Source organism: Populus alba, chromosome 6 (assembly GCF_005239225.2).
Source record: "Populus alba chromosome 6, ASM523922v2, whole genome shotgun sequence".
Taxonomy (NCBI): Eukaryota; Viridiplantae; Streptophyta; class Magnoliopsida; order Malpighiales; family Salicaceae; genus Populus; species Populus alba.
The window spans coordinates 7,982,569-8,124,812 of record NC_133289.1 but is presented as its reverse complement, the minus strand read 5'-3'; the positions used below and the strand labels follow the sequence as shown (position 1 = coordinate 8,124,812).

Genomic DNA, 142,244 nt, shown 5'->3' with positions numbered 1-142,244 from the left:
AAACAGCAATGGTGAGCCTGAAAAACCATTAATAGTCCATGTTGGACGACTTGGAGTTGAGAAGAGTTTGGATTTTCTCAAAAGGTATTACATGATCCCCTTTCACTTCTTTATTTATTCGCATGTTTTTATTCTTTTTGTTTTGATGAATGAAAATATTAATTTGTTTTCCTAAATCAGTAGATGCCAAACTCAATGCAATTTCTATGTTAGGCCCACCATTTCTTAAAAGTTCAAATATGAAAGTACTGGTAGAGCTGACTCAATAAGCTTTGTTCTCATATACTGTGCTATATTATTAAATGAAGTGTCTGAAAGCTTATGCTGCAGATGCTCTCATGGACATTTTACTTGAAAGGTTATGTGCATAACCAATAAGGGTTTTGTTGCGATACTTCAGTACTTTTAATTGTTATTAGCAGCATTTTGAAATGGAATTCTTCTGCTACACTATCATAATTCCCTGTCCCATTTTGTACTGAGGGAGTCATATTTCTGCTCTCTGTTCTTCCTAATGTATGACTTGATTGCTTTAATGTTACCCATTTAGTTCTTACCACCTTTGATCCTGAACAAAAAAGTAGTTTTATCATTTGCCGGTAATGAATTTGATTTAACAGGGTCATGGATAGACTTCCGGGAGCAAGGATTGCCTTTATTGGGGATGGACCATATAGGTACTGCATTCTGAAACTTTTCGATTAGTTCAAAGGAAGTAAAGACTTTATTATGATTCATGACCCTCACAAGCTTCAAATGTTTGATTTTTACAGTCTGAAATGTCACCAAAGTTATTTTTCAAACTGATTTTTTTTAAGCCAAAACTTAACTTTCCCATTTCAACTAGACAATGAAATTCATATTTACCCCTGTAAAAAAGGTTGTTTAAAAATCCCCAATAACTTACTTTAGGAAACATGGATTTTTTTCTTTTCAGGGAGGAGCTGGAAAAGATGTTTACTGGCATCCCTGCTGTATTTACTGGGATGTTGGGAGGAGAAGAACTCTCTCAGGCATACGCCAGTGGGGATGTTTTTGTGATGCCTTCGGAATCAGAGACACTTGGTCTTGTTGTTTTGGAGGCCATGTCATCAGGAATTCCTGTCGTGGCAGCTCGTGCTGGGGGGATACCAGATATAATTCCTCCAGAACAGGATGGCAAAACTGGGTTTCTCTTTAATCCAGGAGATCTTGATGACTGCTTGAGCAAGTTAGAGCCTTTGTTGGATAACCAAGAAATGAGAGAAACAATGGGCAAGGCAGCACGCCATGATATGGAGAAGTATGACTGGAAGGCAGCGACTAAGAAAATACGGAATGAACAATACAATGCTGCAATTTGGTTCTGGCGCAAGAAGAGAGCCCAGCTATTGAGACCTATCCAGTGGCTACTAAAACGTCTCTTCCCATCTCCAGAAGTTTGACTGCAGGTGATGAAAGTTCGTCTAAGAGGTTGTCTTTTAAAAGGTAAATTAATGGGAACAAAAAGGATTTTATTTTTTATTTTTTTATAACCAACTTGCTGTAGTTCTTGTTGTGACAATCAATTAAATTACAATGTGCTCTATTAAATGTCGATAGAAATTAATTGGGTTTTAGGGTCAAAGATTTGATTGTCTTTATTATTTGATTATTTATTTGTTTGTTATTAGTTAATAACAAAAGGTATTTTCTCTCACATCCTTAAACTCTAACAGGTGGTGTTGTAATGTTTAGAACTTGAACTTCATGTTGAAAATTAATCGCCAGATTGAAGAATGCTGCTAGTAAGAAAACGGCAGTATCTCTTGATTAGATCTAAACTCCAAGCCACATCACCTTATCCTCTCAACACTCTCCTACGCATGACTAAATCATTCTTGCTTTAATTTATTTCTCCTCTTCCTTTGGTTATCTCTAATTTAATCACTCTAAATAATTCATAGGGGGTTGGGAAGATAGACGGGGATGGAGATATTCCATATTTTGCATTGCATGATAGTTGAAGAGCTAAGGAAATGAAGCATTCTTATGGGCTGCATTTTTTTTTTTTTCATTTTTGTTATTAATATTTTTTTGGCTTACTCGAAATACGAGCAATTAGACCATGCATCATCTACTTTTAAAAAAAAAAAAAAAAAAAAGTCATCGCCTTTAGTTTTTAATAGGCGAAGTGCTAGCCCACCCGGGCTTAGACATCTAAATTTTTTTTTTTGTCATTTATTTTTTTCCTCAATTTAAATTGAAATTTATTAAATAAGCTCATTTAAAATATATTTGGGATAATACTTTATTACATATTGTTTAATTTTAACTTTTAAAAAAAAAAAAATTATTGTGTTTTTTTTATACAACCTTTTTTTTTATTCGTGAAAAATAAGATTATTCGTGAAAAGTTAAATATCGATCATTTAAAAAGAAGACATTGAATTATTTATTTGTGAAGATTCAACATCGGGTCCGTAAAAGAGAGACTAAAACAAATGAATGTTTGTGTTTACAGGCTAGAAGGTCACACAAACATGAAGGGAAATTCAACTAAGCCCTAACATAACATTCAAGGTTTTAAAGAAAGAAACCCTAGTTTATTTTGTTTAAGTCATAACTGCTTCCCCTCACAAAACCACATGAATTGTTCTTCTTTTCGTGGTTAAAGACCAAACCAAAAGAAAATTTAGCATTTCAGTCCACAATTCCTATAAATTCATAACTCTTAGTGCATGATTTAATCATTTTTTGAAACTATTGGTTTGTCAGCCGAAATAGCGAGCTTGCAACAACAAAGCATGAAGGGATCTGCCATCTTCTTTTATTTCTTACATATGTTTATGCTAAACATTTCATTGACAAACTAAGCTACCACAAAATACTTTGGTTCTTTCAGAAAAGCGATGAAGAAACTGCCATTTACTAACTAGCCTTTAGTTTCTTAAACAAGATGAATTGACAGATTTGGCATGAACGATGAAGAACACTAACTGGAACTCCATTTTAAAAAAAAAAAAAAAAAAAAAAAACAACAACCTCAAAACCTTAATGTTGGACATGGACTGTCCACCCTTGTAAAACTAGATCTTTTATTCAATTTCTTCTTCTTTAGATTTGAAGGTTTTTTAATTTTCCCTCACAGAAACTAAAAGCTACAACACATGTGGCTATCTTTTTTCTTTTTTCAAAAAAAAAAAAAAAAAACATTCGATGCATCATTCATCCTTTTTAATTATTTTTTTTAAAATGGAATAACATTGTTTTGGAATAATTTCATTTGGGTTCTTGAATTTCAGTGCCTTTTCAATTATAATCCTTGGTTTCAAGAATTCTCAATTTGGATCCCAATTGCTCTTTTAACTTCAAATTTCTTTCAATTTAGTCCCTAATCCTCTATGATTTTCATTCTCAACTTTGGTCGTTTCTTCTATTTTGTTCCTTGTCCATCCAAATCTGCATCATTCTCCACTTTCTTTTATTGACTCGATTATCAATAAGTTATTGGTTGAAAAAATACATCTTCAGTCTTATTTTGAAAAGAAAATTATTTTTACTTTTAATCCTTTTATGATAGCAGTACCTTCTAATCCACCCTTTAATAATCAGAATAAGCATTATACAAGGATTGCCTTTGATGAGTGTAGTTTTTGTAAGCATAAAGGTCATTGGAAGACTCAATATCCTAAATTATGATAATATAATTAATTGCAACAACAATCTTAAGCATGGCACTATCACTTTGCTCTTTGTTCATTCTTCTTTGCAGATTGTAGATTTTTTTATCAAATCACATTTTATTTCCAGCTTTTATTTTTTAGTTGTTAAATTTTTAATGTTTGTAGCTGTCGCATCATGAGTTTAAGAAAAAATATTAAGAAATACAGGTTTTTTTTTTTGTTTTATTGTTTATTAAGGATAAAATAGTCTTTACATTTTATTTATTTAACCTATATATAATCTATTTATATTTAGATCAAACTTATTTTTTTTATTATTTTAATTACATTATTATGCATATCTACAAAACTCTGGCTTTAATTTTATTTATTTATTTGAATTGTTTAACAAAACGTTGAATAGATATTTCAAAAATAGGAGAGCACCTGCACATTAGAATAGAATCGTGTAAAATGAAATTAAGCTGCCATTTACGAAGTCTAAAAATTCACCACATTACATGCGCAAATGGCCAAAACGTCCCCGTTTGGCCTCAAGGAGGTCATGCCCCTCTACCCATTATTAAAGGAGGAAAAAGAAGAAAAGAAACTACAAAACGATGGTGATATATTTCTTCATTTATTTCTCGTCTTCTTCAAGCTATGAACCAGAGATTGATTTCCCTATGGTGTTGGCGGACAACCAGAGATTTCTGAAACATATTGCATAAACTCACCATCGTTTTCAAGCCCAATCATTGTATCAGGTGACAAAACTACCTCAAGATCAACGCTCCCCTTTCCATCTCCCCCTGGAAAAGCTGATATCTTCCCATCAAATTTATTGGCCCTACCACTCCTCACTGCCAAAGGTCGGCCCCACCCAAAATCATTATCATACATTGGAAATCTTGGAGAGCTCCCCATCGTGATTGATGCTCCATCAAAATTCCCCAACGGAAATAGCCGCGGCTCCTTTTCCCAGTCTGATATACCCTTCCGCACCGTACCATCACCATGTGCGACGACGTTTCTGTGCAGCAATTCAGCTCCGAAGCTCAGGTCCTTTGATAAAAGCTCTCCAGCCGAAGCAGCCGTTGGGATGCTTTGAATCGCGTTGCCAAAGTAATACGGCTCCAGCCGTGGCTCCAGCCGGTGCCGGCAATTTACTGCCATACGAAACGTCGTCATTTTAGACGGCATTAGTTTCCTCGCACGTGTCACTGATCTCCATAGCTGCGCGCAAAGGGACTGAAACGAGGAAATCTCCGCAGTTTTGTCCTTCATTAAGAAAAGGGGAGCTACTTTCCCGTTACTTTCTCCGTTAGCGGCTTTCCAACTGTCGTTTCTTTGCTTTCCGAAAATCTCCGCCGAATTGCAAATTAAATCATTGTTATTAGCTCTGAATTTGAGCTTGAGAATTGCTTCTCTTCTAAAATGGAAAACTCTCTCGCGCAAAGGCTCATCACCAGAAAATGTCACTTTCGGCCCACCGGCGGGGAATTTAAGCACCGCCGGTGAGTTAAACAAGGTGTTGCGGGAAAAGTCCGGTGAATTAGAAATTTTTTTAGATCCCTTGCATATTTCAGCGAAGGTATTGAAAAAGTGCCAGAATGAAGTGCCATCAGTAACAGCATGGTTTACCGAGCAGCCAATGAATATGCCGTCTTGCAGTTCAGTGACCTGAACTGCCATTAAAGGTTTAGCATGACCCGAATAACTGAGGGTCTTGTCGAATGCGAAGAACCCTTTGAAGCATTCAGGGACGTCGGTTGGAGAAAGAATGGTGTGGATAGAGAGGTGTCTTGCTTTGGCTTCGATGAAATCAACGCCTGCATCGTTGCATACAATATGGATGTGGTCGGTAGGGTCAGTTTGGAGGCGGCCAGCAAGAGCGGGGAAGTGAGAAAGAGCGGTGGAGAGGGAGTGTTTGAGGAATGTGATGAGGCCATCAATGGAGTATGGTGGATAAGGGAGGAGGACACCCTTTTGGATGTATTGGCACGAGAGCATGGGGAGGTCAGAGACTGAGAGCTTCAGGGTTTCGATGGTGGTGGATTTTTGGTCAGGGTAGATTGTGCATCTTGAGACGATGGTGGTATTGGGAGAAGGCATTTTTTTGTTTTCGTCTTTTTATTGTTAATGGCGATCAAGTATGGGCAGGAGGGAGGATGGGTTGTGTGAATGTAGCTGAATGTGGTAGGGTTTATATAGAGGAGGATTCATGAACTTGGAGGGTAGTTTCGTGGTGATGTTAATACCTGCTCTTGTTTCACTGTCTATGCATTTGTTTATGGCCTTTTTATCAACAGAAGATGTATTCGACAGAGAGACGGAGAGGGTCGTCATGGTGGGGTATACTGTGTTGGACTAAGTATAGAAAGACATGCTATAAATATTTGGATCAAACCATTCAAAACTCTATGTATATATAAAAAGACAACGTTTTGATGAGTGGTGCAATCCCATTGGTCATTAAGATTATTAAAATCTCAAGGATAAAATAACGACAGAGATTTTTTATATCCAAATTCAATGGTGACTTGGATATATATATAATGCTTGGTATGAATAAACATTGACTGCAGCTCAGAAATCAGAGCGAGATTAATTATCGAGGGCCAAGGAATCAATTCATAGAGCCGATTTTTTTAATAGAATCATTTTCGGCGGCTGCTTAATTTTCATTTAAAAATATATTTAAATAATATTTTTTTAAAAAATTTTTGATTTTAACATTAAAATGATTAATATATATATATATATATATAATTTCTTATGATTAAGAAATATAATTTTAAATTAAAAAAATTAAAATTTCTTGAAAACACACGGATAACCGCGTTCCAATGAACCCTCGTATAGAGTCTCTTGTCCTGTTTACGTGATTTTTCCTTTATTTTCACTGTGATCAGCCAATCACCACAGAATATCAATTATTAATCTCCTCATATTCCAATTCTAATTAATGAATTCTCCTAGAAAATCTTTGGCCAAGAGTACAAGCAAATATTCATGTTGAAGTCGAGAACTGCATGTCAAAGAGCTCCATCGATCGATATTGATCAGGAAGTAAAAGATGGCACCATGCATAGGACCAAAACTAAGTGCTGTTTCTTTCTTGGAATCTCAAGTCGATTGCCAAAATCTTATTTCCTGAATCTGCAACATCTCTTGGGGTCTCGACAGCCAGCCGATCCAGTCTCTATGATCATTATCTCTGGTATTTGGTTCTAAGCACTAATTTTGTTTCATCCAGACAACTTTGGGTTTACATATTCCTTGAAGAGCAGAAAATCACAAGAATCATGCAGAACGTGGGACTCATTTCCTGCATGTGTGCAAGTAGATCAACTGAAGTTTTGCCTGGAAAACATGCTCGAAGTCTCATCAACACCTCATTGCATTGCTTTGCTCGAGCGCACAAACACCTGAATATTAGTGATGAGGCACCAAACATCCCCCACTGAAATTAAATAGGAGCACGTGCTGTAATTCACTCCTGCTCGTTCCAGGAAAGCACATTAATTGATTGACGTCCCAGCTGCCAAACCTTTGAATTAATTAACCTTGTTAATTGATATGACATGACTAATGAGGCAATTACTACTTTTCTTTTCCTTCTTTTTTTCTTTCCAGCCAATGAAATCAGTTGAAACCTTAGATTGCAATGGTTATAATATTATGTACAAAGCAACAATGGCACAGCAAGATTCTCTTGGCTACAGTTCACGTATTTTAAAATCTCAACTTTCTATAATTAATTAATTTTATGTTATTCTATTCTTCTCTAATTATTCGATCGGTTAGGGCTCCAACTGTAAGAGGTTTGTCGTGAGGTAGGCATCTTATTACTAAAATGAATTATTATCATATACCCAAATATTAATTAGCAGTAGCCTCCTTCCCAATTTATATTATATATAGCCACCTTCCTTGCTCACCAAAACCCGTCTAGAGTGTTTCAAATATTCACAAAAAAAAAAAAAACAAAAAAAAAAAAAACCTTGATTAAGCATGCATGACGTATGACACAAATCCTACAAGAAAATAAAGATAATGGTTCTTCATAACGGGAAGGACCATTAAAAAAAAAAAAAAAAAACTAAACGAGAAGGTTTTTTATTGTACTCATGTAACACTATTTATTAAAATAATTATTTTTTTTTATTTTTTTAATTTATGTTTTTTTTTAATTTCAAATCCGTCCTTTAACATTATATTTATTGGGGTTTGAACTTCATAATTCTTTTAATTTATTATTTATAAGGTTATCTCAGACTTATGTTTTAAATTGTGGGTTTAATAGGATACCTTGGTTAACTCAATTTTTTTTTATTTTCTATTAATTTTTTTTCTAATTACATCCTTTAATATTGGGTTGATTGAGAATTAGGTTTCGTCATTTATTTTGATTTTTTTTTATGAGATTATCTCTATCTCATAACTCCTGTCACGTGTTTAGCAGATTAATTTTGGTTGACTCGGGTTATTTTTTTAAATTATTTTTTTTTCAATTTCATCTTTCAATGTTTGATTAATTGATAATTGGGTTTTATAATTTATTTTAATTTTTTTTTATTAAATTATCCTAATCTCATGACCTAAGTTGCTATTTGATAGGTTAGCTCAAAGTTGACTTAAGTTATTTTCTTGGGTTTTTATTTTTATTTTTATACTTCAACATTGGATTTATTAAAAATTGAGTTTCGTAGTTTGTTTTGATTTACTTTCTGTAGAAGTTATCATGACCTTATGTCTTAATATGCAGTTAATAAGTTAACTCAGGTTGATCTAAATTGATCTAATATGTTGTTGTCTTAAATTTTATTAAAAAAAATCTCATTTTAAATATTTATTTTGACTTAGACTATATTTTTATTAGTCATCCAATTTGTCTTTGAACCCATAACGGCCAAGTTACATCAGATCAATTCATATATACATATATATATATATATATATATGGTTTAAATTATTTTTTTTCTACTAGAAATACCTAGATTTTTTTTACATTACAAACAAAATAATAAATCAAACCCACAGCATAGCTGAAACATTTCATGCCAATAATCTAGTCAATTCCCTAAAGATTCATGTGCATTTCTCTTTAACCTGCATATATATATATATATATATATAATATAGATAGATAGATAGATAGATAGATAGATAGCTGGCTAGGACTCTTTCCATCATTAATAGCTACGCGATTGAAAAGTAATTTTTAGGTAAGATTGAAGTTCATAGATAATAACGCAGACGCTTAGGGTCACATTTCCTTAATTTGGTTAATTATGGTGCTTTGATTCTTCATTGTTTTTTCTTTCGATGGGTTTATATATTTAATAAGAAGCAAGTTCTGAAGGTATCTTCCGTGATTTTTCTTCAATATACTATATCGTTATAGTAAGGTGAACAGGGACACGTTGCTAACTTGTAATTTTCATCACTGAATGCATAGGTATGAGGTCATACGTAGCCAAGAAGCAAACCTCAGCTAATTAAGCAAGGTTGAATGACTTATTCAAGATTAAATTTAAGCTCGCTTGAGTCTACATGAATATTTTTATGTCCAAGACACAAGTCACTACATGCATGCATCTGAGGAAAGATTAAAGTTGACTATGTTTTTAAAACATGAGCTCTTTTGGTCTGCCGACTACCGATGGAGTCATTAATTCCGTAAATTATTTTCGAAGCATGCACTTAGCTTCAGTCAGCGTCAAGGCATTTGTCATTCTCCAAGCCTGTACTGTCAAGTGCAACAGTGAGAGCCAAATGTGTGTTTCTGGGTGGCCCTTTTGTCCATTTGGCCGAACGGCATCAGCCCCCAGAACCGCAAAATGTTTTCAATTTCTGGAACCTGGACAAGATATTTATAAGAATGTAACGTATGGATTTTTCAACTAATTTTACCATTGACCATTCAGTCACCACCCCCCACGATTACGAAACTGTTCTTTCAATTTGACTGGGATTGCACGTGGAATTTTTTTCAAATTTTCACATTTGATTTTTTTAACAAAACAACAAAGGAGAAAAGAAAGAGGGAGGGACCAAATAAAATGGAGAATCTTGACATTTTGTTGCGTTTTCTTGAGTAATTATTACGAGACTCTGCTTTCTATATGTGAATACTTAAAATTCATACACTAAATACTTAAAATGCATATACTTAGGCATGGTTTTACACCTTTCATATTTAAAATAAGACCTCTTTGTAAGGGATGATTATGGACTAGATTGCCTACATGAATGAATGAAGAGGTGTAAGAGTACGAGGGTGCGAAACCTTCTAGAAAATACCATCTAGGTTGTATAATGACATGCATGTATTGAGTAATATTTACTAGTATTTACGAGAGAGAGAGAGAGAGAGAGAGAGAGAGAGAGAGAGAGAGAGAGAGAGAGAGAGAGAGAGAGAGAGAGAGAGAGAGAGAGAGAGAGAGAGAGAGAGAGAGAGAGAGAGAGAGAGAGAGAGAGAGAGAGAGAGAGAGAGAGAGAGAGAGAGAGAGAGAGAGAGAGAGAGAGAGAGAGAGAGAGAGAGAGAGAGAGAGAGAGAGAGAGAGAGAGAGAGAGAGAGAGAGAGAGAGAGAGAGAGAGAGAGAGAGAGAGAGAGAGAGAGAGAGAGAGAGAGAGAGAGAGAGAGAGAGAGAGAGAGAGAGAGAGAGAGTATGAATTTGGTTTAAAGGCATAAAACACTGTATTTAATGTATTTATTTATCTCATACAAAAACAATATCTTTAGGATACGACTAAATCCTCTAAATCTTTTTTAAAAAATTAAAAAGATAGGATCAAGAAAAGAAATATATGTTTTTTAAATTGGTATGAAATATTTCGATCATTCCGTGCAAAACAAAACAAATAAAATTAACAACCTTGATTTATGTAGCCATGAGACCTATCAAGTTGAGAAGAGTAAAACTATCTTATTTTTTTTATAACCAATAACTTTAGAGACTGTTTACAGGATAAATGTATATAATATTGATGGGTCATTGCTAGGCGGACGTAAGTATATCCTTTTGGTAGATGAAGGGTAGTTCAGGCTCTTGTGTTGAGGGTGGTCATGCCCTTGACTAGAGGAGTGCTCCATCTCAATAGCTTGGTTATTTGCTTAGTTTTTGCCCGCATAAACCCCATACATTATCCAGATTTTGCTTCAATGTCCAGTGTGATGACGTAGGGCCATCATCTTCCTTGTGTCGATCTCCAATGAAAAAGTGAAAAATATATATGCATAATCCAATGCCCATTTCCTCTCTTAGAAAACAACAAATACGTACCAATACAATCACTTAAAATTAATGATCCTACTAAACACTCATCTTGTTATTTGTCTTTTTATCTTTATTTTTTTATATTAACTTGCTTGCCTTAAGATAAGTATGAAGAATCTATCTCAATTCACAGAATAAATTATTAGGTAAGGTTAAAGAATAATTTTATAATACTCTATATATGTGTGTGTTAGAATATCATTGAGCCAACTTTCATATTAAATGTGAAGTCTCGACTCTAGTAATTAACGTGTTTGGGAGAGTAGAAAATGATGGGAACCAGAACTTGACGGGACTGGAATTCTCCGTGTCCGTGTTTGGAAGGGAAGAGAGACGGCGGAGAGAATGCGAAGGGCGAGGAAAATCCCCCACAAGGTCCCCACCGTTTTGGTTCTCTCAGGGAGAGGGGAGAAGATAAATTTGGATATATATATATATTTTTTAATTTTACCAATCGACTGTTCATGTGTTAAAAGATATACAAGGGGAAATAATATCTATGTTTCGTTTATATTTCTCTCCTTTTATTTTCCTTCGTCTTGGAAATAAATTAATAAAATGGGAACGACAAAGAAGATTGTCCGAATACAATCTCTTCGTGATCTCTCATCAACCTGTAGGGACGAGAGAGAGGGAGGCAGACATCCTTTTTTTTCATGTGGTTTTGATGAGAGACGACAAGAACGAAATACCGACAAGCTTATCAATAAATTTCTTAGCAAAACGATAATGCGTTTGGTTATGCTTTCGACAACGTGCCAACGCGCCACTAACCTGGTCTTGGTGTGCGTTAATTATTTTCTTAATTATAACTTAATTATTGGATAGCTGATGATAGTTTGTCTATGATGCACCTACACATTTTGCTAGCTGGACCATTGTACTTATTAATAGCGATAAATTTGCTGATTAATTTAAAACACCCTAATTAAGAAGAAGAAAAACCAATCTAGTTTATGAAATATCATATTCCAATTATGTCATCGGTTAAGAATAATGTTATATTTATTAAAAATATATTTTAAATTTTAATTCCAACATAAATACAGAATAAATTCTTGAAGATTTGTGGATATAAATAAATGCAATGTTATTTAGCATGTATATGATCGCATAATCAATCTGCAGATTTGTTTTGTTTGCCAAAAAAGTGATTTAAAAGACATGATATCTATTTTGTTGCGGTTTTAAAAATTTTTTTATTTTATTTTAGATTTGTATTGGGTGTTAAAATTAATAATATTATAATAATTTTAATTATAAAATACAGATTAACCTGATAGGTCAACCCAAAACTCAGCCAACCTAGTGCTTAAATCGATTTGGGTTTTAAAAAAATATATGAAGAATTGACTCGATCTAACTTGATCGACCTGATATAAATCATTAATCAAAACCATGTTATTTTAAAAAAAATGTGGTTGCTTAGATTTTTTTTTAATTGTTTGGGTTAACTCGAGTTGACCCTCTCGACTTGTGACTCAGGTCTTGTTCTAGGATAATTTTCAAATCATATTTTTAAAATATGATAATAATTGTTTTTATACAAACATTGAATAGGGTCAATTCACGTTGACCATCTTGTTATGTGGTCTGGACCCTGCTCTAATTAAATCGACTATCAAAACATGTACAGATTTTAAAACAATGTTGATAACTATTTTTTTAATTACATTAACTCAAGTTAACTCGGATTAACCTTTTATTATTTATAATTTATATCTTGCTCTAGATTGAATCTCGAATTAGATTTTAAAATTATGATAATAATTATTTTTTATATATATTTTTAGTTGGATAATATTGAAAATGAGAGTTTTTTATAAGAATGTTTTAAAATATAAAATAATAAATATTTTCGGTAAAAGTGAAAAGTTTATAATCCCTTTATTTGGTGCTACCTGAGAATATATGACAATCTCGTTAGATGTTCTAGAAAGATTAAAGTCAACATTCCCAACTTTCGTATGACCCCTTTATTTTGTGCTACACATGATCTTGCCTAGAACATGTGTTTACGGTGTGGTACGGCAGTTGCATCTCGCCCCATTTTCTTACAAGTTCAAGGATTGCTGAGGATTAGGAATCTCTACGACGCAAAGGTACAAAGTGTAGGTGTTCTTTACCGTATCATTAATCACGTGTATCACATTATTATAATTTGAAATAATAATCATATATAATCACAACTTTAATTAGCTAGTGAAGTTTTTATTAATTGTTGCAGTTTTCTTGCATAAAAATAATGCTAGGAAACTATACTTTTATTAAGGCTCCGTTTGTTTGCAGGAAAGTAAATTTCTTTTGAAAAATGAATTCTGGAAAAAAATGAATTCTTGGAAAGTGAATTCCGGGAAAGTATTTTTCCGATATTTGGTAGTGTTATGGAAAATGAACTGGAAAACACTTTCCAGTGTTTGGTTGTATTATGAAAAATGAACTGGAAAATAATTTATTAATGAATTATTTTTTTTTCAAATTTATCTAATATATATAAAATATTTAATATAAAATATTTAATCACTTACAATTAAAAAAAATGAAATCTAAAATGTATAATAAATATTAGTAAATTTTTTCATGTTAGTAAATTTAACCTAGTCTTTTTAAAAGAATAATAAATATTTTTTTAAAAAAATATTTTTTTGTTTGAAAATACATTAAAATAATATATTTTTTTAAAATATATTTTTAATATTAATATATCAAAATTATTCAAATACATAATTTTTTTTAACTATAATCTAAAAATAAAAGTAAAAATAATTTTTTCTTGAACACAATCTCAAATACCCAATAGAAATCCTAGTCGTAGCGTAGCGTGGGTGTAAGGCTGGAGGAAAATTTTTGACTTGGGATTGGGCCCACCTCTGGCCACCACTATCTTTATAAAAGGAAAAAAAAAAAGTGTTTTCCTTTCTTTAACAGAAGGAAAACACTTTCCTTTGGCAACGTTATAAGTTTTTTATTAATTGGAATTCATTTTTCTTTGACTATTTTTCCTTGTTGTTGCCAAACATAGAAAAAGCAGGAAAATGAATTCCAGAAATTCACTTTCCTGCAATCAAACATGACCTAAATGATGTAACTAGGAAGAAATGTGTTGTGCCAAGTAGTTGCTTTCCAAGCAGGAAATTCTTCTTAAGGGAGAAAGTATTTTAATACTAATTGATATATTTTTATTCTAAAAATATATAAAACATTAAATTAAAAAAATTATTCCCCTCAATAATTTATTGTACCACAAGATTAGAATATTGTTCATTGTAATAATGTAACTACAAATTTGCCATTGAAAAAAAATATCATTTAGCTAGGCATTAGGGCACTAGTGTTTTTTTAGCATGACACAATTATCTTTAATATATAGGGTTAGATTTGTCATTTTCTTTCTTTTTTGCAAGAGTAAAATTACTACTCTAGCATTAGAATAGAAAAATCTAAAGTCTTTGACTTAGGTTTCTTTTTTTCTTTTTCTTTTTTTAAATAATATAACTATTTTGATGCCATTAAAAACAAAAACAATATAACTTTCTATTAACGGTTTCTTAATCTTCATCAATTGGTTTTATTGTAGAGTTGGAGGTTGCTAAAAGGTATTATTTCTAATTAGTATATATTAAATATCATTTAAAAAAAACATGTTGGCGTGTGCAAAATGAACCAACATGCGAACAAACCCCGCACAATTTAGACAATGCGTGTGGGTCCGTCTGGCAACTGAGTGTTGCTTTTAGGACGTTGTTTGGAAGATCTCAACACTCTCTACATGATGATATGACGTATGTACAATAAGCGTCTTGAGTTTGTTGTCGACTACCATTTCCCCCCTTGTTCTTCTCTCTCTCTCTTCCTTGAATGTTGTGCTAGCCCCTAAAAAATTTCCAAACCTACCCCTTCAATTTCTTCTTCCATCACATTTGGTCCATATCCTTTTGATCACTACTTTTTTTTTTTTTTTAGAATAAGCTATAACATCACAAATGATTTTTAATTTCACCCCTATCATTTTTTAATGTATAAGTAATCTATTAAATTACAAATATTTTTCAGTTTCATCACCTTATAATTTTTTTAATATTTCAAATTTAGTTTTTATTTTTTTAATTGCTATATATTTTATTTGGGATTTGTTTTTACAAATTTCATCCTCCTAGAGTTTTTTTAATCAAATTTTATCCTTATTTTTTTTTTTTTTTGCTTTTACAAGTTTTTTAATTAATATTTTTTCACTGACTTCATTGTTCAAAATTAAATTACTAGAGAATTAAACTTCTTAATTGAACCCAGGTTGGGAGTTTTAGAGCTTATAATAGGTTTGGGAAGTTCGTCCGAATTTACTAGATTTTTTAAATGTTTTTTAACTACTATTTAATTTGTTTTGATCCTTTTTTTAATATATTTTTTCAAATTTCATCCTCCTAGAGTGTTTTCTATCAAATTTTATTCCTGTTTTTTTAGTTGCTATTTTTTTTGCTTTTACAATTTTTTTTATTAATATTTTTCACTGATTTCATCATTCAAAATTAAATTGATTAAAGATTAAGCTTCTTGATTAAACACAGGTTAGGAGTTTTAGAACTTAAACTAAGTTTAGGAGATTTGCCCGACTTTGCTTGATTTTTTTTTTTATGTTTTTTTAATTGCTATTTATCTTGTATGGGATAATTTTGTATTTGTTTTCAAATTTCATCCTCCTAGGGTTTTTTTTCTATCAAATTGTATCCTTATTTTTTTTGTTGCTATTTTTTTGGCTTTTACAAGTTTTTTTATTGATATTTTTTTCACTGATTTCATTGTTCAAAATTAAATTAGTTGAAAATTAAACTTATTGATTAAAACCAGGTGGGAAGTTTTAAAGCCTAGACTAGGTTTAGAAGGTTTGCTCGAGTTTGCTTGAATTTTTTTAAGCGATTTTTTCTTCTTTTTTCTTCTTGTTTTATTTTATTTTTGTTATTTTTTACAGTTTGCCTTTTATTGGGTTAGCCTCTTACAATTGTTTCTCAATTTCTCCCCTAGCATTTTTTAATCTAAAAATAACCTATCAAATTACATATGTTTTTTTTTTTAATTTCACCCCTTATGATTTTATAATCTTTAAAATTCGGTCCTCATTTTTTTAACTCCTATTTATTTTGTTTGGGATCATTATTTTCAAACTTCACCTTCCTTGGGTTTTTTTTTCTATTAATTTTTATCCTTATTCTTTTTGTTGTTATTTTTATTTTTGCTTTATAAGTCTTTTTTATTTATATTTTTTTTATAATTTCATCATTCAAAATTAAATTGATTGAGAATTAAACTTATTAATTGAAATCGGGTCCATAATTTCATGGGTTGCGAGTTTAAGAGATTGAATTAGATATAGGAGGTTTGTTTGGGTTTGCTTAGTCCCCCCCTTTTTAAACAGATGTTTTCTTATTTTTTTATCTTTTTTATTGGAGTTTTGATTTTTTTTTTCTTTTATTGGGTTAGCTCTGAGTTCATAACTAGGATCACCAATTTCAAAGTTTACTATGGGTTCACTTTTATTTTTTATTTTATTTTTTAAAACTGATTTATTTAAATTTCATCATTGAAATTTTTTTCCTACTTTTTTTTCTATGAGATTATCTCAATCTTATGCTCATAATTGCAGGGTTTTCAAGTTATTTGATAATTCGGATAGACTCAAGTCTAGTATTTTTTACCTTTTATTTGTTTTTTTTTTTTGCAGTTTATTTATTATTGAAGTTTTTTTTTCTCATATTGTTTAAATTATGCATTGAATAAATGAATGGAGACTTAGATTTCTTTTGCCTTAGCATTTTTTTTACATCAATTTTTTTTTTCTATCCAGCTTGTGACGAAGCTCCAGCAACAAATATAATTAAGAGGAGCAATTACCCCTCTTGTCTATATATAAACTGTAGAGACAAATATTATATAAATGTTTTTGATATACTATGGAAAGTTAATAATTCCTTTAATTGACTTGAGAAATAACACTTCAATTATTTTTATTGTAGCAAAACCGACCTCATTTATATAGGAAAAAAAAAAAAACTAACTAGGAAATATTTAAAATTAAAAAACAATACCTTCTAGGTCTAATTTGAGAGTATTTTCAATCTCAAAAGGTTATAAAAAGCCTAGTCTCTATAGAATTAGATTTATAAAATCTATTTGGAAAATATAAACACCATCCAACAATTATATTAAAGTTATAAGTGTTTTTATAACACTAGCATTTCGATACATTGAGATTTCTTCTCATATATATTTTATAATGTCTAATAGGTTCATAAATACATCTAGATATTGCAAGTCCATATATAAGATTTTTCATCGTTATTACGAGTGGAAAGCTAAGACAAGTAGATTTTGCCGAAGATCGATCATCCATAAGAGATAGAAGATAGGTCAAAAGTGACAAGCTAGCAAGATTAAGTGTGAGACGACAATGGTATGACTTCCCTCACCTCACGTCACCTTTGTCTCTGCCCAACGCTTAGCTTAATATTGTGAGAAGAGAGAACGTAGGGACATGGTGTCTCTGTTTTCTGTCATGGTCCATTGAGCATGGTCACAAAATGCAAGCTCTCTCCCTGCCGATGCCCCGCTCTCACACTTTGCTATATTAAGATTCAGAGCACATAAAATTCCCCATTTTCGTTTTGTTCGTGACTTGAGGTAACCACTTGCTAGCTCCTCTCTCTCTCTCTCTCTCTCTCTCTCTAGCCACAATTGACAAGTTGCCACACCCTGTCTTCTCTCTCTAGCTATAATTGGATTCCATTAATGATTAGGGTTTGAATGGAAGAAAGCAAGGCAGCAACTTGGAAGCAGCCATATAATTGTCAGTATAAATATAGATTGCATTTTATTAGTATTTCAGGATAGAAATGATGAAACAGAAGAATATTTTTTTTTTTGTTAAAGAAACATAGATCAAAACATAAAATAAATTTGTTTATACAATATTTTTAAAATGAATTTTTATATATGTTTTCTTTATCCTTATTACTTTTTTTATCCTGAAATAATAATCAAATTCTCCTGAATTTATTTGGCTTGAAATGAGGCCACGTCTTCCGCTAACATTTTCAGCACTGAGTCTTGGCAAAATCATAATGGCCCATCCCTTGAAAGCAAGCCTGGCAAATGGGCCAAGTTTTGGCCAATATTATACCACACAAGTCGATCCTAACACTTGCGTCCCTGGACTCCATGACCAAAGAAAGGTACATCCTCCTAGAAAAAACAGTTAAAAACGTCAATAAATCCGACACATCCAGGTGGGCATACAGGAAAACTCAACATCCAGGTCACTTTTTGTCTTCAGATTTGGCGCGCATAAACTTCATCGCCATGCATGTTATCCACTGTGGCACATTATTTGGATAAGATCTTATGCCAATTCATTTTCCACTTTGTTTTTTTTTTTTTTTTTTCATTTTTGTTCTTTCAATTATTTGGCTACATGCATCTTCTTTAAGTCAAGTTCTACCATGTTTTTCTTGATAGGGAATTGTGGTCAATCTATGTGGGCTAGTGAGAAGCAAGCGACGATGAACCAAGAAAGCTTGGCGGCTGGTCATGGTTCGTGTTTTGCATGGCAGGATAGGCACGGTGCCTATTTACGTCTCATCATTACTAGAAAGCTCGACGGTGCCAAGAAAGCATGTTTTACCTTTGCCTATTTTTTCAATTATTATGCTACATGCATCCCACGGTTTGCCCACGGCAACTGCTCGAAATACATTCTACACTATAAAGATCTAGAATGTAGAGATCTAGAAAAAAAATCCCGCTTTTTGATAGAAACTTCAAATTAATTGCTTACAGGGATGATGGGGATGACAAATAATTACTTTAATTTGGTCATCAAGCTTTGAATACATACCAAAATGTAGCGTGTAAGGAAACCTATCTTCATTTACGTCTAATCCTAATTTCAAGTCATTATGCCCAGGCTCGAGGTCAATAACAGTTCACTGCAAATTGATCATGAAACCCCTAACGTCACTGCCTGCGTAGTTTTCACTTGTGAGGAAGATATATAATACTGTATTTTGACATCACCAGCAGCGGCAATTAGTTAAAAGATTAAGTGTTTGAAATATCAGCGACCTTACATTATTTTTACTTCAAATGCTGTATTGTAAGTAAGAACAACAAGAACTAGAATATCTGTTAAATATATTGAAGATGTTTGAGTGTTTTAATTGGTTGATATGCATGTGTCTAGCTATATTGTGATGTGATATGAATTCCAATGTTAATTGTATAAAGATTTGATAATATACACCGTTTGGAACCAGGATTGGCTTGACCTAGCAAAAATCCTTATAGAATTAGGATTTTTACTAATTTTTTATGTTAAAAAATAATATAAATTATATTTTAAGACCTCACCTAATAACTTAAGTTATTGAGTTGAGATAGTTTTTTAACATAGTATCAGAAGTCTTGATGATCAAGTGATCACCAGTTTGAATCTCACCATCTCCATTTATTTTATAAAAATCAAGCACAATATAATGTGAATCTGTGCAAGTTTCAAGTCCAATAGGCTTTCACTTGAGGATGTGTGTTAGAGAATAATCTAAATTATATCTTAAGACTTCACCTAAAATCTTAAGTTATTAGGTTGAAATGGTTATCTTGACACTTTACTCATTGGAACTATACATTCCTTATATATATATATATATATAAAGTTTAAGGCTATAAAAAAGTGGCATATTCCTAAGTAAATGGAGTAAGAAATTTTCATAAATTGATTAGTTTTCATAGAAGATTTTAAAAGACTTTAGTACAATAGCTACTCCATTAACTAAAATTATAAAGAAGATAATAGATTTTTAATGGGAATTAGTTTTTATTATTTTGTGTCTAGATCTTAATAATTTTAGTCTAGGTTCCTTAAAAAAAAAAAAAAAAGGGTTCAAAAGTCATTTTTATTGAATCTACCCCATTACACATACAAACAAAGATAATTTGCACCAAACTAATTCAAAAAAACTATATTAAAAACTAATTAATTTACAAAAAATCATATTTTATTGAAGATTTTGACTCTTTGGAACTAATTATATATATATATATATATATATATATATATAACACTAATTTAAAACTGCACACTCGAACTGCTTCATAGTCAAGTCTTTTTGGAATTATCAACCGGTTGTCGAATTGAAAGTTGACATTCTTTTTTTGGGCTTACGGATACCTGTAATTTAATTATTCAATAACATTTAACTCTACTGATTCGGCCCTCGATGTTTGGATTCGGTGAGGGAGAGAGAACATTTTGATGTGGGTTTGTGTTTATTTAAGTTTATTTTGAAGAGACCTTCGCTATTCCTACCTGTTTTTCTTCTCTGAGGCAGGTCCACATCTTATTAAATGCTTTCTCCAAACTCATTGCTGGCCCATTACGCCTCAGAGCTCCTCCAGCCACAAGAACCTTCTCAGCCACCACATCAAAAATTCCTTCGGCCTTTAAATCAGCCACATTTTGTAGCCTCTCACCAACTGTCTTGGCAAACCTGTAGCTTGACTTGTGGTTCTAGGAACAGTACTTTCAATAGATGTTTTTTTTTTAATTTTATTTTTATCATTTAATATTTTAATTTTTTTAATTAGTTTTCATATTTTTTTTATATAAGGTTATTCCAATTCTAAACTCATGATTGTGAGATTAACAAGTTAATATAAATTGACTTCAATTTTACTTTTCATTGCTTTTTTAAAAACATATTTTTTCTTAGTTTCATTACTCAGTTTTTTTTATAAAGAATTTTGCTTCTTTTTTTTTTACAATTTATCTTTTATGCAGTTAGTCTCAATCTTATAACCATATTTATGAATTTCGAAGGTTAACAAAGGTTGAATTTGATTTTTTTAAGTCTTTTTGTAAAACTAATTTTTTCTCAATTTCATTTGTAAATATTTAATTATTTGAGAATTGATCTTTGTGTGTGTGTGTGTGTGTTTTTTAACTTTCCTTTCTTTGGAGCTATCCCAATCTTATGTCAATACTCCTAGAGTTAGCTGGTTAAATCATATTTTATTTTTATTATTATTATTATTATTTTAGTTTTGTCATTCAACATTGAGTTATTTAATAATTGGGCTTTATAGTTTTATTCAATTTGTTTTCATTAACAATTTTATTTTTTTACCTTTTATTGGCACAAATAATTTTTTCATTAAATATAAAATTTATTCTAAGAAATAAATTTATTAAACACAACTGAGTACATAGTCTGTGTTATAAAATCAAATACCTTAATCTTTTTTATCTGTTGATTAAATATCGATTTATTTAATTAGATGTATGTACAGACATTTTGATTTCTGATTGCAAATTTTTTTTATATGCAAAAACATGTGGAAAAACATGTATTTTTTTATTGAAAAAATAATTATTGGTGTCATAACCCAATTTTAAAATTTTCAAAAATATAATAATATAAAAAATAAAAATATATTAATGAAAAAATGAATGAAAAAATAATTTGAGAATTTGGTCAAGACAACACAAATTGAAAGCTTGAGGACTAATAAGGATGGAATTATAAATTTGGAAGTCAATTTGGCAAAAAAATAAAAAGAATTGATAAGTTTAGGAACTTAATTAAACTTTAAATTAGTTTAATTAATGCAACCAGGGCTTAATTGAAGAAATATCAAAGTTCATGGTTAATTTAGATAAAACAAAATACAATAAATTAAATTTTAGGGACCGAAGTGAATAGGCACTGATACTATAGGTGGGTTAATTGATTTTTTTAGAGGTAATTTTGAAAGAATTAAATGTTTAAGAGTAAATTAAGGATTGAATTGATTAAATATGAAACCAAGGAATATTATGTAAATGAAACAGAAATCCAGGAGTCCAATTGCATTGTTTTCGGGGTGAAATTATAAAAAAGAAAGATTTTCAAAAAGCAAGAACTTGATTGCAAAACATCAGATCTTTAGGGGGCAAATTGAAAATGTACATTTAAGCCGAAGAAACGGCGTCATTCCAAGGAGGACTGTTCATCCTCTTCCTCCTCTGGAACAGAGGAAGCTGTCTGAACCAAAAAAATAAATGGTCTCTGTTAGATCCATCAAACACAACCAAATCCAAGCCACATTTCCGAATAGATTGTCTACAACAAATCCCATTTTTTTTTCCCAGCTTCCATCGCCCCCACGATGCGCCATTAACGCTAAGGAAACCCATCACCAGCAATCCAACAATGGCATGACTGTTGGTGTTCTTATCCCACCAAACTCGGAGAAAAGATAAAACAGTAATTATCTGCAGAAAGACGATGATCCCAGGAGGATAAAGATCGAGTTTCTCTCAAGGTTTGTCCCATTAAAAAGAAGAGGATCCAGAAAGCAAGGGAGAGGAGAGAAAACACAGAGAGAATTAGGGAGAAAGAACACAAAAACCAGAGGGAATTTTGGCTTTTCCTTCAGAACTCTAGCAAAGGATTTTTTGCTCTCCCTCACAACAGACTATTGATCCAACCAACACGACACAAACCATGAAAAAAACAGAGGAAACAAAAAAAAACGAGAAAACAGAGGAAGAAAGAGAGGAGAGGAAGGGAGCCAGAGAGAAGAACGACTAGAGAGAAACAACCGAAAAAAGAAAAGAGGGGAAGAAAGGAGCATTGTCCAACCAGCGCATCATCTCCTCACATCTTCGTCTCCAGCAGCAGCTACACCAGGTAAGCTGCTCTTCTCCCCATCTTTGAATTTTAATTACTCTCCCCTGTAGCAAGCGTGGGTGAATAATCCACGCATGCAAATGGTTGTCAGCTTGTTCACTGGGCTGGACCAGTGACTAAGTTGAGTAAAAATACTGTTGAGATCGGGCTGGGCTTGAGCCTCAGCCCTAACCAGTTTATTTTTTTGAGCTAATAATGTGTTAGCAAACATTCCTTTATATTATTTCCTCTTTTTTTTTTTTTCTATTTTAATATCTAGTAAAACAGACCTTTTAAAATATTAGAGAATTCTGAAAAATTTTGGGGATCCTTGTGAATTTATTTGTGATCTCTCACACTTTTTTTTATGACTTTACTTGGTATTAGATTGTAGACTTATATAGTGAATTGTAAATCTGATATAAAATTTAAACATATCTTTTCTATTTAATTTTACTTTCTTTGAAAAAAGAAAAAAAGAGAGGCTCCATCATTGCAAAAATAAAAAAATATATTTTGCTTTCAATTCAAAATTTTATTTGTTTATTTATTAGAGTCAAAATCAGGAATATTCGTATTCACTAATGTCAAAATTAAAAATATCATCGATGTTCACTAATATCAGAATTAAGAATTGAAACACTAGAATTAAAAAACATCGTGAACCCCAATGTTCACTAACGTCAAAGTCAGAAATACCATACTCTTTTATGTAATATTTACCAACATCAAAGTTGAACATTCACTAGTATCAAAGTCAAGAATATTATAGATAAACCATCAATAGTTTAATACAATAAATTATTAGCAATTTAAGACAGAAACAACAATACAACCTACTTCAAGTAGAATATTTAAGAGGTGATAATATCTTATTTTTTATGTAATCAGTCTCATACCATAGATATTTATTGATCCGTTAGCGTTTCTAGTAAACAAAGAGCCTTTGAACCATATCTTTTTTTCCAATATGATATTAGATATCCTCTTCTTTTTCTTTTTCATCGCGATGTCAGGATCCAATCAAGGTCAAATATCTAGTTGAATATTATAGTGTGAGAGATTAGGGTGACTTGTTCGAAATTAAACCATGGGTTTGATTAGAAAATGGGAAAAGAAAATATCGAAAGTGCTCCTCTATGCGTCATGCAACTTGCATAAAAGCCTCTCCTTTTGAAAAAAAGTAGGGCAGTTTTGTCATGAAGCTAGGAAAAAGTGTCAGATACTTTTTATATTGCTCATGTTGCCTGAATTGTTGGCCTGGTGGCGGACCATGAATAATAGTTGCAAAGCAACTTACGATGGAGCACTAGTAGGTTTGCTTTTCATGAAGGTTTGCATAAACAACATCAAATTTAGTGCCATCGATTATCAGCAGCAGCAACAAAAGAAAGGAGACAAACAGAACAGGAGGGGTAGCAAGTTCATCTGTCACTGAAAAAGCCTTTCCCCATGCTGTCACTTTGTGGTGGTTACTGGCTTGTAGACTGACATTTTTAAGATTTTTCCAAGTTTTTTCTTTCTTTAATAAAGCAATACGAAAATATGTCAAATTCAGTGGATGGAGATGGTGGAAAGCCAATTGAATGGCTAGCAAAATCGTTAATGAGGGGGGTATGCTTCCCTTAAAGTTATCTGGGTTGGAATATTATGTACGGTTGTGACAAGTTTGATTTTCATGAAGATATACTTCAGGTATCGATGACATGCCTTTTATTGGAGGTAATAATTTGTATGTTTTTATGTTTAAAAATGTTTTTTTTAAAAAAAAAAAGCTTGAGGAGAATCTTGAGGAGCTTTTTATGAGCATGGAAAAGATTTAGTCTTAACTTGATTAAATTAATGGTTGAAAAGCCGACCTAGTGCTTAGTTAGATTCTCTCTTTTAATGAGCACAGTCTCGTTAAAGTTCACATTTAAGAATCAGAGAACCACCCCATGATTAATGATTCTACTGATGGCTATCTTAAGGGATCTGCAGAAATGCGCTGGTCTTTGCCACTTTGTCATTAGCTTTTGAAAGAAATCTTGACAAGAAAACAAAACGAAATTCAATGGCAAAGTTGCATTAAGTAATGGATTGATTTAGTCTCTGAAACATCTTATAGGATCTTCCCCCACTTAACTTTGCCATCTTAAATCAGAAAACAAAGTGAAAAAAAGAACAATGTCATTCTCATGAACAGAACAAAGCGAAGGCAGCATTAGATGCTTGAACTAGTGGCTCTTACTATCAAACTTCAGTCAAGATTCCTTTGTCAAATTCGTTCATCCAATGGGATAGATAAACCATATGCATAAAGGAATCAAGAAAAAAGGAGATCAAATAACGTCATTTCAAGGGGAAAAAAAAATTTCTGAATTGTGACCAAAGCAAATTTGGACTGAGAATTTGACAGGGTACATTTTTACAAGAACTGCTGCTTTCTCTGATCAAAGGAATACGACAGCAGCACAAAACAATATTACAGGTCATAATCTGAATACCTCAAACACATCAGGAATTCTTTTCTTGAGCAGAAGGAGTTTTTCAATCCCATTCTTTCATCGTTCTGATTGTATTTCATCCACCATGTGAACTAGGAAGCTGCATCAAGTACTTTTCAGGCCAGCAACTCAATAATTGGCGAGTACCCCATCTAGTCATGAACCTTTCATGGTCCAGGACAACTTGGATAGATTCTTGTACAAATTCCAATATTCAAAACACAAACAAGTCCAAACAGAAAATGCCTTGCGACCATAACTGAAATTCTAAACATTGCAACTATAATTGAATTCCAAACACAGCTAGGACATTCACATGTAATCAAAAGTCAAGCATCACATAAATAAGCTTCCTTTTGGTTCAATGATTCAGATTTGAATGCAAAATCACAGCATATGCTATGTGATCGTTCTGCAAGAGTCTAATAAATATGGACTAACTTGAGCCCCCAATGACATATTCACAATAATACATGATAGAGAATTGACAAAGTTATCCAACATACTGAATAGCATATAGAATATCAATACCTTCAGAACCCTAAATGCTCCACTTCATCTATGACCTTATTGACGCTGCATTGATTGCATCTGAAAAATGAAATTGTAAGGACCAAACTGATATCCTGGAAGTGTTCCTCCAAGCAGATTTTGCTCCTGCAGCTTGGATCCATATGAGGATATCCCACAAAAAGGTGTCGTCAACAAATTGTAATTTGCTGGATTATAAACTGTGGCTATTCCTTCATTTTGTTGTTTCCAGTCATATAAACCTTTAACCGTGCCAGCCGTTTTTGGTTGTGCCTGAGATTGCATGGTTGTGGTTGAATGATCTGGAGATGATAGCCTTTTGTTTTCTGGTGATGGAGATTTGGCATCTGGAAGATTGACAGTAGTGATATCATGGATACTAGATCTTCTCTTATCCTTCCCTCCAGTACTTTGCCTAATAAAATACTTTTGAGCATGGCTAGCCACCTGAGTCGGCGTCCTAGTAGTCACATAATTGCGGGAGATATTTCTCCAATCCCCTTTACCATACTTTTGAAGACCCAAAAGAAACTGCCTGCAGTTTATGTCAAGTATCTCCAACATAAGACACCAAAACATGAAAACTACACACATAGTTGAATGAAAGAGACATTCTTTGAAAAGCAAGTTTTAAACTAATTCGACTGCGCATTGACAAATTCAAATTGTTGAATTCCATTATAAAAGATTTATAAAGAACAATACACTTAGGTCTATCATAAGCTAAATGCCAAGTTGGTCATTGATCTCATCTCAATTACCTCAGCAAGACAGCAAATTCTACTACAACTCAATTCAAGCAAAAACAACATAGAAAAAGAACAAGGGAAGTGAAAATTAACTCGCCTCCAGAAACTTTAAAACACAACCAGTTTTCGTTAACTATCACTATTGCGAAATCATAACGAAGACACATTAGCTTTACAGCCAAAGAAATGTAACTTACCTGTGCTCCTCCTCAGTCCATGGCACTCCTTTCTTCCTTTCCTGCTCGGAAGGCCGAGTCGCCGTGCCCCTCTTGCCTCCAGGACTATAAAATTGTTTCAATCCACCATCATACCCTTGATTACTTAGCCACTCTAAAGTGAAAGAATCACTGTTATATCCAGGAATCGGGATCAGTCCTGCTTCTATATCACAAACATCTTCCTCCAATTCCCTATACTGTTTGATGACATCATCCACAGTCTTGCCTGGAATCAAGGCTGCCACCTTCAGCCATCGATCAGGCGTATCCTTGTCATACAAAGCCAAAGCATTCTCAAACTGTTTGTTCTCCTCAGGGGTCCATTTTGTTCCCTCGCCTCCTTGAAACAACCAGTTTGAATTCTGCAAATACGAGGCCGGATACAGAATTCCAATACCCCGATTCATAGTTGTAGGTAATCACTCTATACAATCAAAGCAAATAACTAGCATGCCAAAGATGATTTATAAACACTCAAGATACTCACTTTTATTTTTTGTTCTCTCCCTTTGAATTCAAAGAGAGAGAATCACCAAATGGGAAATGCAGAGAAGTGGAGAATTTTATGACCAAATAGCCATTCGATTAGAATGTTGAGAAAACTTTTTTTTTTTTTAACAAATTGAGGAATCTTGAAAAGTTTGCAACTTTCCAAAACTCAAGGAAAATTCTTGAAACAATAACAACAACTAAGCAGATCTTAATTTTTATTCCAATGATAACCCAAGTACTAAATCATCACAATTTTTTTTTTTAAGAAAAACTTTTCAAATTTCAAAATGGAAAACAATACTCTACCGTGAATTTTGGAACTTTGAAGTTCAAGCTTCAACCCCAAAAAATATGGGATTAAGACTTCGCTTAAAAAGATACCAAAAGACAGCGGCAAAAGCAAAAAGACCCAACTGAGTTAAAAAAAACTGGTGCTTTGCTAGCTTTTTTTTTTTTTTTTTTTTATCTTTTCACTGTGAACTAAAAGGGAAAGAAAACAACAACAAAGTAGTAGTGCCTTGGAGAACAAAAATATGCCAGCTCTTTCTCACTACTGCTTCTTGCAAGAGAGGGATCTACGGGAAAGAGAAACGAACGAGAGAAGAAAGAGAGAGGTCACAGGTGTTGAGTTGCGATTGGTGGATAGTTTATTTGTTTGTGGGCTTTGCCGCTAAAGAAAAGTTTCTTCCCTATAATATGATAGAAGATGGAGAGAAGAGAAATGAAAAGAGAGTGGCCAAATCAAAGTTGAGAATTGACAGTGACAAGCTGTGATTGGCTTAGGTGGTGGAATAAGAAAGCAGTATCCAATTTTGACAATGCTGACGCATGTTTAAGTAAATGTTTATGGGGAGTGCTTCTGTCCGTAAAAACCATAACTAGTTTAGTTCATTCATTGATTTATGGTTTATCATGTGAATAAATTAGTCCCTTTTCATCGCGCTTAGTTACTATTTTGAAAAAAATAAATAACAAAGATTGATGATAAAAAAAAAAACCCGTATAATTATAGAGATAAAATATTTAATTTTGTATATCTTAAAGATAGTTTTTAACTAATTTTCCTGTCCCAGTAAAAATAAAAACAAATAGCATGGAGATGAAGAAACAGTCAATTTGTTTTTCATATATATTAATTTTAAAAATTTTAAAAAATAGTTTTACGAATACAATTGATGCATGCGCAAACTAATAGAATATCAATAACACAATAAATACAGAAATTTTAATGAATAAAAAAAAATTATAGAAATGAACTCTAAATTAAATAGTAAAAAGAGTGTTTTATAATAAAATGGAGGATGATTTTACAAAAGTACTTTATAAAATAAAAATATTTTTTTATAATTTTTTATTTTTAACATTAGACATCAAAATCATTGAAAATACATAAAAATATTAATTTAATGCTTTTCTAGATAAAAAAAAATAACTATAAAGTAATTTAAAATATAGGTTGAATCACACAAACATACACACTCAAAGTTTTTTTTACCTAACTTGAATTGAGTAATTGTAGTGCAGTCATCAGTGACGTGATTATTCTATATAAAAAATAAGTGTATGTGCGTGCATGTGTATAAACTATCCCTACAATATTGCCATACCTAGGTTTAGAAATGATAATTTTATCTAAATCTATGAATACTAAACCAGTTTGAATAAGTGGCTTTCTTTATATTATCAAAATCAACTAAAACCTTACTCAAGATTCACCCACACACACACATATATTATTTTTTATCTAGTAATAAATAATACTCAAATAATAAATACTAAAAACTCAATGAATACAACATGAATATTTAAATGTTTTACCTCTTAGGTAATGAATAAGATATAAATATAATAGAGGTGCGTAAAAGTACACTTTGGTGCTTTGAAATTTTTAAAATTTTCATTTTTGTTCCTATATTTTTGAGACTCAATTTCATATTTTAATCCAAAACTTCTTTTATTTTATGTTTCAGTCCCTGAAATTTGAATAGGAGAGTAAAAGTTATCAAAAAATAAAAGAGAAAAGAAAACATTGTTCATTTGCCACATTCTAGTATATAAAAAAAAATTAATTGGGTGTCAATTAGTTCCTCTCAGCATAAAAAAAATATTATTTAGATATTTTCAAACTCCTGTCTAATCGGAAATAAATAGATTAAGGGTTAAGGAATAATTTTTTATTCAATTTTAATTTTGTGTGTTTTGACTGATTTAAAGGTGTTTTAAGATTAGAAATTTATTTATTATGATTCTTAAAAGTGTTTTTAAGATATATATATATATATATATATATATATATATATATATATTATATATATATATATATATATATATATGAGGTGCCCAAACTAAAAATTGCTTTTGTTAAAACAATAAAAAGATACATTAATATGAAAATAAAGTTTAGATTGAAGATATATATTTTTTCTGTTTATTTGAAGTGTTTAGATTTTTTTTAAAAAATTGTTGAGTCGTTATTTATTGAAACGTAAGTTGATTTTTTTTGTGAACCTCAATTGTACTCTTTGATTATTTTAATATATATGGAATGTTCACTGGAAAAAAAGAAAAAGAAAAAAAAAGAAACCAAGATGTTTTAATTAATCACTACAGTAAACATTAATCAACGGATTAAGTTATAGGTTTTCAAACTATCTAGGTTATATCAAGTGCGAAACCCAGCAGGTAGTAAGAAGTAGTTAGTTTACTCTTCAATTACCAATCTGCAAAGCTATATATGGAGCTGTCAAGAAGAGTTTTCTTTTATAAAATCTGTCAAAAAAGATAAATTCTAGAAGAAAATCTTGCCTCTAATAATAATAATGTTTCTGCAGGGAATTATCGTGTCTTCTTTGGCTCTTATTGCAGACAACAACGTCAACAATGTTTCATATCCTACACACACCAAAGATCTTCTTGCCTCTGTCGATCTAATAGGACCTCCAAGCATGTATTTATCATCAAGATGATTCCCATTTTCACGAAAACATAAAACAAATAACATATTATAACAAAATTCTGGACAATATTATACATGAAATCTATATAACCTCGTATCTTTCGGACATGTTAACAATTTCCCTTTTCTCAGTAATTAGGTTGATGAGTCCTGGATGCAGTAATGTTGCTTCTGTTCTTCTTTATTACCGTCAAACCAAACCTTAAAAATATCCCACTTAAAATGAATTTGACGATATTGTATCTAAATTACCTGTTTCTTCAAAAAACAAATCCCTAAAAAAATTCAAATTTATATATATATAATCCCTAAATGTATAAAGAAATCATTTCATATTAATTTCTTTATTATCAAAGATATCCTTGTAGTAGTAAAACTTAATCGCTTGAGACTTAAAATTAAATAATGATTAACTTATATATATACATGTAATCTGTCACAAAGTCACATCGTGTGAATTAAGGCATGCTTGTAATAACTATATGGATTACTAGTAATATTCTTTAATTATAAGGCACTTGTTTAGTGGTTAAAGTGATTCGTTTCTTCTCTCAACTTTATGGATTCAAGATTTCAAATCATGGAACTAAATACCATGGCAAATTATTAATTTTTTTTAAAATTTACCAAATTGATGCAAGGAATGTGCCTTTAAGATCGCGACTCCATCTCGATATATTGACATGCATGAGAATACTTTATCTATCAAATAAAAAAAATATAATATTCTTTAATTACATGATTATGAGAAATAGTATATTTATTTTTAGTTTAATAGTTATTGATAATCTTAGGTTAGTTTGCACATCAATAAAAATAATTTTCTTGCACCGAGGTTCGTGGCCTAGCGGACCTGACAGGGAATTTCCTGTCTCTGCATCCTAGATTCGACCCTTAGTGTATACGTCTATTATCACCGCAATGTCTTACTTGTCTACTAGACTTGTAGGATGTTCAGTAGGTTCAGGAATTAGTCATGATGTGCGTAAGTTATCCCGAACATCTCGGGTTATATATATATATATATATATTTTTTTTTTTTCTTGGGATAATTTCGAGAGCATATCTTTGATATGGATATGGTGTATGTATTCATAAGGATAAATTGTTCAAGGTTTGAATTCACTAAATCAAAATAATAATTCAAGAAAAAATCCATGAAAGTACGTAGATCCAACGAAAAATGTAGAGGAAAGTACGTCATTGGAAAAACTAGTGTGGATTTTGATTAAATTGGCGACTAATGATTGGAAAAGACGACTACAAGACAATGATCTGATTCCTCTCCAAGTTTGGCCTTCTCGTCTGCAAGGCTTGAGTTCCTTTCTGTCGACTGATATGCCCTGAGGGTATCTCGTTTTCTAGGCCTCCCCGACTCATGAATAATATTTCCTTGATATACTCTTCCAGCTGAAGCCCAAACTATTATTTATTCCACCAATCGATAACTCTCTATTTTTTATTTCTTACAGCATGTTTAAACCTTTAGAATTGAATTTAAATTTATAAATTTTAATAAAAATCTCATATTTAAAATCATTTTAAGTGTTAAGAATTAATTTAATTTACAATTCCAAAGAAAAGAAATTTAATATTAAACTAATTTTTCAAAAATACCTATGTAGCTTTTATTTTTTTTAAATCTATAAAAAATTAATAAGATGAATATAATAAAATTAATATAGAAAATAAGATAAAACTGAATTTTATAAATTTTAAATACGTGAATATTTAATTCCAATCAGCCTGGTTTTTATTCAGCGGAGTGTCGCTGGAATGATTGGGACTTCATCACGATGGTGGTTTCCATAAATAGAAATGTTCTTGTTTGCCGTATTTAGAAGTAGCAATTAATTAATTACTAGTAATAATTAATCCGACAACCATGTGCATTGTTGTCAGGTAGTGCTGACATGCTATAATTCAACTGCACTTATTTAAATAGGAATGTCATTCCACTTATATTTTTTAAAAATTTTAATTTTTTTTATTTAAAATTATTTTTTATATATATTTTGAATTGTTTTAATACACTGATTTTAAAAAATAATTTTTTTAACAATAAAAAAAATATTATTTTAATACATTTCAACATGAAAAAGCATTTTAAAAAGCAACCGCAATTACAATTTCTAATATATATATATATATATATATATATATATATATATATATAGTGGTGTTCAAAAAAACCGAATAACCGAAAAAAACTGAGAAAACCGATGAAAAATTAATCGAGAAAACCGAACCGAGATGAAAAACCGATTAAACTGATTACTAAAACAAAAAATCTTTCCGGTTCGGTTCGGTTCGGTTTCAGTTTCACCACCAAAACCGGTGAACCGAACCGGCTACCCATGAAATTTAAAATTAAAGCCAGAAATGACCTAGTATAAATACTAAATGCAAACGGTACAGTAAGTAAACTAATAAAGTGTAAACCTAAAGGCTAAACCTAAATTTACTTCTGCAGCCGCCACCCCCCAAACCAGACCCTTCTTCCTTTTCAGTTTCCCCTTCAATTTTCATCTTCTCTGAATCTCTGCCTCTTGCCCCCGCATACGTCTCTTCTCTCGCTGATCAATAAGCAAATAACCCAGATCTCCGCATCCATCTAGTATCCTTGCAGTCGAAAAAAAAACCCGAACAAAACCCAACCCTTGGCGTCTCTCTTCACCTGCAACAGAGAGAGTCAAAGAGGTAAAGTTTACTATTTATCCATGTGTTAATTTTGGCCTTCGTGTGTTTGTAAGTTTTACTTGTAACATTTGTTCCATTAGAGATCTTTGACCTCTGCTTTTTTTTTTTTCTATCCTCTTACAGGCTTGCAGCTAGGGTTTTTGCATCTTTCTTCAGGTTCACCCCCTTTCCCCGGCTCTTTCTCCATTCTGTTGATTTGTGTTGATATCGAGTTATTGATTGCTTTGTGTTGATTTCTGTTGATTTCTGTTGACTGCTGATATCGAGTTATCTTTCGAAGTTTTTACTGTTTTTACATCTTGTAACATTTGCGTTGATTTGTGTTGATCTCTGATCTCTGTTGATTTGTGTTGATATCAATCCATTTTCTGTTGTATTAATTCTAGGCTGCTGGCAGTATGTTCATGACTTCATTCTGTTTTATTGAAATTAAGAATTCTTTAAATTTTAATTATATTTTGGTGATTCAAGGTAGTCTTCTTTGTTCTTGGCTGATATATGTTTAGTATTTTAGCATCAATGGTGTATTCTTTCTTTTACAGTAATAATCCTTGCTCATAACTGGGATTTACCAGTTGCGTAAACTGTAAACATTGTTAAAATATTTTACATCTTTCTGCGTAAACTGAAATTGATGGCAATGAATAATTTACATCTTTCTGCTAGGTAGTTTTTCTTTGATAAAATCATAAATGTGATGTTGTGATCTATGTGACATGCACAATAAATGTGTTGGATCAGCATGTGTAAATGCCACGGACTTTCAGGGTTTTACTTGCTCTTTCCTTCAATTTTAGAATAGAAATTGGTCCATTACAGACTTTTTGCAATTGAAATTGGTCCATTACAGACTTTTTGCAATTGAAATTGGTCTATTACAGACTTTCAGGTTCATTGCATGTGTGATTTACAGTATGCAGGTTTTTTAAATTGTTGTTTTCTTAATTTCAAATGGATAATAGGGAAAATCCTACATCGAATGAGTCAAATCCTTCAAGTTCAGAACCAAATTCTTTGCCTAATCCACTTCCAGTTACTACCTCCAGCACAAACAACAACACTGAAGAAGGTAATCCACCTTCTAGATGTAATAAAAGAAAAACATCCCAAATTTGGGATCACTTTAAAAAACTAGATGGTAATGCTAAAACTCCTAGGGCTGCATGTAAGTATTGTGGAAAAGACTATGCATGTCATACTATACTTAATGGGACTAGTAACATGTGGAGTCATCTAGGTGTATGCAAAAAATTTCCTTTTGTCATTGATCGAAAACAAAAAACTCTAGTTTTAGAACCTAAGCCTAAAATAGAGGGGGGTGATAATGGAGAGGAAAATTTGGTGACTGTTAAGGCAGTGGGTTATAATTATGAAGAGTGTAGGAAAGCTCTTGGAAAAATGATTATACTTGATGAGCTACCTTTTAACTTTATAGAAAACCAAGGATTTAAATCATTCTGTAAAGTAATGCAGCCTAGATTTGATGTTTCTTCTCGTTTGACGATTTGGAGAGATTGTTTGAAAATTTATTTAGTTGAGAAGGAGAAATTAAAGAAAGCTCTTAAGGATCAACGTTTATGTTTAACAACTGATACTTGGACATCAATCCAAAATATTAATTATATGTGTTTGACTGCTCATTGGATTGATGAAGGTTGGAACTTGAATAAAAGAATTCTAAACTTTTGTCAAGTTTCTAATCATAAAGGTGAAACCATTGGCCAAGCGATTGAAAGTTGTTTATTGGAATGGGGAATTGATAAGATTTTAACAGTTACTGTAGACAATGCAAGTTCAAATAATTTGACAATAAAATATCTGAAAAGAGTAACAATTGGGTGGGCAACTAATATATTGTCAAATGACTTCATGCATGTTAGATGTTGTGCACATATTGTTAATCTTATTGTATGTGCGGGGTTGAAAGATATTGATGATTCAGTGGTTAAAATTAGGAATGCGGTAAGGTTTGTTTGATCTTCTCCTTCTAGACAACTTGTGTTTAATCAATATGTGGAAAGGTTGAAAATTGGGAGTAAAAAATCTGTTTGCTTGGATGTTGCAACTAGATGGAACTCTACATATATGATGCTAGATGCGGCTGTTAAATTTGATGTGGTTTTTATGAGGTTAGAAGAAACCGATTCTAGGTATTTGAGTTACTTTGAGGTTGATTCACAAGGGAAACAAAAAAACTTAGGTCCTCCTGCTTTAGAAGATTGGGAAAAGGCTAGATCTTTTGTGAAGTTCTTAAAATTATTTTACACGGTTACATTGAAATTTTCTGGCTTGTTGTATGTGACATCTAATTCTTTCTTTCATGAATTGATTTATATGCACACAAGCATATCTCAACTTTGTAGAAGTGAAGATGTTTATGTATGTAAAATGGCGAAGAATATGATGGCAAAGTATACAAAATATTGGGGGGATCAAGATGCACAAAACTTTTTATTTTATGTGGCTGTTGTGTTAGATCCACATTTCAAATTGAATTATGTGAGATTTTGTTTTGGAAGATTATATGATGTTGAAGAGGCTGAAAATTTTACAATTAAGGTTAAAGATACTTTGCTAAGGTTGTTTGAGCATTACATGAATGTTGATGAGAATGTTGAGGTTGTTCATAGTGTTGGAACAAGTATAAATGAAAATGTTAATGTTGATTTAATGGTAGTAAATGATGATATGCTGGATGACTTGACTTCTCAATTCAAAAAACATTTAGAGGAAGAGGGTAGTGTTCAAAAAAAAAAATGAGGTTGAGAGGTATTTGGATGATGATTGTGAGGATCCGAATAATTTTAAATTAGATATTTTGGGTTAGTGGAGGTGTAATACTACAAAATACAAGATTCTTTCTAAGGTGGCACAACACGTGCTAGCCATCCCGATATCTACAGTTGTTTCTGAAGCAGCATTCAGTACTGGAGGTCGTATATTAGATCCATTTTGAAGCTCTTTATCTCCATCGACAATGCAAGCACTTGTTTGTTGTTAGAATTGGTTGAGTTTAGCACCAATTCCAATCAACATTAGAACCTTTATGGATTATATTGAAAATTCTGAGATGATTGAGTTAGGTAATTTCTCTTACAAATTTAAATTTAGTTATTTTATAATATTGTTTATTTACATATGTTTAATCTAACATTTTAATTTATGTTTTTGTAGAATTTGGTGAAAGTTTAAAAATCTCAACTGATTGTTTGTAAGTAGTATTGGTAGCTTGGTGCAATCTTGGAATATAATTGTTTTGGGTAATTAATTTGCTTTACCTTGTTAATTTCCCTTTGGAATTTCTGGATGTTGGTGCTGGTGTTGCTGGAATTTCTGGAATTGTGTTGCTGGAAGTTTTGTGAATGTTTGGATGGATGTTGGTGCTGGTGTTGCTGGAATTTCTGGAATTGTGTTGCTGGAAGTTTTGTGAATTTTTGGATGGATGCTGGTGCTGGTATTGCTAGAAGTTTTGTGAATTTTTGGATGTTGATGCTGGTGCTGGTATGCTGGTGTTGCTGGAATTTCTGGATGCTAGTGTTGCTGGAATTTTTTCTTCAAAGTTCAAATTATGCCAGATGTTTATGATAATATATTGTTGGTTGCTAATGTATTCGCTTGTATTTTTCTAGTGCGAACAGACTTTTAATTTGAGGTTTTAAAATTTGATCATGCATCTTGCATATTGCATTGATTTAGCACTTTGAGAAGTATATTAAAAGTTTGCATCTCTGTAGGATTTTAATTACCATCCTAATTCATGTCCAGATTTTCATTTATATTGAAAGTTAGTAAATTCATATTAAAACTTAGCCATGTGAATTAGCTTAACATTTATTTTAAAAGCTGAACTTGCTTTAAATTTTGAAGCTTTAAAACCGTAAGCCAATTTTAAAGCTTAGTCATGCTAAATCTTCCCAAACTGTAAGCCAATTTTAAAACAAAAACCAAAAAAACCCATGGGATTAGGTTTCTCGGTTTTTTCCTTAAAAAACCAGATTTAACCGAACCGGACTGGTGCGGTTTGAACCGGTTTCCGGTCCGGTTCAGTTCATTGTTTGCAACAATACTGTAATTCGGTTCGGTTGGTTTTTTTAGTTTAAACCGAACCGAACCGAACCATGAACACCCATATATATATATAGCATTCTAGCACTGTTTACCAATTTTTTGCCAGTAGATTATGATAATGTTTGATATTATGTGATTTCTAACTATAAAAAAATAAAAAAAAAATTATTTTTTTATTCATAAATTATTTTTCAAACTACTTGAACAATACACGATCATGCCAGAATATACGGTATAAGTAAATTAATGTCCAGTATTATTTTTATTATATAACTTTATATATGCTTTCAAGTAATATATATTTTTTTATTTCACCTGTCATTATTTGTTTTGATGTAATGCAAACATAAAAAAACTCATTATGAAGCATCAAGAGGACTCAAAATGTTAAAAGAAAATAGATTATTATTATTATTATTATTCCATACCTGCATCCCTTTTTGTTCAGTTCAAACATTCTCAAGAGCTAATTTTCCTTCTGTTAATACAGGGCAGTAGTGCTCGACGCAAAACCATGTTGCAAGAAGGATAGAATTGCTAATTCAGAAGTTCTCCTTATGAAATTGGAAACGGGTTGATGAATCTAGAGTAAATTCTTGGCAAAGCTCTCTCAGTGTTTTGACAAGCAGAGCGCTTCCACAGTAGAAGACACCTGCAAACCGAAACATAAAGAAATATATAAAGGATATCTAAGTATAAAACGGAGCTTGATTACAATTTTGGTTGATGTGGAAGTTGATCACTCGAAGCCATCTATTATTGTCGAATAAAAAAACAATCTCATAACTGAAGAACATGAAAATTCAATATAGCTGTATCCTCACCTATCCGAGAAGACTTGTGCGTTTCTGCCATTTGAGCGAACACCTTTCTCCAGTTGGGCCTTGCAAAATGCGTTCTTATCTGTCACATTCTATTGCATGTTAGGAAAAAAGATTCAAAAGTAAACACAGTATATTAGTATATAGCCGATGATGCAGTGGCCTGTCAAACTGATTTGTACCCGGCTTTGGGAGACAATATCAAGTCCATTCTTTGCATGCTGCAGTTTTTGTACCATGGCAATAAGTGCAGACCTTGCATCTCCTTCTTCATACACGCTAGTCAAGTAGTTGTGCATTTCTATTATATGCTGATATATTCAAAAGTGTCCATAAAATTACTGGTTAGATTAGAGCAACAGCGATGAGGGTGAAAAGTATGTAAGAGGATGACTTTTTCAGCTATCAAAACCTATATACATTATCATCATAGTCTGCAACATCGTCCATGACACCCTTAAACCAATCAAAAGAGCTTTGTTCTCTTGTGACCCAGTAAAAGTATGCTCTTTCTGTACATCCTCGGTCCTGATCAGTGCAATCATGTGTTAGCCGAAATGATTTCCAACTTATTAGTCCAAGCAATCTTATGGAACAGATACTTGTTTGGTTCTACATAACCTACCTTCATCGAATCGGCTGCACTTGGTTTGATGCCATTAAGGAGATCCTTCAAAATGCTGATAAAGGGAGTTGCTCCGATTCCTAGACCTATGAGCAATAGGATGTCGAACTTCTTGTAATTCTGAGCTGGGGCTCCGAAAGGTCCTTTGATCAGGATCTTTGGGAATCTGCCATAAGAAAAAAAAGGGGCTATTATATTTCTTGTTTTAAAAAAACTGTCGAGGAGATCAGTTAAGACTTAATTTGCTCACGTTGCTTGTATCTGATCATAATTTGAGTTCGACATTGCTATTGTTTCCAATCTATTTAGCCTGCCTTGTTTTTGTTTCGCAGCAGGTGGGGCCTCACAGACCTGCGAAATATAACAATCTTTTAAGTATATAATTTGTATTTCTCATCTCAATTATAAAACAGCTTCATTTGCATGGATACTGTGTAACACCAATTAAGCCATAACCTTTGCAAATAAGTTTTTGAGTTCCGTAGTCCAATCACCCACGGTTCGTATGTGGACACTCAAATTGTTATCTCCTGGTGCAGAAGTGATGGAGAAGGGATGCCTGTAAGCAATAAGAACTGGGATTTTTTTATTAAATGGCATGGAAAGCATTCTAATGAATTACTAGAGATCAGTTTATTACCATTCAAAACTTGACAAATCCGGGCTCTTGATGAAGAGGTACATTCCACTTTCGTACTTAAATCCTGGAGGCTTGCTCATGTATAGAGCAAGAACATTCCCTGTATATATAACTGCCTGTAATTCCCAAAGTACATGATGAGTTTAATGAATTAGTATCAGGGATCAGGAAAGCAAGTGATTTGAGGAGAAGAAATCTCACTAATACAGACCTTAATGACATCAACCTGGTGATGGTGTTCCTGATATTTTGTCGAGAGTCTCTCTGTGGCATAGAATACTACTGGGCCAATGAGATACATCCATGTCTGTGAAAAGTTAGATTACACAATTAGTTTCAGCATCCTCATTAACCCAGATGGAGGAGAAAGTTATGCTTAATGAACAAGTAGCTAGCTGAGGATTGCACATACCGTTTTTGCATACCAAGGTTTTTCAAAGATTAAGAAGTAGCCATGCAAAAAACATAGCAGGTATGCCAAGGCCAGCAACTGATGCGCAAACCAGAAAGCATTAAACCCTGCCAATTTGTGAAACGCCCCTGGTAACTTAACGACATTTGTTCGGAAATAGTGTGTTGCCAATGTAAATGAGAACCCCATTACAAGGATAATCAGAATTCCGGTGACGCCTACACTACTTCGTATGAAGAACCAATAAGTTGGCTGTCGGTAATTGAACAATGGTCCAGCATATGCCATGAATTTGTCTTTTGGACATGAACTCAACAACGGAATATTACAAAGCACATGTGCTAGAGTATGAGCTACAGTCGCGATTACTATGGCCAAAGCAATGTTTTTGTGAAAGGTTATGTTGTCATCAAAAGGGATAAAGGTGCCGAGAAATGACGATCTAAGCTTAGTGAGTGTTCTTCTGCAAACAGGAAGAAGAATGAGAGCCATATTCAACTTGAGAGTCTCCGCGGAAGCCTTGGCAAGACAGACACAATAACTTGAGATTTCGAATAGGGGTGATTTCTCGAATTCCTTAAACTTCCAAATAAAAAGTGCCAAGTTTACAGCTAACCATAACGTCATAACCCATATTCTCCTCCAATTCTCATGAATATATTCTACTGACAGCGACAATGATTTGGTAACAGGAGTCCGATATCTTCTTGGGATCATGGCTCTTGTGAGAGTATGTGCGCTTCTATTGAGCTTCGTGGTAATTTGATCTTCATTATTCACCATCTCTCTTAGTAGAGTTTCTAGCTGCCATAGCTGCAAAACTAGAACAAGTAGAGTTTCTAATTGCCACATTGTCTCAGAATTTGAAACCAGAGTTTTTGCATAAATACTAACCCCTATATATCCAAGATGATCAGGATCAAGCTCTTCCATGATTAGAGCTGCATAGACTGCCGCGTACTGTTTAAGATTTGTGAGCTTGTTTGCGGAGGCACTTAACACTATAATCTTTAGCATGACGTAAACCAGGAAATCGAAATATCATGATCTGGAGGAAGAATAATACTAAAAAAAAAAAAAACAATTGTGCACGAGGACAATATAACCATACACACCTCGTTCACTTCCTCCTCCGATAGCCTCCCATCGCCATTCTTGTCGCACCTAGGACATCGTTATGTTAGCTTAATATTGCACAATATTTTAGCTGTCCAGAGTTCAGCGGGGGGGATTTCTTACATATTCAAAAAAATATTCCAAGTCGAGAATCAAGATCTTGTTTAGTCATGTCTTCCCAAAACAATTTCAACTCATCTTTTGTGATCCCATTTGCGGTGAATATATTCTTACGCCTAGCAATTGCGTCAAATATTTCTCCAGCAAACTCTTTTGAATCTCCTAGTCCTGCAAAAAGGAATCAAGTAATCGATTTGTGTTTGTTATTTTTTTTTGAAAAACAGGATAATGCGCACACGCTCAACGACGAAAGATTTCAACAGCATACCAATGCAGATTCCAAATTTGTCCTTTGGGAGCCTTTCATCAACTGCAAATGTGATCAAAGCGCTTTCGATTGATCTCCATTGCATCCATTTCCTTTCCTGTCACTGTTCTATCAAGAAACCTTAGGCTTTTAAGCCCTCTTGCAGCAGATGATGCTGTCCTTTCCATCTTGGGGCGAGGAGGTTTCGAAGAGAGAACACCATTCTTCCTCAAGGCACTGCTTGTAGTCCTTCTGAGGGATGCCCCAAGATTACTTGCACTCCACTTGATAGATGCGCCAACAGGTCCTCTGGGTGGAAAGGTTTTTTTTGGTTCATCATTGATAGGAACTTCCACCATCCTATCAATTTCAATGCTTTCGAGCATCCACTTTTTTGATTCTGTTCTGCTACCCATGAACACTATGATAGTTCTCTCTTCACTTGATCAAACTAAGAAAAAAAGGAGAGAAAAAATGGAGGATGTTGGAAGAGGGTGAGAAAACATAAAGGATCTGCTAAAGATTGAGAGGGCGACAGAGAGAAAGAGAGGTTTCTTTTATATGAAACGGTCAAAATGGCGTGCAAGGAGGGAAATATTACGAAGGTAAAAGCTAGTTTGATTAGTTATTGGCCTAAAAATAGGAAGCAACAGGATCACCTCAAACTTCCAAGTTCCAACCTATAGGACAGCTAGTGCGTTGTACGAGGAGCAAGCTAACTGCCAAGTGTCACCCATAAAATGATACATAATTCCACCCACTCATTTTGTGCACCAAGTTTAGTGGAGGATATATACAATTACTTATTTTAACATTTACGTTCTATCATATGTAGTATCCAGCCAGTTTAGAACTACTAATCTGTCTAGCTATCATGGGATCCAAAATTAATCATACCCTCCTTCAGGACTTGATGCTGCAAATAAAAAAAGGAAAAAGAGAGGGAAAAGAAAAGAGACGATGGTATGTAGTAGGAGTAAATGTTATATCTGGACTTTTATGTTATTTGTTTCTTTCCTGCAAAGAGGGATCAAGAATGGGAAATACAGGGTGCAGTGCCAGGGAGGGAAAGACAGTTGCTGCATCAATATTATAAGGATTGGAGTTGTTCATATCAGCAATTGGACAGTGTACTTCAATAAAATGTGAAGGTTCTTTCAAATTCTAACAAACAGTTCAAACGATATACAAACAATTGAACAGGCTTAATTAGCCACCGAATTTTCAATACATATTCGAGAATCTTTTTTTATTCAAACTCGCTTGAGAAAATCTTTCAATTTACTCAAGAAAAAAAATAGGATCCTTAACTCTAATTGTTTTATTTTTATGTTTTTTGTTTTTTGTTTTTTTGTTTTTTACAAACTCTTCTCTTTTTGACCATTGAATCTTTCTCCCCTGACCAAGTTTTCTGATCCACTACTGCTTCTATCTTTCAAGCTATTGAATTTCTTCACATGGTTTCAACATTTTGGAAGGTCGCTTGGCGGCGGTAGAAGAGACTCCTTAGGGCCTTTGCCATTGTCTACCAAGAACGCCATCTTAAGTCCCCATGTAGTGTGCACCTCTAGATGGCAATGCATGAACCAAACTCCTACAAGAGATGCAACGAAGAAAATCAGAGAACGTGAAATTAAACAAACTTGAAAATGCCAAGCTCTGTGGACTTCCAAACGAAAACATTAAACAGCAATTACCAGGATTATCGGCGCGAAATCTTATCGCCACCCATCCACCAGAAGGTACTCCAATTGTGTTCCGTTCAACAGGATCAACGAGGTTGAATTTCTTAGTATCAGTCTTCGGATTGTAATTCCCTACTCCCCTACCGACAGCAAAGAAATTGAATCCATGTAAATGGATCGGATGGTTCTCAGGGGATATGATCCCAGTATCTTGCATTACAAGTTGGACTGTCGAGTTGTAGCTCAGCCTGTAAACTTTAGTTCCACTTTGGTCTGTAATTATTTGTAGGTGGAGTGCCAGTGTAATTGAAAACATGCGGTTGGCTTTGCAGGAAAATCAAGTGGTGAACACCCCGCTGGTGTTGAAGAAATGTGCTTGAAGCAGGGCAGTGGTTGGCATCACAAATGTGACATTGTTAATACTAGCAACACCCTGCTGCCATTACCAGCTTTGCAACTTGGACATGGGTTAACTCCTAGACCAACTGTAAAGAAAAGGTTGTGATCAACGCTCAATGGGACTTTGGCAGGAAATCTTCTTGAGTTAAGGCTGCGGAGAGAATTGGTAAATTGGTTGGCAACTGCAGTGGCCATTCTTTGGAGGTGGGGTGTGTGAGAGTTGTGGGGGAGTTAGCGAGTGCTCCTGAATACTGCAAAGTGCTTGCTTGCTGTCATGTTGTCCACCGCAATTGGAGAATCCATGAAACGGGGACGCAGCAACCAAGTACTTGCCTGTATTTTTGCTAGTTGTGACAAGGACATTGGTGGTCTGGCCTGGGGGCAATTAGGACTGTATCGGTTTTGAATGGAGTTTGACATAGGTGGCATCAACTTCGACGACTGTAAGCTTATGCCCTGCAATTTTGAAGAAGAGCTCTTCATTGAGTTGCTGCATTGATCAACCGTAGCATGTAGGTCTCGCCACTTTTGACTGGCAATGTTGAAAACCGCCTGCATGAATCCCAAAAATCTTTCTGTATCAGACATTTATTAGAAGCAAGCATTAAGAGCCAGAACTTTGAAGTATATCTTATGGTCATTAATCTTAGTTGAATACCCTGTGAAGAAACAAGCTGAGACAAAGGCTCCTGGATGGCCGTTAATTGTGAGCATTCAGAGACATTTGGAGCTAGTCCAGATTTAAGAGCCTCGTTGATCACAGCTTCAGTATCTGAATTTCCACTCATTCAGCTGCAATTTCACGTCACCGCCCTCATCATAGTCTCAGGTTACATATTTAATAAAGCCAAGAACCTTAAAGCATTGAATTATGCGTCGGAACATGCACATAATTTCAGAGTATTAGTGAAAGAAATAGCTATGATGTATCCTGCTCACCTAATACAACAACCACCTCTTTATGAGGAGCTGGGAACGGAACGTAGGGAGATGCCGCGTTTAGGCAAGACAACCAGGGCACCATGAACTGTGGGCCCTGCCAGAGAATATGTGCGTGCCAAGAAAGTGTGCCCCTCTGACCAGTGATTGGTGAAGTTGTAGACATAGCTTTGCCCTGGCTGGATGGGGCATTGTGTAATTGTATTGGCTGGTCCATTCAGCCCAGCCCGTTCTTACAGTTGACCTGATGCCATGCCTGCCGAATACCAAGAAGAATACGCATCGGAATCAGTCATGATCATTGAAGTATAACTGTTAGACAGGGTTTGTTTTCGTTAGGGCTTACCAGTGAATAGAAACATTATATTTGACATGGTTAACAACTTTTACAAGAACTGTATCGTCTTCTCTGGCATACAGAGTGGGTCCTGGGAAGCGGCCATTGACGGTAACAATCGGCTTCCTAGAGCATAGTCTGGTAGTATTCTTCATCACCACCTGTTGAAATGATTGGTGAAATATTTAAGCTCATTTCTACATCAAATGTATATAATTCAAAGGTCATGACTGCTAAACTGTCCATATTGTTTAATTTGTTGTGACAAATTATGTCACTACAGTGATTTTAGATCTTACCACCCTTTTCCTATTTAATATTTTTTTTAATGGTTCCTTGAACATATATATATAGTGAGAGCTTTCTGCTGCAATTATTTAACCATAAAGTAAGCACTAGAATAAACTTTTCTGGTATTTAAAATAGTGGCTATAGGTAGGTGGTAACTCTATGATTTCCATTTGAATCATGGACTAGTCAGGAAAAAGATATGGGTAAAGTTGCATGATTTTAAGCCAAGGCAGTGTCATGATGTACACTGCATCGTGCAAAACATGGCTATCTTCTAATAACGAAATGCATTTCAAAGAAGATTTTCGTCACATGAATGAGACTAATGAGCTAAAGCTCAAGCAGTTCAAGCTTTCGTCACATGGAAGCTTGCTACAGCATTTAACTTACATTGAACTTGTAATGACGAATCCTGCACTCGACCAAAGCAGGGAGGAGGAAGACAGCAAGAAGCATAAAACGGATGACCCAATTGGAGTGCTCCATCTTTGCTGACTTTGAGACCTTTCTGTGGCAATCTCTCTGTTGCTGTTGGTTTCCTTCTTGCTTTCAAGCTTGTTGTCTTCATCCGTGACTGGCTACCTCAACCTTATAAAGGGAATATGGGAATTGCTGCCATGTCGTTTTTCACAGTTAGGTTAGGTGGGTGAGTGCACTCTTGGAAAACAAGGATTAGCAGCCTAATCTCACGAGGTTTCTTACATGCTACATAAAGTCTTCTTGTTCATGGATCAACATAGATTGGGAAGCAGACCATGTGTTTTCTAATTTTTGCATTTGTTAGGAACCTTGCATGGAAGTTTGATAATTTGGTGGCATAGGAAATCTGTAAATTAAATGATTAAATTTGGTACCCACTTCCTGCATATTAATCCTGAAAACATTCTCTTGTCCTACTATTTACTCAAGTAGGTTCACAACAATATAAAAACAGAGTAAAAGAACATGTGGTCAATTGATCAGCAACAGACAAGTCACCTTAATTAACCACCATTTTAGAGTTTATCTTATTTTATTACTCTTTTTCAGGGTGTAGTGCTCTTCGTAGACGTAAGAACAATATGGGTTATAAGTTGGGTAGGCCAAACTATCCTTTTCAAGGCATTACTTGTAGTCCTTGTAAAGGATGTCCCAGGATTACTTGCGGTTCTGAATTCTACAGATGAATGCTCACCAGGTCCTTTCCACGGTGATGTGTGTTTTTTGGATTCATTATTATATGAAAATCCATGCATGATCCGATCAATATTTTCAATTCAATGCTTTTGCGCATCCGTCTGTTTGTTAAAACCATTGATTTCAAATCTAATAGTAAAAAGGAAACAACTAAATGGCTTGATTCGGCTTAATTATTCAACAATGAATCAAGTTGATATATTGTGTCGAGGTTGTGGGTTTGATTCCTAGCTACAGATAGCAGCAGTATCTTCTTTCAAAAGATAGATGAGAGTTGCTTGTCTTCTTTTTTCAAATAAAGAAGATGTGCTCGGCCCAAGCCTGCAGGCCTCCCCCAAGCCCACGTGCCTGCGTGTTCGGCTTTATCGTAACACACCATTTGAGTATTTTTTGTTTTTTTGTTTTTTCTTTTGATATTATCTTTTAATGTGAGGTTTTTTTTTAATTTTATTATTTAAAATTGGATTGATGGTAAATCAAAATGTATATTTTTTATTATATAATTAAATTAAAAAATTAATTTGACTTGGTGAAGCCCATAACTTCGGTCACAGGTTTTGCAGGTTGAACCTGAAATGTCTTTTTTTCTTTGCACCTACCTAGTAAACAATGTCACATAAATGCAACTTTCATATAATTTAATTTAAAACTTGATCTAAACAAATAGTCATGTTAAGAGTTGTCAAGTTTGAACCGTTGTACCTAGTTTAATGATAATGCCGAAAAGTTTCATATGGTTTATAGATTATTTTCTTATGTTCCAATAAAATTTCATCCAACACAACGATAATGTAGAAAATAAACTAGTTATATCTAAATACATCAACATCCGTTACTCATTTTTATTGACATTAGTATTGTAATAAAAACATTTTGCTTTGTTAGGGGGGCATTTTGTTGCAAAATTTGTCTTGGAACATGGTTAATGAAAATATTTGAGGCCAAATTAAAAGTGGATCTATTCATTTTTAGGGTTAAAACTTTGTTGGAATTTAATTTCCAGCATAAACTCTTTAACATAGAATATTAATATGATTTAAATAAATTATGGATAAATAAAAAAATTATTCTCAAAGAACCATTGATTGAAATGTTATAGTGAAACCCAAAGCCCTTTAAAAACTCTATTCCGCATTGGAAAGAAATAAGTTTTTTTTGTGGCTTATTTAGTAAGAAAGCGAAGAGTTAATATTGAGAACAAAGAGAACCCAATTTGTTAGAGGGAAAATGTCATAAGCAAAGTGGGTTTTGAACTTAAACTTATACGCAAGCATGTGTCGACACGATGTGGCTTGAACCTAGGTTTAGGTTTATTATAAAATAGTTTCTTGTTATGTGAACTTATAAACAAGAAAAAATACAACCCAAAAAAGATAAAATCGAATTGAAGATAAAAACTTGATCTAGTGATTACCTTGAACCAAATAATCGAAGCTATTGGATGAATGACCACAACCTGTTGATTATTGAGTGTAAACACGCAAGGAAGTAAGTTATGATAATTGTTTTTTATTGCTAACATAAAATTTTAAATTTGACAATGTCTTTCAAAGATGGGGCATCCTCTAAAAAGGAGAAAAAGAGAACATCTTATTTTTGTTAGTGGTTATAGAACAACAATTTGAGAGGATGAATGTGATATTTGGTGAGGTGTAGGATCATTGATGAGATGACTAATGAGAATGAGGAAGGAGAAGCCAAAGATTTTGACCTTGTATCATTTGACCAAAAAGATTTAAGAGTTATTTGATAGGCTTATTCAAGATATTTGGGTTAAGTCAAGTTTTAAAATTTCAAGAAAGGGTGTCTAAGCCTTGATTAATATGGTCCATAAAAGGGTTGGGCAAGGAGAGGTAATTTTAGGCCTTTTTTTTTTCTTTCTAATGTACAATTTTATGCTAACAAGTATAATTTTCAATCGGAACATTGGATCGAATTGATATTTTGCCAAAAGATTTCACATACCTTATTTTTTATAAGGTTAAATTTGAATATCAATCGAAATTTGGGAAGGCCTTGAGATAAAAACTAGAAACTACTATGCGGAAATTGCATTATTTTTCTAGTTGGTTTAGGATTGTCTTTCCTTCTAACTTATAGATTTCTTATAAAGTGGCTTTCTTATTCTACAAAGACACTAGAGGTGACATACTTAGAGTTATTAATTGGCAAGGTTCCCATGTTTCATTAGGATTCAAAAGTTAGTGATTTTTTTATTTTACATGGACACACGAGAGGTAGTAGCAAAGAGTTCCAATTTTTGCAAGGTACACCTTATTTGTTAAGGCTACATAAAAATTATAAATCAAAAGAATGAGGATAAATTAAAAAATATAATATTTAGTGAATTGTGATTGAAGAATGAAATTAAAAAAAAAATTATATAAAAAAGCCAAGAACAAAAATTAAAAATCAAAAGAATAATGATTGAAGTTGAAACACCAACAACAAAAAGAGCAAACTATAATTTTTGAAGAAGAAGTGAGAAGAGAAGAAAAAAGAAATGAGTAGAAAGGTCCATCGACGACAAACTGAATCATAACCTAAGACATGCATCATACCAACAAAAAACAAAACATGGTGGTGTTTCCAATGACTTGATGAAAGGGTATTTTTGGACAATGGGAGGCGTCGCACACGCCACCCATAGTGTGTTGGCGCCTCCCGTATGCTTCGGGGTGTCGTACATATGCCTAAATTTTTTTTTTATTCAAATATCAAATCGCTCATAATTTTACATGTTAATAATGAAAAAACCTATGGAAAAAGTCCCTTGAGATAATTTTTTATTATAATTTTTTGACTTCCAATGGCATTTTGATCATTTCACTATGTTTTTTTATTTTTTATATATATATTTGTCCAAATACAAAATTACCCCTCATATTACATGATAATAACAAACAAAAAAAAACTATTTTAAAAGTATCAAATTGTCCCTGATGACAGCATTAAAATTTTTGCTTTTAAAATCATTTCAGTCTTTTCACTGTATTTTTAAAATTGAAAAAGATATAATTGCCCCTAATTAATTTGAGAATGACTAAGGCACCTCGTCAAACGACTTTGATGTCCCAAGAACTAGTTATAAGTTTTTTTTATGGAAAAGACAGATGTGATTAGAATGTTTTAGTGAATAGTATCAATGCATCTACAACTTCACTATTTTCTAACCAGTTTTTATCTTAAGGATATTGGGGAAAAAAAATGAAGGTATCTTCTATTTTATCAATCTTCTTAATTTATCTTTTCTCTTTTAAAAAAAAAATAAAAAAATAAATCTATTGGAAAAACAACATAAAATGGATGAAAAATATTAAGTTATAAATGGTTTTAAAAACAAAAAGAGGAAATATATAGTTAAAACTATAATTACTTAATTTATTTTAATAAACTACAAAATTAAGTTCCTAGTAACTCCATGCTTCAGTTTGTATTTTTCCCTTCTTTTTCTCTCTTCACCTAGTATTTATTTGAGAATATAATAAAGGTTATTTTTTTTATTTTAAAATATATTAAAATAATAATTTTTTACTTCACCATACAGCTTTTGGGTCTAAGAAATGCAATCATTGCTAGAATTTCTGATCATTGCCATGTTATATATATATATTTGTTTCGCGCTGCTAAAACTTAGCTTCCTTATTCTTTAACAATTTCGATACTTGTCTAAAAAAAAAGAGACTAATTCTAATCGAACTCTAGCATTTACTATTGATACATATTATTTTGCCTTTATTTTTATTTTCTTATTTCTTAAAGGGCTTGAAAGCCCAAGTACCGATCCTGGCTAGACACTGGTCAATATATAGCTTAGAAAAGTTAATCGGGCCTGATCTAGGTCTTATCCGACCCGACCCATGAACATATTTAGAAGCATGCAAGTTTTATTGATCATGAATGGCTTTGTGATCAAATCTTCAATGTATATATTTATTCAAGAAAAAATAACATTTGAATTGAAACAGCTATACCGCTCACAAAATTTTATTCAAACTCGCTTGAGCAAATCTTCCAATTCACTCAAGAAAAAAAATAGGATCTTTAACTCTAATTGTTTTATTTTTATGTTTTTGTTTTTGTTTTTTACAAACTCTTCTCTTTTTGACCATTGAATCTTTCTCCCCTGACCAAGTTTTCTGATCCACTACTGCTTCTATCTTTCAAGCTATTGAATTTCTTCACATGGTTTCAACATTTTGGAAGGTCGCTTGGCGGCGGTAGAAGAGACTCCTTAGGGCCTTTGCCATTGTCTACCAAGAACGCCATCTTAAGTCCCCATGTAGTGTGCACCTCTAGATGGCAATGCATGAACCAAACTCCTACAAGAGATGCAAAGAAGAAAATCAGAGAACGTGAAATTAAACAAACTTGAAAATGCCAAGCTCTGTGGACTTCCAAACGAAAACATTAAACAGCAATTACCTGGATTATCGGCGCGAAATCTTATCGCCACCCATCCACCAGAAGGCACTCCAATTGTGTTCCGTTCAACAGGATCAACGAGGTTGAATTTCTTAGTATCAGTCTTCGGATTGTAATTCCCTACTCCCCTACCGACAGCAAAGAAATTGAATCCATGTAAATGGATCGGATGGTTCTCAGGGGATATGATCCCAGTATCTTGCATTACAAGTTGGACTGTCGAGTTGTAGCTCAGCCTGTAAACTTTAGTTCCACTTTTGGTCTGTAAATTTGTAGGTGGAGTGCCAGTGTAATTGAAAACATGCGGTGGCTTTGCAGGAAAATCAGTGGTGAACACCCCGCTGGTGTTGAAGAAATGTGCTTGAAGCAGGGCAGTGGTTGGCATCACAAATGTGACATTGTTAATACTAGCAACAACCCTGCTGCCATTACCAGCTTTGCAACTTGGACATGGGTTAACTCCTAGACCAACTGTAAAGAAAAGGTTGTGATCAACGCTCAATGGGACTTTGGCAGGAAATCTTCTTGAGTTAAGGCTGCGGAGAGAATTGGTAAATTGGTTGGCAACTGCAGTGGCATTCTTTGGAGGTGGGGTGGTGAGAGTTGTGGGGGAGTTAGCGAGTGCTCCTGAATACTGCAAAGTGGCTGTTGCTGTCATGTTGTCTACCGCAATTGGAGAATCCATGAACGGGGAGGCAGCAACCAAGTACTTGCCTGTATTTTTGCTAGTTGTGACAAGGACATTGGTGGTCTGGCCTGGGGCAATTAGGACTGTATCGGTTTTGAATGGTTTGACATAGGTGGCATCAACTTCGACGACTGTAAGCTTATGCCCTGCAATTTTGAAGAAGAGCTCTTCATTGAGTGCTGCATTGATCAACCGTAGCATGTAGGTCTCGCCACTTTTGACTGGCAATGTGAAACCGCCTGCATGAATCCAAAAATCTTTCTGTATCAGACATTTATTAGAAGCAAGCATTAAGAGCCAGAACTTTGAAGTATATCTTATGGTCATTAATCTTAGTTGAATACCCTGTGAAGAACAAGCTGAGACAGCTCCTGGATGGCCGTTAATTGTGTGAGCATCAGAGACATTTGGAGCTAGTCCAGATTTAAGAGCCTCGTTGATCACAGCTTCAGTATCTGATTTCCACCATTCAGCTGCAATTTCACGTCACCGGATTAGTCTCAGGTTACATATTTAATAACCAAGAACCTTAAAGCATTGAATTATGGTCGGAATGCACATAATTTCAAGAGTATTAGTGAAAGAAATAGCTATGATGTATCCTGCTCACCTAATACAACAACCACCTCTTTATGAGGAGCTGGGAATGGGTAGGGGATGCCGCGTTTAGGCAAGACAACCAGGGCACCATGAACTGTGGCCCTTAGCCAGAGAATATGGGCGTGCCAAAGAAGTGTGCCCCTCTGACCAGTGATTGTGAAGTTGTAGACATAGCTTTGCCCTGGCTGGATGGGGCATTGTGTAATGTAGGCTGGTCCATCAGCCCAGCCCGTTCTTAGTTGCCTGATGCCATGCCTGCCGAATACCAAGAAGAATACGCATCGGAATCAGTCATGATCAATTGAAGTATAACTGTTAGACAGGGTTTGTTTCGTTAGCTTACCAGTGAATAGAAACATTATATTTGACATGGTTAACAACTTTTACAAGAACTGTATCGTCTTCTCTGGCATACAGAGTGGGTCCTGGGAAGCGGCCATTGACGGTAACAATCGGCTTCCTAGAGCATAGTCTGGTAGTATTCTTCATCACCACCTGTTGAAATGATTGGTGAAATATTTAAGCTCATTTCTACATCAAATGCATATAATTCAAAGGTCATGACTGCTAAACTGTCCATATTGGTTGTGACTATTAATATGTCATTATAGCTCTGTAGTAATTTGAGATTTTAATTCTCTTATTGTTTCTTAGCTTTATGGTTACTTACATGTCGTCGAACTTCATCTTTCATCTCTAAGTTGGCCCCATTTTGACCATGTACTCAACTATTTCTGTAAACTTATTGTGTTATTATTACGACTACTACTACTTGACTAGTTGCATGAATGTATGGATGGATTATGAGAGCTTTCTGCTGCAATTATTTACCCAATAAAGTATAAATAAGAAGAAACTTTCCTGGTATTTAAAACAGTGGCTATAGGTGGGGAACTTTATGATTCATTCTAATCATGGACAAGTCAGGCAAAAGCTATAGTTGCATGATTTTACGCCTAAGGCAGTGATCAGTGTCTTGATGTACAATGCGTCGTGCAAAACGTAGTTATCTTCTAATAATGAAATGCTTTTTCAAGAAATCCTTCTCTGTGACTGAGACAAATGACCTCAGCCTCGAGCAGTTCAAGCTTTTGACAGATGAAGGCATTCTACAGCAGTATTATACTTACATTAAATTTGTAATGCCGGACCCTGCACTGGACCAGAGCAGGGAAGAGGCAGACAGCAAGAAGCATAAATCGGAGCCGGCAAGCGTACTCCATATCGCCAACTTTCTGATCTTTCTCTTGCAATCCTCTCTTGCTATTGGCTCTTACTTCTTGCTTTCAGGCTTTGTTGTATTCATCTGCGTGACTGGCCACCTGAACCTTATAAGGGAATTTTGAGGAATTGCTTACATGTCGTTTTTATCGTAGTTAGGTGGGTGTGTAGATTCTTGGAAAACAAGAATTTGATAACAAATCTCACTGGATTTCTTACATGTTACATAAAGTCTCTGGATCGACGTGGATTTGTAAGCAGACGGCCTCTACCATTTTCGTCTACTTAAAACCTTAATGGAAATTTTGTTGGTGGAAATTTGGGGTAACAAACTTACTACTTGATTACCAGAAGCGTAGATCAGTAGTGATGTGCAGCTATTCAAAAGTTTTCTAAATTATGCATCTATGACCCCTTTTTTGTTTTTTTTTTTTACTATGATTGCTTCAGTAAGTTTCCATGTATCGGCCTCCCCCACTCTGCTTTAGTGTATAGCCACATTAGGCACATGCAGTAATTCAGCGAACACATGCATCTGGCCTTTTGTAGATGTAATTATGTAAAAATAAAATGCAAAGGTGAAGAAGGATGATATTGAGATAATTTTTTAAAATATATTTTTATTTAAAAATATATTAAAATAATATATATATTTTTTTTTTTATTTTTTATTTATTTATTTATCAACACATTAAAACGATTTAAAAATATAAAAAGAAATTAAAACACAAGAAAGTAAAAGAAAAATTAGTTATTTTTAAAAGCGTTTTTTAAACGCAAAAACAAATAGGCTCTAAATTGTTAAAAAATAATATAAATTATATCTTTGATCTCATTTAATAGCTTATGTTATTCGGTTGAATTGGTTTTTTATATGATATAAGAATTTTGATGACTAAGCGATCATAAAATTAAGCATAAGATAATGTGGGTTTGTGCAAGTTTCAAGTCTGAAAAAGCTTTCACTTGAAAAGGTGTGTTAAAAAATAATATAAATCATATTTTAGAAACTCACTTAATAATTTAAGCTATTGAGTTAACATGGTTTTTTGAATAAATATCCTAAAAATTTAGTTAGTTATTTATTTGTTATTATATTAAAGGATAATTCTTCAATCCATCATTATATCCTTAATTTAATTAACTTTATTATTGAGCATACAAGTTTTTAATCTATCATTCTAGCAAAATTTTCAAGCTAAATCACCAGACTCAGTCATATAACTTGGACATAAAAGTTTCTATTTTTCTAGTTTATAAAGGTATTTTAGAAATAAAAAAATAATTATATGTAAATTACTTAACTAGTTCTAGTTGTTTGATATGAAAGTCTTAGTAAAATAATTAATATATTTTAAATATAACATAAATTTAAGAATAAAATTGACTCAAATACAAAACCAAATTGAAAAATTACCTTATTATAATAAAAGCTGGTGAAGCCATTAATCCTAAAAAGTCTTACAATTCCTGCAAAATGTGTACTTAAGTTCCAGAGTCAATGGAGATTTCTGATCCAATAATTCAGGTCTTCAATGCATTTGCAAATGCCCATATTTTGCCATGTTTAATAGAACGTGATGCAATAGTGCAGTAGCAGTAAAATTCGATGCTATTTTATTTTTTATTAAATTGAATGTTCGGAAAATTTATGTGTATTTTAATTAATTTTATGGGTTATAAAGTTAATAATTATATAAATTTTCTAAGACTCTAAATTTAAAAAATTTGAACTAGTAATTTCTAAAAAACAAATTAAAAATCTAATTAATTAAGCTATATTTTTTAAAAATTATTATGCTAAATTCCAGAAGATTCTCCATATCAGGCCCAAAAGTAACCATTTAAATTAGTTTTGTAATTTTTTTATTTTTTACTTTTTAGTTTGTTTAAAATTTTTATTATATTTTTCTTTATTTTTGAATTTACTAGTTATTTTAGGTCTGTTTTTTTATATATTTAAGAAATTATAAATATCTTATAAAGAATAAATTATTTGAGAAGAGAATATCTAGTAATTGAATTTTAAATTAAAAATTTCTTTGATGATCTATTAGATAAAGTTTTGAGCTACTTGTGATCGCTATTTTTCCTGTGTTGATTTCGTCCGCATCTAGCATCAATACTATAGCACTACTTTAACCTTGCATTTTGATTTTTATTAATGGTAAATGAAACAAAATTTTCTTTTTTGGTGGAGTGTTTGAGATAGTGATTATTTTTTAAAATATTTTTAAAAAACATATATTAAAATAATTTTGTTTTTTAAATTTATTTTTCATATAGTATGTTAAAATAATTTTAAAATTAAAAAAAATAAAAATTAAAATTCAAGAAAACTCAGATTGAAACCCCTTTTCACAGGAAATAGAAAACGATGATGCCTATATATTATTATTCCCGTCTTCAATTGGAAATGATCAAGAGTGCCCTACATTCAATTATGTGTTACCAATCTCGTCCTCAAAATGTTACTAATCGGTCTGAATGTATGAATCGGTAATTTTCCCACTTAAATCAAAAGGAATTGATAGTTTGGGGTGAAAATGAATTCATTTAACTTGAACGGTTAATAAGCACTCTAAAGTCTATAATCATCAACAATAGATCCTTTTTGTTTATAGAAATTCAAGCACTAAGCCGATTAACAAATTGCAACGATATTAAATATAATGATTCTTGTTCAAGAGGATTTTTTTTATTTTTTTAAAATTTATTTTTAATATTAACGCATCAAAATAATTTAAAATTATATAAAAAATTAATTTTTTATCAAATAATGATTTGGATTGCATTCTTAAACGCTATTGAAGTTCAACTTTTCCAATTTAGCTTGTTTGACAGTATGTTTGTGGTTATTTTTTAAATAATTTTTCGTGTTAAAATACATGCCAGTGATTTTTTTTTTATTTTTAAAAAATTATTTTTTACGGATATTAAAATAATTTGAAAACAATAAAAAACATATTAATTTGAAGTTAATAAAAAAATAAAAAAAATTTTAATTTTTTTTAAAACACTTTTAAAATGTAGAAACAAACAAGATCCTCTCCTTTGATACTTTTTCTTTGCTAGTTAAATATACATATTGTAATGGTCTTGAAGGGTTTTATTTTTATATATAAAAAAAATTATGTAATGAGAGGGGATCGTTTACTTTAGCCACAATATTCCAAGATCTAGAATTTCTAAAAGAAAATTCCAAGTAGAATATTGGGATGCTTACAGCCTAAGAGAATAAACGGTTGAGAAATGCCTTTCATGAGATGCATCCGATGGCAACCCCAAAAACTTTATGGCGTGTTTGAAAGCAAAGATTAAACCAACGGTGGGTAAGCAACAACTCAATATCCCCCGAATTTACCCACTTTATTTCTTTATTTATCCTGTTGGAGACAATTCTTGAACAGCATTTTATCCGTTTTATACTCCTAATCTCATCAAATAGACAAATGAGTCCACCGTCGTTGAACTGCGTAGTACTCATAAGAAGTTGCTTCACTTTTGAAAACAATTTCAGGTTAGTTAGCAGACTACTATGCCCAGCTTTGTTCAGTGATCGGTCCAATTCACACTCATTAGCTAGCAAACTAATCTATTTGAATTATGTTTTTTTGCACTAATTCAAAACAAATTTGTTTTGATTAAATGGGTACGTGTCTATAAAACGAGGTATAGCCAAAAACTTTTAAAAATATAAGATATACATAAAGAAAATGTTCATGATTGTCTTAACACTTGTTTGAGAATGTTGTTCGATTGCTTTTTAAAATATTTTTCATTCAGAAATGTATTGAAAATATATTTTTTTATTTTTTAAAAAATTATTTTTGATATCATAGCGTTTTAAAATATCTAAAAACATCAAAAAATATTAATTTAAATTTTAAAAAAATAAAAATAATAACTTTTTTAAAAAAACGTTTTTAAAACGTAAAAACAAACAGAGTCGTTTATATCAGTACTTACATCTTGATATTCTAAAAAATAAAAAAATAAAATCTAAACCCCCTTTTGTTTTTGTTTTTGTTTTTTAATTGAAATTTTTTATATATTTAATGCCTACAAAATCGTAATCTTAAATACAAGGAAAATGGATAAAAAATAATAAATATGAGATTCCATGCTATAATATAGATCAGCACTCCCGCACAGCTAAAAGGAAACGAAAAAACAAACAGAGAGATCATTCTCTTAAATTCTGGGTTTTTAAAAAAAATATTAGATTTTTTAAAGATAAATAGATATTGTTTTCCCGAAATGGATTGCTTTTATAATTATTAGCTGTATTTTCTATATGAAATACATTATCTACGTTTAACACTTTATACATATTAAAAAAAAATTAGCTGCTGAATTATTTTGTATAAGATTACTTATAAGAAAAATATATTTAATGTTTCCGATAACAAAAAATAAAAATAAAAAACAATGCTAGTATGGTTTTTTGTTTTTAATGAGAGTTTAGGCAACATATATATATAGGTTGATATTGCAATAAATTGAAAAGTCAAAGTTGCCATTCAAACAAACATTCTATGAGTCGATATGATGAAACAATTAAGATTTGCTAATATAGTTCACTTTTATTTCTTTGAATTCTCAGTTGTCATGGGAAAACATGTGTGTTAATGAAGAAGTGAAGAATGATGTATTATATACTCTACTTATTCCTTCTTTTTTTTTTTTTTTCTCCATTTTTTCTTTTAAGTTATGATGAGGCAAATCATTAATTTTACACATTGATTGGTAAAAAAATGCTCACTCCACATGGTGGGTTAGGGTAATAAAAAAAAATTAAAGATATTGTTTGGGAATACATGCAAGTTATGTTCTTTAAAAATTTAAATTTTTTACTAAAACTTAATTTTTTTTTTATGTTTTAAATTGTTTTGATACACTAATCTTAAAAATTATTTTTAAAAACTTAAAAAAAAACATATCATTTTGATATATTTCAGTACGAAAAACATTTTAAAAAATAGAAATAACCACATTTCCAAACAAAAATCAAGATACCAAAATCTAAATTTAGTTGACTTAAATACGCAAATAAAGACAAACACAGGCTGCATAAGCCATAAGTTGGGTTGCTAAAATTAAAATTTAAATAATTAACAGTATAGTATATATTAAAAGAAAACCAAAAATTGCTTTCTGTTAATCCTCTCTACTTTTATTGTATCAAAAAAATAATATTCTAAAAGAAAACCATAAAAAAAAAGTTTCTTTGCTATCTCATTTTAGAGATTATGTTGTCGCCCTTTTATGTGTTAAGATTTACTTTTCTTTGCATTTTATCATGTATACGAAGTGTTTGATAATATTCTAGTGTTAAATTAAAAACTAAAAGAACAATCATGAAAATTAATAAAACAAATAGAGCCTTTTTCATTTTTACTCTTAAAAAGATATGGAAAACTTAAGTTTAGTCCTTAAAGTTTTAATCTTAACATGTTGATCGCTATTGTTTTATTAATTAATTTTTAATTTTTTTTTTTTCATGTTTCAAGAAAGTAGAGAAAAAGGATTTAGTTGACCATATTTTAACTATATAAAAAAGTATTTTTTTTTCTTATTTCAAAGGGTTAGTCTTAAAAAAGAAGTTTAATGGAGATGGTTTTTTTCCTTCAAACATGCTAGAAGATTGGATCCAATGAAGTTTTAAAAATTTAGATTGATTTTATTTTTTAAAGGTGAATATAGGGTGTTTTAGGTTAAAAAATTGATATATTAAGGTTTGTAAGATATATTTTGAAATATTTTTTTTATTTTGTAAAAATAAACTGAAGTTTAGAAAACTATGAAAGGTGAACTTTTTGTCTATGAAAGGGGGTCGGAGAATTCACTCAACACATTTTCTAGCTAGGTGAACAATGTGTTATTTGTTATACAAAACATGTCGTAGGTCCTTTAAAAAGGCCAATCCTCCCAAGCTTGATCTCTTTTTAAATTACCCTTCAATGTTTTTATTTTGAATAAAATTCACTATATATATATATATATATATATATATTATCATAGTTTTTAACTAAGATTATAGTTTTTATGGTAATATTAACAATTAATTTGTGAATTATTATACATGAATCTAGTATGAAAAGGTATTTTGTAAAAAATGATCATGGATATTCAATAAAATTAAAATATCTATTTTTCTTTTTTATTGTAAAATCTTTATATGATTTTATTATTAATTATTCTTTTATTTTCTTTCTATAATGATGTATAAAGATTATTGAATCTTTTTTTATATTAAAACTTGCTTTTCAAAACAAAAAATGAAAAACATGAATAAGTGAATAAGTAAAGAGAGATTTTAATTGAAAAGACACATTTTTCCCCGTGATTGCCATTCAAGTCAAAATAAAATTAAAAGGGGGATTAAGGGATATTTTGATATTTTTATCATGGTTTTTTTTTTTTTTGTTATAGTCTATTTTATTTAGGGGTAAATTAGTTTTCTAAAAAATAAAAATAAAAAAATTTAGTTAAGGGCCTTTTGTGTCCTTTCATTTTTTTAAATAGTAAAATTAATTGATTGGCCTTCAAGTGAAAAAAAAAGAAAGAAAGAGGGGATAAGGGGTATTTAGGTATTTTCATTATGTTTTTTTTGTTATAATATATTTTAATTAAGGGTAACTTGGTCTTCTAGCAAATAAAAATAGAAAAATTAGTTGGGGTAAGCACAGCGCACACAAGCAAGTGGATACTGCGCGCGCTTTTCTAATGGTGCGTTCAAAGTCTTCTTGCGGCCAAAAAGATGTAACCGCTATGTCATTTGAAACATGCAATGCTTGAGTAGTTGATGGGGCGATGCATGTTGTACAATTCATGATGGTTTGGTGCCAATGAGTTTTTTTTCTCTTCTTTTTTTTTTTTTTTTTCTTCTCTTCTCTTCTCGAAATCCTAGTTAAGTAAGCCAAGATTCATAGTTGTCCTTCCATTTATTTTTTCTTTCAATTGTTGTGTGTGTGTATTTTTTTTTATTTGTCCCTCAACATTTTATTTCATTTGTTTATTTTTTATTCAATTTTGATTCTTATGCTTTTAATTGTTTTTTTTATTTATCATTTTCTTATATTATGGGATTATCATGGGTTGTGGGTTAGTAAAATTAACCTGGGTTGTTACAGATTTTCTTTTAATGTTTTCTTTTATTTATTTTTTCAATTTAATCCTTTGATATTAGGCTATTAGATCTTAAGCTTTTTGGTTTTATATACTTTTCCTTTTTATATGGTTATCCTAAGTCATGATTCGTCAAGTTAACTTAGGATAAATCTAGTTTTTTCTCAATAATTATTTATTTATTTAAATTTGATCTTTTTTTAGGTTATTCTTTTAAAAAGTGATTTTATTTTAATTTTGATTTGATGTCGCCAATAACAAACTAGTAAAGTGAACCCGGGCTGACTTTAGTTTTTTTATTCAACTTTTTTTGTAAAATTAATTTTATTTTTCAATTTTAATTCTTCAAAATTAGATTATTGGACTTTGAATTTTATGATTTTTTCCACCTTTTATTCTACAGGGTATCTCAATCTTACATTTCATATGTTTGTTAAGTTAATTTTCTGACTTGAATTTGATTTGGTTTTGAGCAAATAATCTAACTGATTTGGTTTTTAATTTTTTGAAATTTTGACCTAGGCTAAATTGAAAATCAATTTAAACTAAACAGTCTAGTTCAATTTTTTTCTTTCAAAACCAAAAAACCCAATGCCGTTTAAATGGGCTTATTTCTTGGGTTTATATAGGTCTATTTTAAATTGGGCTTTAAGAATTTTTTATTTGCTTAGTTTTTTAGGCTTTATGAACAAACCTTTTGTACTGGGCTTTTTAAACCAATCAAGCCCAACTCCAAGCAACCTAATGCAATACCTTTAAATTCCAAGACTGCAAATTCATTAAGAAAGCAGTGGTGTTCTACCTGGCAGCAAACAACAAATTGAATTATTCATTCATGAAAACCATTCAATATAAAAGTTAAAATTTACAAATAAAACATGCAAAAAGATCCGGCAAGTCAACAATAAAAAGATCTAGCAAGGAATGTAAGTTTCTTTTTTTATCAAGATTTTCTGGACCCTGCAACAAAATCAAATTCATCATTTCGTTTACAAATAAACGAGTGAAGATCAAGAAAGATGAGCAAAAGAAACCCTAAAGATACAACTAAAAAACACAACTTTTTCAAGCTAAATAAATAGGCTTTAAGCACTGAATATATTTCAGTCACAACAAAAGATCTAAGCATTGTTGAAACATGTTCTCTGTTTATCAAAATCAAATATGCGAAGGAAATAGGTTATATAAGTTCTTTACTTACAAACTTCAACCAAATTCATAACCACGAAAAAAAAAAAATTATCCATAACCATAATCATAACACGCATAAAAGGGGGGGGGGGGGGGGGCATTAGCATAAATCTCAGAAGTTCTATCTCAGAAGTAATTGCAAGAGACCGAAGAGGAATAGAGAGGCAGAAACCAGTGATGGAGGCTGCCGGAGCTTGATATTGACAGATCAGGGAGATAGAAACTAGAGATAATGGGTGTCGTTGTCTTTAGCTTTTGGTGAACTGAATTTAGAGTGGATCTCGATGAAGCCCTTGACCAATTAGAGAAACGGAGATATTAATTTGGTACCACACCGAACAAGCAATCAGATTTAGTTTGCCATGGCAATTGTCAAGCTAAGGCAGACGGGCCACGGGGGAGAATGAGAGAGAGAAGAGAGGGAGAAGTGTAGTGCGACTTTAGTGTCAAAAGACTCAAAACCGTTTGGGAAGCTCCGTCTTCTTAAAAAAAAAATTTAATTTTTTTTAATTTAATATAATTAGTATGTTTTGGATTATTTTAATATGTTGATATTAAAAATAACTTTTAAAAAATAAAAAAATATTATTGACATACATTTTAACATGAAAAATTATTTAAAAAACAATCGCTACCATACTGCCAAACATACTCTTAATAATGAGTAGTAATTTAGGATTCAATGAAACTTTTGTTATGTATCCTTTTTTTTGGTTAAGTTGAATAAGTTTGGTTGAACCGATTGAGCTCAATCGGTTCTAAATTTTTGAAATTAAAGTAAAATCTGATTGAATGTTTTTTCTTGTTTTTTAACTGGGTTTTTTTCTTAGTTTAGTTTTTTCAGTTTTTTTTCCTAATTTCAGTTAGTCATTTTGTTTTGAACACCCTTTCTATTTGTCTTCGGAAGCGTTTGTTTTTGCGTTTGTAACTGCGTTTTGGCAAATTTTAATTTTTTTTTTTGGCTAAAATTGAGTTACGGTTGTACCTTTTGGATCGTTTTGATGTGCTGATGTCAAAAATAATTTTTAAAAAATAAAAAAACATCATTTGCATGTATTTCAGCACGAAAAGCTATTTGAAAAGCAACCGCTACCACACTGCCAAACACGCTTTCTTCGTGGTCTAGGCTTTAAAAAGTGCAATCAAGAATCTCTTAGTCTTTTCTGTTTTGCTGTTGCTTCTGCTTGCTTTTTGTTTTTTTTACAGCAGTTGTTTTGTTCACTGGCCAAGGGACACCTACTTTTGAGCCAAGTCATTAGCTACTTCATTTGTAATTATGCAAATTTTCAACTTCTTCTTCCAAGTTTTCCAAATCCAACTCTGTTTCGCTGGGAACTTGCATACATTTTCATGCACTTTTGTGATGCTAAGAAATTCTTTAAACACCTTGACATTTCATTCTTCTAATCTATCACTTGGTATATTGCTGCGCTTTGACATTCCATTGTCTCAACTACCACTACATTTGTATCTTCTGTTTTTTTTTTTTTTTTTTTGCTTCCAGAAAGCTAATGTCACTTTCACTTTGCATGTATAAGACTGCATGCGAGTTCCAAAACTTGCAGGAGTATTCTCTCTTCACTTTTTGAAAAAAGTTTTGCTTCAATTCCATCACCAGTGTAAGAAGATTCTTCCACTTTTCTTCCCTCGTCACCATTTCATGCGTTGAACCTCCAATAACCCACCCTTTGCTGTTATTTTCAAAGATTTTCTTTTTCTTTTTCTTTTTTTCTTTCCAACCCTTCTTTACAAGAACTCAGTATAATCAACACAGTTGAAACGGACAGTCAGTCTGCTGTCATGTTCTTCAAGACGTTGTTGTTGCGCTACCCACTGTCACCTTTTCTTTTCTTTTTCTTTTTTGCTTTGTTGGTGGCTGAACAATAGTTTCTTACAATGCTTTTTGGACAACAACCGGTTTTTCCAGTTTTCTAAGCTGTACCTACCCCCATGCTTGGCAATCTGTAATTTTGATTTCATTTGTTGTTTGCCACTATCCTTTCCCACTACTACATCTAAAGGTTTCCATTTAAATCCTCCATGCTAACTTAGCTTCGCATTCAGACTTAAACTTCATAATTAAGAAACAATCCTGCAAGATTTTTTTTAATGCTGATTCTTCCCCCACCTTGCCCCTTGTATCATTCAGATATTATTGATGGCATTCGAAGAAATTTATCTTTGCTCGTTTTTCCTTTTAGTTACTCTTCAATGAGTCGCCCATTGATTTCCATTTTAGCTTCAAGTTGCTATATGTTTTTGACGTTTTGAAAACAAAAGAGAACGAATTCCATGTAATAAAGCATTATCATTTGTTGAATCTAGATGAGGTATGTGTATTTGATTTGATAGCTTTTCATTTAATTAATGTCAACTCTTCTATTATTGGATTTTATTAGAGTTCATTATTGTGTTTAATTTATATTATTTTGTTGTACTATTTGTTTGGTGAGTTATAATCCTAATTATTTTGCAAACCAATTTATTTTTTTATATTAACCAAGTCAAAATATGTCATGAAAATTATAAATATACAATATTAGAGCTTGTAAAATGTTACAAATTATTGAATCAAATACTTATATCATTAACTTCCTATCAAATTTTGGTATATATTAACTTTATTTTAAAAGATAAAAGATCTTTTTATATGTAAAAGAGTACAACCTATTTATGATGATCATTTTAAAACTCTATCCTATTATCCTTATCATCAATACAAAACAAGTTCATTGATGCTATTTTAGATGTACAATTTGTTTTTGCTAGGAATAGTGAGGTTCAATGAATCCAAATTTATGAGCAAAATAATATAATTTAGGCTATACTTGAATTACTAGAGAGATATTATAGCAACTTGATCGTGTGTGAAGCTATACCCAATAACAGGATCAAGTTTTTTCAACTCCAAAAATATTGATGGGACTACAAGATTCGACATACAATTCACACACATATATAAAAGATAGCCCAACTCCTATTTTATTACATTTTATTTTAGGTTTGTTACTAGCTTAATTTATGTTATTTTATTTGATGGATTACAAGACCAATTATTAGTATCTTGCTATGTTTTTTCACATTATAAAAAAAATTGATGAATTAAAAAAAAAGTCAAGGAATTTTGATCTCTTCCCCTAATTTTCCCTTATCTCTCCGTGGTTCATCGACAACCATGGCAGAAGATTGCTTAGCCAAGCATGGAACAACAGATAGCCTTGGAAACCCTGCTTTCAAGAAGAAAACATGAGCTTTGAAACTACCCTTGTATTTTAGGCAACTCTTTTATACCTTTCTGATTCTATCTACTTCCACGTATGTTTCTTCTTTGTTATTGGCTTGCGTGCTGGTCTTGACTTGCCTGCAGGAAATGAATGTTGTGAAAGAATGGCAATCAACACAAATCTAGTAATTACCTCATATTTCAAGCAAACCAGCGCGTGGTTGGTCTGGCACACGCTATTCCATGCCATTGCTTGGAGCTACTAGGCAAGATATTGGACAATTGCTAGCTTCTCTATGAATGTTGTGTATGATTGGTATTGTGTATATAATATTTTTTTTTAATTTTAAAAATATATTAAAATAAATTATATATATATATATATTTAATATTAGTACATTAAAATCATTGAAAAATATTAAAAAAAACATCAATTTGATACATTTTTTTTTAAAAAAATACATCTAAAAGTAGAAGTTATCATACTTCTAAACACTCACTCGCATTTAATATTGGGATAGCTTTTTTTAAAAAAATATGTTTTTGCTTGAAAATATATTAAATTGATATTTTTTATATGTTTTTTTTAATAATATTGATATTAAAAATAAAACAATAAATCTAAAAAAATATAATGAAGTGGTATTAATCATAAGATACTTGATAATTAAGCATGTTATTAATCATTACAAAAGAAAATTTAATTTTAATCATTGTCATTGAATAAAAAAAAAACCATCAATCGTGTGCCTCAAATCAATGAAATGTTCACACTTTGATATCTTTCTCCTCTTTTTTTTTTTTTTTTTCCATATTTGAGGATGTCTAAAATACTTATACTTTTTCCATGCTTTTGATATTTTAAAAATATTAAAATATTGGGGAACCTATTCTATTATTTATTTGACGAGGACGACAACAACAGTAGCCACAAAAGAGTCCAAGTACACAATTAATTATCATTGATGGGCACCATTTACTGCTACAAAATCGACCATAAATAGGAGTTTTGCCAGTTCATGAATTTTAATGTTAGATCTCTGCTCCCTATCTTCTCTTAAAGCCTCAAAAGAGTCCAAGTACACAATTAATCCCCTCTAGCAACTTGTTCACAAACCGAAGCCAGCGCAGCATGTTAAGAAAACATAAGGATTAAAAAAGTGGTTTTCTGAACTTGTGATACTAACTTGTTAGTCTCTTAAGAGTATAGGTATTAAAGTGTAATTTAATAAAAATATTCACCTTCCGAGAGTATTAAAATAATAGACGGCAAAAGAGATTCATCCATCTCCTCTCTCTTTTGTACAGGTGCAAAAACGAGTTGGAATCGGACCTTGTTTCTTATTTTGCGTCGAATCTCTTTCTGATTTGCCTTTTGTGTGTGTGTGTGTGTGTGTTTATATTCCCATTACCACCCGAATCATCTTACCTTACCTGCAACGACCAGTGCCAAAAGAGAGGTGATAGATTTCTCTCCAGAAAACCTTGTTCCGTCCTCATACACTAATCACTCTCCCTCCCTCTCTCTCTGGTAAGTTATTTCTTTTGCATGCATCCAATGCATGTTGTTTTTTCAGCGTAGTCTCGTTAGAATGTTTTTCATTGTTTTTGTTTTTGTATTAATGATGACTGATCCTTTTCTGCTTTCTTGAGAGGCTGCGTGGTAAATTTGAGGACTTTTGTTTTTTGCTATGATCATCTCATAAAAGAAACTAGAGGGCTTTTCTTTTCTTTCTTTTTTTGCTATGATATTTTTGTTTTTTGTGTTAACTTTGGGATTTTGGTTTCTGAGAGTCATCACCTCATCTAGTCTTTCCATTTGCCAGATGGGTTTTGCTCTTTACACTGAAATAAAAATTCTCTGATGCCTTCGGCATGGTTTAAAGCAACTTTTTGTATTTGTGTATCTCTCTTGTTTTTTATTTTATGTAAAGGTAATTATTCTTGGATTCTATGGTGATTTATGGTTATCTCTTTGTTGTTTTCTAGTGCTATCTATCAGATAAAGATGACCCTATATTATTCTTTTTTATCTGTCTAAAATAAAAGAAATTCTTTTTTTTTTATCCAATTATATTGGAATGGGATTTGGTTTAATTGGGTTTGGTTATTTTCTGATCTCTTCTTCATGTTGTTTTTTTCTTTCCTTTTCTTTTCTTTTATATAAGCATGATTTCTGAGATGTGTGCTAAATCTACGAGTACAATTTTTTATTTTTTTTATTCTCAACTAAAGTTCCTGTGAATCAGATCCTCAGTAGTAAGCTGAAGAATTAGCTCTGAATTAGTTTACTTGGCAAGAAGGAAAAGAAAAATATTACTAGTTATGTGTGATGCATGAATTTATAATTCTGAATATATAGCAAGTGAAATCTGCAGATTATGTTCTCTGTTTGTGGAGGCAGGGGAAAAATAATTACAATCCTGCAATGTATTTTAAGCATTAGAATATTGTCTTAATTTCTCCGAGTCTAATGTTAGATTTTAAGGACGATCTACTAATTTTATATTAAATATCAAGTCTAAACAAAGCAAACGTGTTGCAGGTCACCCAAAAAATTATGGCACAAGATGATTACTCAAACGATGGGACGGTGGATATCAAAGGAAATCCAGCAAATAAAAAGAAAACTGGAAACTGGAAGGCTTGCCGCTTTATTCTTGGTATGATATTTTGTCGTATCTTTTCGAGGCTAAATTCCTTGTATCGTATCTGACTTCAGGTTTCCAGACACTAAAATTGTTTACAATTTCCTTGCAGGAAATGAATGCTGTGAGAGGTTGGCATACTATGGGATGAGTACCAATCTAGTGAATTATCTTGAGGACCGTCTCAACCAGGGAAATGTCGCTGCATCAAACAATGTTACCAATTGGTCTGGAACTTGCTATATCACACCACTGATTGGAGCTTTTCTAGCCGATTCATATTTGGGAAGATATTGGACAATTGCGAGTTTTGTTGTCATCTATATCATTGTAAGTTTGCTTTAGAGCAAGTTCCATCTGACCTGTAAATTATATGAAAGTGAACTGAGTTTTCCCATATCTTTGATCAATGTTTTTTTTATGTCAGTTTGCATCAAGGGTTTCATTTCTGTTTATGCTCTTCATTTTGAGCCATTCTAAAATGTCATCTCTGCAAAAAGTTTGTCTTGGTCTGCACATCATCAAGACGTTTTATAGTCGATGGGATACTGGATACTTATTTGTTAATTTCTCAGAACTTGGTTCCACAAAATTGATTTTCTAACAGCATTTATGCAAAGAGTTTTGGTTGAAAAAACCTTAATTTTTTATGAACCTTTGCCACCATAAACACTTCCTGCTTCTGTCTCTTTTGGAAATTTTAAGAGAATATTCCCAGACTTGGTTTTATTTTTCTTGAGATTTTCTCTTTGTTTCTAAAAGTAGATTGATGGTCTTAAGCCATCCTAGAAATTTGGTCATATATCGTGAACTTTCTTTCGAAACTATGTATATGTGGAAATAATGAACTCTTCTTGTAGGGAATGACACTCTTAACATTGTCCGCTTCAGTCCCTGGGTTAGAGCCATCTTGTGACAAGGATTCTTGCCACCCGACCACAGGACAAACTGCAGCATTCTTTGTAGCACTTTACTTTATTGCTTTTGGAACTGGAGGAATCAAACCATGTGTTTCATCTTTTGGAGCAGATCAATTTGATGAAACTGATGAGACAGAGAAGAAAAAGAAGAGCTCCTTTTTTAATTGGTTTTACCTTTCAATCAACATAGGTGCGCTTATTGCATCTTCTGTTTTGGTCTGGATACAAATGAATGTTGGTTGGGGGTGGGGATTTGGAATCCCTGCTGTTGCAATGGCTGTAGCAGTTGTGTTTTTCTTCTTGGGAAGTAAGCTATACCGAATTCAAAAACCTGGTGGGAGTCCCATTACAAGGATTGTCCAGGTTATTGTTGCATCCTTCAGAAAGTACCGTGTTCAAGTTCCTGCTGATAAATCTCTTCTTTATGAGACTGCAGAAGAGGAAAGTCAAATCCAAGGAAGTCGTAAGCTCGAACACACGGATAAATTCAAGTAAGTTCCCTGAAGCCAATAATTTTAAGATTTACAACGCAAGTTGATTGAATCCATAGGTCCAAGTTTAGTCACTTCTGAATTTTTCCAGTTCTTTTTTCGATCCACAAAATTCACCGTGTTGATTTTATTCCTCTCCTATATATTTCCAAATATTTAGTAGCTCAAGAAATTTCTTCATCAATTGGCTCGTACAAGTTTATAGTAAGAATAAGCATGTCAATAAATCTTATGTTGCAATCCATTTATCCAGACAATGGATGTTTTGGGTACTTAAGAAGTGTGTTTTCTGAATATGACCAAGAAACCAGGCAACGTTGTTAATACTTTGCACCATGAATGGAGAAGGCTGTATTTTGCAACAAAAGTAACTAACGGGAATCTTCACCCATATTCCCAATCAGAGTAACACTTATGCGAATTAGCCTACAAGCATAAAGAGCAGCTTTTTATCTTCTTTTACACTTGCATTTCCCAAATGCAAACCATTCTTTGAAATTCTCCTAGGCTGATTCTCATTATCTCTCCTTGATCTAATCGAAATTTGTTAAGTTTCAGGTTCTTTGACAAGGCTGCTGTGGAAACCCAAACTGAAAATATCAAGGGCTTATCAAACCCATGGAGACTCTGCACAGTAACTCAAGTTGAAGAGCTCAAGTCCATTATCAGGTTGCTCCCAGTATGGGCATCTGGAATAGTCTTTGCAACTGTATACAGTCAAATGAGCACCATGTTCGTTTTGCAAGGAAATACTATGGACCAACATATGGGTCCTCATTTCAAGATTCCATCAGCATCGCTCTCCCTCTTTGATACCCTAAGCGTCATCTTCTGGGCTCCTGTATATGATCGTATCATTGTCCCATACGCAAGGAAGTTCACGGGTCATGAACGAGGCTTTACTCAGCTCCAACGTATGGGCATTGGCCTCGTCATATCATTGGTCTCCATGATCGTTGCTGGGGTATTGGAGGTTGTTCGACTCAACTTTGTCCGAGAGAACAATTACTATGATCTTGAGTACATCCCGATGACCATTTTCTGGCAAGTACCGCAGTACTTTCTCATAGGATGTGCAGAAGTTTTTACCTTCATTGGACAGTTGGAGTTTTTCTACGACCAGGCACCTGATGCTATGAGAAGCTTGTGCTCAGCTCTCTCTCTTACTACCGTCGCATTAGGAAATTACTTGAGCACTCTGCTTGTCACCATTGTTACTAAAGTTACAACGAGAGGTGGGAAGCTTGGTTGGATCCCTGATAATTTGAACAGGGGCCATCTTGATTACTTCTACTGGCTCTTGGCAATTCTCAGCTTCCTGAACTTCACCGCGTATCTCTGGATTTCAAAGTGGTATGCCTACAAGAAAGCTACAGAGCGTCCTCGTTGAGACAGAATGTGCAGGAATCACATTTCAATTTGCTACATCTATTTGCAACACCATAGATGGATGGCCTGTTGTTGTCCATGACCTAGGCATGTTTGTTTGTTTGTGAGGAAGTGGTTTCCTGAAAAATACTTTTTACTTTCCCATGTTTGCTGGAATCGTGAGGAATAAGTAAACGGAATTTATTTTCACGTCAAAACTCCAAATGACTGGAGGAAACTTGTGCGGTGGAAAGAAATTGCTTGAGATCTCATCAAGTATAAAAATACGGGATTGCTGGCACCCACATGGTCCTTTATTTAAGAGATATGGCATTCAAATTCACGGTCCTCTCTTGATGCCAGAATTCCTGAGGTCATTCATGGTGGTGATAGGAGTTGACGAGGAGCAAGAAGGAGATGGAATGATGATACCAATATTATTATTTCCAAAAAAAAAAAAAATCTATTTAGGCGAATCCAAATGGCTTGTCTCGACCCAACCAAAGGACAAATAACTTCCATTAATAGTACGTAGAATGCCTGCCATGTCTAGTGAGTGACGCCAACACTCATCAACTCATTTTACGATTACCTGTGCAAAAAAGGTATCTCTTCTCTCCAACTCCTTCGTCTAGGAGACGACTTGGTCTCAAAAGCCATGGATATAAATACCTTATGCCATCTACACAAGGCAACAGAGAATAACACAAAGCAGAGCAACCCACAATCCTCTCCCCACATTATCATCCTCCTCACACTCTCCTTCTCCCATACTTGTGCTCCTCACACTATCATCTTATACATTATTTTACTGTTACATCTACTAATCGGAGGGTTTTTCATTATGATAAGAAGACTTGTTTCTGCAAGATAGCATCGACTCATAAACTAGTGGCCAAATCCAATCACCACGCCAACCCATCTACCAGACACAGAAAGACCTAGATCTAATTCAAAGTTTTTCCGACTTCATGAGGAATAATTTTTCTTTTTCCTGATGCAAATGATGAAGTTATCAGAAAGCTCCCTGTTGATTATAAGTTATCATTAAGAAGTGCATGGGATTATGTCAGGAATAGAGGAGTAAAAGTGGACTAGCACAATCTCATCTGGGTGCCTTGGCGCGCATATATCAAAACATAGTTTTATATATTTAAGTACTGGCTTGCTAATTAAGCTCAACACACTTTGTACTAGAATAAAGGAGGCTAATCACAATTCTGAAGCTGATGTTATTAATTATTTGAGTTCTTCATATTGCTAAAAGCAGATTGACCAACTAAAAAATGATGTGTGCTTTGAGCTATGCAATTGTTGGCAGTTTTTATATTACAAGTTTGTTTTGTTTTCACTGTTTTTTTTTTTTTTTTGATAACTCGGGGTATCTGGACCAGCTTACGCGCACTATAACTAATTCTCGGACTCACTGAATATTTTACAAGCCCAATGAGCAAGTAAGGCACCCCGAGAATGACAGGCGTGCACAAGCAAGACTTGAACCCTAGTGTAGAGGAAGGACACAAGGCTCTTCTGGGCTACAATTTCAAGTGCTTGTTTTAACTGTTTTAACTTCGAGGGAGCTAGCTTGTTTGTGTTTCTGGACTTAGCCCTTTGGTTCGTATTATTATAGATGATGATTTCTAATTTTCTTTATGTATGTATTAAATGTATTATTTAATATGGAAGGCTCGGGGAGAAAAAGTAGATAAGATGGTATGTGTCCTGCCAATAATATCATCAATTTGTGTTGCAGTGGACTTTAGAAAGCTGGGAAGGCAGATCTTCTAGTGAATAATAAGATTTTTTTTTTGTTAAATTATATGTTTTTATGTTATAAGAATTATGAATTTAGTTTAAATTTAATAAAATAAATTGTAAATTGTATTTAATTATAAATTTTAATGAAATGTGAATTGAGAAGTGTATTGATTTTTTAATTATGATAAGTGTATTGATTAAGAATTGTTGGATTGATTTTTTATGTTTGAGAGTTTAGACACTAGAAAAATAATTTCATCCATATATTTTTGACGAGTTTATAGATGTTATATGTGATTCATCAAACTATTATTTTTTAAAATATTTTTACAATTTTGTTATTTTCCCTTTTTTTTAACTGTTAATTTAAAAAAGAAATCCAGATTGCAATGTCAAATTCGAAAGTCAAGGCAAACTTGAACAAATATTATACTCATAAATAAGGGATAATGTCCACCCAACGAAAGGCCCAAAATAAACCAACTGCCCATATAACGTCTCTCCCCTTTCCTACTCCCTCTATCCCTCTCCCTCTGAAGTCGAAAGAAAAATGTTTTCCCTCAAAGCCATCAACACCTCATTTGCTCCTACAAATCATGGTTTTTTCCACACTAGAAAGCCATCCAACACAAAGAACTCCATCCTGTTCTTTTGCAAGTCAAATGATTCTGATTCTGAGGCTCCCCCACCAGAAGGTGATACTAAAAAACAAGAACTGCTTGCGAAGATAGCCATGCTTCAAACTCAAAAAGTCCGTCTCACTGATTACTTGGACGAGAGATCAGCTTATCTAACTCAATTTGCTGAAGAAGCCAATGCTGAGTTTGATAAAATTGGAGAGGATGCTCTAAAAGGACTTGATGAAGCAGGTGCCAGGGTCTGTTCAACTCCCTCATTCTCAATGCAAATTATGAAATGCTAAAGGAACAACAAAATGGTGTTGCTTAGCACCTCTGTTGATAACCTGCTTCTTATTCATTATTTATGCTTAGCAGATAATGGAGAACATAGAGAGCCAGATGCAAGCTTTTGAGGAATCTGCAGAATTGAACAGAACGGAAATTGAGAAGAACGATAATAAGGTAGCAGATTTTGAAGTTCAAATGGAAAACGACCGGAATGAGGGGATGTTCTTCAAGAACCTTGGCCAGAAAGCACCAGTTGATAAAGCCAAAGCTAAGGAGGAAGCACAGAAGATTAAAGATCTGACTAACGCAAAAGCAGGGTCAAAAACCAGGAAGAACATTTACCTTGCTTTAATGAGTGTACTAGCCATAGTGATTGCTGATTCCTTCCTCTCTTCTTCACCTGATTGGCGAAAAGTTGCAGTTCTCGGAGCAATTTTAGTGGGTTTGATCACTCAGTTCAGCTACGAGCAGAGATTAGCATCAGACATAGAAAGAGCAGAAAAGGAACAGACAGACAAAGAAAAGTAAAGTCCTCCTTTTTTCTCAGTATAAGGAATTTATAGTGTAAAATCTTAGACATGCCATTTTGAATGAATATAGCATGATAAAATAACCCCAAGTGAAAACTTCCAACTTGGATTTGATACATCAAGCTATTTTCTTTTGCATCATCTACATCTGATCTTGGTGATATTACTGCATCACCAATATCCAATTTTGATGCTTTGCTAACTTTCCTATCACTGTATCCAAACAGCCAAAAGGCCGTAGTACTCACGTTGTTGTGACAATTTTCTGAGAAATTTTTATAATCATCTTCAAATACTTTTTGCTTTACAGCTATTTCTCTGGCTAAGCACTTTCGTGAAATTGCTTGAAGTGTTTATATATATATATATATATATATGCTGAGCAAACCAGAGAAAAGAAGCATAAGAATTCAAAGTCTAGGAGAAAGATAACATACTTGGGACTTCTAGGAGTCAAAATGTTTGATACTGAACGTTACTCATCCATAATGAAAAAGAAGATTTATGGGCCCTGAATTGAAATGATCAAGCAAAAACTAGATGTTGAAGGGCTAGATAGGCTATCTGGGCCGTGGATGCTTGCTGTTTGCCTAACAGATGGTTGAAGGTTGTGTTCAGGTTTGTCATAAGGAAGATCCAATCACATCTGCAAGTATTGCCATGACAACACGAAAACAACATCACCTGCAATTAAAGTAATCATAGTGTCTATGTCCAGCTGAAACCCATATTTGAACATGCAAGCCCACATCACTGATGCCTTTTCACACTCGCTGGCTTTATATATCCCGTCCATAAGTGTGTAATGGGTAACAAGATTGGGAAGACAGTTCAGTTCGACTGCTTCATATTTGAATAGAGCAGCAAAGCATCTCCAATTTTCCCAGCAGAGCAATGTCATGCAAAATGTTACCGCTCCAAACCCTTGTCAAGAGCTTGGCGCCACAAGTCGAGGGCCACCATCAATAAGCTATAAGTGATCGAGTCTGGCTTCCAGTCTTTTTTTAGCATTTCTTTTACAAAAGAATATGCACGGCAGAATCTTTCTGCCTTGCACAGACCATTTATAAGAGTGTTATAGACGACAAGAGGAGGAGAACAACCTTTGGATTCCATTTCCCTGAAGAAGTGAATTTCCTGCTCAAGTTTGGAAGCTCGGACAAACCCTTTAATCAATAGATTGCAAACATGAGGACTCAACTTACAGTCATGATTATCCATCTGATGCAGTATGCCCAAAGCTTCATCTACTCTTCCTTGTTTGCTTAACCCATCAACCATCGAGGAATGTGCAAGAGCATCCAGCTTATCTCTTTGATCTTCTGCCTCTTTCAATATCGTCAACGCCTTATTCAAATGACCATTCTTACACAACCCATGAATCAAAACTCCATAAGTAGTAGAATCAGCTCCACTCCCCTTCCTACGCATGAGTTCCCAAACAGAAACAGCTCCACTCCCCTTCTTCAACCTTCCTATTTTCATACAATCCTCTAAGAAATATGTTGTAACTAACAACCTTGCGATTACTCTTCAAAGTTGTTTTCTTTTGAGAAATATACCCCCCCCCATTTCTTTATAAATCTTCACAGCTCCATCAAAATTTCCCGCCTCGCATAACCCACATTTCAAGCTGCTATACTGAAATGAATCCATTCCTTCTTCATCCTCTCCCACATTTCCAAGCTCTCATCAATCCTCCTCATTTTACACAACCCAATAAATCATATCAATATACGAAACCACATTTGAATAAACACAGGACCCTTTAACCAACCTCTCCCAAATCTCTTTCCCCTTGACATATTCTCCTTTTTTGAAAAACCGATCAATCATTATTCATTATACTAAAACACATCACATCAGGAACTAAGCCCCTTTCAAACATTTCATCAAACACCTCAAGTGCACTTACCAAACCCGCATTTTAAACCATCTCACAAATCATAGTACTATAGCTATACACATCAGGCTTTAAATCTTTACCCCACATCCAATCCATGCCTTGAAAAATTGTCTCTTCTTAACAGAAATCTTGATCAAAATATTATATGTTTGCAAATTAGGCAAGATACCTACTGTTTCAAAATAATCGGAAAAAAAAACTGCTTTTTCTAACTGATTGACTTTGATAAAAGCATCGTAAGATCTTATTCCATGCTTTCACCCAAAAACCTCCTCCAATTTCTTAAAGCAATCTAAAGCTTGGTTTGCATCTTGTTCTTTGGCATAAGAAACGCTACTGCCATGGTGCGACAGAAAAAAACAAAGACAGTAAAAATAGATAAAAACAAAATTATATTTAGTAATGATATATAAGATAAAATATTTTTTATATAATAAACAAAATAAAATAAAATATAAAAAATATATTTTCCTCTTTAGTAATTAACAAATTTTAAGACTATTGTATAGAATACCTTTTCCCTCTGGAAAAAAGCCTATCTTGAATTACATTGAATCTTATGACAAATTATTATACAAGTCTGATTCACCAATAAGCCATTAACACAAAATGATGAGTGCCATAATTATTTTATGGTGAATCTCAAATAATTTCTGGGAGCACGCTTCATGATGAGCTTTGCCCAGTTAACCCCTACGGCATTCTGCATTTCTGCTATCTCAGATTCTTAGCGTTCTGTCCTTGGAGATCGTGTGAGAGATGGTAGATGGGCTTGATATGCCGAATAAATCCATTGCAGATGAGGTGCTTTTGCCAGTGAGCTGAGCCCGTTGCAGGACGTGTATTTATTTGACATTACAATTTTATTTATTAATTAATTAATTTTGATAAAAAGGTGAGTCGAGATAATCCATCCAATTACTTTCATGCATGCTACTGGTAATCGAGAATTGAAAAAATTTAATCATATATAAGAATATGAGAACTTTTAACTCTTCAAAACTCAGCATAACATTGGTTTAATTAATTATTTTTTACAAATTTTGTATTGTAGAAAAATTAACAAAACGAGTCGTAAGAAATACTAACTTTAAATTTTCTCAAACTTAATTTTTAAAATTTTATATCAATAAAACTAGAAAAAAAAAAGTTGTTCAAAATTAATTTTCTGTTAACTTTTTGAAATTTATGAAGAATAATAAAATTTGGGACACAGATGGTAAATAAAACTTTATGTTGCAGTAGAGGGTTTCTCAAGGAACCAAAGCTTGAATGGGGTTACAGAGGGATTTATTTATGAGCACTGGGCACTAAAAAACAGAGTTAAGATGCAGTTGCGAATTCCAGGGATTTTAAAAAAATAAAAATAAAGTCCAGTTAATTAAAAATATTGATGGAATAGTACACATAATTTTTTTTTTTGTAAAATAACACAGTTTGTATTTGTGTTAGGATTAAAAAACATGATTTTTATAGTTTGTTGCTATTTATAATAGTAATATTTTTTAAAAAAATATATATTAAATAAACAAAAAAAAAAAGAAAGGAAAAAAAAAAATCTAAAATATACATTGAAAATCATATTATAACACTGCAATTACTATTAAAAAGATCTTAACAAAACCAATTTAATGACATTAAATAACGATGACATGAGAGATAAACTTGTTTTTTGTGGCAAGTGTAACCCACTCAAGTCATCATTTATGATTTTTTTAGTGTTGTTGGATTCATTTTGTTAAGATATTTTTGATGATATTAGTAGTATCGTCATCAAAGTTTTAATGTATTGCTGAGATTTTTTTTCCCCCCTCTTTTCTCATCATTTAATATTTTTTAAAAGGGTATCGTTATTCTAAATAGCAAAAAAATTATAAAAATTGATTGTCTTAATTATATCAATTATAAATTGTGTAATTTTATTAAAAAAATCAACTGTATTATTTTGTTAATATTGTTTTAAAAGAACACTAAAAACAAAACAAAAAAATAGCCGAATTCCAAAACATCACAAGAAAACAAAAATAAAGTGCATGTTTTTGCGTTAAAATTATACAAGGGCTGTATAAAACCGTTGACAAAATGAGCTACTACCCATTACAGCCCACAATTCTTGAGAAGCAATATATAAAAATTATGAGTGTCACTGCCCTCTTCAAAGTTAGGCCTTAATGGGGCAAGTAATAACTTGATACTTCATTGGTTTTCGAGCCATTCCCTTCTTTTCTCTCTCTTTCTTTATATCATCCATGAAGGAGAACATGCTGGGATGTTTTTCTAGTTACCTTTTGACTTTAGAGGCAAATTTGTTGATCATGGAGCTTTTGCAGATATAGAGAAAAAAAAGCAGAAAGCATGATCTCAATCTTATTTGATTTGATCGGGTAGACCGTTTGATGTCCAAATACAAGAACAAAAATCTTGTAAATCATATGAAATAATCATTGCTTAGCTTGATTTCTGTTCTGGTAATGGGATTTGAGCCCTACTGATGTTCAAGGAGCATGTTTTGTAGCCCACCACTAGTAAACGTTATGGCTGGATTATTTGGCAATACTTCACAGATAATTTAAAGGGCTTTTAAGCTCTTTCCTTGTCTTCATTTTGCAAGTTTAGGCTTTGGATTGACGTTTGGTTGACATTCACAAAATGCAGATGGTAAAAGTAAAACCACATGTAAAATTGCAGGAAAAAGGGAATACCACAGAAGCTTCAAGCTCTCTCCATGGCTTTGTTAAGGAACAATTCCAACTTCAGAAAGGAACAGCCACCGCCGGAAAAGAATGGAGTAAAAAACTGCGGAGTGTAATTAGACAAACCCCTACGCTTGTGCAAGGCATACTTGTTTGGAACTCATCCACCATGGTAGATAGCAAAACCACAAAACTGTGAGCAGAGCATTCCACGGGAGAGGAAAAACACTGTAATGACTTCACAACAAGTTCATGCACTTGCATTACAGGAAAATCTGCCATCTTTTGACAAACCCCAAGTGATCCTAAGTTCCGACTCAACCACCAATGGGGGGATAATTTAACAAAATCACAGGATATAAAAGATGGTCATGTCAGTTGAATTGGATATGACGTTGAGCACAGAAGGAATGGACTCCAAATACAAGGGAAAAAAACAAGAGACGAAGAAAGAAACAACAAATGTTTTTAATAAATGTTGACATAATCTTCTATCTGTTCATGCAAATGTATTATCAGCGCAGAGGACCATTGAAGCTCCAGGATCATAACAAAGAAATCAGAGAAACCTTACTTAAATTACAAAAAGTTGCCTGGTTAGTCAATACTGAATGAATTGGCAGTACATTGTTGATTTGGAAACAGTGACAAAAGGGAGCATGAGCCCACATCATGAAACTCTTTTGTCCCAAAGAATATGTACTATGTCAAATATTTGAAGTAAGATGTCTGAAGCAGCCTTGCAGCCTTCGCATAGTCCATCAGCAAAATCTTTGCTATGTAGGACAAGGATGAAAAGAAGAAGGAAAAAACCAACTAAATTCAAGGGCAAGAACATCTGCACAAATAGGCAGGCACGCATATTCTCTGTCCTAACCAGTTCTGGTAAAAAGACAAATCAGAATAACAAAACGCGAGACGGGAAGAAGAATTCAGCAATTAACAAGAGCGTGACTGGAGACACCGAGAAAAGAACACTAAAAATCTCTTGTTATTAGAATAATTGAAAAGAAGCAATGCAATTCACAGTAAAGGCAACAAATTTAGGGGTGCTTTTTATCCAACCAACCAACCAACAGATGAAGAATACATTAGGCATGTGCGCTTACACAACAAATGCATCAAAATTAACATTAAACCAAAGAAACACCTTATGGACTTGCCGATTCAGTATAATCGCAATACGCTCCTTGCAATGGATTGTGCATGACTGGACTTACTCTTCCCCCAACCATTTCGACGACTGTTCCTCAACGGCGTCAGGTAGAACCTTAACAGTCCATTATCCATGTTGTTTGGTGAATACCTTGCACTCCTGTTCCTCTCCAACACAAACTCATCCCTCTTCTTTCTCCCATTCCCGTTAGTCTCAGCACTGCTCTTCCTTGCACTGCTAAAAGATCCACCGCCAAAATTATGTGAATTTCTCCAACTAACACTGCTGTTGCTCCTCAACATCTTCGGATTAAAACCCCCCCTTACATCTCCATTTCGCTCCCCTCTCAATTCTGGCCAAGACTCTGAAAAGGACCTCTCTACCCCATTTGCTCTGCTATACCTATCCTCATCCTCATCTTTGTTAACACTTCGTCTGTGTATAAAACCCCAAATATTCCACGCCTTGCTCCATCTCCGAGGTTTCTTGACCCCTTTCCTTTCACCATTCCCCACCACAGATGCATTGTCTCTGAACCCCATGTCAAAATTCTCAGAGCAATCATCCCTCAAAGAATTCGAGTTCGAATCCCTAAAATCCCTATCAGGAACCACCAGCTTAGGTCCATGGATATAATCCACAGTTGCCGGTGTCACCTTAGCATTGGAAACAGCCTTCAACTCATCAATCTCAGCCACCACAGCCGCAGCAGTCTTCCTAATAGAATTAGACCTGTCAAGACTCTTCCTCCTCCTCGATGAAGAATCCGAGTAATAATCCCTAGTTTGGACAGACCCACCAGGGACAGTCTCATCTTCATCATCTTCATTGATTGAATTCATAGATATTCGCGGCGGTTCCTCAACTGGGATTTGAGTATCAGACCTTGAAACAACGTTAACAACGTTAACAGGAGCATCCTCAACGACAGATACCATTGTAGGCATTCTTGGAAATGTCCTTCCAATCAGATATCCATCCCAAGAAGCACGAGGCTCGTCGAAAGAATACCTAGGATCGTCAAAAGAAATCCTCCCAGCATCAAGAGAGAACCTCGGATCCGTGTCGCAAGACCTTCTACCAAACCCATAATCAGCAATCTCCGACTGAGTCTCCCTATACTGCCTCCCAATTGGCTTCTCTACAGGCAAGGTAGCTGAACCAGGACCGCCATTTCTCTGCTTCTTAAGCTTCTGTTTTTGCCTCCATTTCTGCAATTTCTTGCTGAAAACCGAAGCAGCAGACCAGAAACTACCAGCAATCTCTTTCAAATCCCTCCCTGAGGTTTTTTTAGACTGCGAATCAAGATCTATATGGTCCTTCATGGTCTTAAGCTCCTCCAAAACTGTTTCGTGAACTGGCTCTGGCTCTATAACAATCCCTTCTTCTTCGTCCTCGTCTTCGTCTTCTTCTTCCTCTATAATTTCATCAATTGGGTTTGCATTCGAATTTCTCGCAGTCAAATTTGACTCCTCTAAAACCCCATTAACCAAAATATCTCCACCAATATTGGCACTGACGCTGGTATTCGCATTCTCATTTTCAGTGTCGGTTTCGCTTTCGATTTCTTCTTCTTCTTTAGACTCCTCTAAAACCGGACCTCGAACACTAGAACAAGAAATTCTGGGCTCAACAGCCTCAATTTCAGGTCCTCCTTTAAAGGGCTCTTTTTTAACAGATGGGTTTCTCTCGTCGTCCTGAGTGAAGAGAGACCAAAGAGTATTTCTCTCTCGAACGTCACAAGATTTTCTTTGAGGCTCAAAAACCCCGGAAAACCCTTCGTTTTTAGAGGCAGAAAAGGATTTTGTACGGCGGAGCTCAGGAAAAAATGAAGACGACTTGTTATTGTTATTATTATTATTATTATTATTACTGGAAATAGACAGTTGAGAAGGCTTGAAGATGGCTTTAAGGGCGGCGGTGGCAGTGGGTTTGCGGGAAGAGGAAGAAGAAGCGGCGGAGGAGGTGTTGGGATCGAGCACGGCAAGACGTTCGCAGAGGCATGAAGGGCAAAAACCAGTGAAATGTTCTTCTGGGTGACGGTCACAAGAAGTGGAATGACGGTGGGGTTGCGGTGGTTGGGGTGGCTGAAGTTGTGGTGGTTCAGTGGTGGGATTCATAACCGGTGGTGGTGTGTAATGCACCCTCTGCTCATATTAGAATGAAAGAGAGAAAGAGAGAGGGAGGGGAGGATTTTCTGTTTGGTTCCAACGGACAGTTAGGGGAGGGGGGAGTGAGAAAAAATGATGGAATCAACGGGAAAAATAAAGAAATGCTAAGAAAAAGAAAAAGAAAATCGACGCGACGAATTTAGAATGCCCCACTCAGACAGTCTTTTATTTTATTTTTTCTAAATTCTCTAGCCTAGGGGCACTCGATTGTGAAAGGACTATTTTGGGGCTATTATTACTCTACATCCTTAATTTCATGTCAGTCTGTCTAGATGTCCAGGTTCAGTTTTGTTTGACAATTGGATCTGATAGTGTTAATCCCTGGATAACCTCTTTTCTTAATCAAGCTTAGACCCATTCCATTCCTAATTCACAAGGATTAGCTTGCTAATATGCATGCCCAAATTCTATTCATTACTCATCATTTCGGAGCTCTAGGACCGCCCCCGATCCTACTTTTAGATAATGCAACCTTGTTAATATCAAGTTTTAGGTTTGAATCCTAGTTCAATTTGTAATAATTATTGATGAAAAATAAGAGGTTTATGAGCATAATATCAGGTTCAGGTTCAGGTTCAATAGTTTTGATATAATGGTGTTAACAATAAAAATAAATTATTTTAATATATTTTTAAATAAAAAATTATTTTAAAAAATACTGAAAACTACAATCACAAATATACACTTTATTTAGGGAACTTTCAAATAAAAATTTAAGGAAAGATTCATTTAAGGTGGGTGCTTGTTAAACCAATAAATGTGATTAAAATAGTAAAACAAATGATTAATTAAATCCAAATTCAATTTCTAAATATACTTGCAGATCATGTCAGCATCATAGCAACCCTTCTTGAATTTCCATTTTGCAAGCTCTCAGAAAATCAATAAACAACCCATCATGATTTCGGATGCTTGATCAAACATGGTACCATGAACGGGATCATGTCTTTCGATTCGCAATTTCTTTAACTCTTCTTTTTTTTTCTTTTATCGGGATATTTCCCCCTTTTTTTTTTTTTTTACTTAAAGGATGCCTTTCGATTTTCAAAGATTCCTGTCGAGAGAAAAAGCAAAAGCAAACCACGCCATCACTAGAGGGAGGTGGTGAAAAAGAGAGAGACGCTGTGTGCTCTCTCTCTCTCTCTCTCTCTCTCTCTCTCTCATTTCGCTTTCTTTTTTTCTCTCTTTTTTTTCCATCTTCACTTTTTCTTTTTTTCCTGTCTGTGGCTCTTTTTGTTTTTCCTGCTCTCTTTTTCTCCCAGACATGCTGATAAATCTGTTTTTTCTTATGGTTTTCCCTCTCGGATTTATTTCGTGCCACCAACTTGTATGTTTCACCAATGGGTGCGTGCACGAATTATGTACTCTCCTTGTCATGCTCTTACACGAAAGAGAAACCAAGACAGGAGGATGGTCAGTCTCAAGAACCAAAACAGAGTTACTTTGGCATTTGGACCTTTCATTATTCAAACCATGTACGTACGTAAATAGATGTAGTTTTGCCCCCCTTTTATGTCCTCTCGATTTCCATACTGGTTTGGTCGGAGAAATGAAACTCTGAGCTTGGCTTTGATCACTCTGAGCTTGTATTTGGTAAAAAGGATTCATAAATGGTGCATCTTCTTACAAGGGCTCCATCAGAGACACGAATAAGGAATGGCAGCATGCTAGGCGAGAGCTCCGTACAGGCTCCCCAGCCCGTTTCTTCCAGAGGGAAACTTGCCTCTCCGAAACAAGCACTCCTTTTTCCAGAAGGAAAATATATAATTGCAATCAAATCCCGTCCTGTGACTCTTCTCTAAACAACAACTTGGCATGCATGCATGATTGAGTAGATCCTATTTATTAATTAAGTAATTGAGGAAAATATATAATTGATTAATTCTTGCTTCTCTTTAGGATCTGTAAAGTCAATTAAAGAGAGCGACGATGGAATCAACATTTGTGGCTGATAACTTCATTTTCGCAGGCAAACAAAAGCTTGTATATTTTACTAGGTGTCTTCTTCCTTTTACTAAAGGGAGACAACAAAAAAAGGTGCCAATTTCTATGCCAGCTTACCGGTTCTGGGGCTCCGTTCTGAATAGGAACAGTTGAGATCTGGGAAGAAGGAAAAAAATATTCCTGATATTAATTTCTGTACATTACAAGAGGATTGCCTAAAAGTAAAATTCCTGATATATATTAAGATAATCCAATAAAGAGCTGAAATGTGAAGAATAAACATGCATCTCACGCAAAATCTAATTTCTTGATGTCAATGTTTTACACTGCTTTTGTCGCTTCTTGATCACTTTCCTTCTTCTTTTAATGTTTTTTTTTATTAATATAAATTTATTTATAATAAATTAGTTTGAAAATATTTCTACTAATGTTTTATACATATATATGTATTATACACACGGGATGTTTTTCATATGCGAAATAATTAATTACTCGTTGCACATATATTTTATGGCTAGATTTAGTTTTAATAAGAAAAAGTTTTCAATTGATTTTATAAAACAGCTTTGGTTTGTTGATTTGATTGGATTCACGGTTTTAATGAGTACGCCTAGAATAATATTTAAAGAACTACATTTTCTATTAAATATATATTTATTATATTTTACATATTCTGATCACTTAGATCTTAATTCACATGATATTTGACACACGTATAATATTAATACTCTTTTGAGATATGTAGAGGTACTTGTTGATTTTTTATTTAGTTTTATACTTGAATTAACTTTTTTTAATGTAAAAAAAAGTCTGAACTTTTTGGTATTGTTATTAGCAAAATTTATAAATATATATTCTTCTTAATTATCAAATCAATCCATTAAAACTAAATAATGAAAATGTGTTGTGCGGTAGGAAGGAAACTCTATATGAATAAGTAACAAAAACATCTTAAAACAAAAAAATTTCTATGGTTGTACATTTATACACACACACACACACTACGTAGTATCCAGACAAGAAAAATTCAGTGGAAAAAAAACCCGACAAGAATCCTGCTGGAACGGTGCGCTGGCAGTAAAATTTGGGCAAGAAAATACCGTATATAGAAAGAATAATAAGCAAATAAGAGAGTACATTTGTCTACGTATATTGCAGAGCAGCAGGAGAGGTATTTTAAAATAGAGGAGTACATTATTTCGTATAGCACAGGTTATTCTTGTCATTCCAGATTGAGACAGATCGATTAGGATCACGGAGTATTTATACAGAGCGTGTGGTAGTCACGTCTTCGTATCCAAACACCACAAAACATAGGCCCACATAATATACTCACCTACTTGATGGTAGGGGCAGCTATGTATCTGTCTATTTCGAAAGCTATGCAGATGCATGTGATTTGAAAGTTGCATTATAGTATTCTCACGTGTGGCAAAGGACACTGCAGTCTAGCGGGAGTAACCATCGCTCCAGGCAGACACAAACGACATGACACTGTAGTCGTTCGGGTATGGCCTAGATGACAAGAAATCCTAGTTGTCTAATAAGTCTAGCCTGCACAATTCAACCCACAACGACTCGTCACACAAGCTACTTACGTATGCTTTGAGTTTCAACTCCTCCTCTGCATGCAGCAAACAGACCGGTGGCTACCACCACCGAATCAACCTGACCTTCTGATAGCCTAGCTAGTGCTCGCCAAGCATAATTAATAAGCAGCCCATAACTCAGCTTGCATAGAGGAGAAGATAACATTGCCTGGATTGCTGAGAGTACTGAATCCATCCATATTCATCACTTGAACCCGTCATTTTTTACCAAGTAGAAAAAAAAATTATAATAAAGATATTTCTGGATAATTTGATTGTTATTATTAATTTACTTTCTTGTGTAGGATGTTGGTCTTGATGATGATGCGACATAAGCAAAAAACAATGGAATGGTGAGTTTTTCTTCATGAATCTTCCTATAGATTTGTATTTAGAGTTTTTGGTTAATTTTATGAGAATAATTAATTAATCATGGTAAATTCCATTTCTATTAAAAGCAAAAAAATAATAATAGGGATTTCACAAACCCTGTCTTGAAGGGACGGCATGGGGCGTCTTCCATGTGACATGGACATGATCGTGAAGAGTTCAGACCCGATTTTATATATTCTTGAACAATTGAATTTTGAAAATAAATTGTTTTCGAATTTATCTTTATATATTCATATTTTCATTTGTACATTCTTTTGTCTCTTTTTTGGACGAAAATATAAATGTCATTGCAACCATATAAAAAATTATTTTTAAAAAACCTAAGTTTAACTCATGGTTAATAATTAAATAAAAAACTTGAAGAAAAAGAAAAGGAAAACCAACCCTTAACCGCGAGACTAATTTTTTTTTCCTTTTCTTTTGATAAATGAATTAGCTTTGATTGATCAAAAGAAAACTGGAGTTCATCCTACCACAATACATGAATCAAGGTAAGCTTACATGAAAATGGAATACAAAACCATTACCTACATGCTGTAGCAAAACCAGGGTCTGAAGAAGGTCCTTTAATATTTCGGTTCTATACAATTAACAACAGACAATTTGACAGATCCATTTAACTCAACTCACATGGAGCGGGATACCACTGTTGCATGCACTCTTTGATTTCTTTTGCTTCAATGTGTCATCAATGGCAGCATTCCAGGCTATGATCCTAACAAGAATAGGTGGGAAGGTTCCCTTGAGCCCTAGGCTATATATATATTCACTCTAGTTAATCACAATCTTTTAAGATTTAATTTGTGATTAGAAGTTAGAACCATCAATATTGATTGAAGAATGATTCACCATCGTTCTAAAACCAGAAGGAGGAAAAAAGAAGCCGCAGAAAGACTGATTCACCACCATTAGTGCAGTATACAAGTATCAATGCTAACATTCTCGTAAAACATAACGAACGATTAATGTAGATGCACCTTCAATGGAAGGACATGCATGCGCGGGGGGCTTGAAGCCTTGAAGGTGATGCGACCCGCCGCTGAGTCACGAGATAAGCCCGGCAACTTTATTTATTAAGTAGAGCTCCAGCCTCCACCTATCTACTTCACTTAGCAAGTGGACATCTCTCCCTTATGGGTCCATTCGCCAGCCTCTTTCGGTTGCACATCACGAGGGTCCCAGAAACAAACCCTGGCACTTGCAATTAATGAGGAGAAACCCAAAAAACTATATACAGCCGCAACATATTCTGAGGCTTCCTTGGTGGTGTTATGATATTTTAGTAGGATTTATGTTTCTACAGTACACTGTTCTCTGTATAATTTTTCCTATATAAAGAAACCCTTGTAAGCGGCATAATGAGTGATTGAAACTTGCATCTGTTTAATTACAACGAAATTACGCTTTTACATATAATCAATATATGTTAAGTAGATTTAAATTGATGACAATAATGCAAGCAAGCACCTCCAAGGTCTTTATAAAGGATTGATGGGATATGATATGAATATGAAAAGTGAGCAAAGCATGTGGGAGAGGTCCATGCAATTTGTTGTTGGTGATGGCGGTGGCGGTGGTGGGGATCTAGCTAGGCCAAACATATAGGAATTGTATTAATTTGTGCGTGGAATGATTCGTAAAGCGAAACCATGTCCTCTACCTTTATCCTCGTGTTTTCTCAACACAACCGATTTATTAATCTAAAGAACAACAAGGGTTAAGGGCTTGTCTCTCTTTGTTATCCTCTTTAGGGGTTTGTCTTTTTAGGGTTTTGTTTGTTCATGTATCGAAGTGGACATGTGCCAAGAAAGTTTTTAAGTGGGAATAAAAAGATTTGGGACAAGAATTCTCTCCCTAGTGGCCTGTGGCCCCACGCCCATATGATCCCATCACCCATTTTCAAAGTCATTTTCCTCCCCCCCAAAAAAAAAGAAGAAGAAGAGCTGTAGCTATTTTTTCAAATAGCTTTATCCATGTATGATGTGTATGTGTGCTCTAATCTGCGTAGCAAATTCATGTTGTTTACACTGTTGTAGTCCAACATAGCCCCCACCAAAAGTTATGTATATTAGACAACTGGGCAATCGGCCTGTCTCTCTCCAATCAATCATTGTGTTATATGCTATGGTCGTTGGAAATATTGTTTGCATTATTGCATCTATTACTTGATATATTCTTGTTGTCGCTTAATCTTCACCAGTTGATGTCCAATATGGACACATGTTAGTGTATTATTGTCATTAATGCAACAAGAACAGTGTTCTCTTTGTTTAATCTGTACTTCCCCTGCAGCATTGCGCATAATTACAACGCAGTATCGGATGCCAAAACGGAGTAGTGTAGCTAGCGATCGATATGGTGCCTTGGCTCGCGTGAGTATGGGAGATAGAGAGCAGGTTCAGCCATTGGAGGGTTCACGTCTGCTGAAAGGGCAGTTTCTCTTCTGTACATGGTGTCGCGTTTTTCCTTGAGATGACATGGAAAGGAACTGATTAGTACTGTCCAAGCATGCAAACAGAAGATTAGGAGGATCCGAAACATGCATCTTTGGATTTCGGAAGACAATTTTTTTAAGTTTGTTTTCTGTTCTTTTGTGAGAACTGAAGATTCTGCAGTCAGACTACTATAATACTGTCTCTCCCAGGCTTTTAAGCAGTGAGAATTGTTTTCTCTTTTTTAATTAATTTTTTTTTTATCTTTTGCTATTATTCTAAATGAAATGCAAAATCAAACCTCAACAAAATATAGCACTGCAAAACCTTGTAAAAAACACACACACGACAAGGATACCACGACCAGTGCTACCAATATTGTAAAAAAAAAACACATTGTCTATTGGTTGAAAGACTTGTTTCCTTTCTCTATACCAGGGTTCAAGTCCTATTTGTGCACGTTTGTCACCCCTGCGGTGCCTTACATGTTTACTGGACTTGCAGGATATTCAATGAGCCCGAGGATTAATTGTGGTGCGCGTAAACTGGCCGGACACCCGGATTAAAAAAAAATATATATATATATATATATATATATATATATATATATATATATATTGTGGGGGCATCACTACTTACTGGAAATCACTCAAGTCTGGGATTCTACGTACAAAAATTATGCTGTGATCTTCCCTTGCATCATTAATTCATTATCCCTCTTGCACACAGAACCTTAATAATGATCATAAGCATCCTTCGTTCACAACCACAGGATGATCCATGTTAGCACCGAGGGGTGATGCTACGTACGTACATTAATTACTCGAAATTATGATGACAGTACTATATATATATAGTGCTTCTACTGTAACAAAATTGATTAATTCATCATCCCTCGATCGTCTATGTACAGTTGTTGCTCTTTATAGGGGGGTGTTATACATATGATTAAATGGAGTATCTAATTCTTAGGTTTCATTCATTTCAAGTTTTACTTTTAGAACTATAATAAGGCTGCCAGCCTGCGACTGTACGTATGAAAATGTTTTTGAATTTAAAAAAATAGATATCAATTTTCATTTGTTTTTAGATGGATTTAATCTAGTGATGTCAAAGCTATAGAAAATGTACCAAAAAATGTTCAACAATCATAAGTGTGTTTTTTTAAACATAATTTTGGTAATCAGGATCAAGGTAACCGGGATATCTTGCAAAAATCATCATTCAAATCATGAGATTGAAATAATCTTGATAAAAAATTAAAGAGAATTATAAAATATTATATATAACATTTTATAATTCTTTTTAATTTTTTATATATAAAGTTGTATTAACTTTTCAAACTCATGATCCAATTTATTAGACCTCAAACACCCTATTTGATAAAATCATGAAATTCAATTTCCTAATTAATTAATTATTAAATAATAAAATTGAAAAAATAATTTTCATTACAAGGATTTTTTGGATGCCGGGAGGTGCCACATGCACCGTCTCAAATATGTGGGTGTCTCCAACGCCGCCTTTTGGTGTTGTACAAGAGCCTGTCCTCTTTAATTCTTTTTATTTAGCTACATATCAAATTGTCACTAAATTTACTTAATAATAACGAAAAAAAATTGTGAAAAGATGAAAAAGCATTGACTCTAGTTTTAAGATTTTTACTTTTAAAAATATTTAATCATTTTATGAGCTTTTTAATTGTTTATTATTTTTTATACTTGATGAAATATCAAATTATCCCTTGGCTAACATTATAATAATAAAAAAAAACCATTTTAAAAATACAAAAATACCAGTTGAGATCAATTTTTAGTTGCTTCACCGTGCAATTGAGATAAAAAAAAATACTTATTTCTTCCCGTTCAATTTAATAATAACTAATAATCAATTTAATAATAACTAATAGTCATGTAAAAAAACTTTAATGCCCTTAAAAGCAGCTAGTGTTATTGTTCTAGTGGAGAGATAAAACTATTATCATACTGTTTCAGTTAACAGTTTAACAGTGTATCTAGATAAGGAGGTACAGTGTTTTTCCATGTAGAACTAGGTTATTTTAATGACTATCAGGCCTTGGAGCTGTGGAGCTCGCCTTTAAAATCATGGACATGAGGAGTGGCTTTCGCTTGGCACATCTCCTGTCAAATAATGCAAAGATAAACGTGCGCACCCAATAGATTCCACAAATCTCGCCAAAGCCATTATATTCAATAATGTTGTCTTACTGGAAGGCTTAAAACATTATAGTCCATAATTACTTAAACCGATTTCCTCTTCGTCTTTTAGGAGAGGAGGATTGAAAAGAAAATGGGTTTGCAAATAAATACCACATTCAACTGTGAATAAAAGAGCAAAAGGTAATGAACACATCATTACAAAAGAAATATGAACGCAAAAAGGACAGTCTAATTGAGAGCCCTTTACCCCACACAGACATACAGCTCATATTTATTCAGAGCCTTTTTTTTATTTTCCCAGTTTAAAAACAATGTAACAAATGATAGTCCACTTTAAACAATGCCTCTGTTTTGGACCCCGCATGCCTACCAGTGCAACACTCTCTTCACATTTTGCCCATCACTAGGGTTTTATCTTGATTTATTCAGGGAGGACAAGGACGCAATTTACTCCATGAGGCTTCTTCCCCGTAGAAATACAGGGATGGCTCTATCCTTGATGCTTTCCCAGTGCAAACCTGTATCATCAATCTATTTTACGGCACTTTATTCTGGGATTTGTTTTTTGGGCTTGTACATGAGTTATAGTATCGGCCGCTCCTACGGGCCTCTTTATAGAGTCTAAAATGGCCATGATTAACCTAATCTTTAGGGATTAGATGTACATGAACACAGTTTCTAATCCTTAAAATTCTAGCAATCATAGGTTCGAAAAACCTATGGTAATTATTCATGTGGAGTGAAGGAATCCCAAGAAAGAATTGCGAGTTTGGCATGTTACTAAAGCAAGACAAAGTCATACATACGTACAAGAACATATTTTCCAGGCATACCTTCATAGGGATTTACAAATATTCCAACATATCTCTGCTAGTGTTATCACTAGTGCTAGGAGAGCTACATTATTGACTGACATGCCTTGAAACTTACAAGAAAGGTGGCCAAGTCGTGTAGTTTAATATTAAAATCGCACGAAAAATCATAGGCAGAACTAATTCTCAAGGGTGAGAGATAGGAAAAAGGTAAAGATGATTCTTGCTTTTGCCCTTTTTTTTTTTATTATTTTAAAGTATTGAGGCCCATGAAATATGCACAAAAGCATGTACATGAAATGTACAAGCAAGAAAGATCCAAAATCTTTCACCGTTCCTTTTAGATGGATCTCGGCTTGCTGATTCCAGTGCATCAAGATCATGGCTTCACAAAACTTGTGGCAATGAGGCTATCAATGGGCCAGACAAAGCATTAGCAGGCCCACCTCCTCTTTGAGCCGAGTTGGCAGTTGGTCCGCAATTTGAACCCTTTTTCTTTTACATGGGCTCTCTCCTCAAGTTGTGGGGTCTAGAACCTTTAGTTTTGTGACGTTGAAGATGAAAAACAAGTTAATCCTTGCTCTTGGTTAGGTTCTTCTTCAGTATCTCAACTACCCTTTCGGATAGACTCTCAGCAAATGTTCCTAACAAAGGTTCCAGTCCTGAAACTTCAACCCTACTCTTGCATGAAATGTGGCTCCTACATTGCACCAGTTCAGCAATTGCATTGAGCTTATTGGCGATTGATGGAAGTAGCTTCCCTGCATCGCCATATAACTTAGCTCCGGGACTGTTTGATATTTCTTCTGTGGAGTCGCCATGTAACTTAGCTCCGACTGTTTGATATTTCTTCTGTGGAGTCGCCATGTAACTTAGCTCCGGGACTGTTTGATATTTCTTCTGTGGAGGCCATAGTTCCTAATTCTGAAAATAAATGGACTGCATTGTCAGCTGCATTGTCCAAATTTATTAGTGCTTCCCAGCATGCAGTTAGTCTTTGCTGCAGATTGTTTCCTTCAGTTTCAGGAGTGCGTTCCTTTTGATCCATGGCCTCTGTTAATTTCATGTTTAAAGAATCTTCTGCGAGATCGCAGTTGGTCAATTCACCTTGTGAGAGAGCATAGCCCTGTGTTGAGTTCTTTAGGTCCTGCAAGAGGCATAAACAGTCAAAACAATTCAATGTAGCGATCTGGGGTTGTCTTTTCTTTGTAGGAAGTACGAACACATTAATTCCTTGAAGCTGTTCTTGAAACGTCGAAATTTCGTTTCATGTGATTGATTAAGTGCTTCATAATTTGTCTGGATAATACATTAAACCAAAAGAAACATATCCATCTTCAACACATGGTACTTGAATTATCCATAGTAAAAAAATAAAAACGCAAATATTGTTTCTTAGATATAATAAATAAATAAATAAAAACCCACGCGTAATCATCAAAACCTTTACCTTCTACTTTCTAGTTTTCACTTTTTCCAAGAAGGTCTGTGAATTTAAGTACAACAAAAGAACATGAACCACGAGGATTTGAAACAAATTGAAAGACAGACCTGTTCAGAAGATTCTCTCTGTTTCTGTTCTTCCGGATTCTGGGTCATTGGATCCTCTAAGGTAATATGTGGGACAGATTCTGCCTTGCAGGTCGAGATTTTATTGTGAAGATTTTGAACAGGTGTGTCAAACAGGCTCTTGCCTCCTCCAGCATAGTCCTGGCGCACCACATATTTTGCAGAGTACCTTCTTCGAACAGAAGGGTTACTTCCAGCCACCTGTAAACAAGATATTACATGGTGAATATCACTGTAAATCTGTAAAGCTTCACGTCCTAATTATTTGGGTCAACGAAACATTGGTATTGTATTATATTTCCTCTGTCCTATTATTTTAGTATGTCATCGAACTCTATTTGGATAAATATACCTATCAGTTTAATTTCTCACAATCTAATTCTCAAAAAAAGTGGTCAAAATATCTCTGTTCCTTATCATGCAGCAGTTTGTAACATTTGTGTTTACCAAAACCCCTGCCCAGTCCCCAAAATAAGAAGAAATATTTTCCACATATACTGCAAAAAATAGTACCAACCTTGCATGTGGTTGATAAACTGCCAAAATAATGCTTGAAAAAATCACTTCCTTCTGACTTCATATGATCAGCTTCGACTTCCATTGCTTCTTGAATTTGGCATCCCGCTTTATGTGAATGCAACTGCTCTGTCACATGACCAGCAACTGCCTTATGGCATTTACTTGTAATGTGGATGCCAGATAAATTTTCACTTTTCCCAAGAAAGCCATAATTATTGGAACAGGCATGTCTTTTTGAACTAGCTCTGCGCTCCTCTTTTACAGCAAGGTTAGCTTGCGCGGAAGAGCACTCACCATTACTTGGTATTTCTGTTGAATTTTGTTATACAACAAACCCGTTATAAGAAGAAGAAAGTCATTTTAAAACAGGAATGACTTACAATCTCTAATCATGGACTTTTAATGTTCTATAAACTTCGCCTTCAATAGATGCTTCGCAAAACACCTAGTCAGGAGATGCGTATCATATTATAATCACAGCACCACCATTTAGCTTAATTTAGTAGATGCTGTGAGAAAGCGAAAATGAAAACAAAATATTAAATCACAAACAAGAGGGGGAACTGATCTACCTAAAATTAAAAGGTATAAACTCCGAGCCCATCCTTTTTCCATGTCAGCAACACAAAAGGATGACCAGTATTTACCAGAGAAATGTTCCAACAAACAGCAATATCAAGGAAGCTTCAAAATGAAATCTCCTAGCACATGATTCAAGCAAGTATAGCTAGTATTTTCCACAACCACAAGGATCATGACACAGACAAGTTGCAACGAAAGAGAGAACCATGTGATAGAAATGCACAAGTGGGGCCAATAAAAATAGCTGTCTCTGCACCTAGAACTTTTTTTCCACAACCACAAGGATCATAATAACACTGACAAATTTGATTATTTAGGCAAAAGGTCTATCAAACCAACTTCATCAATACACCAGATAGAATTTTACTTCAATTAGTGATGGAAAGAATTACTACTGTAAATTAAACCAGCGATGACACAATGGCTCAATTTGCAGACAATGATGTCACCTAGCTAGCACCCATTGAGTTTATCAGTGTTCGAGACAAACCAGAGAAATATGCTTCCTCCAAAGTCATTGTGTAGCCTGTTGGAGTGCTTAATAACTAGTACCGGTGTGCTACATAATATTGCGGTTCTTATAAAAATACCTATCCTAATGGGTTGGGAAATCACATTTACTGGAATTTTCCAAGCACTGAGTGGGAGACAGTGAAGGAATATTGATACAACCACGTGAATCCATGACAAGGTGATGCATAAAGCAACTTAAGGTCTTCAAAGTGTGCTACTTGATATGCGTATCCCCTCTGGTCAACATAATATTTCCTAGAGAAGTTACAGTAGGCTTGGTTTGAAAACTGTCATATTTATCCTCTGTGCCAGCTTTGTTCACCAAGAAAAGTGACTAAGATGTGATGTGGGAGAATAAGATCAGCCTTACTCGAATTTGGTGAGGCAACTAGCATGTTCGGATCTGCTAAATGAGGCATCTCCGGAGAATTGAGTGGATCCAAACATACAGTATAGACATTCAGCCAACGTTTGTCCATGGCAAAGCAACTGAAGCACAAATGTGGCAATGAGAAGGAGAGAATAGAGTGCCTACTATTTCCAACAAATAGTTAATCGACATCACTACTGCTTGCTCACCTAAGAGTATCTAGAGGCATTGGTGAACTTTGGTTGTTTTCACTAGCAGAACTTCCAGATAAGCTACTGATGTTTGACTCCCTGCTTCCCAAAACAGTACCGAGTGGACTTTGAACTTCTGGGCACAATGCACCACATTCCCCACCATCAACGTCCGGCAGGCAAGTTTTTAGTTCTAGTTGCTGCTGTGGTAGGCATCAACAGTAGGAACCATAAAGGAGAAGATAGCAATCAGAATAAAAAATGCACAGAATATCTATACTTCATGAAACTTGCTACAGAGCTAGAAGAATGAGTAAAAACTTATTACACAGATAAAGTAAGGGATTACATTTAGAAAAATAATTCCAACTGAAATTTTAAGAGTTTTTATTTAGCGGAATCAACAGCATTTGATTGATGAACAACTCAATATACATGGTATATGAAGTCCTAATGTTTATAATGTTGTGAGTTACTACTGATGCCATAAATAGTATGATCCATTGTTTTCTTGATCATCTCAAACCAGCACAGATGTCTGTTATCCAGTACATTCTTAAATTCTATAAATATAAAAAAATATTTCTGGAGATTAACGAAGTTCAAAAGTCTCACTTAAAAGTGTGCTAAAATGAAACATGTTGGGATAAAAATCCTGAAGTGAAATATTATAATGCAAGCAAAAGTGCGATAAGGAATATGAATTTTGATTTTATTAACAAACAAAAAACCTAACAACACATGTTTTCATATTTGTATGTTGAGGTCCTATAAAATTACCTGAAATGAAGCGAAATCTGGATTTTTTGAAACACTATTAGAGCCTTCAACTTTAGCTTGTGCCCATCTTGGAAGTCTTGAAATGCTAAATCTAAACATTGAGATCCGTGGAGGCCGCTCTCCTTGATAAAACTTTTTTTCTCCAAATTGGTTGGAGTTTTCAGGCAAAAGCATTTTTTCAGCATTGTATGTGCACTGCTGGTCTTCTGCTTCAGAAAACACGATTTGATTAAAAGCAGATGGTGGGCCTAGGTCTTTTGGGGACAAGGGAACAGCATTTTCCTTCATTCGCTGCAGCATCCTGGAAGACATACGACTCGGTAGTTTCCACACAAAAATACAACTATCGCCCCCAACCTGACAACAAAGTTAGGGATGCGTGCATCATATGAGAAAGGAAAGGCTATGCAAAAGCCATGTTAAAAAAAAAATCATTTTTACCAATCAGAAAAATAAAAATCAGTGATCTTGAAGGGGATCATAGGATGGTGCTGTCAAAAAGGTCTTTGGCTAACGAATCGCATGCATGCAAGCCCGCACATCTTGCCTTACCAACACGAACGAATTTTCCTATCTACCTTTAGATCTCTACCTATGTGAAAGTAATGAGAAAAGTTAAGAAGGAACGGTTCCTATTTATCCTCATGCTATGTTATTCAATCAATGACGATCCAATATAGATGCTTTTCAAATCAGGTAAACCTCCAACATGAACCAGAAAAGTGTCATATGATTATTCAATCAATGAAGATCCAATATAGATGCTTTTCAAAATCAGTTAAACCTCTAACATGAACCAGAAAAGTGTCGTATGATTATACATTCAAACTGATTTATGTTGAGAGAGACAGTATTCTGCATCATTAGATTATAGAAGCCTGATGACTCATGGTGATGAAGCTACAAATATATGCATAATTATGAGTTGGTTGAGTACAGAAGATTCCATAGACATGATGCATGTTAATCAAGAACTAATGGCATAATAAGGACTCACAGATACCACATGCTTGCAGTCAGGCAAAAAGATCACACCAGTTATTACTTCACCATGTCCCACAGCTCTTGTGACCAACTCTCCACTGATAGCATCATACATGCACAAAGACTTGTTAGAGTAGGAGCATGCCAAATAACTGCAGCTTGGGTCCATTGAGACCTGTAAAACATGATTATTCTCAGCTTCTGAACATGATGATGCTGCATTGCCAAGCTAATCATTAATGCAACTCACCTTTATTGGGTCTCCAAAATCTTTATCATGCTTGAATGATCTAGTTAGCTTCCCAGAAGCAATGTCGAATGTGTTTATCTTCTTATCCTGTTAGGAGATCAACTAAATCAATAACCATGCAAGTTCTGGCATCCAAAAACTAGACTTTGCTACTTGTGTCATAGGCTGCTAAATCAACAGATGCTTTGTTTGCATAATGTAAACACATGGGGAGCAATTTGATTGGGCGCACTTAAACCGGTAGTGGACACTGGAAGTTCCGCTACCCACTCATCATAAATAATTCACTTCTGTTTAGGAAACTTTTAAGGTTAGTTACCTGCCCAACAGTAACAACAAACTCCATTGCTGGATCTAAAGCCATGTCATACACGGTTCCATGAGACGCCATTTGATGATGACGTCGAGAGATCTTACAACAGCTCTCTGCAACACAAACATCTCGGAACACCAGTGACCTATTGAAAGAAACAACAAGGTCAACTACGAAAGAGCACCAGCTAAAAAATGTAATACCAATCATAATTTGTCTTAAAACTGACCTAATGCATGAAAAAAAAGTCATTCATTTCAAATGCCAAAATAGATTGATTTCATTCCATTCTTTTTTGCAAGCTCTCTCATGAAAATTAAAGTTTCAAAGGTTTCTTAATGCATATAAAAAAGTGAATATGTAGTGGCCTACCTATCAGCACTGCAACTGAGAATCTTATGGCCATGGAAAGTGAGTTTTACAGAAGTCACGGCAGCTGAATGGTCATCAATACTTCCAATGAGATCAAAATTCCTGAAAAGTAGAGAAAACCTAATCAACCACAAGAACAAACAGGCTGAAAAGATCATGAACTAGGTAAAGTTAACCTTTCGACGTCATAAAGATGGATAATTCGATCTCGCCCCCCTGATGCAAGGAAGCAATTGCTATCCACCACATCTCCAGAAATAACACGTTTCTTGCTTGACAAGCTGAAGCTCAATGAGAGGATCTCTGCCTCATGAATGCCCTGCCACAATAGCCCATATTTATTCATCATAAGTCACATTGTACTTAAACTTCCTGTCGTGCAAAAACATAACTTATTGGTTTATATTGATTTATCTCTTGAAGTAAGCATTTCAAAATGATAATTAGATGCCTAATTTTTACCTGAAAACATGCATAATCAGAAGTTAGTAGGTTATATATGTGAAGATTTCCCTCGCAATCACCAGCAACCAAGTACTTTCCATCTGAACTAGCAGCCATTGACCGAAACCCTTGAGTGTCAACTCCTGCCTCTGCAGTGTTTCGCTCCAAAATCCCAGAACTTACTGCATCAACAAGGACAATGGAGACAGTCAACCAGGCAAAAACACCAAGATGAGTTCAACAAGTAACTACTATAAGGCTTGCCACATGATCTTAACATTGTTCATGCATCTGTGCATATACATTTTTAAAGAAGTGTGATGGTCATTGCAATCTTGGAAATTTACCTAAACGTGTGCCACCCACTTGTTTGGCATTCAAGGATTGATGATCTGCATCATCCTCTACCAAATTGGATTGCAAAGTAAGATCCCACAACCTAATAGTACCATCTGCCGAGCATGTTGCAAATGAAACTCCACCAGAACAACCTCTTGCAACACATGCTAGAGATGGATCGTGCATGTTTTCACAACAAAGATTCTTGACATCCCAAATGCATGCAGAGTGTGAAACTAATGCATAGCACCTCGTTGCCTGGAAGGATAAGAAAGGTTAGGTTGCAATGAGCTAGCAATCTATGTACAAGTTCCATTAAAATAACTTTGGAAGCCGATCTTGAGCAACAAGCAATCAACATGCATGGAACAGAAAATAAATTAAATGTATAAGCTTTTCAAGCAAATAAACAAGAACTACAAGAACCAAGAATATACATTAAGCAATTACCTCTTTCATATCATGAATATTCCATATATAGAGAGTATGATCTCCATAAACAACCACTACAAAGCACAAAGAGTGGTTATTTTAAGTTGCAATCAAGGTGGATTCACACCAATACGACAATAAACACTTAAACGCTTACCTAACTTTTCTGAGGTAGAGAATTGACAAGCAATTGCATCAGGCAGAGCAGGCACAAGTTGAGAATCCTTTTCAACTTCTATAGTCTGAAAATGAAAATTAGTGTCCCCCCGGAAACTTTTGGCATTCGAATATAGCAGAGTTCCGGCATGATTGAGTGTCTCACTAGTAAAGAGTTTTACAATTCCATTACAACAAGCACAAGCAATGAGCTTATCGGATGCAGATAGTGCATAGCCTTGTTCTACCTGCAATTTAAGATTTAAAATTGTAAAACAAAGGCTGAAATCAGAAAAGAATGATGTATTTAACAGACATTGTGTAATTTTGATTCTTTCCCATTCAAAAAGCTTTAATCTATCAATACAAAACTTAAAGTACCATCAATCCAGCCATTGTAATTTATGGGTCACAACACAGCATTCAGAATAGAAAAATTGAAATTAGGTCAATGAAGAATTTATTAGGCTGTGACCCCTGTGCTTCTATAAAAACAGAATCAACTCCTAGGGAATCAAATCACAATCTACCTTTGCTAAGACAGAAGGTGATATCTAGAATCCATCATGAATATATAAGATAATTATGTAACCACACCTTTAAGTCCACTGTCTTTCTTACTGACAGCCCAGAATCCACAAGGCATAAAGTACCTGTAAATAAAAGCAGCAGAATTGGACTAACATCAAGAACTCCAGTGTATTAAACATCATAAAGTGATGGTATAGGAAATCCAACCTTCATCCGTCAACACATAAATGGGAAACAAATCACCAACTTGTTCAGCTGTGGCAGGACTATTATTCATCCCGATTGCAGACGTGACAGAAATGAATGAACTTCCTTTCTGAGGTCCAAGATTAACAGGCTTCCCATGCATTGCAAGTGATCCTGTCCCATTACTTAAGCGAGTCCCTGGAGAAGATCCAACTGTCCAGAATTTCAAGTGCTTTTTTCCGGCAGTTACAATGAATTTCGCATCTGATGAGAAGCTCACAGATGTAACAGCAGAACAAGATGAACTTGCTTTAAGCTTGGTCACCAAAATCCCACTTCTCCAATCCCAAAGATATATGTATCCTCCAACCGAAACAACATGCTCTCCTTGAAATACCAAAAAAAAAAAAACAAGAAACACGTACAGATAAAATTTCTAATAAGCCGTGACAGGAACCACTGAGAAACAAAAGCATCAAATTGATTGATCGGAACTAACCGTTGGGTGAGAAAGCAATACATTCAACTCCATAAAGATGACCCTTCAGTTCAGATACAAAACTCATGGTCGAACAGTCCCACACTAACACTGCAGGTTGATTCCCAGACTGCAAAATCATATTAGATGCATACAGATAAAAAAACACCTTTCTTAAATCACAACCTAACTTCTTTGAAAAACTTGTTAAACACATATTCCTTGAATTAAACATAATATTTTATCCTATTACAACCCGGACTTTTAATCACTAATTTATACCATTATGATCACTTAATTTTCATTCAAAATCACGAAAGCTCCTCCTCCTATCATAAAAATTCGAATTCAATTCGCAATCACGTCTAATTGGTTGTAATCCATTACAAGATAATTAAACAAATAACATAAACTATTCAAATTAAAAAATCAAATTTATATACCTCTCCAGCAGCTATGAACCGGCCATCACGTGACATGGCAACACAAGTCAAGGGTTTGGGTGGTCTATGAGACACCAAGAGATGCGATTGAGTAGTTGAATCCACATTGTAAACAACCACAACACATCCTGCAATATAAGCAAATCTTGCCGTTGATGTATTTGAAGCTAATCCATTAGCATTCTTCGTTGTTAATCCAATAATTTCTTCCAAAACCAGCTGAAAATTTTTGAAAAACGCCAGAATTAGGGCTTTTTTAAAAAAATTGGGGATTTTGAGGGAATCTTTATAATATTAGTAATGGTTCTTACCTTTGAAGATGACGATGTTTCTGATTTCTTGACTTTGCGATTGTTGATTTTCATTTTTATTATTTTATTTTCAGAAAAAGAAAATCGTGATGCGAGAGAGAGGGAGAGGAGATTTTTTACGACTAGAGAGATTTTATAGGGTAGGCTGTAGACGTTAGGCTTTTTGAAGAGGAATGAAGCGGGAATTCTCTTCAAAATTGTAAATGAGAGGAATTTTTATTAAATTATGCGTTACATAATTTAGGAAAATTGCGTTTGTTTGTTGGAGATAGAATTTTTTTCAGAAAATGATTGGAAATTCTTTTTTTGATGTTTATTTTGTATGAAAAAACAAGTTTTTTTATAACAGTAAATGAAAAAAGATAATGTATAAGAATATACAATTATTACGTATGAGTTGGTATAAATATTAAAAATTTTAAGAATATGTATAAATTATTAGATTAGTACTGTAATATCTTCTACATTTTTCTAAATATTTAACATTTCTTATTACATGTATATTTATTTTCATAATAAATAATCATTCTATTATATTTTGTGTTCTCATTCACTATAGAAAGGACTAGATAGTTTCACATTATTTCGTGGGTTGGGGTAATTTTTTTTTTAATATAAAAAAATTATATTTAATTAATGCCAATATTTTTAAAGAAACTACCAAAATCTAAAACTCTAGTTATTTATTTATTTAAGTTCAATAAACTCGATTAATTTAATAATATGATAAAAAAAATAATTAATAGTAAATAAAGCGAGAAAGATTTTGTTGGAATTATTAACTATAAAAAAAAATAAGTTGTAAATATCATCTCGGGATGAAGAAGATAAAAAATCATTGGAAACTCATCATCGTTCCGATGCGGACATCACTCCACCACTAGAAAGTGCTCACTAAGATGGTTTTAATGCCCACTTTGAGAGGCTATACAATGATACTAAAAAAAGGTCGCACGCTCCATCAGAGCAATGACCTAGAAAGCAAATCAAATAAAATATCATAAAGTTAGCATCTCATACTTAATGTAATTTAATAAAAAAACAAGATTTCTTTTTTTAAAAACTAAATTTCACAAAGAATGACAAATAAAAATGCTTAAAATAACTTAAGTCATTTTAAAAAAAAGTGAAAAATCTATAAATAAAAAATAGATAACGGAGTCCAATCTCCAATTAAATAAATGTTGAAGGATAAAACTGAAAAAATATTAATTTAAAAAAAGAAAGTAAAAAAACAAGCAAACACAAGTGAATCTCTATATTGATATTGATCATGTTGTTGGTTATCTAACAATGAGGATGCCAAGGTGTTTCATAGGCAAGCTTGATTACAGTAAGAAAACTAGAAAAAAAAATACTTCAAATACATTGATGTTAAAAACAAAGTTATTTTTAAATTTGATGCAAATGATTTGGACTTTAATGATGATGTTGTTGTTGTGTTGATATAAATGTTGATAATATGGCATGAATATAAATGATGACAGTTTTGGTAATGAAAGAAGTAAAGGGCTTAATGTTGTCACTTGTAGCGCATGTAAGGAAAATGATGAGCAGGAGGAAGATGATGACTATATTCCTTCCAATAATAAAGGAGTTGAAATTTACTAAAAAAATAGAAAAATAAATGGATTGATGTTTAAAAGGTTATTTATGTTTTGTTAAAAGTTTGATGGCGCCTGATAATCAAAGAATGAGTGGAAAATAAGCAGTGGTGAGGATGATTTTTTATGTTGGAGCTTCATCATCTCAACACTAACCCAGACTAGTTGCATTGATTGAAGTATGTAAAAGAACATATAGATTTGATGGGTTTATCTTTGGTTGTTATTAGATACTATGAACAATATTTTATGGATCATTTATTAATGTCATGAAAGGTTTAAACATGGATTTGACTTTATGTTTATTGCAACTCAAATATAAATTTCTAGTGTTATTCATTTCATTTGATCATAATAAATAATATCATAATTATAAATATTAAAATTAATTATCATTTGTGATTCACCTTCTCGTACTCCAACAATTAATTCATTGTCATTAATAGATTTACACTAAGAAATAAATGTACAGTTACATGATTTGTCATCATATTTGTAGAATAGCTTGTTTTTATTTGCATCTTGATTTCGATATCCTGACAACTATACACACACACACACACTTTCTAATTATTGGACTTTAATCCATCTAAGTTGTTTTAAACTTAAAGGCTAATAACATTTGATGAATATGATGACATGTATTCAACAACATATGCTATAAATTTTAGGTTATTGTTGATAATGTGTATTTTATGTTGTTGTTAGTTCTAAGTGAGTTGGATTTTTATTTGGCGATATGTGTTTTTGGGCTATTATTACTTGTAAGTGCACTAACTTTTATGTTGGAAATATGTGTAATGGGTTTTGTGAGATAGATTGCACGAATACAATTGTAGATTTTGAGTTGTAATGGTGTTGGGTGGCTTGATTGAAATGGTGAATAATTATTGAGAAAATTTTATTGGCATGTTTTTTAATTTGATTACTGTGTTTGTTAGAAATGTTAAAGGTTGGGAGAGAGCATTTGTTAATGGTTGTGGAAATTTTGTGGGAATAGAGATTGAATTTGTTATAGACATTAACATAATGGCCTTTTATAAATATAAAGCCATTGTTAAAAGGCTATTTTTTCCAAAATATTTATCAACGGTCACGTAGTGGTAATTTTATTATTTTTAATTGAAATGAGTTTTTTAGTCATTAAGTTTAAAATAATAGCAAATATGTAAATATTCTAATATTTTTTATTGATTTTTTTTAACATCCAAGCTGGAGGAAGTAAAGTGTTATAAAATATTAAAATTGAGAATGTAAAGTATAATTTCACAAAAATAGATCAAACTATAAGAGATTCAATGTAATTTTTCATTTTTAACTTGAATACTATGTGTAGAATATTAAAACGGAATCATAATGAAATTTGAATTTGATTTTTATTGATGAATTATTTCAAGATGAAAAACACATAGACTTCTCAAAACAAAATATACACACTCTTTTTATTAATTTTTAAAGGTTGGTTTTATTCTCACTTTATGAATTGTTAATCCCACTTCAATGTTTATTAAAAGTTTTATTAATAGGTTATATTCTATCCTATATTTTTAGTATAATTATGGAGCATCTTGTTTTGACAAAATCAAATATAATTTTATAATTATTAAAATTTATAATTAAAAGTTGAAGTTTTCAATATTTTAATGACTCTATTATATTTCTTGGTGTAGATATCTTATTGTTGTATAATATTTGGAAACATAGAACAATAACAAGAACAAGAAGGTAGCATGACTAAGTTTTTCTTTTTGAATAAATTAAATTTGGTGATAAAAAAGACAAAATTTAAATATCCTGATTATAAAAAAGAAGGCGTTCTACTTTTAGCTATATTTTTTAGATATAAAGTAACACCGATATTTAATATCATCATTTGAGAAAAATCTAATTAAGGGTTTGAACTATCAAATTAGTTATGAACCGAGAATAATTGTAGTTTTCTTATGGCGCTCAACAATGAGTTTTTTATTATTTAATTGGATTTACTATTTTCTTGTTTATAGAGTGTTTGGAAACACGATACAAACCTTCGTTTCCAAAAAATTTTTTGATTTATTTCTGTTTAAAATAAAAATTTTAATATATTTTTAGATCGTTTTGATGTGTTAATGTCAAAAATGATTTTTTTTTTTAAAAAAAAAAAAAACTTTAATTTGTTGCATTTCTAAAAGCAAAGCACTTTGAACCGCCACTGCCACCACATTTCCAAACAAGCCCCTTAATAACTAAAAAAGACATATATTAATATTGATGATTTTTAATTGAAATATTGTACATTTTAACTACTGTTATTACATCATGAAATAAACAATAATTTATATAAATTTGTTTTTATTGTTCCATTAAACTATTTGCAATTCCATCATGTACGGAAATCAATCTGACAAGGATACAGTTTCCATGACTTCTCGAGCATGCAACAACATCAGGTAAAATATCATTACATCAGGTAAAAAAACGTCAGGAACAAAATTGGGACTGCGATCAAATTCTGCAAATGCTATGTCATCATGCAATCTCCTTCTAATATAATTATATAATGTCATTGAATAATATTAAACATTAGTTTTTCAAATAAAACACAATATTTGAAAAAAAAATTATAGTTTTTTTATTTTACTGGGTCAGACCCAGACACTGGGCATTTCAGTTTAGGCCGGACACGGTCCGACCATGAATAATGGAGACACTCTCCACTATTCACTTTGCAGAACCGTAATGGAGAGCAACCTAAACGAAGGAGAAGGGGGGGATGGGGATGGGGAAGAGTAGCGCGATGGTGATAGACTAAGGGATGATGGAAATGTTGAAGGCCTGTCACTCTCCACTGTTCACATGCAACATGAACACTGGAGAATGTAGAAGATGAGGGAAAGGGAGAATGACAAGAAGAAGGGAAAGAGGAATAGTAGTGGCTGACGATGGGAATATAAAAGGCCAATGGTAAGCTGAGGGAGCTGCTCTCCATTGTGCTTTGATTTGTTTTCAATTGAATTATATTATTTTTATGATCCAGGTTTAGTAGGTTAACTAAAATTAATTGAGATATTTTATTTATTTATTTTTCTTAACTTCATCATTTTAATGTTATGTTCATTGTAAATGAATTTTTTATATATTATAGATTTATCACGATCTCATGATCAATTTTAACTTTTAAAAAACCGAGTTCAAAATTATTAAATGACCAATATTTACATGAAATTTTTTTAAAAATCAAAATTATTAAGTGATTAATCTTAAACTTTTAAATTTAAAAATTTATTTAAATTATTAAATGACCAACCTTGACAAAAAAATTCAAAAATAGATGTAAAGAATCTCAAAACAAGAAATATAAAAAAAATAAATTATTTTTTATCTTTATTGTTTTTTTCTTTTCTATCTTAAAACAGTAAGAAAATTCCAATGATATAATTAAAATTTCCGATTATTTGATAGATATATCTATTTCAATAATTAAGCAAATCATGATCCGTAATTCAATAATACTATTTATGGAAATTAAATCATCCCATTCATAATTGTGTTAAAACCGTGTAAGGATATGCATTAAAATTTTCGATTATTTGATAGATATATCTATTTCAATAATTAAGCAAATCATGATCCGTAATTCAATAATGCTATTTATGGAAATTAAATCATCCCATTCATAATTATGTTAAAACCGTGTAAGGATATGCAGTCATACCAAGGTGAATAAATAGAAAAAGAAAAAGAAAACGAGGAAAGAAGATTTGCTTCCCTTTCTGGTTCGAATAAATTTATTTAATTTGTTTCCTAAATTGCATGAAACTTCCAAATAAAGAATGCCCATTTTAGTTTCTGGCACCTCTTTAAAGGGACTGGGAATACCGTGAGACCGTAAAACGAGAGATCAAGAAGTTACAGACTCCGTCCACAACGATAGAAAAAACGATGGTGTTTTTCTGTCAACATCCATCATGGATATCCTTCATCCTTTTATTTGCAATAAGCTTTGCATTTTGCCTTGCTGAAGTGGATTCATCATCGCCATTAAAGGGTTGGAACTTCGGAGAACTTCCCAAGAATACTCCTATTCCTCCATCTGGGCCTAGCAGAGGTAGCTCAGATTATCCACCACCACCTCCAAGGCTACTGCTTAAGGGTTGGAGCTTTGGACAACTCCCTAAATATACTTCTATTCCGCCATCCGGGCCTAGTAGGGGAAGCTCAGATTATCCACCACCACCACCTCCCACCTCCTCGTTTAAAGGTTGGAACTTTGGACAACTCCCTAAACATACTCCTATTCCTCCATCCGGGCCTAGTAGGGGAAGCTCAGATTATCCACCACCACCACCACCTCCTCCCACCTCCTCGTTTAAGGGTTGGAACTTTGAACAACTCCCTAAATATACTCCTATTCCTCCATCCGGGCCTAGTAGGGGAAGCTCAGATTATCCACCACCACCACCTCCCACCTCCTCGTTTAAAGGTTGGAACTTTGGACAACTCCCTAAACATACTTCTATTCCGCCATCCGGACCTAGTAGGGGAAGCTCAGATTATCCACCACCACCACCTCCCACCTCCTCGTTTAAAGGTTGGAACTTTGGACAACTCCCTAAATATACTCCTATTCCTCCATCCGGGCCTAGTAGGGGAAGCTCAGATTACCCATCGCCACCACCACCGTCGTCATTCAAGAATTAGTATTTCGGAATGTAATTTAAAGCTCTGAATAATCGAGGCTTAGTTGTGGTAAAAGTTATGGATTGTTTAAATTTATTTTCCTTTAAAGGTTTATTTTGTACCACTATCATCTTTCGTGGGGTTTAAACCACATACAAGTGATGATGGACTGAAAAACTCAATGAAATGCACAAACTTCCCCGCGTCACCTTAAATAGTTGTTTCAGATCACATTACTGACAATGACATTAAGCTCACTTTTTTGCTTAAATTCAATTTATGAGTAAGCGATCTAATTTTGGGACCCCTTATTTTTTATGTTGTATTTGTTAGCGATTTTTATATTTGAAGCTTTATGTTGCCACTATGATTGCCCCTGCGAGCATTATGAGGATATTTGTTCATCTCTGGTCATTTTTCATCATAAAGAAATTATTTCCTTTAATACTCATGGTTTGTGATGGAGTTTTTAAAATTATTGTTTAGTTATTGTCATTGTGATGAACTCAGAACAAATAGAGTCGTCTTTAGTTGTTTTTCATTTTTTATATATATAATTATCATTATTTTTGTTAAAAACTTTGTGAACTAGTCAAATGAAAAATTTTTTTGTTGTAAAATATTTTATTTTTTGTTTCTTTCAAGTTTTTGGAATCAAGTCGTAAAATTTAATAATTGTATTCATACAGGTCCAATCACTGAAATAATATGACTAAGATCTAAATTTGAAAATATTTTTATCGAAATGGAAAACTTAATTTCTTGGTCAAAAGTAGAAAAACATACCATTTAAATGCTAAGATATAATTTTAGATATTTTTGTTGACACATAATAAAATAGGTGTTGGTTGAAAAGAAATAGTTATTAGTCATTAGCACACGAGCCAAGTCCTTTATAGATAAGGTGTGTGAGTAGGCCACACCCTTAGCCTGTTTGTTTTTTTTTATTTTTAATTTCATGTATTTTTAACCTTTTAATTTTTTTTTAAAAATATCATTTCATGGTTTGTTTTTTTAGAAGTTTTTTTTTTTTTTTTAACTCCATGGGCTGCTAACCACTCCACCGTCGCCCTCTTGGCCATTCGTGCATTTTTGGGACTCGCTGAGGGTGCTGCTTTGCCATCATGGCTGTAACCCGCGCGTGTTGCATACATGTGTTACATTCAAATAAAATCAGTAATGCTTAACTATGTCCTCGTCTATCTGTGGTTAGGTGGTTTCCAAGCCATGAACGAGCAAGTGCAGTCGGAATTTCAATGGCTGGATTTCATCGTGGCAATGTCGTAGGCTTATTATTAACTCCAATTATGTTGTCAGCCATTGGATTTTCTGGCCCTTTTGTTCTCTTCTCGTCTCTATGGCTAACAAGATGGGCGGATGGGGTCACCAGTGATCCAAGAGATAGCCCCTTTGCTAGCAAATCAAAGCTGAGGTTAATCCAAGCTGGTAAAACTGATTCTCCAGCAAATAGTAGTGGCCAGCTTCCTCCACTTACGTCTCCTCTTATCAAACGCTCTAAATTACAGGGATATTTTGTTCTTCTATCTTGGATTCCTCTTTATATCAACACTGTAAGTTATTAATACCTCTTATCTTTTATTTTATTAACGTCGAAGGATCATGGTGAGAGCTTTGTGCTTAGAAACCAGCTCTTATGAGACGATATGCTATTTTGAATCAGTAAATAGCATATTTAAGACTTTTATGATTAGTTAATCACAAATTTCTTTTTGAATGCAGGTATTTAATGTGAACTTGAAGCAAGCGGCATGGTTTAGCGCTGTCCCATGGGGAACAATGGCGATTTCTGGTTACATTGCAGGGGCATAATCCGATTCGTTGATCAAGGCTGGCTACTCTTTGACGTCAGTCCGAAAGATCATGCAGGTAATTCCTCTACCCATTAAGGGAAAGTGTGCCTTAGATACTTGGCCTGTGATTCTTGTTTTAATTGGAAAATAACCAGAAAAAGAAATAAATAAAAAGGAAAAAGAGAGCAGGGGGAGCTGAGTTGATTGTAAATCACAGTATTAGTGAGCTCTCTTATCTTAGGTATGTTTTTGTAAGACCTAACGGTGGAAGCTCAGACCTTATACATTGGTTTTGAAGTAAAATTTTGACACGCTTGATATGACAGATACCTTTTCATATGACTGCTAGGCTGATTAATATTTAAATGTGCAGTCTATTGGATTCATTGGACCTGGTGTTTCATTGCTCTGCTTAAATTATGCCAAGACACCGGTGGCTGCAGCTGTTCTAATGACAATAGCACTGAGCTTGAGCTCTCTCAGCCAAGCTGGCTTTCTTCTCAACATGCAAGTAAGTTTAACCATCATGTAGCTTGTTAATTAGCTCTACGAGTAGACTCACTGCTTCTCCAGCTACTTGGATCCCCTCCAGTTGAGCTCATTTTCATTTATTATTTTCTTTTTAATCAGGATATAGCACCTCAGCATGCAGGATTTCTCCATGGTAAGTTCAGGGCTTCTTGGCGATGTTTTCAACTAGATAATCAATGTTATTTTAAATACCTGCACTTAAGATTTTGTCACCAAATGTAATGACTTGCTGTACAGGAATAGCAAGTTCAGCTGGAACATTAGCAGCAACAATCAGCGCCATTGGAACAGGTTATTTTGTTCAGTGGTCAGGATCTTCTCAGGCGTTCCTAAGAGTCACTGCAGGGCTCTATTTCGTTACAGCCATCTTTTGGAACTTGTTTGCTACAGGAGAGCGAGTTTTCTAGACTAGACTCGAGTGTAGTGAAGTTTCCAGTATTCTGGAAACAGCTCAGTTCTAGAACTATGAATAATATCTATGTAAAAGGGTGAAGAATATGAGTTGATGCAGGTTAAAATCTTAAGTCAAATCAATCTAGGCATGAAATGCTTAGAATGGAGGGAATTGGTGGTGTACAGTCATTTTTTTTTTTTTTTAATATGGGTATCCAGATCAGTTTATATATATCTTGAATAATCCTACGGGTTATAAAATTAACGACCATATAAGCCTCTAATTATCCTGAGAGAACTTGAATTCATGATCATTGGAAAGCAAATCCAAAACCTGACCAGTTGAGCTATCTTTTAGGGTTATAGTCTGTTTACTGAGTGCATTAATGCATCCCTTATGTTTTTTAGTGGTTGGTTTTCACTTTGATATGTCCATTAGAATGAACTTGTACAAGGAATTAGTGTACACAATATCAAACTGTAAGACAAAATTAGTGTCACGCAACATAAATAATCATCTTTGTAACTTGTTGTTTATTATGACATGTTGTCTTCATCTTTTTGTAAAGCTTTAGATCGACTGATGGGTGGTGAATTACAGAATTATCACTGTAGTCTGACAGGTCTTCCAAAGACATGTAGGGCAAACATGAACGAGCTTCAACGATGAGAAGTTGGACTGAACTTCCTTGGTTCTCAGCCGTGAACAATCTTGCATTCGAACCATGTTTGCTGAAATCAATTATTATGAAATTTATCATGTAATGTTGTTAGGAATCGGCTCCATAGGCCTCCAAGGCACTCCAAAAACCGAGACGTTGGCTGTGCATAGCAGATTTTGAAATCGGAGTCGAGCACTTGACTCTCCAGTCAGGTAGAGCTGAGTATTTTTAGTTCAGTCCGGTTTTGAATCAAAATAAATAATTAAACTGATTTTATTTTATTTTGAGTTTTGGAACCGAACCGAAAACCAATTTAAACCATTAATTTCTATTCGGTTCAGTTCAGTTTTTTCCCCTTCCAAACCGGTTCAAACCGAAAATTTTATACTTGCTTCCATTTTCCAAAAAATCAACTCCAATTTTCGTTTTGTTCTCCTGTCCAGAAGTTAAACCTAGCAAAAAAATACTGCACACAAAAACAAAAGGATTTGACTGCAAAAAAACAAAGACAAAATCAAAAGTTATTGAAATGTAAAATCATCAAAAAACATGGAGGAGAAGAATACAGATTTGAGAGATGAGAGACAAGAAAAGCATCGATAACATTGATACAGAAATTGTTGAGAGTGCAGAGTTTTTAGATCTTGGTTTCTCTGAAATCCCAAGAAAACCCTTTCTTGGTAAGCAAAACAGGTGCGGGGATGTTTGGTGGTAGCTGTGTTGGTATTGATTCAAGTAAACTAGTAGTGGGCTCTTTTTATTGTATGATTGCCTCCATTTGTCAATGAAATCTAGGTCCAATCATTTGAATTCTCTCATGGAATCTAATAGTCAGGATTCATCACTAATTGATTTGAAGCTAGGGAAAGACCAGAGATGCCAAAAAAGAAAGGAAAGCAAAGCGGAGAGGACAAAAGCCAGCACACACTCAGACAGGAGAGCCCAACGAGAGGGAATAGGTAAGAATGGCAAAAATGCACAGGATAATAGGTTTTTGAAAGAGAGATTTTTGTTGTTTAAGGAGAAGAAGACAGATTTGAGAGTGAGAGAGTGAGAGACAGAGAGCAAGGAGAGGGGCGGCTGGGAATGTTGAAATTTAAGGTTAGAAGAAAATATGTTATTTATACTTGTTTTAGAGGGAGGGGGCGTATGTGACCTGTAATTTGCTAGGGTTAATAGGTGGAAAGCGTTTTTTTTATTTCTAAACCGAACCGGTTCGGTTCGGGTTGTCCGGTTTAAGCATTATAAAATCAGGAAACCGAACCGAACCGGAACATATTTTTCTAAATATTCTAATCGTTTAATCGGGTTTTTTTCGATTCAATTTTTTCAGTTATTTTTTTTATTTTCTCGATTTAATCATTTTTTTGATTTTTTTAGTCACCCTTAATATTAATATAAAATCCCACACCATCGGTAAATAGAAAATTTATCGATTTGGAGTGATAGATGTTGACAATAACACTCCAATGGCAATATTGTAGCAAACAGAAGAACGTCTCCCTCTTTTTGTATTTGATGACAAACATTAGCTCCTTTTATTTTACTTTTTTTTTTTTTTTTTGCTTATATCTTGGTTAGATATCTTATGCCAAATTTTCTCCATCACATAATTTTTTCCCAAAGGAGCACCAAACCTACTTTGATTTCTCCACTAATAAAAATGAGAGCCAGCAACTATTCACCCTTCAAACTCAAAAAACTACTCAACTTATGTTTATTGGTTGTTGGATCTTCAATTATATATATATATATATATATATATATAATAAAAGCTAGGTGGGGACTTAAAGACTCCACCAAAATCCATCTTGAAAACTTTCTCGCTCGAATTTACAGTCAACTCCGCCAAAAAAAAAATCCCTTGCTTTCTGCTTCCAATTATTGTCTCAGCTTCGAAGCCTATACCCTTTACCCAGCACCTCACAAGGCTGCATCCCTCTTTTGTCTCTTGGTAGCCACACCAAGCCCAGATAGAATTCTTGCTGGGTTTCATAATTGGATTTCAAAGATCATCTACCAATCAAGAGGTTGAGCTACGAGTCAAAGCAATCAAGATTCGTGAACTTGGTTCTCCTTGTTTTGTTGCTTGTCGAAGATAATGAATTTCAGGAGCTTAGAAGAGTTTTGGTCTTTCTATGTGACTCAACATTCAAAACCATCAACAAGACGTTGGCATTTTGTGGGCACGCTTTCAAGTATACTGTTATTGCTGTACTCTCTTGTTTTCAATTTGTGGTTTTTGTTCTTTGTGCCGCTGGCTGGGTATGGATTCGCTTGGTACAGCCATTTCTTTGTGGAAGGGAATGTTCCTGCAAGTTTTGGGCATCCAGTATGGTCTTTTCGATGTGATTGCAAGATGTTTGGATTGATGCTCACTGGTCAGATGGATAGAGAAATCAAGAGGCTCGGAAAGAGGCCTATTTTGCAGGGATTTTGATTATATTGTAAGCACCTTCTCTGTTTTACCACCGAAATAATCATGCGTGGAAATTCTCAATCCCCATTCTTGCCTCCCCCTTACTGTTTCTCGCTAATGTAAACATTTGTCTAAATTACATGCTCTGAGTATAGAAACGTGTACATTCCAGAATCGAACCGCTGTTTTTTTTTTTTTTTTTTTTTGAGAATGAAAAGCCAAAACCTTCTCATGCAAGTTTGGTGTTTTTGAATCACGGTACGGTTACTCCCGTACCTACAATTCACCACCGTCATCATCAGTGGCCAATATTGAAGATGAGCTTCTAGTCGATCTTCTATCAACACCCATTGTTTTGTTGGTTGCCTAAATTAATCATCTTCCTCGCTGCCTAAGTGGCTAGCTAATCCAGTTTGGTCAATATTTTCTTAACCACCAACATTGGTGATGGTTGGGAATGCAGGCTAGCATTAGTTCACATCGTGTAAAGGACTCGCATCCTAGCACCGCGATTCATTTTGTTTACTGCTTGGCAAAGGAAATGAAAAATCGCGGGCTAAATACCACCGTAAACACGATAAAACAGGATAATGGGCAGCATGTTCCGACCCCTCGTAATGCAATGCAGTTAACTGATACGAAATACAATGCCGAAGGAGAATAAAGCGATTACCTAGGGAGCTTCAAAAGTAAATAATCTATTGATTCCCTCAAGGATCGTGACCTGACCCTTCAGAACTCGTATCTGATTTTGAAGAGAACATTTTTTTTCATTCTCCAGGTTTTGGTGTAAAAAATTCAATTCACTAACTCAGTTCAAGTATGTTACAAGTTCCAACACCCTAAAGACCAAAATCACTTCCTTTGATATTCAACATAGCCAAAAACCTGTGATATCTGCCGCCAAGACTTTTTTCATGGTCATGAATTTTTTTTTTCTCGGCCACCATTAGTTTCTGGCCTTTGTTCGGCTGAAACTATCATCCCCTTTGGTCAACTTGGCACATTACAGGTATTGAGAGGAAGATGATTATCACAAGTCAGTATTCCTTGAAAATGATGGTAAGGGCATGGCCTCTTGTGGACGAAGGATGACAAGCACACAAAACATTCCAAGCATTGGGAGGACTAGGAGCCACTTCAGCAGTTTATAGTAATGCATGTGAAATGTAAGGGAGAAGTCATCTGAGAAATAGAGTCCGTTCTTATCAACAATCTCCACCAAAACAGTTCCAGTAGTCCTCACTCCAACTGTTGGAAGTTTTACCCGATAATTTCCTGGACGGTCAAAGATTTGGCTTTGCTTTATTCGTCTCTCACCTTGATAATTGCCGGGAACTAAAAGGGTTGTCTGCATTGTTCCAAATGAAAATTGGAATTTTAAGGAGCTCTTTGGATTGCTGTTGAAAACCATAATTTAAATGCACAAGAAGCAACTTACAGTGACATTATAAGGTGCTTGAGACCCAGATGGGAATCTATACTTGTCTACAATCTCAAATTCCACCCAGAAGCTCTTCCCCTCCTCATCACGAAAACTTCTTGATGAAGGTGTAACATAAACCCCTTCACGGTTGTAGCGGTTCACCACGTTGTTTCTTCCTTGATTAGAAGATCTCCAAGCCTGAGAATTGCACAATATGCTTAATACTTAAAGCATAAAACATACAAGTCACCACAAATATAGATTCACAACTATCATGCCTTGAGAGGGTGATGTGGAACAGGAGTTGAAAAGCAAAAGACATTCCCATTCATTGTTGAGACTATGAGATCTAGATCATCTCCACCATCAACATTATCTGCCAAGACCATGCTGTATCTGAGCAAGAGAGACATAATTTGGATAAATCACATAGTGCAATAAATAAATTGAAGAGTCAAAACTTAAAAGGATACAAGCATATCTTACGAAGTTTCACCAATATCAACAACATCAGCACAAGAAGTTGGTCCATCTATAAGGTACAAATAACCATCAAATGATGTTGTAACAAGTGTGAGTCCCTTGCTTTTCTCTCCACGTTTACTCAAGTCAACGAGAAGAACTTGATTCATCACTCTCCCGTGAGTTCTATATGGGTAAGGCCGAACAATAGAACCATCCTTGCCACTAAGAACGTATATGTTCCCTGATAGTGTAGGAACTACAATATCAGTATGACCATCCCCATCAACATCACCTACAGTTGGACCCTGAGGAATGTCGCAATCTATGTTAGATCACTCATCATCAAACACACATGCAATTAAATCTTATTTAAACGAAGGAAGATAGCACACAAGTTTGCATGCATTCCAAGAATCAAATAGTCTCATCATATCACTTTATCATCAAACACTCGAGCACTTTTTTGCTAAAATCTTCATTTATGAATTGGGGAAATTTCTTCATTATTCTTGGCATAATAATGTTTATTACATTGTTTCATTAATGGTTAAAATTTTTAGGTTTCTTCAAATATAGCTCGGAAGTTCCTGTGCAGGATTATCTTTATTTACCTTGTATTTGGATCCTTTTTTCTGTTTAGATTAGGACTTTTATTTTAATTAATATTTTACTATTTAGAGATCCTAATGGCAGATGTTATATTAGTTGTGCATGTTTTAATTAGAAATCTTTTTCTATAAAAGGTTTTAGGTCTACAACTAGAATAAGGATGTCTAATTTATTTTGATATTGAGTTTCAGACTATTTTATAAAATACTATAAAGTTTTCTCTACATTTCTCTACAACTTAGATTTATAACCTTAGGGCTTAAGAACTCTAGCTTGTATCAACGTTATACGCCGTGTCAATTAGTATTAGAGCAGTTGGTCTATTTGATGGACATAGACAATAGCAACCCATTCTGCGATGCAGGAGTGGAGGTCATCTGAGGGCTCAGAAGGCAGCGCAAGGAACCAATCACAGAAACTAGATTGTTTTGAGCAAACAATTATGGCAATATTGACTAATTTAGAACATATCATTCGATTGATGGGAGGCACAAATAGGGATCATGAAAAAGATGAGAGGAATTTGCCTAGAGACTTACCCTCAAGGCAGGCCAAAGTCCGAACCTATTCCTGAATTTTATGAGATTCCATTCTATGATGGGAGATTTAAAAAAAAAAAGCAAAAGATTTATTAAATGATTGACAGAGTTGGAAGCTTACTTTTATTTCAACAAGGTTCCTTATCATCAAAAGATAAGACTTGTTGCACACAAACTTTCTTATGGTGGTTTGAATTTCTAGACTTTAGAACTCGTATTGGTATGCTTTTAATCTCATCTTGACAAGATTTGAGACAATCATTAATTTTGGAATTTATTAAGGATGATTATGAAGAGATTTTATATGAAGAGATTTTATATAGAATAGATAAGCAATTCGATTGTTATTATTTGTCTTTTATTCAATCTTCTAAAATAGCAAGGAAAGAAATTAGAGAGGAGATGTCATCTTTAAAGTAGACGGTTTCAACATCACAACAGAGACAACAACATTACTACAAATACTACTCTACTTGTTGATGTTTCATCTACTAATGGTGAAGAATAAATCTAGAAAGCTCATAAATTAGTATCTTGTAGTGATTCTGGAGATCTCGCAAACAAGGAAATGAAGGACATGATAATTTCTGACAATTCTTCTAAAGATATTATGAAAGATTTTCTTTAAGTTCTTTTAGATTCAAAGGTTGAAGTATTAGAGGTCATTGACGATGATGAACTCAAGTTTGAAGTAAAAGAATGTGGAAATGAACTACAAGCAGACTCCATAGGAACATAAAGTATTAACATTAAATATGGATTTTTCTTTAGCATACACACATCATAAATTAAATTTTGGAGTTCACAAGTCAAAGACATGCTACTTCGTGAACGTGTCTGCTACAATGCTATGTTCAAAGTGTTTGTTTATTTGAAGTGGAAGAGTTCAATTATTGACAAATAACTCGAGGACAAGTTTTTTGGAAGTAGAGGGGACTAACGTAGAGAAATTTCTTCATTATTCTTGGCATAATAATGTTCATTGCATTGTCATTAATGGTTAAGATTCTTAGGTTTTGAAAAGTTTAAGAGTCCATGGTAAATCAAGCATGATTTTTAATCTGACTGTTGATTCGAGCTAAAATTTTAACAGAAGATTCCAAAAACCTTGTTTCCTATTAAATTAAAATTTCATGATGATCGAAGATCGAAAAGACCTTCAAATAAGGCTTAGAAGTTACTATGAGGGAATGTCTTTATTTACCTTGTTGTATTTTGATTCTTTTTCCTATTTAAATTAGGGATTTTAGTTTAATTATTATTTACTATTTAGAAATCCCAATGCTAGATGGATTATATTAGTTAAGTAAGTTTTAATTAGAAATCTTTTCCTATAAAGGATTTTAGGTCTATAACTAGTATAAATAAGGATGTCTAATTTATTTTGAGACTGAGATTTAGATTATTATTCGGATTTTATAAATTAGCAGAGTTTTCTCTAAATTTCTTTACAGCTTAGGTTTGTAACCTTAGGGCTTGAGAACCTTGGCTTGTATTCACACTACATGTCATGTCAATTTAAATGAAGATCGTAGACAAGCTGGGATTCAGTTTGTAGTTTCACAATCAAACTGTTGTAAACACAAAAAGTATCATCCTAAGATATGTAATTACATGTATATATGTAGACATGACCATTATATTGATGGTTGTCATGCCTAGCAGTGCTCTCCAAAAGAAGAGGGGCAAGTTCTTGGGTTCAAAACCTACTCCAAGTACAGAAAGATATGCCCATGCCATCTACAGAGTATAGACAATGTTTGATTTTTTTTTTTCTTGTGCCGAGTGATTTTTTTTTTTTTCTTGTGCCGAGTCTAAGGTCAAAAGCATGATTGCCACCACCACCCCTACACCCACTCCAATCTATATTGTACAAGCATGATTTTAGAATCATAATTTTAGAATAATATTAGACAATGCTCATACACAAAAAGGAGAGACAAACAAGCATATCCTCCATGCAAATAATATTAGAATCATAATTTTTGCATTGAATGACAAATTCCTGTACAAGCATGACTTGCTTCTACAAGATAAGGAATGAAGTTTCTATTGCTCTAGAATTTCACATCCTCTACTGCAAGTAATAAAGCATCATGACACTTGTTTTTGCACAGTTACACCCATAATACAATAACAATTTCTTCAGTGATTTTGTGCGTTTCTATACAAGTAATATGTGGAAACAAAGTACCTTACTTGTGTCAGATTTTGCAAGAATCTAAATCTAGAACAAGACAAGACCCCTTCCAGATCAAGCAATGAAGCACCCATTGCTCAATCTTACAATTGTACCACCAGTAGACCAATATTAACTATGAAATACAGTTGGTGGACATCACATATAGGAGATCATACTTAATTCATACAGGCATCATCATAAGAAGAAGAAAGTAAGAAATAGAGATCCAACTGACCTGGGGAATAAGACTCTTAAGGTTTCTTTCCCAAATTTCTTTTCCTTGTGATGTCCACGCAGCAACATTTCCATGTACATCAGTGGTCACTAGTTCAATTTTCCCATCATCATTGATATCAGCTGCAACTACAGCACCTTGAATTTCAGCCATTTCAAGAGGGAATTTTTCCCTAATATTTCCTGAATAAAAGACGGAACTTTAGATTCTAACTTCATTTGGAGAATTGGAACACCACACTTGATAAGCCAGTTAAAATGGAAAAAAATACTCTCAGATTTCTGCATAAACATTATTTTGTTTGAAAGGCATGAAGCTCAAAAGTAAATACATCAGATTTTGATTTGTAAAAATTGTAAGGCATGTAACTCAAAAGTAAAAACATCAGAAATTTCCTTTTTCATGTCATTCTAAAAAAAATATCAGGTAAAATTTAATAGTTCTCTAGATACTGCACAGATTAATAGTTGGATTGCATGCATTTAAATTGAAAAGCAAAGAGTGTTGATAAGACAAATTTTTCTCGTTCATCTTTCAAACCACTTTGAATTCCCTCAGAGAATTCTAAAACAGGAAAACAATAATAAATTGATCCATGTAGTGACAAGTAAAAGAATGTATCATTTGAACAACCACATTCCAACTCAGCAACCAGAAAAAAAGTGAAAATGATCATAAAATGCATATGAAGCTAAGAGAGTTGCACAAGCCATTCCAGAGTAAAATAGGCATGATACGAGAGTTTGGATGCCAATTCCTATGTTGTATTTAGAACAGGAAAAGATCACATGAAAATTTGTACTCAAGTGATTTTGTATGAAGAATAACATAGCTGATAAAGCTGGAAGATAAAAATAAAAAATCCATGAAAGCTCATTTAGTTGAAGATAGGATGACATGATACAAAGAGGAAATGATAAAGAAAATGAAGGATACAAACTTGAGTTTACCGTGATGATCCAGGACATAGAACAAGCCAAATGAAGTCCCAACAAGAATGTCCAAATTCCCATCACCATCCAAATCAACCACTGAAGGTGAAGAGTATATATACGCACGGTAGTTTGCAGTATTTGTACTTAAATCTAGTTCTCTGGTCCACTTAACTAGCTTTGTATCAAGGTTGAATACAACAATAGAACTGGCAACATATTTCCCAACATCTATATCACCGAGTTCTTTCAAATGCTCTGGATTGTCATAATACCTGTCAATCAAATAAAACCATTTGCATGGACTTCATTGACTGAAAATCAACATTACTTCATTGACTGAGAGCGATAGGCTGGTCATTGTTCCAATATTCAATTAGGTTGCTAAAGTTCATTTTAAAAACCAGTGCACATTAATATCTGATTTTCACAATATAAGAATACGGAAAATATACAGTGGTGACACCATCAAGAGAACTCACTCGTTATCAAAGAAATATGAAACTGCAACAATCATTTCAGCTACTCCATCATTATCAATGTCAGCTATCACCTGATGAAAACAAGAGAGAGAAAAATGTCATCTGATTGCTATAACTACATCTTACTTGCATCTGTGAACAAAATTCATCTATTGCAATGCATTACTGCTATTAGGTTTTAGACTCACAGGTGTGCACAAGATATGTGAGTCAATATTCACATAATCCTCCAATTTCTCATGTTGCCCTTCTGTCCATTCCTCATCTCCCCACATGGATTCGTCTACGTAATCATTGTAGTCATAACTGTACTCATCGGTTAATTCATCACTATCACGGAATAACTCGAAAGACGAATCAGCATCTGCTTCTAACCCTTCATCATTTTCAACAGTTGCTGCATGAACATTTTCATGGTCATTCTCTTTAGATTCTGAGCCACCTTCCTGTGAACCCTTTGAATTGTCATCTTCGAGAAGCCTTCTCCCAGTGTTTGTTCTATTTTCTGCATTATTGGTTCCCTTATCTACTGTATTGGTTCCATTATGTGCATTACTGGTTCCACTCTCAGCTTTATCGGTTCCATTTGACCTGGCACCTAGAGAAGAGTTATCCACATGCAAGGGCAGTTTGATAATTGGTTCCATTTGATTCTCATTCAGTTTCTTTTCAGTCTCACTGGATGCATTTGCTGGATGACTATTCTCTGTTGATGTAGAAATCAAAGGGTCTGTTTCAGGTGTATTTTGATGTGTAATTCCAGTTGTGTCTGCAAATTAAAAACAGTCAACATTTACTAAACAAAGTCAGTTTCTCGAAGTTCCTTGGATTTTTTCCATCATATAATGCCAGATCAGGCTCAAATACACCTGGACAGGGTTCAGGTTATCATATAGATGTTAGAATTTCCTTGAAAAAGAAAAATTGATATTCTGCTTGCACTCCTGAACCAAGCTCAAATAAAAATCAATACAAGAAATGGCAGCACAATATGCATCCAGGCCTAAATGTGTATAAGGAGCCAATTGAAGCTTGGAAAACTGTTGAAGACATTGGAGATTATCACCCATATTTTGCTGCTTTCTAGTTCCTCCTATGCTTAGATTACTACTGGATTGAACGATGTGATTATGTTTTGTCTTTGCCCTCCAAATTAATAAGAGCATAATTGGTACAATTATGATTTCAGCATCTTCAGTACTGTCATCCTTAAGGGGGGCCTGTTTGTCAACTTGGAATAAAGACTAGCAATGAGAATAGATAGGAAAGTTCATTCATTCACATCCCTGGTGCTAGGTACACAATAGTAAAATGGGCATGCAAAGTAGAGAAGAAATGAAAAGACATTCTTCCATATTTTATAACCACTGACAGGATCCAGGTTTTAAAACCAAGGCCAATAACACATCCACACCACTACACTCGTAACATCCACTCCCACCACCCCTACCCCACCCCAACCCTAAAGGTCAATACCCCTATTCCCTAAGGCTGTCATTACCATCATAAAGTCAAATTTATTATTGATGTCATGTAGCTCTAATCTCCTTCCTAGTTCTTCACACCATGCACGTTAACGCCACTCATTTGCATTCAGATTCCCTATCCATCATTCTAGGTTACCAAATGTGCCTGTAGACAAATGGAATGTAATGTCTTAGTTCTAATTAATCATGAAGTGTGATTCTACACTGTCTCATTTCTTTAGGTACATTTCAAGATTCCGTAGGGTTTTTAGCCATGCAATGGGGAGCAGCCCTTCCCACATCCATAAACCCTCACACTCCCCCCTTGAAAGATTTGAATGGACTCTGTGCCATATATATATATATATATATATATATATATATATATATATATATATAAAACATAAAGGAAGATCAGACCAGCTGAGCAAAGCTTCAAAAGATAAAGAAAACAGGGACCGCAGGCAGCTTACTCAGATGACCATTAAAAGATTGATGCTAAAGCAAATAAAACAAGCAGCACCAGTGGTACAAACTGTTATGAGTCCAACATTTAACTTACGAGACTCGGATTTCTTCTCAGAAGCCTCCATGACAAGTTGGTCATCGTGAACATCTGGATGAGAACGATCCACAGGATCCAGATCCAGACCCACATACCAATTCTTTTTAACTCTCCTACGAGGGACTTCCAGTTTATCAGTCATCATGTATCCTGACACCCTAGAATAGAAAACATAAATGACAAGTGAGCTCGAGCACACCAAAACAAAATTTCCTAAGCCATTAACATAGCATTAGTACAAACATGCCTGAAAAAGAGAACTTCTCCATTGTAGGTAGCCAAAGCAATCTCCCTCACACCGTCCTTGTCAATATCATACAGGAGAGGACTTGCGTGCACTGTTGACTGGTGAAATGCAGGCCAACCTGATGAAAATGTTGCAGTTTAACTCCTATTCACAGCATCAAAGTGATCCAATCCAAGATAAACGAAACTTTACCTGGCATTTTGTCTCCATCGGAACCTTCTAGAACTTCAAGATAGTGAACAAAAGATGGAACCACTATATCAAGTTTTCCATCACTAAAAACAAATGCACACAAACTAACATTAAAATCCAAATAATAATTTAAAAGATAAAGTAAATAAATAATAAAATGATGGGAGTTGTTTTTATCACCTATTGATATCGGCGATCAACGGAGTAGCGTAAACGCTAGAGCTCACTTCAGTTTGCCACCTCAGCTCTAAATTTCTAGGGCACCGCGTATTCAACAAAGCATCCTCATCTCTAAACACATAGGAATTCAAATTAACCAAAATTATATGTATATCTATCTATCATCAGTTTAGCAGAATTCATTAAAAAGAAAAGGATTGAAATGTGAACTCACAGGTGAGGGTAACCAAGGGCATCATCGGTAGCTTCTCGGTCTCGAAATTTACTCTTGTTGGATTCCTCTCCATGGATGGAAGAGGTGAATAATAAGAAGCAGACCAAGAGAACCCTAAGCGCTGAGGGTTCCATGTGATCGTGTTTTTGGTTTTTCAATGAATGTACGATTTCTGGATTTAACAGAATGCAGAAATGAGGAATTGATAAACCCTGCGCCTTGCCCTGGTTAGGGTTCCTTCTATGGTTGGGATCCAATGAGTTTTCAGGATGAAGAAGAGAAGAGTAGATTTAAATGTTTATTTTCGAAATGCCCCTTTTGTTTTTTTGTTGTGTTATTATTATTATTATTATTATTATTATTACATGCAGGTAGTATTTAATTTAATTAAGAGGATTGGGGGTCATCTGATTTTTTATGCTCCCGGCTACGTTACTACAGTGTCGATAAGAGTATTTTATTTTTTGCTTTTTTAAAATAAAGGGCGGAAAGTTGTTCTCCACTCTGTAGCTCAAATATAGTGAAAGGAGAAAAGCGACAATTAACCAGAAACAACTAGATGAGCATTTAACTGTTCAAAAACCACTGCACGCACTCCATTTTACTGTTAATTCACTATTATTTTTTCACTTTCTTACATCTTGATCCATGTAGTTTTGCACAGTTTATAATTCGATTATCGGAACTTTATTCTTTTCAATTTCATATCTTGAAGTTATGTTTTCAAGGTTTTATGTGCTGAATTTTGTTTTTAATTTTTCTTATTGATGCTTCATTAAATTGTCTAGCATTAAATTCGAAACAGAGTTTTAGCTTTTTGTTAAAAATAAAGATGGAGGACCAAGATTGACATAAAGGAGGAAACACAGCTCTTTCCCACAAAGGGTGGGCAAAAGTTATATTTGGTCCCTCAAGTTTCAATTTTTTCACATCCCATCCCTACTCTCCACGTTATTATGATTTGATCCTAAATTTTATTTATGTTTCAATCCTTGAAGATTGAGTGAAAAAAGAAAAAATTATCGGAATCATTAAAGAGAGAGCTAGCTCTCGACCACCAATAACTTTGATATTGACGTCTATGGATTTAGTATTAAAAAAAAACTTAATAGAAGTGATTTTTACCTATAATGATACTTGAAAAAAATAGATTGGAACTCAATGAAATTTAAATTTTGATTTGGTTTTAAATTTTTAAGCTGATTAAAATATATTTTGTTGTTGAAAATTAAGTTTTAGAGGTTCACAATATTTTTTTTTCTCACACTATTGGGTGAAAAAGGAAACCAAAAACTAGGTATGGGAATAAAAATTTGAATCTTGATTTTTTAATAACTAGACTCACCTCTAATAACCAACAAAAGTTGAAAAAACACAATGCGTCATTTTTTCAAGCAAGCAACACGCTGCTATTTCAATTAAAAAAAATAGGGGTGGTTGATTGCTGCTTGTCATTTAAGAAAAAAAAAATACTGGGCATGCATGCTTGGGCTTTTTTTATTATGGCTTAGACGTGCTGGCCTATTCTTCTAGCTCACATGTGACTTACCCTCCTTTTTATAATGGCCATTCAATTTTTTTATTGTTTTTTTTTATTTTATAAATAATTTAATTTAAATGATATATAGATAATTATTCTATTAAGTAAATGTTTTCAAATAATTTTAGCATTTTTATAGAAAATACTACTTTCAAAATAATTACATTCTTACTTAATTTAATATGCATAGTTTTCTAGAATATTTACCCATAAATATTCAATGCCATGAAACATATTTTGTTATTTTTTTTATTGTAACCTTTTATATATTTTTTTAAAAAAATTATATTCTTATATTTTAAATAAATTCGCATCAAAATTATCAATTCATGATTTGTTTATTTTTTATTAAAATTTTCTTTTAAAATCATGATAAATTTCCATTTAAAAACAATATTTCAAATAAAAAGGATATTTTGTCAAGTGAAAGGAACGCACAAAGGGGGTTTGGTTAAAAAAAAATACTTTTATTTTCTCCTTATTTCAAATCAGTGAGATTTTTTTATATATAATTATTTTAATTGCTTTCAATTTCTATACAATAAACACATTGCTAAAAAATATATGTTTTTTGTTAAAAAAAAATACATTAACAAGAAAAGGAGAATTTAGACTAAAAAATATATATTATATACTGAATCTAAATTATTACATTTCTTATAAAAATCAAATTTTATTATTATATAATTACATAAAAAATCCAAAAAACATGTTATGGCATGAGATAAAATATTTGCACGTGCATAGGCATCTCTCGTTATGTTGTCGACTAGGCTAAATTATTCCTAATGTTAAGCATGCTCAAGCATTACTAGCATTTTTAAAGAAGTAAGAAAAATCTAAGATTTAAATTACTGACTCGACTAAGTTCAATGAATTCAATTAATTTAATAATATGATTAAAAAAATAGACAATAACAGTAAATAAATTGAGATAAATAACAAAAAAAGCAATGGTTAACTGCAAAGAAATAAATGCTTGTTAATATCATAAAAAGATATCCTCTTGATATTCTTAAAAGGTCTTTGTGATCTTATTTGATAAAACAACAAAATTATATAAGAATGAAATAACACTATAAAAAGCAAAATGAAAAAAAAAATTGAAGTTCAATTCCTAGTAAATCAAATGTTGAAGGACCAAGTTGAAGGAAAAAATAATTTTTTTTTAAAAAAGAAAAACCTTAGTCCACTTGAGTCAATTTGTCGAATCGGTGACTTGGTCGTGAGATCATGATAAATTTGTAGAAAGCAAATTGAATTAACTACAAAGCTCAATTCTTAATTTATCCCAATTTTAAAATGTGAAATTTAAAAGAAATCAATGTTTTAAAAAATGCAATAAAAGAATAAGACTTGAGTTAACTCAAGCTCACAATCCAAGTCTTGAGATCAAATTAACCTTATAAAAGAAAAGTGAAATAAACAATAGAGCTCAATCCCCAGCTAATACAATATTGAAGAATAAAATTAAAAAAAAAATCAATTTTGAAAACTCAAAAAAATATATTAAAGTCAACTCGAGCTAATCTTCTTGGGTCACAAGGCCAAGATTACCTTATTAAAAGGCAAACTCAAAAAATTCATGATGATAACTTCTCAATCAACCAAATACTTATGGATGAAATAAAATAAATCAAAAAAAGATTCCAAAAAAAAAAGCAATAAAAAAAATAAAGATCAAATTTGACATAAAAATAAAATGAAACCAAATGTTAAGGGGTGTAACAAAAAACTCAATTAAGAAAAGGATTCAAAACAAAACAAAACAAATATCAATAAAAAAAAATGAAGATCAAATTTGATATAAATTTTTAAATGAAACTAAATGTCAAGCGATAAAATTAAAAACAAAAATCAATTCAAAAAATAATTCAAAACAAAATAAATAGTAATAAAAAGTAAAATTTGATACAAAAACAAAATTATTGGACACCTTTTATTTTTTAAAAACCAACATGAATCCTGATTAAAGGAGAGAGAAAATAGTGAGAAGAAGAAGAAAAAAGATTGTTAGAGTCTCACAACTAATCCATCACCGACCCACGTTAGACCATTAAAAAGAGATTGGTGCATCATTTTCAACTTAACCGCAAACAACAATGTTATGCCACTAGACAAAGTTTCACGTGCTGCTAGAGTATGATAGCTTCACACATATTAGCATATGCGTTGCACGCACTGAAAAGCTTGTCATGCTATTTTTTTAGTTTGTGGAATTGTTTTGGTGTCAAATTGGATCCATCAAACCTTAATTTTTTTAAATCAATAAAATTAAATTTTATTTTCCAAAATTAAGCATTAAATGCATGTTAGAATTTTTCTGTCACATCATGGGATCCCCATGTACAAGCATGTATAGGCAACTGGAAAAAAAGAAAGAAGAAAACTATCAATTCTAATAATAAAAAAATCAATGTAAAAGGATCAAATTGAAAAACAAAATATAAAAAAAGGTTGAATTTCTCCCTTTTCCGTGCAATTCAATCTCTTGTGTCTGCAAGAAAAAAAGTGATCAATACTTGTCCAGTGTTCAGATTAAGTCGTTACTTTAATTGTTTTGATTCAATTCACTTTTTTTAAATTAAGCATCAACTAAGAACCGATTTTCTTTCTTGACACTATGAGTAACCGATACCAAACCAAACAAAACAGACAATTAACTTCAATTCCAAATTAATAAAGGATCAATTAAAAAATAAGTTATTGAAAAAAAAAAGATAATGCTTGAATCCACAATATTTCCTCTTACAGAGCACATACATAATAAAGCTATTTTATTTATTATTATATATATATATATATATATAATTAGCGTTAACACCTCTCTTTTTTTTATGATTTATTGGTATGATATATTTTTCAATTTATTTTATTAAACACAAGCATTAACTTTACAATTCTCAATTAAAAAATCTTATGGTACTAAAAACACGCCCACAACACTTACATCTTCTTCTTTTGGTTTAGAAATTAACTTGAAATCTTACCTGTGATGTAACCCCGTACTTAACTAGTGTAAAACTAAATTGTTGATAATTTCGCTGTAAAAATGATTTTCTTAAAAATTTTCAATAACATCAAGAGATTGCAACTTTACAATCGTTTTGGTTTGTATATCTCTAACAAAATTAAAGGAATTTTCTTGTTTGTGAAAATTTCATATCACTTGAAAGATTCTAGGATGAACAAAGTGGCATATATGCATAGTTGTTCAATTCATCCTGATTAGATAGAATCTAAAATTTAACGATAGTTAGGTTTTATGTTAAAATTATTGTTATTAAATTAATCAATAAAACAGTAATCCAAACTCTTTATGAATCAGTCCCCAGTTGGAGTAGACAACCCTGCATATAAGACACATCTCAAATGGCCTTGTGAGTGGACAACATATAGCCGGGAAAGGGTGATGAAAATCCATGCGTCTTCCCATTCAAGCAATTCCTTTTTCAATCCGACTTATTTTAATCGGTTAAAGTGTCAACTGAAAATAAAATATTTTAAAAAACGTGAATTTTAGCGATTTTTCTCTTAAATTTTCAATTCTAATAATTTCCCTTCTTTCCACCCCTTTTTTCTAACTAGATTATGTAAAGGGTGGTTTGAGTTTTGATTTCCTATATATCCTGCTTTCATGTCTAACCGATGTTTTGCTTGTCCTCCCAATCGCGGCGTCCAACAGCATGATCTCCCGAATCCTCCTCCCAACATTGATCACCTAAATAGCCCCCCCAAATTTGTGGTTCGGTCGGGGATGAGAGGGAGGCAGAAAGACAGCCCATCGTCCTCGTGACCCAATATGGTAGTGTCATGAGTGGCAGCTGCTTGTCATGTCTTGTTTTAGCACAGCGACATCAGCTGCCCTACCAAAAACACAAAGGTATAACTGCGGCCAACCATTCAGGCTCGGAGAGAGCAAAATGAAGGGGAAAATAGCACAAAGTGAGAGAACCATCGCCGCATTCCAAAACATATTCACATCAAGAGAAGAGGTGAAAACCATGTCCGGGAACTTGTTTCTACTAATAAAAAATGGCTACCTTTTTAAAACTTATTAATCACTACATAAAAAGAAAAAGAAGAATATACACGGCGATCCTATTTTCCTAATTCTCCTGATCTGGGCAACTATGACTGTCTGATGCTGAAAACTATCATAGTGCACTACGTGCATCATATAACTCACCAGCACAGCACCCACTAGGTGGTTACCATTAGAGCTACAGCTAATTACATAACATCACAGTGACCCTCTCTAGTTGATAAGCTCCAGTACATACCCAACCTCAACCAAGTAAAACCAGCAAAGACCTAGAGCGAGCAAGCATCAAAGGTCCAGTATTGGGTTCTTCTACTTCTGCTAGCAACTTTAAGCATAGTGCCTACTCACCATTCTGTCCATCACCTGCGCCGTGCTGCATTTGCATGCTGCTGAGCTTTACTCTCAATCCTGATCCTATCAGCATACATGGGCAGGCAAATGATCTCATAAATCTCATTCAACAACACATCCTCTGTTATATTGTCATTGATGCTTCGCATCACCTATGTTGTGCATCAGAAAGAAGCTTCATTTAGTCCACTTGAGGAATTCATCAAATGCATCAGTGTAAAATTGATATGATATTAGCATATAGGTTAAAGCATGGCAAATACATGAGACATTCATAAATAAGAATTTATATATACATCTGTACAGATATGATCGCATATAAAGGTGATAGAACAGACCTTCTTGTAGGTGTTGAAATCATTTGGTGTTGATTTATCAGTCCGGATCCGCATACAGACCCACACACGTGCCTCTGAATCCCAAGAACACTCAACTATCTTCCCAGAGTATGTAGAGGGATCTAGAGCATCTGCAAGTTTTTAAGTCTTGAGATCAAGAATGAAAAAAAAAAAAAAATGGAAAGCCAGTAAAAAAACACAAGAAAAAAGAAAAGAAGAAAAAGTTAAACATATAGCGAGCCAGGAACATGCCCGGAGGAAGAGATACAGGAATATGTGAAAAATGGATTTCAGCTCAAAGCAATAGACACCAATACAAATTGCTTGCATTAACAAGAGATACAGCAACTACCAATCTGAACGGCAAACTACCACTATCCAAAAACATAAGACCAAGTATATGATTAGCAACAGCTGGAATAGGTTATCAATTGAAATCCCAGTGTTTTCAGTATTAATGCAAGGGTTGCATATATTCATGATTTTTGATAGTAGAATGAAACACATGACATCAAAAGAAAGTTTGGAGGCATGAAAAATCACACCAACCTTTGAAGGAAACTCGGTGGCCTTCCATCAGTTTCTTTTTCCCTCGCTCGTGCAGATAAAGCAACTGATGATCATCATCATCAACCTGCAACAAATGTATTTTCACATCAGGATGAAAACATTAAATGAGAATTTCCAGTCAATAAGGTAAAGGGATGAAGATGGAAAAGCACCAAAACATCAAAGATAAACAGCTAGGTTGGTGGTAAGGTTGACAGACACACCTCAAATAGAAAGTCAACTGAGTTCATTTCAGGATATTTCCACTTCAGAAGGCCTTCATGAGTGCGAGTAACATAGGGATCATCCCAACCCTGGCACATAATATCATGAGTAATCTCTTGTTCACACCAGAATAATTACACTATAAAAGCATATGACATGACAAGTCTTTCCCTGTATGATATGTAAGAGGTGTAATGTACACAATTTTCAGGTGGTGATTGTACATGATATTTGTTAGATCATTGACCATGAGCTTCAATATTGGATAAAAATTCTAAAAATATTTTAGAACGAAAATCTCCAGTGGATGGGTTGTGCAAAAAGTTCACAAGCAATCCTAATCACCTGAAAAATAAGGCCATCTGCATCATGTGAAAGCCTTGGAATAAATTCCTTAAGGACCTTGGTAACAGTAGAAAGCAGCCAGAAATCCTTTCTTCTCACCTGGTAAACAATTCAAAAAAACATCATTAGGTAATAAGATAAAAGAGGAAAAGCATCATATATTGCAAATTCAATAAATTTTCTTCTCATACCCTGAAGGGTTCCAGGTCATATCTATAATTTGGATTTCGACTCTGGTAAATATTTTGGCGTTCAGAATTTCGGGGCTCAATCACTTCTCTTTCAAGCATCTTCCATCGTTCATGAAAGGGCCGCTGCAGAAATTTTGGATCAACGAAGCTCATAATCAGTAGACGGAACGAAGAACATTAGGGGAAAAGCATTTAATTAGATTGATGGTATACAGTATACTGTGGTATGTATTTCTGAAACAGGCACAGCATATTCATCTAAATGTATGATTCTAATTACTCAAAATACTTCAAAATATATAGCTGAAAATCAGTAAAACATAATTCAGAAGAGATCATTCCAAATAAAAACAGAAAAGGCCATTTGAGTATGATTTGCTCCTCCTTTTTACTCCTGGCAAACAAAATTAATTGCCAAACATCTGCTGATCAATTAAAAAAAGTTATCAAAGGACTAACATACAAACAGCTTTCTCCACATTCCCAGTTATTCTTCTTGTTGTTTGGTAGCTCATATTGGGGCCCACGTAGTTAATTAACCTGCTTCCTATCACTTGTTACACTTGTAGCAAATGATTAGCATCAGCACTCAAGAGATCCGACCCAATTAGTCTAGATAGGATAAAAAAAGTCTGCATTTATTTTTTTAAGCCAGTCCAAACAAAACGAAGCTTATTACAAAGCTGCAACAGGGTAAGAACTATTTCCATCAGCCAGCTTTGAAGAAAAGCTTCATGTAGCCCTGCTTAGTGCTGATTTTAATTAAAATACACAAATAGAAAAATCCTCTCCCCCTCAAATCATCCCTAAATTTCAGGCAAGTAAACCTATATCTTTATACCATATTGGATCTACAAATATCAGTGCATCTCCAAAAGTAAGCCAAAGATGGGGATGATGTTCAAGAATGCACTGACAAAAGGTTGCCACAGAAAGGTATAAATAATTAAGCATTTCTGCAAACGGCACATGAATGCACTTCATGATTGCACAATATCAATCAGGGTTGCACCACCAGGGGCAGATCCAAAGTGGGGAGATTAGTCCACATTGCCCACTGCCCCCACAAATTACACCATTTTTCATGTAGTTCACCACTAGATCAAAGATTGATTTTAGCCCTCGTTAGATAACTAAATATTGCTCCCAGCACTTGACTTAAAATACATAAATAAATAGCTCTCACAAAAAGCCTGTGATGGTGCATTGCTTTAGGGAAGAATGAAAACAAAACAATAAATGACTCTGTCTGCAGAAATAATGTTAATTTCCATAAATATCATTGTAAATCTAACCTCTATGACAGGCACTTGGTTGACTGCCATCATATCATAGATAAGGTATCTTCTCTCCTGCTTCTGTGAGTCCGGCATAGTATCAATAATCATCTCCCCATCAAGTAATGTAAAGTGGTGCATCTTATCAGCTGAACCCTTGACAAAAAAAGACACAAGGAGTCATGTCAAAGATCATCCGAACAAGATGCCAACTATAATGATGAGTCTTGAAGCGAGAAACCATCCTAGAAGAAGAAATGCATAGTTACATACTTCATTGGTGTATCTACAAGGAAATCTCATCTGTACCCTTCGGAATTTAAAATTCCTATCTATCAAAAAGCACCCATCCACTGTAATTAACATCATGTATCTTGTTCCATCAGCCTTCCATGTTGCATAATAATAACGCTGCCTTAACAGCTGTAAGTTGTCCCTGCATGCCACAAAATTGAAATCCCATTCTTATGAAGTGATACTGAGAAGAAAATTGATTAAACAGCCCATAAGCTCAAGGAGCACTGTAGCTGAATTGGAATAAACTATAATGACCCGTGAACAAAACCATGTCTATTAATTCCTAGTTTGAAAAGGGCAAAAAAGATTAAAAAAATTTGTTGAATTCAATATCAGTCTGCTGTAAAATTCAGGCTTCACTAAATTCATGGTAAAGCAACAAAAACACAAATTTCCTTGTCGCAACCACAACATAAAAAGCCATTTTGAGTTAAGCACATGGAAAGGTCTACATGGCCCACTTTTGCAGTTCCCACTGCCCACCCCCTTTAAAGAAAAGGTCAGATATCATATAGCATCAGTATCTTTAGACATTTTTCCACCATGATAGATACATATTCAAGCCACTCCAAAGTGGAAGCAAACAAAAATATATCTTATATATGAAGTGAACCGAGTTATGAATGATCGTTCATTATCTATTTCCCCTCAATATTATTCTTGCTGTAGTACATACAAGTGACAGCAACCTATTCAGTTGTTGATCGTAATGCAAGGACTTCAATTGTTCTACAACATTCTAGCTTCGCTTCTTCATTACTATAAGATTTATAGCTACCATGGAAAATTATCATATTTGATGGTCAAGTTTTTAACCTAAACCATAGGCATAGATATTAGGGTTTTATATATATATATATATATATATATATATATATATATATATCCTTGCACAACTAAATCATAGCTTAAGAACTAGCAACTTGAGGCACCTTTATTCTAAGTCGTAGAAATCCTACCTTAACAAACTGAAGCACATCCACGTAATACATATACCAAAGCATAACAAACAACACAAAATAACAATGATTGAAGAAAATGCAGTTTAACCTGCTGAGAGAAACAGGGTGTGATCCTGGGAATTGTGAATTTCCTCTTCCCTGAAATTTAAGAAAAAAGTCACTACAAACTAAAGTCTGAATGAAGACATTTCAAGTTCAGGATTTTAACAATTAAAAAGCTATGAACAACATATTTTTTCACTTGTGATCTGGACACATTCACAATCAAATTTTGAACCTTTTTTATGTGAACATAAAAAAAAAATTAATGGCATTTGTACATAAAACCTAGGAAGTGCAGGATGTGAAACAAAGAAAGCTAAAATAGAGTGAATCCCATTTCAGTCAGTTTTATTAAATTCAAAGATGACCCTAAAGGATAAATTACATGAACTTAGAAGAACCAAAGACTTATATTTCTATGCAATGATTTCGACTAAGGAATTCACCCATTTTGACTGATTGTATCCATTTGGGATAATGCTAATTTTTTTTTTTTTTAAAAAAAAGATGAAGTTTACAAAAAATGATTCTTTAGAAGTGTGGGATCAAACTAGGTATATGTAATACATGTAATCGTTATAAGTCAGCTTTCCTTTATAGATGTTTCTAAAAATGTTTTTAAAATCTGACTGAATCCAAGATAGAAATGGTTGGCTTATGTTAAAGAAAGAAAGAAAGGAATGCATAAATGTAATGTTAGGATAGTTATATGTGAAGATAAATCTAATTCGCACACCTATTACTGAGCATCTGGATAGGGATTCCAATAAAAGCCCTTATGTTTCATTCATAACTGTGAATTAAATTCAATATTGAATAAAGAAACTCAATCAAGAACAAAGAACAAAGAGTTTGAATTTAAAGAATGGTTTGGAACAAAGAAAGAAATGGAAAAACAAAAGGTTGTATGAATTCTGGAACGACATGATCAAGACAATACAAGACAATACATTTTTGCATACATGTAACTGGAGGAGTAAAACAACAAGAGTGCCACACCAAATCTAAGATATCACAAATAAACGAGCAGCAGCATACAACAAAGCTTGAACAGAGGCAAAGAAATATTACATTCAACTTAAGTGCTTGGTAGCAAAACTGCCGCAGAGCATCCAGCTGGTCATTAGGTATTTCATCCCCCAGAACATCGTCATTTGTCATTATGACAGCCATCTCATGATTGCCCTGAAATGACAAAAGGCATGCGCAAAATCTAAACAAACAGGACACTGCAATTTTCTACGGAAATTTAAGCTAAATGAGAGGCATTACTTCTGAATTCATGAAGCAAAAGAAAAAGGAAAGGACATGAATCCCCTATCAACTTATTATAGCAATAAACTACCACCACAAATTTCATTTCAAAAATTATCTAGATCACATTTTACAGCTGGAAACATTTATGTTTGACTTATAAAGGAAGAATAACACCAACAGAAAACTAAAAATAATTAACAACAAAGCTTTCAACCTAAACTCAGCATCGGTCTCTTGCTAGTATGAAGTTAGTATAGAGCAAGAACATCCACTTCACAGCTTCCTAAACAGAATAACTGAGCTTTCTTAAGAAAAAAAAAATTGAATAAAAAAGAACTCTTTTAAAAAATTATGATCATCCTTGCTATTTAGATCCAGAACATACAGAAAACCACATGGAAAAATTATGGGAAATAGTTCAATAACATGTACCATTGCCATTTCTTAACTTTAAGCATGCAAAAAAGAATAACATGTACTCACCTATCATCAGGCACCCATTATGTTATTGATGTAAAAAAAAAAAACCCATCAAACTAGTACCTTCTAACTATAAAAGCACTACATTTTAAAATGTTCACTAGATTCAAGAGTCCTTTGGGCAGGCATAAAAGCTATCCTCCGTTAAAACACATGAAGTAAAGAAAAAGATCCCCATGCAACTTGAAACCTAAGACATGTCATTTAACTCTAAAATGCTAGTAAGACTCAAGCAAAGCAAGAAAAAATATTCCACAGCACAGAGGCTTTGGAGTCACTTTCACATATTAGGATACTCACTAAGGCCCTTTTTTCCCTGACTTGTTACCAACTCCAAATGAGAGTTTGAAACTGACATGTAGTCAAGTACAATTGAGCAATTACCAACAATACATCTGTCACTATGTCTGCTGCCGCATTTTTCTTTGTGGGCCTAAATAATAATAGTTCTCCTAATGCTGAAGTCAATAGTTCCAAAATCAGTTCTCAGGTAGAAACAGCAACATACATGCAAAGCAACTCTCCACAACAACAACAGTTTATATCATGCCACCACAAAAAATATGACAACTAGATGTTACATCAAAGAATTTGCATACATGCACGCTAGTAGCTGAACCTCCACCATCATCATCATCATCAGGCACTGCCTCACCATTGAGATCAAATTCAGAAGACCTCTTCCACTCTGGAGTTGGTGGGCAAACAACCGTGTTTGGCCTTCTTTCATGATAGAATGAGTACAAGGCATCAATATAATCTGGCTTGTATATTCCTGGAGGACGTGCTTCAGCAAATATTTCTATTGCCTGTGCAATTAGCAAAAGAAATTTCAAAACAATGACTTGTAGAATAAAACCAATTGAGATACATGTTAAAGGAGACATTGGAAACTTACCTGAGTGACAGACATTGGTTGTGAACGCATTAAATAATGAGCTATCATATATCCTGTACGATTATGTCCATGTGTACAATGAACAAGAATATACTTCTTTGTATGTTTCTGACGCAAGAGGAATTGCATGACCTGAAAAAATGATGTACATGCAGGACTGTTGAGTACAATATTACACTCATTCAACATTATGTGTTTAGGTATGAATGGTTCCTGAGATAAGGATATGCTGCCTTCACATGGATCACTAAATACCCCAGTTCACTGGGGTATTGTTGATTCTGTTTGGTTGGGAAGGGAGGGAGAGGGTGATGGTTTGACTTGGTGACAAGAAAGAATCACAATCAACCATTGCTTGCAACATATGCACATATGGACATATGAGGCATAGGCATGCAAGCACACACATGCACATGGCATGTTCACAAGCAAACTTGTGCTCACATATGAGCTTCTTGGTTCATATATGATGCTCTATCCTGGCATTGTGTTCAAAACAGTGATAGCTTAATAGCATAAAAGAGACATAAAACCTTAAAAAACTACCATGAAACCAAGCTAATGACCTGTGCAGCACACAAATTTTGGGAAAAAAAACATATATGCTACAAGAAGGTCTGAGGGAGGAAAAAACATAAAAAAAAACCTGAGAAGGTATTGTAAAAGAAGCATACCTCATAAACAAAGGTATTTACAGCTGTATTCTCTGGTACAGCATCACGCCCCTTGCAATATATCTGGAAAATCAAAGAAAAGAAGTTGATAATCAGGTGAGCAACTCTACAATAAAATTAGAGACCGAAGAAAATTAATATTGTCATTGCCAATTCACCTTGACATGCTTGATACCTTCTTTCTTCAAATCTACTGTTGAATAGTAGCGAGTAGTATTTGTCAAATCAATCACCAGACCAAGCTGAAAAATCAGTTGATAAACTTAGAATTATTCAAGATAATATTCTTTTTTCCTGCAGAGAAGAATTTATACTTCATTACTCCTTATGGTAGCAAATTACAAATATTGCAACCTCAATTGTGTAGCAACATAACCCTGCTAAATTGTGGAACATTTCCTCTAATTTGGCTCTATAGATAGATGATACAGATGATTCAGAAAATGCCAGGTTATTGAGAAATTAATTGCGTGGTCATGACTAGTTTTCCCACTGATAGTAGAAGAGATTTACTAGGAAGCAAAGGAGGTAAAAATGACTTTTAAGTTCAAAGTACTTACTTTCCTTCCTAAAACTCTTTGTTGATGAATGACTTGTTTAAAGGAGTATCTTTGACCAGGAGGAATGCAGTCATTGTAGGCTTCACCGAGTGGAACCTTAGAAGGAACAATACAATTTATTTCCTGGCCAAATGCAGGACAGTCCAGCCAGCCTGCAGTTATGGATAGCAAATTATTGAATGAAAGTAATGATACCTAACATGAAACAAACAGTGTCCTTAAGCTAAGGAAAGCATATGAAAAACTGCAGAAACATAGACTAATCAAATGCTTAGAGATATAGTGAAGGGTTAAAAGGATAAAGGAAGAAGACCACAGCTCAGAGAACCATTCAATAATATCTTTTTATTCTCTTTTCCCCCCTTCTCTGAGTTCTTAAGCTAACAAAGACAATATCCAATCCTCCCCTACTGCAGCTTTGCAATGAGGAATACTACCATGCCAAATACCCATCAGCAGAACCATTCACTAGTATCAACAATACAAGAAGACAACTAGTTTTCTAATATTTGTGGCTAAAAATATGTTTTATTGACAAAGGGTCCTCAGCCAAGGGAATCACCACAGTAATATAAGAGAAAACTATGACCGACTTCCAGGGAATAGCTCATAAGCATAAACATCTCCAGTACACTTAATTCATTAATTTTGGGTTTTGAGAAATCAATGTCTGTAGTAGTAATAAAAAAAAAAAGCACAGCAGGGTCTTGTTATTACCTTGGTAATGTAGGATGGGAATAGATGGTAAGGGAGGAGATACAGAAAGAAACGTAAGTGATAAATCAGAGCAGGAAGAAAATGTCAAGTTCTTTCAATAGTCAACAGCTAATTGTCAATCACTAAATAAGTTCAGTTTAAACATAGGATGTGCTCTTATATGGATGCCAAAACTAAACCAAATAGAAATAAGAATTCCTGAAGGGGAAAATCGACGCAACCAATACTGAATAGGAAAAAAATGAATTCTTGAATCAATACTACTGTGATAGGAAATAAAGCCAAACTCCTAAGTAAATAATATGCCTATCATCTAAGATTCTAAACAACCATGTAACTAAAGAGCAATCTTACAAATGTTGCATGTAAACCACCTTCTTGCTAAACATTTTGGACATCAAAATTGGTGAAGAGCTAATGATTAAGCTCTCCGAGACTCTCATCCTGCGGCCAATCCCAAACAATGGAGGAATAGTTGTGGTGGCCTAAAGGTGCCCACAAATACCCCACTGCTTATAAAATATCAAAAGAAAAATGACATTTGTTTCATAGCCCTTTTTTCATTTTCAGTAGCAAGCCAGATCCACCAGGTTACGAATTTAACCATCAAACAATCCAACAATAGATTGATATTCAGAAATGTAGTGAGGCAGTATCATGCACCTCTAACAGATAACTAATTCCATAGAACAATGGTTTCTGTAAACACCATTTAAAACCATCATAATGCAAGCCACATAAACCATTTCTGCATAGAGCAATTAGACAAGAAACTTACCAGGAGGAAGTTTGCTTTTATCATATGATTTATGGTGTTTAGATGGAAAGAATTGATCGTGCACTGGTTGCTGAGACACATGTACAGGTCTGTCATCCGAGCATTCATTTCTCAAACGCTTACGTCTTTCTTCACGTTCCTAATCAAGATGAACATAAGATCAACAACCATGCATGTAAATGGAAGACAAACAAATGCCCCAATGCCATTATATTAATCATCAAAAAAACATAAAAGGAAAAAAGAGAACCCAGATGTGGGAATGAGCAAGGGAGGGAAACATACTGTCATCTTACACACAAGTCCACAAAATATGTTGGTACTCAAAATATTTAACCCCAATCAAATAGAGAGTGCCTATGCTTCAGTATTCAAAAACTTCAAGGCATTCCATTTCACAGCACTAAAGATAGTAATGACAACATGTTAGTTGAAGGGAAGTTTTGTGTGCACTCTATAGCTACAGAATAGTCATTATTTTCCTTTGGGACTCGATGATCACAAACAAGTCTTTAATTGTTAAGTTTACTAGCTTTACACTCTTCTCTCCATCTGCCAAGCTTTAAGATTAAACAGCCATTATATCCATAATGAAGCTAAATTTCCACACCTTTGTTCCTAATGTGCTTGCATAATTGCATTTGTATATTAACCAGGAAAAAGTGATAAATTGATGACATTATAAGATCCTCATCCTCAAGTTCCTGCAACTGTTAAAGACTTCCAACAACTGAAGCAGAAAAGTAATACATCCTATGGCACAAACCCAATATGATTTATAACTTCGTAAAATCTTAAAATGATCTCCAGATTCAATCAAAATACTTTATCTAGTTGCTATAATATAACAAATTGGGGCCCAATGCCAAAGTTCCATGCGGCGATGGCAACTTCAAATCCTGTTTCCTGATAAAATATAGCAGCCACAAGGTTGGAATGACTGTTCAGATTACTGAATGATTCTTTACATATAACCAAACCACTTAGGAGTCATAAAAAGAGCCGTCATGTAAAAAAACCAGATACAAACATCACAGCAATATATTTCATTCTTCCAGAATAGCAAAGCTCTGATAAATCTTTCCTGATTATTATCATTCACCAAAGTAACGCCATAATTTGGAACAAAAGTCGATTCTTCTAATGCAAAATACTGGAAACAGAAAGCAAGAATAGAATTAGAAATACCCTGCGGGCAGTTTCGACAGCAGACTCTGACCGTTCACCAGCAGCACTGTATTCTTCTACTTGCCCTTCAGAATTATCTTCGTCGCCTTCAGGTACCGGCGACACATTTAAATCCATGGTAACAACCATTCAACATTTACCAGCATGAAAAATATCAAATTCTCTTCTTATAACAGCAGCACCTACTGTTGCAAAACCAAATTAACATATTAAATCACCAATTAAACTAAGTATCAAGTTTTGAGGTTGACCAAAAATCTAATAAAAAAAAGTACCTAACTACTTTTGAGTAATTATAATTTTTTTTTTCTAAACCAGCTGATTGCACCCTAAATAATAAAATCAGAGAGTGGAAAGGATTTGTAGAAAGGGAGAAGTGAAGAAGAGTTCAGAACCTCACCATTATCAAGAAATCGAGGATAAATCAGGGTCTAAAGAACTAGACAGTGCAGGTTAAGTAGGTGTGGCACAGAGTCTCGGCCGATGAAAACCCTAGAATTATGGAGCGGGAGTTGTATGCGTACGTTTCCGCTTGAAATCTTTTTTGGGTTCGAAACCCTAGAGAGAAAGAGAGGGGTGGGTTTGTTGGCTTAGAGAGAGACAGGGCGAAGTGAAGATGTGTTTGTTTTTCTCTCTCTTTTTTTTATTTAATTATCAAACCCATGTCGAGGGAGACATCAGAGAGAGAGAGAGAGAGAGAGAGAGAGAGAGAGAGAGACGAAATTCACGAATCGGAGCTAAAGTATTCAAGGGGATAAATCAATAGAAAAATACTGGGATTATTTTATTATTCAGCAGTGCTTAAATGGAAAAACACAAAACTTATATATTAATTATTAATATTAATTAACAAATGAAAGGATTGCCACACTCATGAAATAGTGTTTTTTATTATTTAGGTTTTTTTTTAATTTTACCCTTTAATAACATATTTTTTTAATTTAATTTGTTTTACTTTCATTTTTTAATATTATGTTATTTTAAAAAGTATATTTTATAATTTTTCTTAATTTATTTTATGTAGTTATTTTAATCTCATAATTTTAATTTTTTTTTAATTTCAATGTTTAGCATTGAAAATATTAGAAATAGAGCTTAATAAAAATTTTTATTTGATTTTTACGAAGTTAGCCTTGGTCAACTTGAATTGGTATTTTTTTTGTTTTTTTTCCTATCTTATCTTTCAACTCTATTTTTCAATGTTGGATTGGTTAGAAATTAAGTTTTTTTTTTTTTATTTTTTTTTTTTTCTATGATATTATTATAATCACATGATCTGAACTGTGGGTTTAGCAAATTAACTCAGGTTGACTTTGATAGTTTTTTTGTTGTTTTTTTAATTTAATATTTTTTTCAATTATGTCCTTCAACATTGGGTTAATCATGAATTAACCTTTATAATTTATTTTGATTTATTTTCTACAAAGTTATCGTGGTCTCATTACATGGGTTGTAGATTTAACTGATTAATCTAAGTCAATTCAATATATCATCATTTCAGTATTTGAAAAAAAAAATGTCATCCAATATGTGATTGTATCAATATTTAAAACAAATGTTGTCCAACATGCATTATATTTTGAGTTCATTATTAATTTTTTTATTAGAAAACATGTTAGCAACGCTTTTATTATTTTTATGTTAAAAAAATTGATCTGACCTACAACATAACGCACAAACCAATAATCTAGTAAAGAAACTAAATACAAGATATACATTCATTATAGAAACGACATTCTTGTGATTTTGTAAAACTCTTTGTCTTTTCTTTTTTTCTTACATGTTTGCATAGTTGTGTTGTTATTTATTTATCTTTTCTTAACTTAAGTTTCATCCACATTAGTGTAAGAGAATTACTAATGTTGTGACATGTTTTCTATTTTTTTTCTTTTCTCCTAATAGCCACCATCTTTGTTCTTATCTTGGAAGATAGTAGAAGTTTACTTTGATCAAATTTTATATACTTATGGTTCTTTTTCCACATAAATAATAAAAAACTCAAACAAAAAAAAACATCTTTCAAATTTAATCTTAATTTCAAGTTTCAAATATATGGATTCACAATTAAAGGCAACCAACATTGGTATCATCAATGGTTGTTATTAAATTGTACCAAATCCATCATATAACATAACCCACGTTTTACAGCCTCTCTATAGATTTAGTTAACATAACCTTGGATGGAGAAATAGGTTGATAGTTATGTTTGTTTGTCTCATGCTTTTCACCTCTTTTGATTTTATTTTTCTTTATTTTTTTATGTTTTGGGATTTTCTTAGCCTTTATATGGTTCCACATAATCTATTATTTTCCTCTTCTTTTTTCCACCTTCTTACCATTAACAAAAAGAAACAATTTGCTCGTGAATTTTATGTTTCTTTAGGTGGGATGTGTTGGTAGATAGATATGATATTTTGTTTAGGTTTTTGGCATGGTGGTGGTCCTCTACAAACAATTATTTTAATTCATTAAAGCTCTCATATCAAATTAAAATAGGTGTTTTTATAAAATCTCAAATATAATTATTATTTTCTTATTCCTTAACCTTTAAAATAAAGGTTTTTTTTTACATGGATTTGGTATTCTTCTTCTGATTTGGTTTGCCCTAAAGGATGGTTCTAACATAGATTCATAAGACATGGTTGCTCAGTTATTCCATATGGTTGTTGGTTTTTCAATTTAAGTTGTGTTGGTCTTTGAAATGGAAGTTTCTAGAATTTTGCTTAAGCCAATTTTGATTGTGTGCTCTTACTCTAAATTTGTTTGCTTTTTAACCCAATAAAGTTTGCTATAAAAATCTATGCTTGCTAATTTCTGAATATCTCATGATTTTCATTATCATGTCTTGCTTCTTTTAGTAATTATAAGAATTGTGTTGTAGTACTTAAATGCTCTTAAATATGACTTTTTTCATCATATTTGCTTCATGCTTTGGTTTAAAAGCTTAATCACGTTATGACTATATGTCTAACATCTTTTACCACATTATTCATCATTATTCAAACCCTTACCCCAAAATTAATAATAAAAATGAAAAGGAGACCTACACATGTAAAACTCAATAAAACATTATAACAAATCCCTGATATGATGAGAATGTTAGCTTTAACCAAATTATTATAATGTATGAACACACATGTAAGCAATTTTGGTTTACAAGTTGAACATCTCATTCTTATCTTTAAAAACACTGAAAAAAAGTAGATTTGAGGAAACAAAATCTACCAATATATTTATATCAAAATGGTTGGACATGGCATAAAGTTTTTTTTATTGCTTTTGGATAAAACTAATTACAATATTAGGTATAATTCTTTTTAACTGGGTTCAAATTTACTAGTTTTGCCCATGTTTGAAAATGTTTTCTTCACAACATCTATGTCTTTATATTCAGGTGACCATTTGCTTTTTACTTCTCTAATAAGTGGTATAATCTTTTTTTCAACATTAAATCCCTAAGTTGGAATTCTCTAATACATACCATTTTATTATAAGCCTTGGCAATCTTTTTTGATAAAACAAACCACGATAAAAGGTAATCAATCTTTTTCTACTAATCAGATTCAATTATTCATACCGAACCCTAACCTATTTTGATTCATCATGTGATGCTTCTTTCGATATCCTCAAATATGATATTTCAACCTCTAAAGGTAAAATTGCTTTCATCCTGTGAGTTAAAGAATACGAGGTTGCTCTCGTGGATGTCTTTACTATTGTTTGGTAGGCTAATAAAGTATAAGGAAGTGTTTATGCCATTCTTTATGGGTAATCACTATCTTTTCAATTATTTTATTGATGTTTTTGTTATTTGTTTCTACTGTATCATTCATCTTAGAATGACAAGAAGAGGAATTCAAGTTTCTCACCTTCTAACAGGTGCATAAATTTAAAATCATCTTACCATTAGATTTTTAGCATTACCAGTGATGATGGTTGATGGAGCACCGTATCGATAAATGA

At 33.5% G+C, this 142,244-nt stretch overlaps 15 protein-coding genes, 1 long non-coding RNA gene and 1 pseudogene across 19 annotated transcripts in view; 6 read left to right on the top strand and 11 right to left on the bottom strand.

Annotated features, from left to right (window-relative positions):
- Positions 1-1,678, top strand: part of LOC118048456 (sulfoquinovosyl transferase SQD2) — a 5,272-nt gene extending 3,594 nt beyond the window's left edge. The window contains exons 9-11 of the mRNA XM_035058145.2: positions 7-84; positions 621-677; positions 938-1,678. Coding sequence (XP_034914036.1) covers positions 7-84; positions 621-677; positions 938-1,424 — 622 coding nt within the window. The 3' untranslated portion in view covers positions 1,425-1,678. The remainder of the gene's footprint in view (positions 1-6; positions 85-620; positions 678-937) is intronic.
- A 2,413-nt stretch (positions 1,679-4,091) lies between these two features.
- LOC118048457 (BAHD acyltransferase DCR) lies at positions 4,092-5,879 on the bottom strand. Its single transcript, XM_035058146.2, has one exon. The coding sequence runs from the start codon at positions 5,736-5,738 to the stop codon at positions 4,308-4,310; it is 1,431 nt and encodes a 476-aa protein (XP_034914037.1). The 5' UTR covers positions 5,739-5,879; the 3' UTR covers positions 4,092-4,307.
- A 19,531-nt stretch (positions 5,880-25,410) lies between these two features.
- On the bottom strand, positions 25,411-27,823 carry LOC118048458 (transcription factor DIVARICATA). Its single transcript, XM_035058147.2, has 2 exons — positions 26,569-27,823; positions 25,411-26,157 (listed from the first exon to the last, which is right to left on the bottom strand). The coding sequence occupies exons 1-2, from the start codon at positions 26,994-26,996 to the stop codon at positions 25,659-25,661; spliced, it is 927 nt and encodes a 308-aa protein (XP_034914038.1). The 5' UTR covers positions 26,997-27,823; the 3' UTR covers positions 25,411-25,658.
- A 9,415-nt stretch (positions 27,824-37,238) lies between these two features.
- LOC118048459 (putative respiratory burst oxidase homolog protein H) lies at positions 37,239-41,202 on the bottom strand. The gene is given in 14 exon segments (XM_073409671.1): positions 37,239-37,457; positions 37,630-37,708; positions 37,809-37,937; positions 38,047-38,154; positions 38,252-38,417; positions 38,502-38,602; positions 38,708-38,810; positions 38,892-39,007; positions 39,103-39,198; positions 39,304-40,311; positions 40,419-40,467; positions 40,545-40,707; positions 40,808-40,886; positions 40,888-41,202. Coding segments are annotated over 14 exon segments (2,622 nt in total). The 3' UTR covers positions 37,239-37,347.
- Positions 41,203-41,920: 718 nt separating this feature from the next.
- Positions 41,921-43,076, bottom strand: LOC140954224 (laccase-4-like; annotated as a pseudogene).
- A 25-nt stretch (positions 43,077-43,101) lies between these two features.
- On the bottom strand, positions 43,102-45,004 carry LOC118048461 (laccase-4-like). Its single transcript, XM_073409697.1, has 6 exons — positions 44,828-45,004; positions 44,156-44,307; positions 43,951-44,065; positions 43,810-43,906; positions 43,529-43,642; positions 43,102-43,445 (listed from the first exon to the last, which is right to left on the bottom strand). The coding sequence occupies exons 1-6, from the start codon at positions 44,921-44,923 to the stop codon at positions 43,102-43,104; spliced, it is 918 nt and encodes a 305-aa protein (XP_073265798.1). The 5' UTR covers positions 44,924-45,004.
- Positions 45,005-49,566: 4,562 nt separating this feature from the next.
- Positions 49,567-52,640, bottom strand: LOC118048460 (laccase-4). Its single transcript, XM_035058149.2, has 6 exons — positions 52,457-52,640; positions 51,670-51,821; positions 51,337-51,581; positions 51,071-51,199; positions 50,039-50,965; positions 49,567-49,935 (listed from the first exon to the last, which is right to left on the bottom strand). The coding sequence occupies exons 1-6, from the start codon at positions 52,547-52,549 to the stop codon at positions 49,805-49,807; spliced, it is 1,677 nt and encodes a 558-aa protein (XP_034914040.1). The 5' UTR covers positions 52,550-52,640; the 3' UTR covers positions 49,567-49,804.
- A 12,726-nt stretch (positions 52,641-65,366) lies between these two features.
- Positions 65,367-69,729, top strand: LOC118048380 (protein NRT1/ PTR FAMILY 8.1). The gene is made up of 5 exons (XM_035058029.2): positions 65,367-65,623; positions 66,638-66,755; positions 66,853-67,070; positions 67,601-68,151; positions 68,710-69,729. Exons 2-5 carry the CDS (start codon positions 66,653-66,655, stop codon positions 69,539-69,541), a joined length of 1,704 nt encoding a protein of 567 aa, XP_034913920.1. The 5' UTR covers positions 65,367-65,623; positions 66,638-66,652; the 3' UTR covers positions 69,542-69,729.
- A 1,961-nt stretch (positions 69,730-71,690) lies between these two features.
- On the bottom strand, positions 71,691-73,613 carry LOC118048382 (uncharacterized). Its single transcript, XR_012170053.1, has 2 exons — positions 73,153-73,613; positions 71,691-72,646 (listed from the first exon to the last, which is right to left on the bottom strand). It is a non-coding gene; the product is annotated as an uncharacterized lncRNA (long non-coding RNA).
- On the top strand, positions 71,828-73,022 carry LOC118048381 (uncharacterized). The gene is made up of 2 exons (XM_035058031.2): positions 71,828-72,154; positions 72,273-73,022. The coding sequence occupies exons 1-2, from the start codon at positions 71,828-71,830 to the stop codon at positions 72,711-72,713; spliced, it is 768 nt and encodes a 255-aa protein (XP_034913922.1). The 3' UTR covers positions 72,714-73,022.
- A 4,659-nt stretch (positions 73,614-78,272) lies between the features above and the next one.
- Positions 78,273-80,752, bottom strand: LOC118048383 (protein OCTOPUS). Its single transcript, XM_035058032.2, has one exon. It carries the CDS (start codon positions 80,588-80,590, stop codon positions 78,482-78,484), a length of 2,109 nt encoding a protein of 702 aa, XP_034913923.1. The 5' UTR covers positions 80,591-80,752; the 3' UTR covers positions 78,273-78,481.
- A 9,930-nt stretch (positions 80,753-90,682) lies between these two features.
- Positions 90,683-100,015, bottom strand: LOC118048384 (uncharacterized). Of its 3 annotated transcripts, none has more exons than XM_035058033.2 (20): positions 99,755-100,015; positions 99,444-99,662; positions 99,022-99,130; positions 98,544-98,909; positions 98,403-98,458; positions 97,807-98,053; positions 97,668-97,723; positions 97,226-97,475; positions 96,897-97,060; positions 96,611-96,753; positions 96,435-96,536; positions 96,069-96,207; positions 95,750-95,836; positions 95,513-95,674; positions 94,516-94,872; positions 93,754-93,938; positions 93,545-93,663; positions 92,078-92,388; positions 91,543-91,761; positions 90,683-91,138 (listed from the first exon to the last, which is right to left on the bottom strand). In XM_035058033.2, the coding sequence occupies exons 1-20, from the start codon at positions 99,806-99,808 to the stop codon at positions 90,818-90,820; spliced, it is 3,666 nt and encodes a 1,221-aa protein (XP_034913924.1). In that variant the 5' UTR covers positions 99,809-100,015; the 3' UTR covers positions 90,683-90,817. The 3 variants fall into 3 exon arrangements, with proteins under 3 accessions (XP_034913924.1, XP_034913925.1, XP_034913926.1); XM_035058034.2 differs by having other exon boundaries at positions 93,754-93,935; XM_035058035.2 differs by lacking the exon at positions 99,755-100,015 and having other exon boundaries at positions 99,022-99,111; positions 99,444-99,582.
- A 7,052-nt stretch (positions 100,016-107,067) lies between these two features.
- On the top strand, positions 107,068-108,950 carry LOC118048385 (probable anion transporter 3, chloroplastic). The gene is made up of 5 exons (XM_073409664.1): positions 107,068-107,588; positions 107,758-107,904; positions 108,202-108,339; positions 108,459-108,492; positions 108,597-108,950. Exons 2-5 carry the CDS (start codon positions 107,899-107,901, stop codon positions 108,764-108,766), a joined length of 348 nt encoding a protein of 115 aa, XP_073265765.1. The 5' UTR covers positions 107,068-107,588; positions 107,758-107,898; the 3' UTR covers positions 108,767-108,950.
- Positions 107,274-107,847, top strand: LOC140955674 (probable anion transporter 3, chloroplastic). The gene is made up of 2 exons (XM_073409695.1): positions 107,274-107,588; positions 107,758-107,847. The coding sequence occupies exons 1-2, from the start codon at positions 107,274-107,276 to the stop codon at positions 107,845-107,847; spliced, it is 405 nt and encodes a 134-aa protein (XP_073265796.1).
- Positions 108,951-111,023: 2,073 nt separating the features above from the next.
- LOC118048387 (uncharacterized) lies at positions 111,024-112,012 on the top strand. Its single transcript, XM_035058038.2, has one exon. It carries the CDS (start codon positions 111,516-111,518, stop codon positions 111,852-111,854), a length of 339 nt encoding a protein of 112 aa, XP_034913929.1. The 5' UTR covers positions 111,024-111,515; the 3' UTR covers positions 111,855-112,012.
- A 482-nt stretch (positions 112,013-112,494) lies between these two features.
- On the bottom strand, positions 112,495-121,894 carry LOC118048386 (protein DEFECTIVE IN EXINE FORMATION 1). Its single transcript, XM_035058037.2, has 13 exons — positions 121,568-121,894; positions 121,354-121,464; positions 121,174-121,256; positions 120,982-121,099; positions 120,732-120,892; positions 118,892-119,472; positions 118,704-118,774; positions 118,240-118,496; positions 117,290-117,471; positions 113,746-114,029; positions 113,538-113,655; positions 113,275-113,457; positions 112,495-113,184 (listed from the first exon to the last, which is right to left on the bottom strand). The coding sequence occupies exons 1-13, from the start codon at positions 121,699-121,701 to the stop codon at positions 112,867-112,869; spliced, it is 2,601 nt and encodes an 866-aa protein (XP_034913928.1). The 5' UTR covers positions 121,702-121,894; the 3' UTR covers positions 112,495-112,866.
- A 5,159-nt stretch (positions 121,895-127,053) lies between these two features.
- On the bottom strand, positions 127,054-139,000 carry LOC118048390 (uncharacterized). 2 transcript variants are annotated; one of them, XM_035058044.2, is made up of 18 exons: positions 138,682-139,000; positions 138,282-138,466; positions 137,094-137,232; positions 135,599-135,750; positions 135,197-135,280; positions 135,039-135,101; positions 134,365-134,496; positions 134,066-134,275; positions 132,801-132,914; positions 131,776-131,825; positions 130,702-130,864; positions 130,447-130,584; positions 129,152-129,274; positions 128,961-129,059; positions 128,615-128,704; positions 128,391-128,475; positions 127,842-127,972; positions 127,054-127,655 (listed from the first exon to the last, which is right to left on the bottom strand). In XM_035058044.2, the coding sequence occupies exons 2-18, from the start codon at positions 138,408-138,410 to the stop codon at positions 127,512-127,514; spliced, it is 2,046 nt and encodes a 681-aa protein (XP_034913935.1). In that variant the 5' UTR covers positions 138,411-138,466; positions 138,682-139,000; the 3' UTR covers positions 127,054-127,511. The 2 variants fall into 2 exon arrangements, with proteins under 2 accessions (XP_034913935.1, XP_034913937.1); XM_035058046.2 differs by having other exon boundaries at positions 138,282-138,463.
- Positions 139,001-142,244: the final 3,244 nt, after the last annotated feature.

Excerpts from the sequence above, each read along its gene's own strand:
- LOC118048384 (XM_035058033.2), bottom strand. The coding sequence starts at position 99,808 with ATGAAAATCAACAATCGCAAAGTCAAGAAATCAGAAACATCGTCATCT. Across the intron at positions 98,459-98,543 it reads TTATGTGTTGACGGATGAAG|GTACTTTATGCCTTGTGGAT; the intron begins GTTGGATTTCCT and ends TTTTATTTACAG. Across the intron at positions 96,208-96,434 it reads CTCAGTTGCAGTGCTGATAG|GTCACTGGTGTTCCGAGATG; the intron begins GTAGGCCACTAC and ends TTCTTTCAATAG.
- LOC118048460 (XM_035058149.2), bottom strand. The coding sequence starts at position 52,549 with ATGGAGTACGCTTGCCGGCTCCGATTTATGCTTCTTGCTGTCTGCCTC. Across the intron at positions 51,582-51,669 it reads TATAATGTTTCTATTCACTG|GCATGGCATCAGGCAACTAA; the intron begins GTAAGCTAACGA and ends GGTATTCGGCAG. Across the intron at positions 51,200-51,336 it reads AGAGGTGGTTGTTGTATTAG|CTGAATGGTGGAAATCAGAT; the intron begins GTGAGCAGGATA and ends GTGAAATTGCAG.
- LOC118048383 (XM_035058032.2), bottom strand. The coding sequence starts at position 80,590 with ATGAATCCCACCACTGAACCACCACAACTTCAGCCACCCCAACCACCG.
- LOC118048458 (XM_035058147.2), bottom strand. The coding sequence starts at position 26,996 with ATGAATCGGGGTATTGGAATTCTGTATCCGGCCTCGTATTTGCAGAAT. Across the intron at positions 26,158-26,568 it reads TGGACTGAGGAGGAGCACAG|GCAGTTTCTTTTGGGTCTTC; the intron begins GTAAGTTACATT and ends CATAAACTGCAG.
- LOC118048385 (XM_073409664.1), top strand. Across the intron at positions 108,340-108,458 it reads GCTTTCTTCTCAACATGCAA|GATATAGCACCTCAGCATGC; the intron begins GTAAGTTTAACC and ends CTTTTTAATCAG. Across the intron at positions 108,493-108,596 it reads GCATGCAGGATTTCTCCATG|GAATAGCAAGTTCAGCTGGA; the intron begins GTAAGTTCAGGG and ends CTTGCTGTACAG.
- LOC118048380 (XM_035058029.2), top strand. The coding sequence starts at position 66,653 with ATGGCACAAGATGATTACTCAAACGATGGGACGGTGGATATCAAAGGA. Across the intron at positions 66,756-66,852 it reads GGCTTGCCGCTTTATTCTTG|GAAATGAATGCTGTGAGAGG; the intron begins GTATGATATTTT and ends ATTTCCTTGCAG. Across the intron at positions 67,071-67,600 it reads TTGTTGTCATCTATATCATT|GGAATGACACTCTTAACATT; the intron begins GTAAGTTTGCTT and ends CTCTTCTTGTAG.
- LOC118048461 (XM_073409697.1), bottom strand. The coding sequence starts at position 44,923 with ATGGAGCACTCCAATTGGGTCATCCGTTTTATGCTTCTTGCTGTCTTC. Across the intron at positions 43,907-43,950 it reads TACAACTTCACCAATCACTG|GGCCCACAGTTCATGGTGCC; the intron begins GTCAGAGGGGCA and ends ATTCTCTGGCAG. Across the intron at positions 43,643-43,809 it reads AGAGGTGGTTGTTGTATTAG|ATACTGAAGCTGTGATCAAC; the intron begins GTGAGCAGGATA and ends GTGGAAATTCAG.
- LOC118048387 (XM_035058038.2), top strand. The coding sequence starts at position 111,516 with ATGAATTTCAGGAGCTTAGAAGAGTTTTGGTCTTTCTATGTGACTCAA.
- LOC118048381 (XM_035058031.2), top strand. The coding sequence starts at position 71,828 with ATGTTTTCCCTCAAAGCCATCAACACCTCATTTGCTCCTACAAATCAT. Across the intron at positions 72,155-72,272 it reads TTGATGAAGCAGGTGCCAGG|ATAATGGAGAACATAGAGAG; the intron begins GTCTGTTCAACT and ends TATGCTTAGCAG.
- LOC140955674 (XM_073409695.1), top strand. The coding sequence starts at position 107,274 with ATGGCTGGATTTCATCGTGGCAATGTCGTAGGCTTATTATTAACTCCA. Across the intron at positions 107,589-107,757 it reads TTCCTCTTTATATCAACACT|GTATTTAATGTGAACTTGAA; the intron begins GTAAGTTATTAA and ends TTTTGAATGCAG.
- LOC118048457 (XM_035058146.2), bottom strand. The coding sequence starts at position 5,738 with ATGCCTTCTCCCAATACCACCATCGTCTCAAGATGCACAATCTACCCT.
- LOC118048386 (XM_035058037.2), bottom strand. The coding sequence starts at position 121,701 with ATGGAACCCTCAGCGCTTAGGGTTCTCTTGGTCTGCTTCTTATTATTC. Across the intron at positions 117,472-118,239 it reads CTATGTCCTGGATCATCACG|GAAATATTAGGGAAAAATTC; the intron begins GTAAACTCAAGT and ends TCTTTTATTCAG. Across the intron at positions 113,185-113,274 it reads AAGCACCTTATAATGTCACT|ACAACCCTTTTAGTTCCCGG; the intron begins GTAAGTTGCTTC and ends GGAACAATGCAG.
- LOC118048390 (XM_035058044.2), bottom strand. The coding sequence starts at position 138,410 with ATGGTTGTTACCATGGATTTAAATGTGTCGCCGGTACCTGAAGGCGAC. Across the intron at positions 135,751-137,093 it reads TAAAAGCAAACTTCCTCCTG|GCTGGCTGGACTGTCCTGCA; the intron begins GTAAGTTTCTTG and ends CCATAACTGCAG. Across the intron at positions 130,865-131,775 it reads CACCCTGTTTCTCTCAGCAG|GGACAACTTACAGCTGTTAA; the intron begins GTTAAACTGCAT and ends TGTGGCATGCAG.